Source organism: Meleagris gallopavo, chromosome 2 (genome assembly GCF_000146605.3).
Source record: "Meleagris gallopavo isolate NT-WF06-2002-E0010 breed Aviagen turkey brand Nicholas breeding stock chromosome 2, Turkey_5.1, whole genome shotgun sequence".
NCBI classification, from domain to species: domain Eukaryota; kingdom Metazoa; phylum Chordata; class Aves; order Galliformes; family Phasianidae; genus Meleagris; species Meleagris gallopavo.
This window is the reverse complement of record NC_015012.2, coordinates 32,981,546-33,104,892: the sequence shown is the minus strand read 5'-3', so window position 1 is coordinate 33,104,892 and position 123,347 is coordinate 32,981,546. Positions and strand designations below refer to the sequence as shown.

The following is a 123,347-nucleotide window of genomic DNA, read 5'->3' as shown; positions in this document are numbered from 1 at the left end:
TTGAGAATACAATGAACAACTACAAAAAGAGGTTTCAAATGAAAGTTTCTTTGTAAGCCCCACTTGTAACTACACAGTAGCAGTCACTGCTTCTAATATCTACAGCTTATACCCAGGAGCCTGCACTCTCACATATTTTCTGTTTTATACCCCGAAAAAAACAAAAAAAAAGAAATTGAGTATATATCGGCTAACACCCACACAGCATTCTTCCTAATGTATTTCTACAACTACCAAGCAGAGGTCTCCTTGTAAATAAAAGCAGTCTCTTAAATTTATATTGCACTTTTCTTCTGCAGGGACTTTCATTCTATGTACAGAATAATCTCCACCATCACTGAAATGCAGCCACTTCTGGAGTGGAATAAAGCAGCTACTCGATAAGCACGGAGCAACATAAAACATCAAGAAGGGAAACATAATGTACTGGGTTGGGACTGCAACAGATATTTAAGACGACAGTCTGTAATTAAGTTTAAGGACGGTAATTTAGCCAGAATGCTGTGAAAAGTGTGAGGGGGTCTTTAATTGCAAGGGCTGAGGAGCATGGCTTTACATCTCACCTGGGATGCATTACCTCTTCAAGGAGAACTGCCCCCTCAATCACAGGGATGGGGCAGCAAATCCCAAATGCTGCTGCTCTTGGGAAGAGGGACAGAGCCTCTTGTCCATCACTGCGTGCACACATACACGCACACACACAAACAGCAGCTTCCATCACTGCACAGCTCCCCACTGCTGAAGTGTCTCTTCCCTCTGCCATGCTCCCCTTGCACACCAGTCAGGGGAATGAGACCCTTGGTGCTTCTGACGAGCTGAGGCACTTGGGTTAAGAGCTTTCCACCAGACTCACCACCAGCCGTGTTCAAGCCAGAGATAAAGGAGCAGAGCTCTAGGCTGGAAGGGGCTCCCTGAGACTTTTACCAGAGTTGCAGGGCCAACAAAGCGGCACGTGGGCACCTCACATCAAGGAGGAGAAGGCCTCACTGCTGACTGCTTGCTCTGCCCTGAGCCCATGGCTACGGATGGGCTTCCTGAGCCCTGGGTTGGCTTGTGAGGCACTTACGTTCCTCCTGGTGGGCTCAGGGCTGGCAGCAGGGCACAGACACTTACCATATAGATATTGCTCTGTCCGTGGGCCTGAACTTTCGGGCTCCACCTCCCCAACCCCTCAGCAGCCCTGCTGCCCACTGAGTATCAGCAAAATGCATTTGTGCAACCTCCTCCCAAAGACCTGAGCAGCCCGTGGAAAGCAAGGCCATGAGGATCCCTGTCTCAAAGCCCAGAAGGTGAGATGACTGCCCTGGGCTATCTCTTCCTGATAGGAAAATGCTCTGATTTCCTACTCTGCCCAGTGGAAGGCCCCTGGAGTCAGCAAGATAAGACTGCTAACAGGTCAGGAGACACCAGGTAGCACCCAAGGGCTCCTGGAAAGCATCACCTCTCTGCTAGGACTGAAAGCAGACTGTTATCAGGGTGATGACTGTTATCCTCCAACAAACATATGCAAAAAGAAGAGCGAACCATTGGACTGAAAGAGTGTAGTTCAAACATGCTGAGGGCACAGACTGTCTGTCAAAATGGCAACAGACAGCAAGAAGCAGAATTGCTCCAAGCTCCCACACCATCCCACAGCACTGCCTGGCCCAGCGAAACAGCTGCAGGTCTCCTGGTCAAACAGGCAGTGTGATCAAGGTCCATACTGGAGGAAGGAAAACAGAAGACTGATAGGGCTCTTTCTGGGAAGCAGAGAAAAGCCACAGAAACAAGGGAGAGCTTCTTCATCCCCTTTCTCTTGTCTTGTAAGGGTCTGTATGGAGGAGGCCCCTCATCCCACAGAGCTGATGTCTTTTCTCTCTCTGATGCTGGCTGGGAGTTTTAATGCAGAACTCCCATCAAGGAGCAAAAAGAGCTGGTGTTCAGGAATTCAAACTGGATCTCTTGGGTGTTAAATAAAAGCTTTCCCCCTCCATCACTGGAGGAAAGAAGGCACCAGCTGTTTCCAGAAGCTGAGCAATGGCAAGAGACAGCTAATACATTCAGGTGATTTTGGACAAACACAGTTGTCTCAGAGAAGCTGATATATTCATTATGTTATGTGCTCGTTGCACACCTGTGGTGCTCCAGACACAGAGCTCAGATGGGGAGTCCCTAAGGGGAGGAGTCCCTCTCAGCTAGGAGGCTAGTGGAGAAAGTAATCCCCAGTGCACTGTAATGTGGGGCTAACTCTGCCCTGTGCTGGGAGGTAAGTCATGCCCATTGCTGCTTCCATTTGCAGCAAGAATATCATGGCTCCTGCTTGGCCAGTGCAGGAAGACCCTTCTCCTGGGGTCTACAAGGTTGCACGTACTGACGGAATTCAGCCACTTCTCCCCTGAGCAGTGGTGCTGTGCCACATTTCCCCCTCTCTGCAGCTAAAGGCCTGAGAAGTGAGGTGGCAATATCAGGCTGACATGCCTGACTCTTTCCATCATTCAAAAAGCTCAAGCTGAAGGAAGTTAAACAATGGAGTTAAATACTAGAATAAATAAACAATGCAAGAGAGACAGAGAGGCAATGCTAGGTTTAGGGCTAAGACAGCTCTCATCCCAACAAAAATAGTGAGAAGCCAATGTGTAATTGCTCCACCCTTCCCATCCCAACCCACTGAGAGACCTTTCTGCCTGCAGCTCAGATCTGCTCTCATAGTTTCTCCACCCAGCAAGAATTTTGCTGAAAGAGAGAAAGAGGCATGTGGAGGCCTGCACTGCAGTTGGATCCAGTTGGGACTCCTCCACCATTCAGTGGGATCCGAGGGATGGGTCCATTCCTGCTCCATCTTCTTCAGGCTGGTGGGTGAGAAGCACAAAAAGGTGGGGAGAGGACAGCAGCGCGGGCCAAAGCAAATTGCACAGGGGCAATTAAATACATGAGAGCCTGGAGGGTGGATGGATGGAGACACTGAAGCACATGCGGGCGAGGCAGAGTGCTCTGGCTACTGGCCTGTGGGGCAGCTGCTGCGTCACTGCAGGGCTGCCTCAGCCAGTGGGAGAGCATGGTGGGCTGAGGAGAAGGCTGTGAAATATTGTCCACTAAGCTGCAGGCTCTGTGGTAAAGAAGGTAACTGTTCTGGTAGAAATTTGTGCTTTAATATATTTTTCTTTGTTTGTTTAAAACAAGTTCCCACTTCCCTGAGGAAGCCCTGTCCGACATTCCCAAGGAAATACAGGGGTAGATTTTTCCTCCTTCATTTGCTCTTCACATTTCTTCATTCTTATTTTTTTTCTTTAATTCCTTCTTTCCTGCGCTTCTGTTTCTTTCCTTCCTTCCTCTCTCTCTCACTCTCTTGTGCACGTGCTTTTTAAAAAACATTGTCTTTATTTTTTAATTTTGTCTTAGACATTATGACTTTCTCAAGGAGTGCTCCAGTTCTGAACCAGATCCCTTTGCGTGGTCATGCCTGTCAGTCTTTGGTAACATATGGACACTTTGGTGTGCCAGTGAGGAGGGGAGGAAGAGGAGCAGAGGTGGCTGAGTAGGAAAGGAGCAGGAATGTCTCGGTCCGAAGACAGGAGCGCTCACTTGCCATCATCTGAGCAGCACGTAAAGGAAGAAAGTCAATGGGCCACAAAGACAAGGGCCATGCTGGGCTGGAACCCCACTTCCTGGAAGAGCAACCGCTGCCAGCCAAGGAGAGAGAGAAAGAGAGAGAGAGAGAATTAGTGATGGGAAAGATGCAGATCTCATCAAACACGTCAGTGCACAGCAGTGTCACTGTCTCTCCTCACACTCCAAACCATGAAGCACATCCCAGATATAATGAAAGGTCTTTCTACTCTTCCCTGAACATTTTCAAGGCTTTCTCCAGATTATTTCATTTCCAGGCCCAAAATGCTGAATCTTGGTTACTTTTGCAATTTGACCTTCCTTTCTTCCCCAGATAATTTAATTTCAGCCATGGAAAAAGTTCTCTTTGTGGTTTGGTTAAAGTTTGGCCATCTGAGGAACTTTTAACTACATTGGAAATTTGAAAAAACTTAGGGTATTTTGACTATTTTGAGGTTTTGTTTTCCCCTTCACCACTGGAATTATGAAAATTCTTGATAGGAACTCTTTCTCAACCATTTTTTTCCTCCTGCTCACCTGGACAGGTTATCGAGGACACAGGCAGGACACAGGCAGGACTAAGGCACAAGGCACACCAGTGGTTCCCACCCAAAGACTTAATACTTGCATACTGCTCATGCACCTTACTATGGCTTCAACCTCAGTGAGAATTAAGTTCTCATTTTCTGGAATGCTTTCAGCTACCTGGAGGTGACGCCCCCAAACCAGCTCATTGACATGATCTTCAGCATAGGGGTGTCTGGGAGCACAGCCCTTACAGTATCCGGTTGTTCCTCTGAGCTTTTGCTGACTCATGACTATAAAGAACAAGTTAAAAGTCTGACAGGCCCTATTCTAACTTCTGGTGATGGAGCCCGTTTTGTTGAGCCCCATAAATACATCATTGTGCACTGAAATTAGGGGAACGTCCCTAGCACACCATTCATATGTGCACTCCCGCTGGCTCATTTTCCTCTGTGGCATTCACACTCTTACCCTTATTCGGTCCAATTGGCTTCCTTGGACAGTCCCCCTTTTTCAGAGTGACATCATCGATGGCAATGTCTCCCTCATAGCTTGTGCCCCGGACACCTTCGAAGATGATCTGCAATCAGAGCATGGGGCAGAGCCCAGAGTGAAGCTGTGGAGGACCTGCTTTCCTCCCATGCAAGGAGCACACCAGCTCTTACCAGGTTCCCTTTTAATGACTTCTCCCTGTTTTTCCAGCACACATAGGATTTGGAGTGCTGAGCCCCACAGAGTAGAGAATCAACCTCTGTGTACTGTCTGCAGTGTAACAAATGAGCATGTAGAGTTCTGCTTTATTAAGTACTTTGCACTAGCAAAACCAACATTGAACAGCACTCGCAAGAGTAACTAAATCCTTATTTATTATTTTATAGTACCCAAAAGCATGCTGGGCATTTTGCCACAGTATTACATTGTACCAGCCTGCATAGCCCCAGATCTCACAAACAACCCTACAACAGCCAAGTAGCCTGTTGAGCAAAAGCACCTGCAGTAAAACATCCAATAACAAAGCCACACACCTTCCCGGTACTCATAAATAACTCATCAAGCAGATACATCATGCCTAGTTCACATTCGCAAGCCACCCTACAGTCCTAAACCAGAGGAATAGTGGGGGTGGGCTCTTGTAGAACATGCTCTGAGAAGCATCCAGCAATCAAAGTCACTTGTGACTTCTGTGCTTGCACTAAGCTCTTTCCTTGCCTCAGTGACCATGGGGGTGCAGAGTTCCCACAGCACATGGATGGAGTGGGTGGTATGCAGCTCCTCGGCTGTGGCCCTGACTTACCTGGAAGGGCCCAGGCGGGTTGATGGGCACATGTGCTTGCTGCCACATGTTCCCTCGGTTCCCGCTCAATGACCACACCTGGGTGTCGATGGCCCGCTTGTTCCGCACACGAACCAGCAGATTCAAGGAGCCTGTAAGAGAAAAATTGGGTGCTGGTGACACGGGGCATGCAGGAAACCCGATCTGCTGGGCTGACCCTTGGCGTAGTTCCTTCTACTGAGTTGACAAACATGTCTCACTGGCAGTATTTCATCTACCTGGGCTCTTCAAAGAAGGATATGTACCCAGATGAAGACAGAGGAAATTAAGAAGAAGCAGCAGTTTGTAACATGGTTGTATGTCCTTGCAAAAGAAGAGGGTAGCAGATAGACTAGTTGCAAGGAACCTAAACAGGTGTCCTGTCCAACCTCTTGCCTGAAGCTGTTTCCAGTTCTAGATCAGGACAGCATGGCTTTGTCTGGCCAAGTCCAGCACAGACCTTCAGTGATGCCATTGGAGGCTGCTGTTCCCTGTTATATTGTGTAATACTACTGATCCTTCCAGTACTTGAAGGGAGCATATAAACAGGAGGAGGAACGACTGTTTACATGGGTTGATGGTGATAGGACAAGGGGGGATGGTTTTAAACTAAGACAAGGGAGATTTAGGTTAGATATTAGGCGGAAGATTTTCACACAGAGGGTGGTGACACACTGGAACAGGTTGTCCAAGGAGGTTGTGGATGCCCATCCCTGGAGGCATTCAAGGCCAGGCTGGATGTGGATCTGGGCAGCCTGGTCTGGTGGTTGGTGACCCCGCACGTAGCAGGGGGGTTGAAACTAGATGATCATTGTGGTCCTTTTCAAACCAGGCCATTCTATGATTCTATGATTCTATGATTCTATGATTCTATGAAAAGAGTTTGTGTTTGTGACCTTTGTAATTGCCTTTCAAACAGTTAGTGGTCAAGGGCTGATAGCCTCCTCTTTGCCTGATGGAGCAAGCCCAGCTCCCTCAACCTCTCTTCCCTAACATTTCTGCTCCTGTTCTATCCTGATGACTGTGTGTTGGATCCACACCAGTTGGTTCACACCTCACTTGAATTGAGAGTTCTAGGACACGTTCCCCTCTCCTCTTCCACCACTGTAGGGTGGCATATTTAGTCTACAGTTTTTCCTGACCCTGGTCCTTAGAAATATCACCTGTGTCCTCAGCAGCAGCAGCCACTTGTCCTGGTTACTTACTTGCCCTGAAGCACACAAGTGTGCTTTTCTGGTGCTCTGTAGCATTGCCTCTCATGCCTGCTCCCACATTTTCAGAGGGACACAAACACTCTGAATCAGCACTGGCTTTAAGCCCTTTCCATCAAACAATTCCCAAAAGGTTCTGTCTGCCACTAAAACAAAAACAAAGCGAACAAATATGAAAGCATTTCCAGTTTTCACTTCAAAAACTGTCACATCCCCCCTCTACCCACAAATAAAACTATCTACCTACTGTATCTTTTTAGTAATCCTCCCCAGTTGACTTTTTTTTTTCCTTTTTTGTTTCAATAAAAACACATTTTTAAACATTCATTCAGGGCTGAACTGAAACACTTTCTTTTTTTCAATTCAGCCGATGAACCAAAAAATCAATCAGGACTCTAGTCACTCTCTTGCTCATCAGTATTTCTGATACAGACGTATTACCCCTGAGAGCAGAAAGGCAATAACAACCCTTACTTAAACGTCCATAGTCTATCTGCACTTGGGACGCTGCCTTCTTGCTTGGGTATGGCCTTCTGGGATCAGCAAGAGCTCAGGGAAAGTGATAGGGAGAGAGATTTCCTTAGATAACCTCCTTCCTATACAGTATCCTAAAATCCTTCCTGCTTGGCATGTCAGCCCTAGGGGTACTGTGTGAAGGACAGGGACCTGGAAGTACTCCTGCTGAGTGCCTTGCTGACAGAGAGCAAGATACATCACAAGGAGTTCAGAGATGCATAATAAAGATCATGAAATGTTTAGATTCTGAGTGGCTGACTTACAAGAAAAGGTTAAAAGAATGAAGTATGTGTATAATTTAGTGAACTGAGAAAAGACGGGCATGGTTATTGAGTGGAAATATTCAGAAGCACTAGCATTAAGGCTGGCTGAGATAAATAGATGGAAACCTGACCAAACAGGCAGAGGGCAAAACAGCAGGAAGAGAGGGAGACATCCCACCACCTGGGGTACATTCAAATTCCTGTGATTCAAAGATGAATAAGAGAAGGATGGGAAAACATCTTTCTGTCTGGAAATATTAGGATATCAAATATATCAAATTACTTCCCCAATGGTTCTGAGTTTCCCACTTCGAATGAGGAATAACATGACTTTCTTCCTCTTTTGATCAGCTGCCACTGCACAACCTCAGGCAGAAGTAAGCAAGTGGGATCTCCCTCCTGGCAACGCTGGTCACCATGGGAGCCTCTGGCAAAACCAGTTTTGAGCCTCTGGCTTCTTGGTGCCCTCCCTACCCTCAGAAGCAACTTATGAGGGAAGCCTCACTAGGAAGGATACCTAGTCCTCAGTGGAGCCCTTAGTCAAACTGATAGCCCACACAGGATCTACATAACCCCATAGATCAATGTCAACATGAGCGTGTTCAGAGCAGCTAATTACAGCAGTCAGAGATGGTGAGTTGAGGGACTGAGACTAAATTAAGTACTGATATGGAGCTGCCAGCAAGCAAGGATTAAAGTCAACTGCTGTCCATTCCAGCGTCACTCAGGAATGGCAGCTAGGATCTACCACACCAGAGCCTGGCTGAGCAGCCAGCATTGAGACAAATCAAGCAGCAAATGAACTCTGCTGTGCCGCAGGATAAAAGAGACGGTGAGATAGAAAGGTACTCATAAAAGCATCCGGAATGCAAATTAGTGCTCCCAAAGCACTGACTGTGAATACCTGGCCTGAACCCAAACTGAGCCTAAACGTGTCCTCACTGACAGCCTGCTGTCCTTGAAGCATTCAACCTTTTGGCCCCTAAATTGTCCAGCAGAACAATACTGAACACAAGGTGTTCTTCAAGCAGTTTGAAATTGGAAAGGAAGCTTCCTTGTCTGCCCACAACATGCCATGTTTCACCATACCTGTCTACACTTGAAAAACTGAGGGTCAAAACAGCCAAGCAATGTCTCCATGACTGCCTTACAAATCAGAGTTGCAAAAGAGGGTCAGATCTGCTCCTCATAGCCTACATGCAATCCCAACTAAGTTACAAAGCCTCTCCAAGGCTGGGAAAGGATCACAAAACCCCCCTTCTCTAGGAACATCATCACTGAGAATGTACTTCTGGGAGGCATGGCAAAGACGTCAGCTCTTCAAACTAAATATGGATGAAGCTTCAGCTCCATCTGGTTTGTACTACTATCACGCCCAGTTTCCCATGTCAGAGTCCAAAGCCAGCTGGCAGTTTTGTTACCTATTTGTTTAGTCATTGCTCTTTTCCCCATCTCCTCCATCAGATGTGTCTGGCATTTCCTAATGGCACCTGGTGGCGAGGCACACACAAAGGCAGGCCACGTATCTGCTGCTGAATCTCTCCAGCTGACCAGAGACAGACAAACACAAGGAAAATTCCAGGACACTGACAATCCTATTGTTACCTCTCCCCAAACAAGACAATATTCACATTTCTCTTACAATCTGTATTATTCCTTCTTCCCAAACAAAAGAGAGAATAAAGGCCAGTGAGGAATCAATTACAGTGGGAGCGAGCCCTGCCTTCTGCTGACTGCCTTTAAGACCAAAGCTGGCATTTCAAGAGTGGCACTCACACAAAAGAGCACCAGCTGGGCTGCCAGATAGAGTAGCCCAAGGGATGCCTTTAAATGTTACCTTCTCACGAGAAGAAAAGGTCTCTTCTCATTTTCTGTGGGATGGAGATTTCACTGTCATGCTGAAAAGCAGTGTGGATCCAGAGGAACCAGCAGAGGTGGCACTGGGAGGGAAGTAGGGTCTGCAGGGGAACCACCACGGGCACAGTCCATGTGGGATGATAGAGTACGCTTCAAGGGCTCTCTGCAGGGCAGCTGGGAGGGTGAAAGCAGGATGGGGACAAGCTACTGTGTGCAGGGGTGGGCACACAGCTCATTCTGGGTGGAAGCCAGGAAGAGAACAGCCAGAAAGCGAAGGGAGGACAGTGCTAAGCACCAGGAGACAGAGTGCTGTGCCAGGCACGGCAGAGCTCTGTGGGCTGCATTGGAAAGGCTGCCAGGATTCACAGCTGGGAGTTGGGGTGGCTGCAGGCTCAGGCTGATCCCACCATGGCTCCCCGCTGCCTTCCTGCAGTGTTCCTGCTGTGGGATGGGGTTATCCCAGGGGATCAGCTACCTATGGAGCTCTGGCTGGTGCAACGGTTTGGGTTTGGCACCCAGTTGAGGCCAGCCAGAGAGGGGAATCCAGAGCAGAGAGTTCTCAGGGCATTACAGCTGTAAGCAAGACAAATTGAGATAAGAAACTGATTTGTGGCTGGAAGTGCCCAAGGCAGAGACAACTCAGACCTTATATAGCCTGACAGAGTCATTTGCAGACCTAATGTCAGGGCTAAAGCCAGGCCAAGGAGAAAAGAGCTCTTATCTTTCTTACAGGGATTTTGAGCACTTCCTTAAGTGTGGTTTAGTGTAACACCACTGATCACAAACTACAAGCCCAAAGCTTAGTGCAGGCAAATCCCAGAAGCGAATGAAAGTCCCCAGAAAGAATCTATTACTGCTCATAATCCCCGGAACAAATACCCGTCTCTCCTTCTCCCTCTCTCATTTAAATGGATGCTAATGAAGAGCAGGCAGTATCAGGCTGGTGTTCTCAGTTACAGTGCTGTGGGGAAAAGTTACTGCTCTGAGAGCTGGGAAGCAGAGAGCAGAAAAACAATTGTGGCACTGATTGAGACGGAGAAATAATATCAGCTTGTTACTGAGTCATAATTTTCAAGAATGTTTTGTCTTTGTGCCATGATAGGATATATTTATTCTTCCACAGTACCTAATGATGCTTCATACGTTAATATGTGTGGAATAAGGCAATTAAAGCCCTTTGACTACTTTACTGGCTGCGCAGAAAGTTTGCCTCAATGTGTCTTTAACTGATCCCAGCTTGGTATGCAGGGTCATCTGTGACTACTCACAGGTTCACTACCCAGACCCCTTCCACTGCTTCAGCAAAATCAAAGTGAGAGAGTTCAGAGAGCTCATTAATACCGAGGAAACAGAGTTGTGGTCAGAGTTTGGAAAGCGCAGCTATCCCAGCTCTACTTGTAAGGCATTCCCTTTGGCTTCAGAGAGACATTAAGCATGTTCAGCGCTGTGTCACAGGCCTGCTAATTGCTATGGGATTCTCTTTCAGCTGTGCTATGCTGCAGAGACTGATAAAAGGGATCGGGGGAATCAAAGTCTCTAGTTCCCTACTGCGGCTGGGACTTTCTGAGAATAAACAGCAATGTGGTAAGTTTTGCTTGGCAATGTTTCCCCTATAGCAAACCTGTGAAAATCATTTAAATCTTGCTTCATGGAATTATCTTGGATTTTACTGGGGATTAAAAAAATTAGAAAAAAAAGCATTTTCATGCCTGACCTTTCAAACCACCATCAGATGAGGATGGGTTTGAAGCAGTATCCCCTGCAACAAAGCCAATTGCAGACCAATCTATGATCCATCGCTATGTGACCTGCCTGGCATGTATATGAGTGTTGGGATGGAAGAGATGGGCCAGCAGGGAGAAAACTGTGAAGAGGCAAGGTGGACAGATGGCTGGCAACCTGGGGTGACATGCTGGGGGGAGACCTGGGTCATGTGGGCAGTGGGGTAAATGCAATGGCACCATCATGCCTCTCTTAAGTGATGAGGAATGGAAGTGCTAACGAGAGGGAAGCAGGCAGACTACAGCTACAGCTCCTTCTCTCTAGGACATCCCCACCTGTCTGTGTACATGTAGAGCAGATGGTGATATGGTAGGAGCAGACTTGCTGTAGAGCTATGCTTGAGCTCCTTTGCTCATTTGATCCGTGGTCTAATTAGAGAAAGTGTTGGCATACAGAGATGAACGATACAAGACATCCATTTTTGATGCTGCGTGTACAAAGTAAAATCCTGCCACCTCTTTTCAGGGAAAATTCCCTCAGAGGTTCTCTCTGACCAGTGATAGGCTTTCCTGCCTGTGGACAACAGGATATGGTTTAAGAAATTCAAAAACAGAACAAACAAAAAAACCCACCCACATTCCATAATTTTAAATTAATGCCATCTCAGAAGAACAAAGGCCCATCAGATATGCAGCCAGAACAGAGCAGAGGGAGAGAACAGTCTGGCATTTAAAAAGACAAGAATCAGGACTCCTCGGGCTTTTTGCCAACTCCACATCTGATTCATTATGCCAGCTTGCTTAATCACACCTCTTTCCAGTACTTAAATGTTTTGCAGGGGACAATGTGGACAGGCTATATCCTTCCCCACAGGACAGTTTGGCTACAGCATCCATGGGATCAGGCTCAGAGTGTCCTCCCTCTGCCAAGGTTGCCACTGCACCAAGACCCCCATTGCCTTCAGTCCAGACACTCAGCCACTGGGTTCTGCTGGAGAATTCCTGCCTTCCATAGGCAGAGGAGCACAGAACAGTGCCTACCACTGTCTCTGTTCGACACTCAGCTAGACACAGAGGAGAATGGGAATGCAAGGAGCAGAGCAAGAAGGAGATCATGTGGAAGTAACTATTCCCACCAATTTTGCAGATTCAAGGAGCAGAGTGAAGCACAGTTACTATGAGGTCTGCGTGCTCCTCGTTCACCCTCTGTTTTGTGACATGCCCGGATGCCTTGAGGCAAACATTCTATCTTCTCCCAACTTTGATAGCTGACCCTTTCATCTTTACCACCAGAGACAGCTGGGTCCTTTGAGCAGCTCTTGTTCTCAGTTCTCAGACTGAGAGCACGCACTGTGCTCTCCTCTCAGATGAGTGGAAACAGAGGTCTGCTTCACACATACCGCCAGGTTTAAAGAGCACAACAGGCAGGCAGGGTGAGCCTGCTTGCATCTCTTCTGAGGGCAGTCTTTGTAAAGACCTCGGTCAGAGGGGAAGCAGACTTGCAGAGCCCCCTGGATACAAGTGGTGTCAGGAGGAGGCTGACAAAAACCCTGCAGAAGCAGATGTACTTACGCTGTCTCTATCCCTATTAACAGCCTATTTCCCCATCTTCACCCAGCCCCAGGAGCCAAGCACAGGGCAGCTGCACAGCTGCAGGGCTTGGAGCAGATGGGCTGTTTTAGTGCAATGCCGATGCAGGCAAGACAGCAGGAATGAGCAGCTGAGATCATGCATTCTTCCTGTTAAACTGAAGACACTGCTCAAAATCTGGTCTCTGACCTCCTCCTCCGCCTGACCCAAAAAGAAGTGAATTAAGATTGGAAAAGACCTCTAAAATCACCTGGTCCAACCGCCAACCCATCCTCACCATGCCCACTGACTGTGTCCCTCAGTGCCACATCCACACGGTTCTTGAACACCTCCAGGGGACAGTGACCCCCACCACACACCCCTGGGCAGCCTGTGCCACTGCCCCACCACTCTTTTGGATAGGAAGTTTTTCCTAATATCCAACCTGAATGTTTCAGACTTGGGAACTGGGGAGGATGATGGTCTCTTCGTGCACAGCAGGGAAGCTGTTAGAGCTTGCTGTGTTCCCAGCTTTGAGATGGGATGGATTGTTACTAGAGACTTCCATACCGTTTCCTATCTCACTATGCTTACTCCAAGAAACTTGCAGGGGACTGGCTGAGACAGTAAGACTCCCAGCCAGGATGTACAAACTCCAGTGGCTCAGGTGCTGGGATGTCTCTCTTTGGGAGAGGTAGTCACTCCTAAAGCAATGATGATGACTGACACTGGGAAGTTTTGAGTTTTCTGGGAAGCATTTCAATACGTGTTGCAAAATCACGTCTTGCTGAAATTCAAACAGAGGCTGGAATGTTTGCACAAGTAGTGCAAGACAGTTGTGTCCCCTGCTATCTGTCTGTTAATTATCCTGTCAGAGCACCTGGGGGGAGAGGGGGGAATCTCTGGAGGTATACCAATTTTAATGTCCACTTGCACAATTATGAAACTGCTCCATGAAGAGAACAGAAGAGTGACCCATGAGCGCTAAAGAAAAATCCAAATAGGCACTTAAAGCTTAAGCATTTCCTCTTAACTGTCTGTTAAGTTTTGTGTCTAGTGATTTCAAGGACTGAATAATTGATGCAGCACCCAGTATCCCAGGAGATGATCGGGTTGCAGTACATCCTGACTGACATTCAACTTTGCACATGGCTGCGCCATAAGCCGAGTCTGAATGGAAACATCCTTTGCTCAGAGCTGGGAGGGAGGGAAGGGGGTTGTAGTAGTTGTAGCTTCCCACAGGACAAATAACAGTGACTCAAATTAGGTGAGCAGAAGTAAAAATTGTCTATGGGCTTTCAAGGCATCTGTGTCAGCAATCTGTGCCTGCCATCCTTTCCAACAAATTCTGCAGCAGTAACATGGTCAGATCATGATTTGTAAAACAGCAGAAGAGGATTTTTGAAGAAGGCAACATTTCAGTAGCTATCTATCTGCAGTAGGAACTTGACTGAGTGGCACACTGTTATGTTGGAGCAAGTAAAGATAAGAATCAGTGTTCCAGGACTGAAGATAGTAACAGAATGGCTGCATCGACATGAAGACATATTATTCATAGAACAGAAAGGACATATAACCAACCCATACGTGAATCCTTTTTCTTCCTTTCCATGTCTTCTTCAGCTTTTATAGCAGTCTTCAACCAAGCTCTTTGGGTTAAGACAATTCAGTCCCACAACTGCAAGCTGTGCCAAGCGTGCTGTGGTGCTGTTTGTGAATCAACATCCAATCAAACTGTAGACACCTATTATTTACTGGGTTTCAGGAAAAGTAACTAAAGGGAGTTCTCTGCCTCTTGTTATTCAGAAACTTTGATTAGATAATGTATTGGTCCCATCTGGCTAGAATCCAAAGCTCACTGGAGTCTTCAGAAAAGCAATGACTTTTATTGAAGTCATTCTATAGCCTTTGGTTCAGAGCCACTCTATTGAGCTTACAGAGTTTGAATGACACTTTACAAATATATAGTTATCTTGCCAGGTATTTATAATCCTTGCTCATGATCATGGTATTTGACTAACTTCCGGGAGAACCAAGCAGATACTATTAGAAAAGACAACAGTTTATCCAAGGCCCCATACCATAGCCCACAGCAAGCTGCTTGACATCTACACAGAACATTAATTAAATACGCATCTATTGATGGATGAATGCATAAAGCCAAGAACCCATCTGAATAAGTGGAAAAAGAAAAGGATACATATATATATATATGTATATATATATATATATATATATACACATACATATAAACAGAATGCATTTTTCATTACAAACTTAGCTCTAACAGCAACTTGTTTTCAATAGCCCAGAGGGAAGTGAATCACATTCATTAGGAAAATCAGCCTCCCCTCAATCAATCCAGTGACGTAATTTGTTCTGTAGAATTATTGCACTGGTCACAATGGCATGAATTAAATGAACATCAAGCAAAAGTTATATCTCCAACACAAGGCAGCTACCTCCAGGATGGCAGCTGTGTAACTGCATGCAGTAGCACCTGAACCAACAGAATACATATATCCACAAGGTTTGGGTGGAAAGAGAGTGCTAAGATGTTGAATATTACAAAAAGGTCTTCTTCATGGTTCAGATCACTTTGACATTGGCATAGCTGGTACCTGCCAATCAGCATGACCTGATAGCTCTTACTTCTGTCACTTGTCAGGAACAAGATGCAACTATGGCACATTTGCAAACATTCGCTCCTATAGTGATCATCCACCACAATGTCTCAGACACACCTTTGTACCAGCTGCATAATTTGAGTTGAAGAACTAAAACAGCAATTTGTTATGTCAGGCCTTCCTGGTCTGTGTTTCCTGATCAGGAAGAGGGTGTCAATGGTGACACTACCAGTGTAAACGGACTGCTTAGAAGCCAATTACTTCTGTATAACAGCTTGTGGGTTTCTTGGACTTGGGTGCTCTGGCAAGCAATGTGCGTGATTAAGGCTCACTGTTTCTACTGCCTTAGATGTAAAATCCCTCTTAATCAGTACCAAGCATGGTTCTTCACAGTAGTTTATGATTTCGTTGAAAGTTTATGATTTCATTCTGATTATACATAGGCCAGACGTAGCTGGTGTGATCAGATAAGGTCTGTGTCAACACTAAGCTGGAACAATACCACCTTCAATTCTCCAAGATTTTTACAGATGCTGGACACACACCAGAAAATAAGCCTGTTCTCTGACTTCTGGATGAGGGATTGGCCAAGGTAAGACTGTGACACTACCAGAGCAGAAAGGAGGCTTGAAGTATAAAACTGCAAGCCAAGAATAGGATCTTCAACCAGGCTCATGTCCTGTGGCCTAAGACCTGCCAGACATCCTACAGGAAGCAGCTGTACACTTCCAACCTAGGAGACACCCTAGGGTGAGGAGAGCCCTCTGCCATCTCCCCTTTAAGAGGCAGAATATAGTCATAAGCCCATATGCAGTGATGAGTTGTATTAAAAACAAAGCAAAAAAAAAAAGTCTGCCGGTGCGATAACATATGGGAAGGAGGCTAAAAAGTAGCTGTTTGGGTACATTCAGAGTCACTGCTTGCATATAGGTATTCCCAGCAAGTTGGTCCCTCAGAGCATCCCCTTCTCAGGAAACCTTTGGGAAGAGAGGAAGAGGAATCTGACAGTGGAAACAGGGATCTGGGGATCTGCTCCCAGCTGAATGCTGAGACTCACCGGGCCAACTTGGCAAGGAATTGCACTCAACAACAGGTCCCTGTGTGCCGTGGCTAGCTCCTCTCTTGAAGGAGAACATATAGTGAGCAATTCCTGCTTTGATGTATCTGTGTCTGTCACTAACAAGACACTCTAGTCCTTTAATATCTGCTGGAAACTGTATTTCTTTCCTACTCCTCCTCCTGATTTTTTTTGTTTGGGTTGGCGGGATTGTAGGACAATATAAACACTTGCTCCAGAGGGGGGTAAAAGAAGAAAAACTGATGACCAAATAACTCCAGAAGAATGGGAACTGCCTCCAGGGAGCTCCCTTTCACCCTGCTCTCTCATCAGCTGAGAGAGATTCAACATCATCCTGCTCTGCTAGTTGCTGAATATTTTATACCATGGCTACAAATGCTCCATTTGTATTCAGTTTCTCTCTTTCGTCATATCTATTATAAACGAGTAGTGTCTGGGAACTCTCCCAGGGAAGATTTGCCTGGATGGCTATGGATATTTTATAGTCAAATTGTGAGAGTAAACCAGCTTTCAAGTTCTGTAGAGAGGGGAAAAGGTAATAAAAGGGTTATTAAAAAAATAAATAAATGTCAGGGTTTTATACGGCTTCCTTTCACAGTGACAGAGCTTCCGTTGGCTCCACGATGGAGCTGGAGCTTCTAGAAGCTAAGAGATATCCTCTTATTGGCACTGCTTGCCAACAGGAGACATCTGATATGCTATGGCTGACTCAGTAGTGCTGGCATCTGGCTTGGTAGGACCAGGCTGACACTAGGTGAGCCAGGGGTAAGAGTTGTGTCCATATGCACTGGGGACAGGTGGCAATATGGGAAGTGACATGGTCTTGGCTCAGGATGGTAAACACTCATCTTTACCTTCATATTGTCACAGATGTGATACAGGTAGGAGGCCAGGGTCTGTTTCTTCATTTGGCAGGAGAAGTCCTAGCAAGGAGGCCTGTATTTGAGGGGAACTCCCCTCTTGTTCAAGTGGGAACTAAAAAGGAACGTGGCCACAAGCTGAAGAAGCTTGCTTTGCCATCAGGCAGTCTGCCACTTCCACACAAGACTCTCAGGGGCCTTCAGCCAGCATGGACATCAAGACTGCCCCAAAACATCAGAAAGAATCCAAAATAATTACAGAATATCATGACTGGCCCTGAAGGAAACTACAGAGCAGAGAGCAGATATGAGGGACTGAATTTCAAACTGCAGATGTGGATTTCCTAGACCAATCCACATCTTCAAAGCCCAAGAGAAAAGAACTTCTCATTTCTTTTTCTTTCTTTCTCTGACTCTATCTATTCAGTCTAATTTTTAAATAATTTATTCACTCTCAGCTCAGCCTTAGCCATTCTGGAAAATCATCTCATGGTGTTAAACAGCCTATTTACCTCACAAAAATTTAACAGCTCCTTTATGCAATAAGGGGGAAATGGAGAGCAGGCAGGAACAATGGCATTGAGTATAAGGGAACAATCAATTGTTATAAAAGGCACCTGATGCTGATGTATATAAAACGACACTTAGTGGCTTTCCTAGGTCTTTGGCTTAACTGTATCTTTTGCTCAGGATAATTCGTGAGTGAAGCAAATGAATAAAGAGTTAAAATACTAAAAGCCAAAAATCTGTAATGAATTGATTCCCCAGCACATCCAGTCCACACCACCTTTTGAGAAACCACAGGAGCGCTGTCAAACAGCTGTCTTCCAATTCAGAGCAAAAGCTAAGGGGGTTTTACTTTCCCAGTGAAATGAACTTGGAAATAGGGCACAGCTGCATTCTTAAAGGAGACAAAGAAAGAGGAGGTTGCTTTGTGCTCCTCCCTTCACATCTTCTTTCCCTGGCAGTCTCCCATGTTTCCCTGCTGGTCTGTGCCACCCTTGATTGCAATCACAAAAGATCTAGTTCCTTTCAAAGATGCCAGGAGAAGACATGTGGGGTGGGCATTAGTCAAGAAAGCCAACTGACCACGACGGAAAACGGCTGAGAAGAAGGGGGTTTGCCATCCAGCATTAACAGCTGGATTCTGTCAGCTAAGCAAGCTCAGCAAGTCTGGGAAAACCTGGTGTCAACCAGTACCAACAGTTTCCTGCCACTGCCAGTGTGAAGACAGCACAGAGCAGCTCATCTGCAGGAGAGAGACAGGTGTGTGGAAGCACCTCTGACCTAGCTGGACTTAGTGCAGAAAGCAAACCTGAGTCCTCACAGCAAAGACAGAGAAGAGACCTGCTCTGTGAACCATTGCCCAACTACTCCAACCAGCATCCATGGGGTCAGGCTTTCAGCCTAGCCCCCACTGAGAAAAGGTCTCAGATTTTGCAGATTAACCTTTCTGCTGTGCCACATGTGCACAGAGATGTGGTGGCTGGACTCAGGAGCATGTTTCCTTCCAATGACATCAATGGTGCTGAGGCAGAGAGCTGTTAATTAACCCCGTTTATTGAAGGGTGGACACATTCCTGCCTGGGCTCTGCTTTTTCAGTCAGGCTCCAGTCCAGCAGGTGATTAATAACCTACCGTGCTGTGGAAAAAGTGCATCTATTATTCAAATTAATGAAATTATAATCAAGAGGTGATGAATTAGCAATTGCTCCTTGACTGGATATGGAAACTCATTAGTGCGCTGGGCGCTGCTGTGGCATTCGCTGTACCAGTATGACTATGGCTGGAGAGGAGGGAGTCAGGCAGAGCTGAGAGCTCTGCCTTGGCACACACATCTGGAACACTCCAAAGTAGCTGCACCCACCACAGAGTCTCACAAAGTACCTCCATCTCCTCTCCAATGTCACACTACCTAGAGCAAGGTGGCTGTAGTCACAATTAGGAGAAACACGTGAACATAGCTGTGGTGTTTCTTCTTGTGGAGGATAAGGAGCCATGTTCTAGAGGAAACATGCCAAGGAGCGATGGCTGGCTTCAAGATACCATTCCAAGGACAGCCTCACAACATGCTGGGTGCAGGCAAAGGACAGCTCTCTGAGGACCTGGCGCTTTGAGTACTGTTTGAGACTCTCAGCCACTCAGATTGCTGGCAGCAGTCATAGCTGGTGGAGCTGATGCTGGAGGTCTTCCCTTACACCCTGCCCTAGGCCAGGGTACCCATCCCTAGATAGTACTCACCAATGTGCTTGCCGTACATGTGGTAGTAGAAGGAGACACAGTAGTACTTGGCCGTGATGTTGTATAGTGGGCTGATCAGCCGGGCTTTGTCTCCTGTCACCCGGGGCCGAGAGGCCTCGATAAACATGTAATAACCTACACAAAGAGAGAAAGAGGTAGGGAAAGCCATTGCATATTCCGCCCTGCAAGTAATGGGATGCTTGGGGCTGGGAGACTCCTCCTCCTGCATGAGACATGGCCTTGTTCTTCTCATCCCATTGGATCCCATCCAGAAACACATGCAGAAAGAGGACTGCAGAAAGGATTCAGTGTATCTGGCCTAAGCAGTGTTGTTTTGATCTAAAGAGAACAATGAGGAAGTAGTTGCTAACAACCCAAGGAGGAACAGATTAACTATTTGTTGACACTGTTTTTAGTGCTAGGTCTGGCTGGTGTACTCAACAATAATGGGAAAAGCCACTCCCTTAGCTGGCCTTTGGGTATTTCCCTTTTTTTCTTTTAATTTTTTCTGAGTTCAGAGTTGTGCTTGCATATGAATTTATTTTCCTCATTAGAGAAAGGGGAAAGCAATATCCAGCTAAATCTGGTGTGGGTGCCCCATGCACAGCTAGGAGGAGAAATACATAACAACAGCCTCCTCCAGTCTAGCTTGGGGCTCCCACTGGCACTCCCCCAGCCTCATCCCTCCTGCTGCTGCTTGGTATGGAGGAGAATTGCCCCACGGAGATCTTCTTTGAGTAAGCAGCTGGTTAAACCCAGCAGGGACATTTCCAGGTGTTGGAGACGTTCTCTTACTTGTTTATCCCTTTTTTGACTTCAAAACAAGCATCAAATGGGACAAGGACATTAGGCAGCAGGCAATTAGCTGGTAACAAGAACTAATGCTCACAGTATTCCCTTAAACAAAGTCGTGGGTGTTTTAATTGTGTGTTTAATGCCAATCAGTAACATGCAAATTAACTGCCTGCTCCCTGCACCCTGTGCGGAGGAGAAGCATGTGTGCGGAAAGCAGATTAGCGCTCCGCCATCTCCCACAGCCACAGGACCCTGATGCCTTGTGGCTTGTATCTCCCCACCAGAATTGAGCCAGAAGAAACCCAGAAGTGTGCCTACCCTCTGGCGTACCGCTGATGTCCGTGGGTGGCCCCGTGTTGACAGTACGCTTGGGGTTCTGGGTCAGGGCGTTCTGCCGCGTCCAGTCAAAGTTGTCCATCTTGTCTTGCACAAAGCCACAGATCTTCTCATCCTCAAAGCGACAGGTGTTATCTGCAGGGAAGGATAAGGAGTGCCGCTTTTCAGATCTCCTCCTGGGGCTGCCTTACTGCTTGAGGAGGGTATTCAGCACAGGTGAGCAGCCCCCAGCCTCAGGAGGAGGCTGAAAAGGTATATTTCCATGATGGCTACAATTAAAGAATGGTTAATCCAGGCTGACGGATGCAATTATCTGACAAAATAAAATACAGCTAACAGGACTTAAAAGAGATTCTGCTTGGAGGTCTAAGAGAGCTGATATAGAGAATGATAAAAAGAGTAACAGGCAAGCAGGCCATGACAGCTTTTAAACCAGAACAGCCTGACGGTAGAATAATCTTCCCAGGAAAAAGGAGAAAGTGCCAGCAGGTAAACCCCACTCTGGTCTACATATTAAACTATAGCACACATGAAAAAATCACCTGTGGAGAAGAGGTCAGTGCAGTGCTATAAATGTGTCATTTAGCTAGAGCATATTCAATTTATACCAGCTCAGAGGTATATCTGCTATTGCAGCTTATGTGGGTTCTCCTAACAAAATACATTACACTGGCAAAGGATTTTCATGTAGCATCAACTACATGTGCAAAAGAGCTTGCTTACGCTACAGTCACAGCCTCCAGCAATATGAGATGGGTGAAAAATCTTGCATATAGACACCACCCAATATGGACCTGCAGAGAATGGAGCAAATCAAACTTGACCAGAATTAAGATGGTCTTCTGTTGAACCTTTGTGGTGAAAGCTAGTTTCTGAGCCTCAAAACCAAAGCCTTTCACTGCTGATACAGTTGGTAAAGAAGAGAAAGAATGGATAGAAAAGAAAGAAAAAAGAAGTCCAGGATTGGCTATGAAAATTACTTTGTTTTTTCAAAAGATCCCAGGGATGAAATCAGAGCTGGAGAATGAGATGAGAGTGGGATCTCAGAGCTCTCGAGTAGTGCAGACACAGCAAGCAGATCTCTTTACCTTCTGCCTTTACATTAGAGCCAGGGGGGTATGCTATGAAACTGAACAATAAAGTAATTGAATTCATGAAAGAACACACAGAAAAGAAAAACATATTCTTGCTCAGGTTTTGGAATGTGTTAGAAACTCATCCATGGCACGCTGAACTCAGTTATTTGTGGTTTACCCCCCACCACAGTTCCTGCTATCATAGACAGATGAGGAGCACCCTGAACGCCTATTACCTGGCTTCTGCATTGTGCCATGGGAGGTTAAAGTTGGATATTAGGAAAAATTTCTTATTCAAAAGAGTGGTGAGGCAGTGGCACAGGCTCCCCAGGGAGGTGGTGCAGTCACCACCCCTGGAGGTGTTCAAAAACCATGTGGATGTGGCACTGAGGGACATGGTCAGTGGGAATGGTGGGGGTGGGTCTTCTCCAACCTTAAAGATTCTATGATAAACGAACAGCATTTTGTCTCTGAGATGCTGCACCTATCTTCCAGCTACAGCCTGCATCACCTCCTCCCATTTGGGAAAGGAAACTATTGTCTGTCACACAGACACCAAGAGCCTGCAGCCCCATGCAGCAGGGACATGGGGGCTCTGTGCTGTTATTCTCCCTTCTTGTGTGGTTCTTACACCAAAGCAGTCAGGAGAAAGAATGTAGCCTCCTCCATGGCCCACAGAATGGCTGGACACTATGCTGCAAGCCAAGGGTTTGGTTTGTGGTGAAGGGCAGCTGGCTTTTCTTTTAGCTCAGCAGGAAACACTGCTTCTGTGAGCTGAGCACAGCCATAGGGAGCTTGACTGGGCTGGCCACTTAACTGCTGATTAACCCTGGCTAAGTGCTTTCCGTTCAATCCGCTCATTTCTAATTAGCATCCTAATCCAAATTAGCCACTGCTATACAGTGCAGTGCTGGGCACAGGGAAGTGGAGGAGGTGGCAGGAGCAGACAGGGCAGACACCTGTAGAGTCTGAGGCTGGGCAATGACATCGACTAGAGAGTCCGCCAGCCCAGCACAAGATCCTTTTGCAATCATAGGGAACAATCAGGACAGGAAGGATTTGCATCTCTGATCCCATTGTGCCTGTGGATCTTTGGAGGAGAAAGCTAGCATTTTTCCCCAACACAAAATTCCCTTAATTGGGAATATCAGACAGAAAACAGAGCTGAAAATTGTAGTACAGAGGCCTGCCAGGCAACTGACTGAAAGGGAGCAAATCTTTAGAAAACGGCACAGAAACCAAAGAAGGAGGCTGAGGAGAAAGCCCAAGCTCAGGTGGAGACCAGAGAGAAGGTCAGTGCAGGGATAGAGGAATACAGGGATCCATGAAAGACAAGAGGACAGTATTCCTGTCTTACAGCTGAGGCCCAGCCCTGGTGGCTGACAACTGCTGCATGTGAAGTCCATCACACCCTAAGGAACAGGACCTGAGAGCTTTAAGTTGGTAGGAAGGGGCTGCTCTTACTGCTAGAGCGCAAGGCATGAGGTGCTGCAGACTCTCAGCTCTTTGCATGCCAGAAAAGGGCCATGCCTCTGTCTTCACCTCTCACTCAGATGCAGCCAATTCCAGAAGACAGAGCTCCTAGCAGAGAGCACAAAATGGAGGAGGCTCCTGGGCACGGCATGACAGGACCAGGCTTACATGTAACACCACTTGCCATGTGAGAGCAATCTACAGCACGCTGTTTCTGCCTAGCTTGGGATCTCAAGGCACTTTGTGACAACTAATGAACAAGGCTTTATAATATCTCTATGAAGCATCAGCACTTTATACGTCTCCTGCATTACACACGATGAAACAGATGCACTAAAATACAGTCAGACACATCTAAGGTCACAGCAGGCAGTGTCAAAGATGGAAGCAGAACCCTGGCGTTCTGACTGCTGGTTGCTTGGTTTAAAGCAAACCACAGGAAGGCAGAAGCTCTGCTGCTCCTCTGAGCTGGAAATGGAGGTGCCCACAATAACTCAGGTATATTCAGAGCATTGGGAAACAGCCAGCATGTCACCTCTGGGTGATTATCATCAGGCTGACTGAGAGAAACCTGCATCTGATCCAGCTGCTAAGCAAACCTTTAAGTGACCCACTGCGTCTCAGAGGCCACAGCAATGATCTGACTGCTGACCTCGGCTGTGTGAAGCAAACCTTCTTTCAGAATCACACCATCTGCCAGGGATCCTGGCTCCGCACTATGGAGCAAAGGAACCTACCTGATTAAAAATTCAACAGTGGCTTTAAATATTGAACACAGAAGTTGTTCTCTGGATTGTTAAGAGGCGAGGTGGAAGTAGCAGGGGAGCTGGTTCCTCAAAGGCTGGAGTTAGTGCTGTCTTCACCAAACAGATTTCCTTGGCAGGCTTTGCAGTGGCAGCAGCTCAAAGTGCAGAGATGTTTGCTCCTGGTTATAGACACCTCCCTGCATTCCCAGAGGTGAGACCCTCAGCCATGCCTATTAGCATTTCTTGTTGCTTCACCTCCTCGAGAAACATAATGGAGGTTTTCATTTCAAGTCCTTAGGGGTAAGCAATCCCTGGCCTTGAAATTCTAGCTGCCAAATGAATGCATACAAAAAATAATAAGATGATCCTAGCTGCAGACTACGGGTGAATAGCAGATGGAAGCACATTCAAATAAAACTGCCTTCGTCATTTAGCTGTGCTGTGACAGCTGAAACTGGCTTGGAGCACAGGGGACCACGATCCAAGCCTCAGCTTTGTTACAGACCCGCAGTGTGACCCACAGCCCATCACTAGAGATCACTTTCCTCACCTAGAAGATGAAGAAAATGCAAACTGGATTGTGACCTCAAAGTACTCTGGGATTTGAGAAACAAGTAACAATTTTTTCCATAAGTTTCTAAAGCATTTCTACATTTCTAACCTACATTTCTACATTTCTAATGGAAGAAAGCTTTACAATGCACTAAACTGGCTGGGTCATATTGGAGCACCATCTGTTCTAATATCCCCATCTATGATACTGGGATAATATGGCCCAATCACATTTTCCATCCTGTCATGAGGAATTAGTGGCAGTCACCTGCTTTAAGATCTGCATTACACACATGCCTGAGGGATGGGCACAGATTTGAGGAATCCAATTCTAAACACTGGAATCACATCCCGTTCCCACATGTTCATGCTGAGTTAGCAAGTTCAGATCCCTCTGTGCTATGAGGCATTAAGAGAGACAGGACACACAAGCACTGGATGGTGAGCAATGAGCAAAGTTAATCTACAACAACCTGCAGCTGATCACCAACCGCTGTACATGTCCACCATCCAAAAACATTTTAGCTCCATCACAGTCAGACTGCGGATACATAAGGAATAATGTTCCTGCTCTGGACAGGCAAAACACATTGCACAAGTGAGGAAAAAAATAGCAATCTCAAATGTTTTTTAATTCTCTTATCATTGAGGTTGCAAGGCTACATCTGCTAGAACCAGGGAAACCAAACCATACACTGCAAATAAGATGGAAAAGTTTTGGGAGTAACACTGCAGGGTTTGGGTTGGAAAGTGAACTTCATATCCAAATGAAATCACAGAGTAAAAGTAAGAAGTACAGAACAGATTCCCCTGGAGTTTAATCATAACATTAAGATGATCAGTTGTTCTAGGAGATATTTAAAATATTACCTTAGAATCAATACTACTCAAAGAGAGCCTTTTAAGATAAATTCTGGTTTCTAGAATAAGATTAACTGATATTTAAGAGTCAGTCTTACTGCTAATTTCTAAATATGTGAAATATTCAATATCTTTTGTTCACTCCCTGTGCTTTCAGTTTCCTTTCACCTTATAATCTCAGCACCTGGCTCAGTAACCATAGCACATGCATGCCTGCCCCAATGTCATTAACATCTTATTAGGCTGGGAGAGAAAATGCATGAAGAAATAATTGTATTAAGTGACTCTCAGAGTTTGTAAATTAATCACCATTGTGCATGCCCTTGGATCAGGCTGCCAGAGGCATTAATCATCCAATCTTTGCCTTTCACTTGAGAGCTCTCAATGTTTGCTCCCAGAATTTGGCTGGGCAGCCTAGCGTGAAGATACCTTTGCAATCACAACACTTTTTTCTGGAGGTGGTGGTAGCAAGGGAAGTGGGGGTAAAAAGAGGTAGGAGTAGGGATTTCCATGCTGCTGAACTGAGAGGCTTGGAAGCAAGTTGTGGCCCAGAGACAGAGCTATGAGGCTTTGGGCTCATGTTTGCAAAAGGCTCATATTTGCAATGGCAGCAGGCCTGAAAGGAAGGGAGATCTCTGAAAGCAAGAGTGGTGGCTGAAGTTATAAGGCAGTCAATCTCAAAGCGTGAACTCAGAGGCAGGACCCTGATGGCTGGCTCAGCGGTTCCAATTTTCAGCACAGTCTGGATGAATCATAACAAGGAGAACTCAAGTGCTGGGTGTACTGCATGAAAATACAGGCATGGCCGAGTTCTCTGATGTAGGCAAATTTCATTCTGGTCTCAGTCAAGCTGCCAAAGCAATCCCAGGTGAGCAATCTGAAGGCTCAGCTTATAAAGACTCTGAGGAGACTGCCACAATTAAGACTGAAGTTGCCCTGTCATTACCAGAGATACATGTGGTGTAAAAGCAAGTGGCAAAAGGCCAGATTTTATCATTTTTCCCTGTGAGCCAGAATGCTCACCTCGTCCAGCAAGGGAGGGACGCATCCTGGAGTGGGTCCCTGGCAATATGTTCATTGTTTCCTGGTGAAATCAGCCCAATGGACCAGTGGGTTCTTTTTGGAGAATGTTTAAAGAGGATCAAGAAGTGGGGAAGAGGAAAGAAAAAGGAATCAGGAGTCAAAGATACAAAATCCTGCTGCCTCTCTGATAAACTCCTGTTACCAGATAAAACGCGATAAACCTAATCATCCTCGGAGTGTGAATCTGCACAAATGAATGCTTGATGGCTGCCTTAACAAGATAACCCTGTGCTCCAGTTCCTGCTTGTTGCCCAGACCTGGCTTCTCCTTCCCACTGGTATCCTGCAGTGCAGCAGTAACACTTGCCTGCCCACATGCAGAGTGCTACCTAAGAAGACTGAATGGTGTTTCAGTTTTTTTGATTTTTACTTAGCAGTTGAAAACAGGAAAAAAGAAACAACTACATGGAACCAGCCTGCTCTCTGTGGATCACTAGCAAGCAGTTTGCCCATCTCTGCCCAAGAGCTTTGCCTGGGCTCATATCCAACAACTGAAGCAAAGGGATTTTGTTTCATAACTTGGAGATTAGCGTGCTAGAAATCCTTTTTTATGGACATTATCATGTTCTTGACTAAGAACATCATTGTGGAATGCTGTGTATTGTGATCTCAAAATCAAGAGGAACTCTGAGTGCTCAGAAAAGATGGGTCTACATCTAGACATTAGGAGGAATGACTGGAAGATAAATGAGAAAGCAAAATAGTGATGACACCAGAGGGGAAGAAGAAAGGAACTGTGCTCATGGAATTTGTAAGCGGAACCAGATCTGAGCTAGAGACTGCTCCACACCAGCCTTTAGAAGTGTCAGGAAGAATATGGGGGGTTATACATTCCTTAAATAGAGATATTTTGGAGAACTTTTAATAATCTGCTTAGTAGATGCAAATTGCTAATAGTAGAGGGAAGGTGGGTTCAGTATCACAACCTACTCAGTCACAGAGATATCAGGTGTAAGTGGGAGGCACATCTCTAGCATATATCTCCTGGTGATAACTCAAGGTACAAAAAATGGCATTACTTAATGAAATTATTAATAGTCTATGCAATCACAAGCTCTTTGGGGGAAAATATTTTGTTAAGTTAGTGCTGTTTTCCAGTTTGCCTGATCTCCTGGAGCACTTGACTAATAAGCATTACGATCAAAACATAAATAGAAAGGTCTTGTTGCTTACCTGTTGGGCTGGGATAGTTGATTGCTGGAAAAGGAAATAGAAAAACAACACATCAGAACAGCTAGCGCTCCGCCAAATCACAAATCATAATCAAAGTCTGAAAATAAAACAAGCACATCAAGAAAGGTCAGAGTTGTACAAATCTCATCCCTGCAAAACAGCACTGCTCAGTGTTTGCCTTGGTGATAGAACAAGCTGCTGACTCACTGATCCGAACAGCAACAGATCTTAATAATGGGTGATCGTGGAACTGCACAGGGAATCCCTTTGGGCTTTCTGAGCAGTTTCTTTTTGAAAGCAGTCACTGGGAGATACAGCTTTATATCTATGAGGGGCATCAGTGTCATTTTCCAGGTCAAGAAAGTTATGTGAGATCATGCAAACACAGGTGGAAGGAGCTCTGTACTTTATACAGGGTTCAGACTCCTGATGGGAGTGAAGGAATCATAAGGTTGTGAGAATGGATGAGCTGGGAGCTGGCTGGATGCTGGAAAAAAGAAGCATGGTCAATGTCTGTCAATAGGATGATCTGGGATTCAGGGTATTGGGCAGAGCTACAGGTTTATTGTGGCTAGTTGGGAAACGAGCTGTGCATTCAGCTCTGGAAACAATGAAATTCCTTGAAATCCTCTTGCTTTTATGGGCACGTGGATAATATACAGAATTCACTGGCTGTTCTCTGAAATATGTCACTGAGCCACAGGTAGCATTTGGGGTTTTGGGCTCCCACAGAGAGGAGAGTGTGTTGGAGTTGCTGGGTAAAGAATGAGTTGAGACTGACCCTAGTAGGTCTCTGTGTAATGCTCTGCACTGATGGTAGCAGCCAAAAAATGGCCAAATGTGACCTTACCATGCCATCAAAACTCTACGCAGCTGAAAGATACACCCAAGGTTTGCAGGAGACACTGTCTACACATGCCCAAAATCCATTGGCCTGACACATAGCTGGCAACTCGGACTCATAGCCAGGACAGAGAAGGAGACACCTACGTTCCATGTACCGGATGATGCGAGCAGCCATATCGCCAGCCCCAAAGCTGGTGATAGGTGTCAAGCGAACTTCGTAGCTCTGAGGCACCTTCAGGTTGGGCAGGATGTGCTCCAGCAACAGGCCCTTCTCCATCTTCTGTACAGGAATGAAGGTTTGGATGATGTTTCGCTGAGCCAGCTGCATGAAAAGAGAATCCACAGTGTCATGAAAATCCTGGAATTAGAAACCAGAGAGATCCTATTCACTATCTAACACCTTGCTTTTTCCTTTCCTATATAGGCAAGTATGCCTGCTTTGTCAGTGAGAACGTCATGTAGAACTGGCTAAAAATTCCCTTCTCTGGCACAGAACAGTGATCAGGAGCCTGAGCTTTCACTGAAAAAAAGCTTTCAGGTCCTCCTGATTAGGGGGACGACTTGAAATATAGACCTGGAGCAATTCCATGTTGAGACCAGTGGCTCCAAGATGGGAGAAATAAACCTGATTGACCTGCATCAGTGCACCAAGGTCCTGTGCTCATTGCAGCATGGCATTTTGCCAAGATCCCCTTGAGTTCACAATCACTGCTGCAAAATTAATTCATCTGCTGTCTATATCCTGTGGCATTTCAACTGTTGCCTTGCTGGAACTTACTTACTTGCCATGCTTCCTCAGCACCCTTCCATGGGATCTGCCCTTCAAACCTAGCCATTACTACCGCTTCAGACCAGGGTAAGGTGTCTTGCTTAAGTCAGTGATCCTCTGCAGTCACCCACAGGCTCCCTCTTTCCCTAAATCCCACTGAAGATGCGAACTATACTACCTGAACCATACAAGCTGAACAGAGTTTCATACACTAAGGCAGCAAGGAAGCTTCAAGAAAACGACTGGAAAAATATCGTTGTCAAAATCACCACCACTAAAAATGATGAATTATGTGTCAGTGAAACTTCCCTGCCACAGTCATGCTTGCTTGGCAGGGGAAGGACAAGAACAAGGATTATACAGTAAAGATACAATCTCTATTGCTGTGCAATGCCTGGATCCCTGTGGCAAGGTTTGGTCCTGATATGTTATTGGGGATGCTGGTCCTGGCAATAAGGCCTTCGGCAGAGCTTTCTATGGCCTCACATTCACTGTCCCAGACACTAACCTCCCCTTGATAACATTCTCTAGGCTGACAAGTTTCATTGCAAAGAAAATTCTCCTGATAGCTGGGCTCAGTGATCATCACGAATTCTGCAGTAAGAGGACTGAAAGAGGGATGCAGGGAGGAAAGTTTTCAGCAAATCCATCAGTGTGGAGATTGTGGGGCAAGAGCACAGAGTGAGGGTAAGGCAGGAGCAGAGGCCAGCAGCAAGGCGGGGCACGGGAGGGATACAGGCAGAGCACCTGAGCAATGCAAGCACATGCAATCCCTCCGATCCCCACCTACCCTAACATGCATGACTCTAAGCTCCAGTTGAGAAGCAATGGCTGCCTCTAGAGAGCTCCCAGTGCCAGAGCCCCATTCTCTTCCAGCACGGCCAGGACCCATCTCCTCAACTGAGCCAACCTACCCACATGTTGCACGGAGCTCCCACGCAAAGGGCAGGGCTGGACCAGACCCCGCCGTGGTACTGTGCAGAGTCCCCCACAGAGCAGCAGCTGCATGTTGTTTTCACAGCCAACAACAAGCTTTGTACCTACCTTAAGCAGATCAGGCTACAACTTGCTTGAGGAACTGGCACCCTCCTCCTCCCCAGGTAAGAGGGGTCAGAGGACTGGAAGGCTCCAGTGCCTTCCCCTATCCCTGTACCTCCCAGGGAACAGCCTCAATGGGCAGAACCAAGGCAGTACTTCTGGGAATCAAGCATGAAGTTGGCACTGGGCTGCTGTCAGATTCCATACACATAAACAACACTCTGTCTGCATGCATGCATGCAAGTTGGGTGCAGGTCCAACTGGCATGCCTGCTGCTCAGCCCTTCCATCTGCCAGCCTGCAGCACAACTGTTATGCCAAGAGTGGAACCAGATCCTGGTGGCAGTGATCTCACCTGGGATCATTAGCACCAGACCATCATTTACTGCGAATGAGAGGAGGAGGCACAAGCCATAGGCAGGAGACTGGGAGTGGCATGGCCTCTGGCATGGGGCTTTTTGGGAAATAGAGCTTGACAGGGGGCTGGTGGCAGCTCCTCCTTACAGGCTGCCTCAGAGCCTGGGCAATGGGAAGGTAGCCAGCAAACAGGAGGGGGTCAGGAGCCATTTCCCTTGTCTAGACATAACCTTTAGAAGAGAAACAAAATGGAAAATCGAAGGGAAGCCTGTAGGTGAGGTTCAGACATTGCAAATTCCACCTCATCTGGGAGCTGTGTGGAATTTGGGTATCTAAAGCCTCTGGGAATAACGTGAAATTACGTATTCTTCCACATCATCTAAGCCAGGACAATAAATCAGCCTCCAGTCCAGACTGCAAAACTCCTGATGCGCCAGTCAAGTCTATCCGCAGGGGCATGTCGGCTTAACCAAATAAATACTTGGATGCTATCTCAGTTTGTCTATAAATCAGAAAAGAATAACAGCACCCATGTCCCCATGGATCACGATGTCCTGCTTCTAAGTGGAACTTCTATCACTAGGCAATGGACAAGGCACAGCGAGTGCCGTGGACGTACTTCCTCGTGCAGCATAGGTAGAAAGTTTTCTGAAGGCTGAGGGAGAGAGAGAACAGACTGGAGTTCAGCACAGTTTAGAAGGTGTGACATCAGTGCAAGGGAGAACAAGGCCTGGCTCCAGCCAGCTGCTCACCCTGTGAGTGCACAGCTGCTGTGGGCTTGCAGTCATGAGTACAGGTCCAGCAGACAGCGAAATTAGAGCCAACGTCTGGCTCCGCCTCCCTCTCCCCAAGCATCCTTTGCCTTCCCGGCTGCCAGCAGCAGCTTTGTGCAGAGCTGCACGCATCAGTACAGCAGGAACTCGGTTTTAATCCTTTGCTCCAGTCTCCTGCTGCTGCCTGTATGCTCTTCTCTCATGCTACCCCAGTACCTTCTCCCCTCTACCTCCTCTTCAGCCTTCTCCTTCCTTCTGATCATGCTAGCATGGTCCTCCAGTGTAATACTGCTGCGGTGCAGTTCCTAAAGCAGAGGCAGGCACAGAGGACAGTGAAACACTGGCCACCTTATTCAAGATGCTGAAGCCTCCGTCGAGAATCTCAGGCACCGAACTCATTTATCACCAGGCTCAGGATGCTGCTAATGGGCCCAGAACAAGAGCACAGAGCAATGCGCAGTCTCATTCTGCCTTCACCTCCTTCCATTTCAAATAATGAGAGGGAGGGAATGGGAATAGAAACAAACAAACAAACTCACACTATTTCTACCAGATGGCTGTGGATATCACACAGGATGCAGAGGTGGGAATACTCTTGCAGAATAGTTTTTCTAGAAGCACTTTACAAAGGACAAAAACACCCCAGGTGGGATGTATATATATCCACATGCACAGTAGGCAAGCTGTCCCTTTCCTCTGTCACTTGTATGCAATATTAGTGACCAAGAGAGAGAACCATGAAGTCTCCCAGCACTACAAACTGGGTCTGCCCTTTCTCATTCCTCACCATCACACCCTGTTGGCAGGTCTTGTCCACCCAGTCCTGCACCTTATTGTGTAATCTGGTTTGTGGTCCACGCAGAGTGCTTGTGCCAGTGTGAGCAGCCTCAGCTGGCTTGTGGCCCAGGAAGACACAGCCTCAGAGAGAAGAGCCACACTACCTCTCACCACGTTTTGTTCCCAGCTGGGATGCTGTCTCCACAAAAGGGACCAATGTATGACACCAACATGTCCAAGCTTTTTGTGTGCTAGAAGTGAAAAGGACGTTGTTTGCAGGCTGAATTATGTTGAAAGCAGGTGTGTATCAGCTATCAGATATAATAAAGCCAAAGCCTATTAACAAACACATCTGTCAATATTTACTGTTGCAGTGCTGCACAGCAACCCGCACCAGGGATTCAAAGGACCACGATAACCTGTGTGTGCTGGGACTCAGCGTGACCTGAGCAGCCATGCATGTGCTCTCACAACCAGCTGCACACTGCACAGCTACATGCTTAAGGGAGAAAGTGAAATCAGAATGAAAACCTGTTTCAGTACTGAGCCTTGGGAATCAGTGCAAACACCAGCTAGAAAAATTTATATTAAAGCCCCACAGATTGTCCAGCAAGCTGGTCAGAGCAAAGGAACCACTTGATGGGCATCCTGCTTCCCAGCATTGCTATTCACTCCTGCTGCTTTCTCCCCTTATTTGTCCCACTTCAACAACAACAACTCTGCTCAGCACCAAGCATTAGCTCTGCTCTCCAGCATCTTCTCTAAAAATTCCTTCTACATGCACTTGCTCTTTCTCTCCCTTTTTCACTCTGCCTCACTCCAATTGCAGCCAAGCCACCCAGTTTATCTTCTGGCATAGACACGTCCCAGTTTAGCATGGTCCAGTGGTCAGGTGAAGGTGACAGCAGCAGAAGGGCACTTTTCCTCTGACAGGTAATACTGCTCAGAATGTGAAAGAACTTTCCATTTTTATCAATTCAGACTGTTTGCCAGGAGTTTTGAGCACAATATATAGCACTGTCCTAGGGGGCTGCAAGCATCATCTCATGTTGAATTTCCCCTGTGGCTAAGACTGCCATGAATGAAACCAATCTAAATGCAGCTAAGATAGAGCTACCCCATTCCAAAGGGGTTCTTGCTTGAAGGGACCAGGACCTCAACAGGAACAATCTCACCCTCAACATGAAGAGACTGGCAGCACCTGTAGCCTTAAACTGGTAACATCCAGGAAAGATGTACCCAAACACCCAGTCCTTGGGACTGGAAAGTACTGAGATTTGTTATGGCACCAGTGGCAAATTCTTGAATGTGAGGCTCTGCAATGCAAATCACTTTGCCATTACAGTAGGCACCAAGCACAGTTGCCCCCCTAGCCCCCAGGGCTTCCACTGATTTCTCCTGGTGCCAGGATTGAGCTGTTTATACTACTTGTGGCTTTGCTGAGGTTTCTTAGACATTTAATCCTCCACTGGCTGCTGCTGGAGAATGAGTCCAGAAGATGACTGAAAATAAGATGATAGCAAATTCTTTGGAAAAAATGAAAAAATGCTCAGAAAGAGAGGCAAGAGAAAGGTGAGGATATGGTATTTTAAGAACATCTCCTAAACATGTGAAGCTGCAGTATTTTCCAGTGACCCTTCTCTCCCACTTCTCCCCATCCTCTTTCTTGTACACAGCAGTGGTCTGAGATTCTGGTCCTTTATGTCACCTTGGGTCCACAGGACAGAACAGAGGAAGATGGGTTTTTCTTTGATGTCACACTTGGACACCACAGATTTGACTCTTGCTCTCTGTATTTTGGGACAGGCATAAAACCCCTCTGCACACTGGAAACAACCTGCTATCTACCAGGAGTTTAGAACAGAGACAGCACAACTGCCTCCAGGGACAAAGCAGGGGAGGTACAACTTTGCCTCACAGAGCCCAGTCCCTTGACACCGCAGGGGCTATTTCTGCTCATTTGTTTTATGAATGCATCATATCCCATCTTAAAAGTCATTCCCATTTGGCCTACTCCTCCCACTGGACAGCTGTTCTGGAACCTAACCACCCTAATGTTCTCATTTCCAGCCTGAATTCATTCACAAGCAGCTTGCACCCACTTGATCTCATGCTAGTATTATCCTTTAACTTTTCCCTCCCTGCTGCTTGACCCCCCATTGTTTTTATAGACAGCAATCACATCCCCTTCAGCCTCTGCTTTGGTAGGCTAAGCAAGCTGAGCATTCTGTGCCTCCTCATGTAACACACTATCACTTTCCCTATTTATTTCATAATCCTTTCCTGCATGATCTCACTTGCTGGAGTTGGCAGACAGGATGCAGCAGGTCCTCTCCACCTTCCCTGGAAGTACTTCAGGCTTCACTTAAGAGTACATTTGCCCTTTCTCACACCTACCTCTTACCAGCAGCTCCTTGCAGTCCACTTTTTCACCCACATCATGCCTCCAGTCCTGTCATTTCCCTCTTAAGAGTTCCTAGCTTGTAGGAGCTTGACAGAGATTCCTCTGTCAGCACTCTGCGTACTCACGACCTTTCATTAGTACTGCTGCATTTCATCCTACTTGACCCACTGAAGCAGTTTCCAGTCCTTGGGATCTTCTTTACAGTATCCCAATTCTTCACTGTGATGGCGTTGTCTTCTCAATTCAGCAGCACACCCACAGAATCATTAATGTTGGAAATACCTCTAAGAACATCTCATCCAACCACCAGCTCACCCCCACCATGCCCACTGATCATGTCCCTCAGTGCCACATGCACATGGCTCTTGAACACCTCCAGGGATGGTGACTGCACCACCTCCCTGGACAGCCTGTGCCACTGTCTCATTACTCTTTCTGAGAAGAACCCTCCTGAGAGGGGATTCTGATCTGATCACAAGTTGTCAGCCTCGATAAAGGTGCCTTCCCATTCAGCAGTAGCTGCTATCTGCAAAAGCCATTTGGGTAAGTTTTGGGTAGCAGAGAAATTTGCTTTGGATATGAAGACAGACAGTAGTTGGGACATTTCTCTATAATTTCTCATCAAACTTCCTGTGCTTGTCAGATTGGATTGCAACATGTTCCTGGGTTTATACTTTACCACCACCTTGAATGGAAATAATGTCAAACATTAATGACATCAATTAAAGCACTATGTGGATTCATTTCCTTTTCCTTGTTTGATGACCATTGCTTATTAGGGGTTTTCAGAGCAAATAATCACATCAGAAACATAAAATTGTCATCTGCCAGACCAGCAAACCAGCAAACTGAAATTCATGCCTGCGTTGTTCATCAATCAAACACACTTGTTCAGATCGTGAGGTTAAGCAAGCATGAGCGGTCAAAGCACATCCATTATTCAGTCTAAATGAGGAGTCCTGGAAGGTTTTCCTCTTCAATTGTCCATAGCAGGAGGCTCCCTTTTCAGGACGAGACATCCCCATCTCTAAAGAGAGAAACAACTGTGACCTTCAATAGCTACAGAGGACAGCTAGAGCCAGGAGAGCGCCTCTCTCTCTCACACACATGCAATCAGCTGCCCATCCTCATTAGGTACCGAGAGCAGCAGTTTACAGCTTCCTAGAGAAGCCAAATTGGTGCTGTCATGAATTACTGTAAGTGCTTGTTCCACACTCTTCAATAATGTCTTTCATTAGGGGTTGATCAGAAAGCAATATGTATTTTATTAGCATATGTTCCCTGGTCTTAGAACAGATCTAATCTTCACTCTGTCAGGGAGACAGTCAAGCAAAAGCCTTAACTGAGGCACAGCATGACTGGCAACTTCATGAGCCATGGCTTAGTGGGGTACTGCAATGCTGCACGTCCTGAGGAGGAAGCACCCAGCAGTAGAGAAAGAAAGGAGTAAAACACCACCTGAATTTGGTGATGGGTGGGAAAGAAGGGAGAGCCACGTACTTCCCAGTCTGTGTGAGGAGTCTGTTGGTATCACTGTGGTTTTGTACTGAGTTAGATGGGTTATATGTATGTCTAGCTATGCTTATTTCTGTCCTACTGTCTTCACAGCCATACCTTCAATCCTGAAATGAGAGCTCTACACTGCTGCTGCAAGATCCTACCTGCACTCGTCTATGCAATGCAGAGCTTGGAATCACCTCTTTGTCTGCATGATGGGCATAAAATCAGTAAAGGACAACATTCCTCATACTGCTTCCTCCTTCCCAGAGCAACAATTCCCATGAATTTTGAATGCACATATAAAAACTGGCACTACTCAGAACCTCTCTGGATCCAACTTTATACCCTTCCTAACCTCAGTGAGTTTAGGTGCCTCTTCCCATCTCCTTGCACCAGATCCAACCTTCAGCAAGACCAACGTATGTGTCAGTGCACCATCCTGCATCATTCTGACTCTAGAAGAAAATGCAGTCCAGCTCTGCACAGCCCAAATTTTCCAGCTTCAGTTTGCTTGAGCTCTGAATCATTCTGTCTATAATATGATTGAAACTTAGTAAATGAGACTGTGCCACCAACAGAAATTGTCACCTCCTAGGCCCCTTTCCTCAGGCTCCTTTTAGACTCTGGCAGAGTATGCAGTTAGGGCATCTTTACCCTTAAAAACAACAGTTGATAAAGGATGGGGCTCACTGGAATTCCTTGGTTTGTGTGGGTCTTTGGACTTTCCAGTCTGGTACATGTAGCAAAGATATACAGGCAAGTATCACCCAAGAGTCTAAGGGCCATCTTTGAACCCACCGCACTTGCAGTCCTACTTCTAATAAAGAAGGAACAGACAGCACAGCATGTACAGGGAGAGCCGTAAAATCCTTCCTGTTTCTCCATGCTGCCTGTGCTGGCAGCAAGGCTGCATAAGCTTCATTCCTTTATAAAACAGTCAAAACATCTTCCTAGAGCCTACTCCTGCTCGTTTGTCACCAGCTACAGGAGAGACTATGTCTTCCTTCTAAATCCTTCCTCCTTCATACACTTTCAACATGTTCTGAAAGCAAGAGCAAGGGAAACAAAACCAAAAAAGGAAACAGAAATAAAAGAATGAAAAGGAAAATAGAGAGAGGAGAATGGAAAGGGAAGAAGATTAACAAAGAAAAGACTCACTCCAAAAGCTGTAGCAGGATCTTGGATCTGACTACTGAAAACAACAGATGAGCAGAGTAAAAGGCAGGAAGCTACATCACAGCCCATCGATACGGAATCTCAGAAAGACTCAATAACTGACATGTACCCCTTGAAGCCACTGGAGAAGTGTGGATGAGAGATGCACATAAAGAACTCACTTTTATCTTTGAGACCTGGCAAGCATTTTTCATCCTCAGCTCAGCTTTGTAAAACACAAGCCAACAGCCTGCTGGATACGAACAAGCACAAGGGTGTGAAAACAACATCTCAAGCCTGCAGGGCTGATATGAGGGGTATATTGGTTGGGGGAATGTGATTATCTCTTCTCTCACATTCTCCTTACTCTGAATGAGCACTGAACAGTGGTGTTAGGAGCTAGAGATAGATGAGGTTTTCTTACTGGATGTGTTTTAAGAGCATATGAGCCTTTCTAGCAAGACTATTTGTACTGCTTTTCTCGGGCACTGTGACTATTCCAAGCTCAGCTAAGAGTGCGAAAACTGTTTATAATTATTCCCTTCTACAAGGGAAGCTAAACAATATCCTGCTTTCTCTCTATCTCAGTCAAATGCTTGAATTGCATTAAGAGCAGTGTTTATGAAAATTGAATGTTAAGGTGTAATCTCATCCTTCTGAAGGGTGAGCCATGTAAAGCCTTCAGCTACCCTGTCTGGGGCAGGTTACTTTACTTGGGATAACCAGAGAAGAGAAATGGTAGCAAGAGTCTGAAGCATGATTAACCTGCCACTCCTCATATTGCTAATTTTCTCAATTAACTGATTGCAACTGATATCTGGACCAAGGATAAACAGCTCAAGAAAACCATGAACCGTAGTGAGGAGGAATGTGTGAATGCAATAAGACAGAGTTAGTCAGGCTAATTCATTAGTTAGGCATCGTTTGCTAAGATCCTGTAGGCTAAGGGACGTCTCAATAACAGAACTGTAAGATATTAGGCAGACCTAAGGGAAACCTCATCCCACTGCTCTGGGCAATTCCACTGAACTCGCCTGACCCATTTGTGCTAGTTACACCCTGCAAGAACCACTCAGATCTTAGCTGAAAAACTAACAACACTCATGGCCGGCGGACTCCTCTACCTGCAGCGAGCAAGGGTCAGGAGGAAACATGCTTCATTTGCATTGAGTGGAAACTCTACTGTCACTGACTTCGTCAATAAAGAATATATACAAAAAATCAGGAAAAAGCTCTTCAGTTCCCACCCCCACCAAACATCCATCTGGTCTGCAACCTTCTCTGCAGCACAGTTAGAGAGGACCTTGCCTTAGTAGCTGGTCTCGTGGACAAACTATCCCCCCATGGTGTATTGCTGGGGATAGAAAGAGAGTTGGCTCAACCTGCTATGGCTGCAGGGATAGATGCTTAGTCCCATTTTCAGGCAGGAGGGAGCACAGCAGAAGCAGGATCCTGCCCTTTCTGGTCCCAGATGCCTGTGGTACAGTTACTGCTTTATCCCCTAAGCCCTCCCCAACAATCTAATTAAGCTTCAAGCAGAGCTTGTCCATCAAACGCTATTGATCAACTTTCACCAGCATGTGGCTGCCACTCAATCCCACCACACGTCCCAAACCTCTCCCTCTCACAGCCTGTAAAGGCAGCATCACCTCTCCCTCCCCTTGCTTTCCCTGGCTTTGCATCCTGATGGCTGTTTGATCCATCTGCTAAACACACCTCCCAGACACACTCGTTCTGTATCCTTTTCCACTCCCCTCAGGGCTGAGTTCTGCACAGCATCACGCATGCCACTAGCATAACTGAAGGCAACTGACATGAGAGCACACATGTAATCTGCCTATTCCTCCTGTCTGAACAAAAATCTAAAAAACCCTGCATCAGTTGGGGAGAGAGGAGAGTTTGAGCCTCCTCCTGCTACAGAGGACAGCTCAGCAGGTAGGTGGAATTGTGCTGATTTTACTTTGTCCCATATGACAGCAGCCTGTGATCAGACATCAAACTGGCAGCCAGGGCAGGCAAAAAAGAAAAGAGGACTACAGAAGCTTTCCAGCAGGCATGACTTATAAGCCATCCCACAACATAAGATCTGCTTTGAAATTCAGTCCTGCGCAAACACTGCAAGGCCAAGTCATTGCAGTTCACGGTCCTAACACCAGTGAGATGGGACCAGCACAACCCATATCAAATGACATGATTAACAGAAAAGGGATGTGCTCTGTGTCCTACCCCACAAGTCTTTTGATCCATGCAGCATATCACAAGCAGCCAGCGGCACCATCTGCTGCGTCAGGGGAAGCCACACTCCTCTCCCTCAAGCTGAGACCGTCATGCTGTAGCAGGGAGGAGGAAATAAAAAGGGCTGACATGTCCCTTTTCCATGTTACCTATCTGTGCCCCTGTCCATGCACTGCAAGGCCTTCTCATCCTCCAGGTAACACCAGGTGAGTGCTGCACGGGTCACAATTTATGCAGAGCAGTATGGGACCCTTCCCAGTTTACAAACCACAGTTCCATCCTTTAATCTTCTCATCTTCTAGAATGAAAAGGAATCACAAGGACCTCCTGAGGAGCTATTTAGCTCAGCTGTCCTGAAACCTCACTGCATCACCTCTGATTGTGTCCCCCAGCTGAAAACTCCCCCTTAGCACTAGGGGGGGGACACGCAGATAGGCCATGAAGAGCGTGGGAGCATAGGGCACAGCAGGCCTCGGGATGCAGGCTATGGGCACAGGCCTATCTGCAGCCCCATCTTCTGTAGTTACCATGGTGATGGCAGCATTGCCCAGACAGCGTGCAATCCCTGGGAGCTGGCAAAACGCTAGCCCATTTGTTTGTAAAATGAGTTTGGTCACCCCTGCCTGCCTTACGCAGAGTTTCCTTCTTTTGTAGCCCTCAGGCAACTCCCTGAGGTGCTGACTGCTCTGTCTCTCAAGCAGCTTCACCTGAAGCCATGGCTGCATCAGCAGAAGATAAGGGTTTTCATTCCCCTCCCACAGCACAGGGCTGGGCTGCCGCAAGGAGTGTCATTTGCCATGTTCAGAATCTTTCTTGACTTGGGGCTTATAATGCAGATAAAGCAATTCTCTACGTGTTGTATTTTTCTCCAGGCACTGGATATGGCTGAAGATGGGAAGAGACAGCCTCTTGGTTCGCCCCACATGGATGTTCTTGTGTTCTTGTGAACACAAGACTGGGAGGATGACCTTGGTCTGGAAGCTTGTTCTACCCTAGCTGGACACACTAGTGGTTTATAAGATCACAGTGTTGCTTGCAGGCACTGGAAGATGCATCTAGGTTTGTTAGGTTGGGTTCTGCATGTGCCAAGGGTCATGCACACGTGTTCATCAAGCTGTGGTGGTTCATGAACAGGGCAAGACAGCGGTGTGAGCTAACTATTCTGATTTAGAGATTCATGTAGGAGAATACGGCCAGGCATATAACTCACTTCTCCATTCTAAATCACACCATCCCTGCTTGGTGCATGAGGAAGAAGTGTGAGGATGCCCTGTCCCACTCTATGTGGCCCTGGAGCGGTGTGCAGCTCTGTGTGCTCTCCTCTCAAGAGTAGAGCAAATGAATAACTCAGAAGCAGAAAGGAAGCGATATGGATCCACAGACTGTGGGCCTTGGTGTAAAAACTCTCCCACTGGGTTGCGATGGCCAGCGGAGTTATCCTTCTGCTCTAATCACAATCACTAAATCCCTGCTAAAGTCCCTGTCCTCTGTGTGTCCAAACAGCTCTGTTATCTGCCACCTCCCCGCACGGTGAGCCGGCTCCCCATGGCCACGGCTCTCATTAACGCTGCTCTGGCTGGCTGATGAGGCGAGTGGCAGCCGCTCTGCAGCCCAGATGAGGTTTGTAGACAGCAGGGGATGTTTATCCAACATGGGGGGGATGAAAGTACAAACAAAGAGAGGCCGCACAATTACTCAGGCATCGCACAGGGCCACTCTCATTAAAGACAGTCTCCCTGACAGGAATTAATCTGAAATGACAACTCAGTGAGCTAATTTAGCAAATGGGTCTGGGGCTTGGCCTGGTGCAAATTATGGGGCCCTGTCTGTCAGGAGGGGCTGGGTTTGCTCTGCCGAGGGCAAGGCAAGAAGGCGTGAAGCTGGGCCTGCTCTGCCTGAGTCCACGTACCAGAAGGCACAGAGGCAATGGCAGCCTCGAGTCTCCTTGAGAGGTACAACAAAGATTACGCTCCCCTTCTGCACCAATACCTTCTCCTTCCTCTTTCTCCTGCAGCCTCAGGTCACAGATGGGTTCCAATTCATTACGTGCACAGTAATTCTGCCACTATCCTCTGCAACCGTAACCACCAGCCCAGCTCAGATCTTTCCTCCAGGATGCGACCTGCTTGCAATATTAGATGGCTTCTCATTTCTCTTTAATGTTAGAGCAGAGCACTGGGAGGGGATAAAATACACAGAGAGAAATAAGCAACTTAAAAGGCTTTTTATTTTTTAAGCAAAGATCTGGCTTGGGGAGGCTGCTTTGAATCCCCAAGCAGTGAAAAACATTTTTAGTTGGAGCACAGTGCCTCAGTGCCTTTCTATGCTGCGAGAGCACACAGAAGAAAAAAGCTGACCAAATGTACACCCCAAAGCCTGCTGGATCTGCCCAGAACCAAATGACCTAGGGCTGCAAACTCATTAAGATCATTGGCTACAGTGAGGTAAGGCGGTTGGCATTTAGGTCAGCCGCCTTGGAGCAAGAAAGGGAAAGCCTCCCAAATCTTCAAATAGACATCCGTGAAGCTCCCCACTGAATTAGTACTCAATGCAATGCCGCTGCCTAGCCCACCTGGCTGACACGCTGCAGGAAGTAACAGCCTGTTTGCAAAGACAAAGGCTTTACAAGAAATTTGCTCTACAATGCTAGTATATGTGCTTTGCCTGGGTCAGTGGCTCCAAGCTGTCAGGCTGTTTATTGGGTTTTAATTTAAGGTTAATTCTTATTCTACTGGAACTGGTACGTCTGCTGTGCTATTCAGCCTCTGCTGCAGGGCTGGGAACAATCAGCTTCTATGGAAATGCACCTGCTTGTCTTGCTGGGAGCCCATGCATTGCTTAGGAAAACAAATTCTCCCAGGCTGCTTGGAATCCCTGCAGGAATGCCCAACCACCCTTGGAAGCCATCAAAGAGGGAGAGCTAGAAGAGCCATAGCACCAGCCAATTAATAAGCAGCACTTTTACCCTCACCCAGCCCCATTTTCAGCAGCTGCAGCAAGTAAATTGGATTCAAGGGTTCCCAGGTGCTTTGAAAAGCATCTTTCTACTTAGGGATCTTCACATTACATATGCTAAGAGCTCTTCAAGCAAACTGGGGAGAGCAAGAGGAAAACCAGCAAAGCATGTTACAACTCAGCAGGCATTCCAGCTGGTTGCCCTTTGGACTCCACCTAAACAAAAGCTAAGAACTCTCCCAGACAGCCTCTCACCATCCAGCAGGCACTGAGGTGGCATGCTGTCCCACTCACATTTGTCCCTACAATGCTGAAGAGCATTTGGCTGTGGAGGCTGTAGAGCTCCCAGGGCTCAAAGAGGTGGGTTGGCTGGCGGGGTAAGCTCTCATCTGTTTGATGCTGGCAGTAAATCAGTCATGACTGGACGCATGTAAGGCCTGTTGTTTTTTTTTTTTTTTAATTTGAGGAGAATATCCCACTTCAACATCAGCTCTCTAGGAGAACTTTTGTGCCACCTTAACTAAAGTCTGGAAGCTAGTGCATCCTCTGAGGAGGGTACCCAGGCAACCAGTGGCTCCTCATTCAGTCAGACAAATCCCCTTTCTTAAGAGCTCTTCATACACCAACACTTTTAAGCTTTTGAGCTTTTTACAGTTATATTCATTAACGTCACCATGTTCTGCAGTTTGACAATTGATCAGCAGGACACAAAGCTCAGTTCACACACCCCGGTATGGGGAAGAACGTGATGAAGGAGCAAAGACTGCAGGACATGGAAGAGGGGTACGGTGCAGGAGAAAGAGGGGAAGAGCAGAAGGACCCACAAGAGTACTATAAGCCCAATGGAGATGTCACAAGGAAAACACCAGAGAGACAGCAGCACAGCAGAGAGCTCAGTGAAACCTCAGCACATGGAGATGTGGAGACCTCACCATGTGATGCAAGTGGCTTTGCAGGAGGAGGGCCAGGCAATACTGGTAGGATCCTTTCCAGACTTTCCTCCTTGTGCTCAACAGAATGGTAACAGTGCTCCCCTGCTGCCTCCTTGCTCTGTCATTTGTTATTCAGACTTGGGCCACCAAGATGGGACCTGTAGAGATTTCTAAGAGCCTGATCATATATCACATTGGGATACAACAGGGTCATGGTACAATGACTCCACCAAACACACCTCTTACCAGTCAATACTATGTAGTGATGCTGCACAAGAAACATTAGCAGCAGTAACCAATGGGATATGGAAAAAAACAGAAGGTTAGGCTTTCACAGGCACTCAGTTTCCTTTACATCAGAACTTAAAGCAGAAATGTGGCTTTTCTTTCACTTAAATCCTTTTGCTAGAAGCACAACGAGGACAAGAACCAAGATTACTTTTAGGCACTGTGCAAACGGAAAAAAAAAAAACCATCATGGGAGAAAGATAAAAATCACAAATTAGTTTTGTGGAGTTGCAGTGCTGGTAATAGCAAAACTTGGCTAACAGGGAAGGGGTACTGTGACAAACTGCTTTCATTATTAGAGGCTCCCCTGTGTCTTGTATTATTATTAAGCACTGACAATGCGTTCTGCGCTGCATGAGGAACAAACAAAGGCTGTCCCACCCCAGAGAGCTCACAAGCAAACGGAGACATAAAACTGAAGCCTACTGTGCAGAACTAGAGGAGAGAGAAACTTGGATCGTTTAAATTATTTTATTTCCTATCTGCAGTAAACAAACTTCTCCTTACAAAACACATTTGCTTCCAAGCTACCACTGAGCCACTGAGTGGCAAGAAGTACCAATTTTAAGCATCCCCATTTTTAAAATGTGCTGAATGCAGGCACTTCGCTGAGCTTGGATGAAATTATCTGGCAATCCTTACTGGTTAATGTGCTCTTTAAAAATATCAGACTTTTCCTTGTCCTTCTCCAACCAGTGCAACCTTCAGCTTTTCCTCACTTCTCCTCTCAGCCCGATTTCCATACTCTGGTGTGATTTCTCTTCAGATTCAGCAAGCCTTGAAACACACTTCTCTTTCCCTGCAGAGTTTATGTAGTCCCAATAGCTTCATTACTGTGACAGTATGAAAGCCCTTTTGCAACACAGACACTGACTTTCCTGCAGTTCCTGCCTAGAGAGCTCTTCAGCTTATTCCCTTTATTTCACATGAGTGTTGAGGGTAGAAGCCTACTTACTTGAATCTTTGGCCTATGAAATCTCTAAAATCTACTAATGACTGTAGACTTTTGTTTATATTAACCTCCCTTCGGAATACTGAGCACTAGCATTCTGATGGGAGGCAGCAATGCTCTGAAAGCTCCCAACTGTACCCAGCACCTAACTTAATGAACATTGAGCTGTGTACTCAGCCCATGTCACCGATTCAGCTGGGAAGGCACAAGACCAACTACAGCTCTTAATTATCAGGGAGACACTGATGTAACTGCCCCCAAGGTCCTTTCCTCAAAAGCATGAACTAGGGGTGCAGACCTTACCTGCCTGACTTCCAGGCGATACTTGAGGATAGGATCCACAGCATCAGGTTCCTTCTGTGTCCACTGCAAGATGTAAGAGTAATTCTTGGATTGCTTCTGGCTCAGGGTGGGGTTTGGAGTGTCATAGTAAAACTCTGGGCTGTAAGCTTTTGCTGAAGAAAAAACAAAAAGGAGGAAAGTAAAGAGTGGGATGGAAGGGGAATATAAATTACAAAAATATCTGGTGAGTGAAAGAACTCTTCTCACCCAACTTATCATCTGCCTTTGGCATGAGAGATTCCTTCAATATTCCAGCTGTTGTTGCACTGACATGTTAAACAGTTCATGGCATCTTTCTTCTGTGGACTGCTTCTGCTTTCACAGCCTAACCTACTGGGAGGGTTCACGGACCTGCAGCACCAGTGGGGCATGACTGACACCAGAAAAGGTGGAAACAGCTTCGGTTCTCCAGCTGGAACCAGCTCTAATCTTTTCTGTCTTGCTTTTTGTAGCTTAGGTTGAGGTAACTTTAAACTGGCATTTCTTCTGTTTCATCTGCAGCTTTACAGAATCTCCTGCTAACAATCCCCGAGGAAAGATCATTTGGCCAGTAGGTCATAGGAAAAGTGCTATTTATCACACAGGGGACCATGGCACTCAAAAGGAGACCGTGTTCCTTCTGCATCTCCCCTGCCTTGAAAACACAGTGCTCCAGCCTCTTTGTAGTACGGCTGTCAACTCTGCAGCAAAGGGGATGTTGACCTCAGCCAGGGTAAAAACAGCAAGAGCTTTTGCAGGGACAGAGTTTTCTAAACCCACATCTCTAAAAAACCAGAAGGAAGCAGGAGGAAAAGAAACACAGAAGAAAAGATGTACTACAGAGAATAATAGAATCGTAGCATGGCTTATGTTGGAAGGGACTTTAAAGATCTTCAAGCTCCTTGCCTTGAACAGGATTGCCAACTATTAGGTCAGGGTACCCAGGGCCCAGTCCAACCTGGCCTTTAACGCCTCCAGGGATGGGGAGAAATTGGATGGTTCAGAGAACAAAGGTTTCACCAGCCACTGCTGGCCTGAACCAGTAACTCGATGGCTGGTAGACACAGGGCATGCTTATCTCCAGTCCAGGTCTAATCCAGGCCTGCACACACATGGGCAGGGAGGGGTGCAGGAGAGCAGAGAAGCCCCATTACTATCTTCCTAAGTAATGTGCTGCACCTTGCCACTTGAATCTTGGACCCCGCCATTCATTATGGTTATAATTAGGCTCAAAAGGATTCAGCATTTTATTTTTTATGAACTCAGATGGATAATATTGATGTGTATTTCCAAGTCTTTTTTTCCTTATTATTTTTATTGACTTGAATTTTTGCACAAGCAAGAAGTTCAGAACCACCTCGGAGACTAATTGCTGCTTATTCAACTTGTATTGACTGTGGAAGTCAGGCTTCATAATGGATTCAGAAATAAAATCAGAACTGATTATAATCATAATCTTGCATGATATTAATTCCTTATTAATTGACTCTAAAATAGAAATAGAAGCTAAAAAAAATCTTTTTAATAGAAAGGAAGCACATCAGGATACTTTTGGAACTTCCTTTCTGGCAACTTTTACCATTGACAGAAAGTTTGCCTTTCTCCTCCAGCTGACAGAAAGAGGTAAAGGTTATTCACTCAGTCTTTCAGGGCTTTTTTGTGCTGGTAGATGGTGGGGAGCAGGTGATGAGTGGTATGGGGAGGGTCTGGATGTGAAATTGGATGTTTCACCATCCTTCCAAAATATCACAGAAAAGCTAATCTCTCATGCACAGAAGAAACTAATCCCACAACACAGATCTTTCTATCTTGGGCATGGTATGTATTCTGCTCCCAGTACCAGAACACCTCATGGTCACAGGTGAGTCACTGCCTGCCCATTAGCTAGGAAGGTTTACGGTTCATCTTTCACAAGAAAGAAACAGAATCAAAAAGAAACAATGCTGTTCCTCCTGCTTACAGAGGAAGGTTGTAGCAGATGTGAATTAAAACTCCAGCAGTCCTGAGCCCAAGTACTGTAGCCTAGCCACTGAGTTATTTTTCTGGTTACTTCACAGGTTCAGAAGGTACAATTGATTTGCAGCTGCCCAGGCAGAGATGTCTGGAGCTGAAAAGCCAGCATTGGCTATCAATGCCTCGGAAGGAGAAGAGAGATGCAGAAAAACAAATGCTTGCAGCTTTCCAGGCAAGGGCTCTGTAGAGATGACCACTGCTTTCTGTTAAGGGGATCTTTTCACATGGGGCATGACCTGGCACACAGGATGGCATTATGTACGACTTATTTTTCCAGCAATATTCAGATCCTGGAAGTATTCCCAAAGTTGCTAAGAACAAAGCTTGCCATGGTGGACAGCTCATTGTGGGATACAGTTTGCCACCATTTAGTTAGCAAGATGAAACTTACAATGATTTGAAGAAATAGTAGAGAGAGAGAAAGCTCTAAAAGCCAAATCAACTACCAGACAAAGTCCAGGAGATCTCAAAGGGTGAGAGCAAAATCTTGAAGAAGGGCCCAAAATGTGGAAATGATTTGCATTTCCTTATTCCTGAGAGCATCTTGGAATTATAGCACAGCTGAGTTTTTCCATACTCTGGGAAAGACTTCCTTCAAAATCTGGCCTCTTTGCAAATTTTTTTTTTTTCCTTTCTTTCTTTCTTTTTCTTTTCTTTTTTTTTCCCCAGCCCCTTCTTGACATGTATTATAAATTGGCCCTAGGCTGAAAAAAAAATATTTTGACTGATTTTTTAGTTTATTAAGGGAACCTCGTCTGAGAGCTTGTTTAGAATCTGGTGCCCAAGTCGATTCTGGGGTCATGGGAAAAATAGATTTAATGATCAGCCAGAGAGGCTAGAGCAGATGTGTGGTTTTTAGTTGCTGCAACTCTGCTGCTCTCCTCTGCAGCTGCAGGTGCTAGGAACCAGTGCCACTGCATGCTGGAAAAAGAAAACTGAGCAGCAAATCTACTAGTACTAGTATCTAACTCAAACTGTGTTTATCTTTTCAGGCATTGTAATACAAAGTCTGCCTGGAGATGTAGGGAGGGCATAGGAATATGTGGTGTGCTTGGTTGGTTTGTTTGAAAGGGAAAAATGGATGTTTTGGAGACTGCTGGGGTACATAGAGCCTTTCTATCTTCTTAGTTAGTACTTACCTACAAATAATTTGACCAAGCCGGAAAGCTTATGACAGCCTTGAGTTTCAGTCCCACATCTTTCAGACAAGCATCTAAATATTGCTGAAATACAGCAGAGGCTGCACTAACTGTCCCCACTCCATATGGCCTTAAACGTTTGCTTGGATGATAGAGACAGATGTCTTGCTAGCTTACAGGCCATCCCATTTGAACCCACTTCCATGACGCCATCTAAAGCTCACTCCACCGTGTGCTCAGTGACTTACCAGACACCTGGAAGAGGCAGGCGGAGACCCCCACATCATTGGAGATGCTGCACTCATAGCTGCCGCTGGTCTCCCGGCTCACGCTGTCCACTTTTAGCTCCGAGTAGTCCTGCTGCTCTGCAGGGGGCTGCGCCAGCAGGGTCCCATTGAAGCGCCAGACAGAGGTGGCCACCTTCATGGGGCTGCCCTTCAGCATGGTGCAGCGCAGGGTGACGCTGCGCCCCATGCCCTGCCGCACATCCTGGAAGGCTGGCTCCACCACCGGTGGAACTGGGGACCAAACAGAGAGAGATGGCGACGTCATCAGGAAGAGCTGACAATGCTCAGCACTGGCACCACAGTGCTGTCTGGGAAGAGATCTATTGCTTCTGAGAAGATACTTATTATCTAGCAGGAGACAGACTTTGCCAAACAAAAAGCAGGAATAACCATCAGGCAGCACCTTCTGACTGGGCTGGACCCACCTACTCCCTCCTTCCCATTTACTGGGTAGGGGTGGCCTTTAGCAAGTACTCATCCTACAGCGAGACACTACTTGGGGGAGCTACCAAGCAACGATCTACCACGTGAGAAATGCAACACTCACCATAGCTTAGCTTCAACACTGGGATCCTAGTCAAAACAACCATAGTCCTTATTTCTCACATCCAGCACAAGTTGCACTCCTTGAGCAAGCAGGTATGCTCCCAAGCAATTATACTCACGCTCAACTAACAGGCCTATCAGAGACATCATGTTCAAATGGAGAGACGCACATTGCCTGCCCTCACAGAGAACTCAAGGGATCATAAAACCACAGAATCATTAAGGTTTGAAAAGGCCACTAGAATCATCTAATCCAACCATCCACCTATCACTGCTATGCCCTGTAAACTCAGTGCTGCATCTACACATTTCTTGAACACCTCTAGGGACGGTGACTCCACCACCCTGGGATGTCAGAGTGCCTCTCCCAAATACATCAAATACATCAATACAATACATCAGAGACTGGCTACAGGGACCCTGGGTCCTATTCTCATCTATGCCAACAGTGCCCTGACCTTGAGAGGTAAGTCATTTCTCTCCATCTCAGCTTCCCTGCCAGTAGCACTAGAATGATATGTGGACACCTCCTTAGCAAAGGAGGTTAAGTCTTGTTCTTTGGCACTTACAAAAATGTATAGGAATCTCATAGTTTGGGCATGGTTGAGGTAAAGTAAGGAGAAAGTCTGAATTAGTATTGCTTGGGTCAACCCCTTATTTAATGCAATAGCAGAAGACTTCAATCTCAGCAGATATCTGATGGACATGTTTCATTTGCAATAAACTCTTAATTAAAACACTGACACAGGGGAATAACCAGAAGCTCTCTCTCTAAAATGAAGAAGGCTTCCTGAAAACAAAACAGCTGTTAGCCCGAATGGAAAGGAGGGAGAGCAGGTTTATAGCAGCTCCAGCACTGTCACAGCTTACCTCTGGGTTCAAAGTACCTGCTCTTCCACTGACAACTTCCTTGCAGTATAGGTCTACAAAACCACCTAACTCTACTAAGCATCCAAAGAGCTGCCGAGCACAGCCAGGTTCCCAGACTTGCAGCACACAGCACCCTCTGTGCCACAGACACAGCTGCATGCAGGTCTTACAGCACCCTTTCAGCCAAACATAGACATGCATGGAAGGCTGCAGTGCAGCAGCCCATCCCCTCCCCTAGCCTGACCCCAACAAGACTCTCCTACAGCTCAGTAATAAAAGTGATTTCTCCATCCTCACCACAGCTACCCCATAGCTTTGCTATGCAGTGTCCTCCCTCCTACAAACACTGTCAAATCTGTGAGTATGGAGCATAGAAACACCCCCTCTACCTGGCAGCCCTGGCCAACAGTGGCTGATTGTTTTCTAGATACCTGTTCTCAGCTCTCAGCCTCTGGGACCTTTACTGTCCTTAAGTGGATTAAAAGCAACCCTTGACTGAACTCACATTTCCGTGCTGAGTGGCATGGTCAGCTCATTACAGATGGTTTTGCTAGCAATGTGTCTCAGCAGGTGCTCCAAGCACTGACTTGCCTTTGGCTCACACGTCTCCCACCTCACAGTGAGAATTATGTGAGAAGTTGTTTGATTAGACCTAGTGCCATGAATGTGTCATCTCTATCCCTAGCTGCTATCCCATTTCTTGGGTCACATCTGCTCCTTAATTGAAGATGGTGGGGTCTCACATTATAATCAAAGACAGCTGGTGGTGACAGAGGGGAGGAAAAAAAAGGGGAGGAGGGGGAGACAAAAAAGAAAGGAAAGCTTAAAAAAAAATAAAAACAACTATGGCACAACAGCTCTGGTTGTACTCAAAATGATCCATATCATGAGAGGAAGAGAGGGGAATGGGAGAACAGCACGCATGCACGGAACTGGGACAGAAGAAAAGAAAGAATCTGAAAGAGGACAAAGTGTTCCTCAGAAGGATGTGCCCTGAGCTCCACCATGGGAGGGCCTGTGGCTGAGACAGTCCAGTTGCTTCCTTAGGTCACAGAAGTAGCACGGCAGCCAAGGATGCAGAAAACATTTAATCTTCCTCAGCTGGGAAATGGGATTTACTTGATTTGCACCGAGACAGGCTCAGGACCTATGCTACTATGCTATCACCTTGTGAAGGGAATGTCTGAAAGTGCCTATACAGTAAACACTGATTGCATTTTCTTGCCTCTGGCACGAGGTAATAGCCAACAAACACGAACTGTGCTGATGGCACTGAAGCTCCTGAGTTCTCAGCAGAGGGAGCTGAAGCAGGTCATCCTATCAACACAATGGATGCAGCACCATGGCAAGGGGCAGTGCTGAGGGATGGATAGGAAAGAAAAGTCAACAGCAATTTCAGTGCCAGATACCAGTTCTGGCCTCCAACACCTGCTGGGGTGCCCACACTTCTGTGAGTAGGCTACCCATAAAGGGGAGGCCCACCACCAAGGCAGGGATCCAGACTGCACATCCTAGCAGATTAACAAATGGTCTTTTATCATCTCCGGCTTAAGCACAAAAGAGAGCTTGTTTAAATGAGCTGGCACTCTGACCGTCTGCGAGGAGAAACCTACAACATGACTCTGGCTGTGAGGGAGATAACTGCTCCACACAGCAGTATCTGGCTGTCATAGTGCTCTTCTGGGAGCCTGGGAATCAGCTTCAGCCTCAGTTTTTGCCCTGGTTCCAGAGGGTCCTTGCACGGAGGCTTCTCCAAAGCCTTCCCATGTTTCCCTGATCTCCAATGCTCTGTTAAACAGCAGTTACATTCCAGGAGGCAGGCTGCTGTGCTTCAAGGGGAAGGTAAAAAACCAACCTTCTGCATACACAGGGCACCAGGATTCCCCTGCAAACAACAGGGCAAATACAGACGATGGTTGTTTTCTCTCAGCACTCAGTTTAGCACTAGAAGAGCCAGCCAGCAGGAGGAGCAATGAAGGGGGTGAAGAGAGCGGCACTCTGCTGCTGTAGGCAGCGATGAAGGAGCAAGGCTCCTCCAACAACCTTGTTAAGATGCGGCTGCTGCGAGAAAACAGGCAGGGCAGCCTGCCTTCACAACAGAATTATTGTGCAACAGAAGAAAACATAATAATTCACCTGCTCGTTAGGAACAAATCAAATCAGCCCAACACAGGCAACCTACTCCAGCATGCCAGGCACCCTAAAGTAAAGCCAGGCTGCAAGCAGTTCCCTTGCTGTGAGCCAGAGCAGATGCTCTGCACCGACGGGGCTGCTAAACTAGCATGGTGTTCACAATGATGAAGGGCAGGAGCGAGGGAAGCACAACAAAGAAATGTCAAGTGTCAGGGGGTGTTACTTTGTGCTCCGATAACCTCTCATTTTCTTGGTTTCATTGGGAATAACTAGAACTGAAGTGCACTGTCCTGTCAGATGAGAGAGAAAAGCATTGGCTGTTGGGCTGTGGCCAAGCCTGCAAATACTTGTTGAAAAAGCCTGTTCTTATTTTAGCCTCGAGGAAGGGAGGTTAGTTCTTCCTCACCAGATCCAAAGTACTTGCTGGAGAGACCACAATCTCCACACAATGTTACAGTGAGGTGTCACTATGCTCACACACAGCTCAGGGAGGGCTATTCTGGGATCCCTGTGATGCCAACTGAGTGCTGTATGTTCCCGTCAAGCTCAGATGCCTCCAGAATGCATCTGCTGATGTTGGGTGTGTTTTCTCGACCAAGGATGAAGTCAGAGCACCTAAGACTGGCAGCAATGAACTGCAAACAAACAAGCACCCTGTCCTCCAACACCACTCCAATTAAACAAAAATTTACATTTCTCACTTAAATCTGGAAAGTGCAGCATGTAACAGAAGCAGCAACAATACCGAGTCTTGCTAGATTAGAAAGTGGCTTTATTTTCTGCAGCTCCCAGCCTACTCTACTGAATGACTCCCTTCAAGCCAAGCCATGCAATTACAGCATCAGTGGGACTCCTGCTCATAGGCTTCACCTCACCCTGTGTGTGTGTGAGCTGATAATTGACCACTCATTTACAGGATTAAAACTGCAAAGAACATACAGAAAATCTGGTATGAAAGACTGTGCTTTCCGTTTAGTCACAATTATTAGCTACATTTTGTTATCCAAAGTGGCTAAAGATATCAGTCAGCAATTTGTCTCTGGAAATGAGCATGGGCTGTGTCAAGGCCTTATGAGATTTATACAATTCCATCCAACAGCCATTTAAATTCTGATAGATACCCTCCTGAAGTCATACCAGAGTTGTCTAGATGCCAGCAGAGGGTGCCTTCTTTATCCAACTCCTTGACCCGTAATCTGAGATGTTAAATATGTCACAATCCTGCCTTCATAGAAACTAGAAAACTCCATGCATTGAGTTCCAGGAGAGACCACAGCTCTTCCTTCAAGCAAGAAGGAAGCTCTTCTTTTGTCACAAGGTGAAATCAGTTGAGCAATTCTGTTCTCTAAAATAGCATCCATAATCCATACTCCAATAATGCATGCTGGGCACCAACCAAGCAGTTTTCCACTTGGAGACAAATATCCAACTAACATTTGCAAGTTCAGTTTCCTCTGCTGCTTTCTGAGATACAAGAGGAGAAATGGAGAAAAGCTTGCTCAACCAATCTGAGCTAGAAGCCAGAATATCTTTCCTTCTTCTATGCCTTTTGTCTTTGCACTTCAGCATCCCCATGTATAAAGAGATAAAATACTTATTTCTGCAAAATGCTTGAAAGCCAACTTGCAAGTATTGTTATTTCAAACAACACAAATTTCTTTGAGTACATTTTCTGCTAGAGAAGTGGGTGGAGGGACCAGAAGACCAGAGCTCTGAGCAGAGCAGGCTTAGCTGTGTGCTGGTTGACTGGTTTTAAAAGAAGAGCAAACAAAATATATTCACAACCATCTTTTCTACTTTCTTCTTCCCTGAACTTCCCAAGCCAATTAGCTCAACTCATCTTCACCTTGTTTTAATAAAGAAGGATTTGCTAAAGAATTTCCTCTCCTGCTTGATGCGCTGTGATGATTAATACATGAGACCTCCCTCACTCACTTTATAAAACAGTTTCAAGAAAGTCCATCCTGCATGGGAATTTCCAGACCTTCTGCCTCACATCTATGTCTCCATAAAAAAAGATCTGCCCCAGACATGCTGGAACTCCACTCAGACTCACAGCCCAATTAATTCGTGCTAACAAGACACTACAAAGACAAGCGTTCCCATGCCTCGCTTACCTTTGAGTGCCTGCTTTCAAAACAGTGTGCTCCCCTAATTAAGAAAGACTAAGTGGGAAAGGATGGCGTATGTACAGAGGGCACATATTTGTCTGAAATGCATGCTGTTAACCCTCCCTCCACCCACATACCACCCAATTAGAAAAGTTATTCACAAAACAAGTAAAGAGGGTAAGACAGTGAGCACGCTTGTTTCACAGCTGCCTTCAATTACTGTCCAGCCAGTGGCATAACCCATATCTAGTCTTTTACTATAGAGATACTGGAAAATATTGTCTTTAACTCACATGCAATTTTGCTGGTTATAGCATGGTGAAGCAGGATGACAGCTATGCCAGATTTGTTTTTCTCCTGCCCACCCACATACCCATAAGAGGGAAGTCCTCCCATTTGGAGCACTGCCAGACCACCAACTCTTCACTCAGGTTTATACTTCTGTCTCTTAAAAGATAACGAGATGCTGGCTCATATGCGTGCATCCATTAATACATGCTTCTGTTTAACAAATTGGGCTGGGAGTGACATCCTGCTCCCAAGAGCATATAAATAGTTCAGATGCAAACATTCACTAACAGTCAGCCAATGATACTCTTTCCCCAAAAGCATCCTATATGCATTAACTTTTGGCAGAAGACCAGTTATCTTACTACTCAATAATTCATAGGTGAGCTACTCAACTGGGTAGTTCTGGGAATAAAGGAACTCATTGCCAGTACAAACTAAAGAGGGGGAAAAGAAAAAGAAGCAAAAACAAACCACTAAGAACTAAATAAGATTCTTCTTCCAGAATGTGAAATTCACATTTTTTCCTACATCAGGGGTTAGTTACTAGTTTTTGTTACCATCTAAGCTCATTCCCTTGCTGCAGCTTAAGCCTACTGCAAGCTGTCCCCATAGCTGTTTACATTCTAGTAATCAGCTCTGTCCTATCCCAGTAGTTCCCAACCTGAACCAAAATGAGAGGAATTTTGACCGAATTCTCCTCTTCTGGAGTCCTTGACAAATGATGTTGGCATTTGATACATACACATATCTACAAGCTTTCCCATTCTCTCCATCCTCTGCTCTTCAGGTGACAGAAGCACAGCTTGTTAGATTTCTGTTTTCTTTGGGCAGAAACATTGCCTGGGAATTTTAAATGCCAGAGGAATCACATACAAACAGTTCTGGGAAGAAGAAAAGTATAAGAGAAAAATAAATACACAGCTCTGACACTCCTCACTTGCCTGGCAAAAACAAGCAGGGCATGAGGAACTATAATGGGGCAGAGAGCAACCGGTACCATTTAAAACCATGTGAGCAGAAACAGAGCTTCTTGGCCCACTGCAGCAGAACACATTCCCTATTCTTCCATCCAGAATATAAGGAAGTGAAAATAGAAGAAAAACAGCCCATCTGTGGTGTTCATAGTCCTAGGATATGTCTTCCACATTCCTGAGGATTAGAAAAACTGAAAAAAGAACTGATCATCCTGCAGCTGAGACAGTAAACTTGGAGCTAGCTAGAATAGGACTTTAAAGACCAAATTTAACTCATCAAGCTTCAGGCTCTTTGTTGAGGCGCTCAAGGTGAACATCACCTGTTCATGAAGGCCACCACCCAAAACCAGCAAGTGTGAGGTACATCTCCAGAAGGCAATTCAGGACTAGGAGTCCCTATTTGACATTACCTCCCTCCTGCATGGCTGCTCAGGAAGCCTAGGCTGCCCACAGCCTTCACATCTCTGCTCTGTCCAGTGCCTTCCCTCTAACGTGAACCTCTCTGTGAACTTTCAATGCCTCATTTAATAAGTTCATCCATAAGATGAGTCATAACATGCATCTGAAACTTGGGCAGCATGTCCTGCTGTTGGACAGGTGCCACCTCCTGTGCTTCAGCTGCTTTGTGCCACAGCAGAGCTACTCTGGAAAGCAAAACAGACACCAGACAGCACTTCCCCTATAGCAAATCAAGCGATAAATCTTTGGACTCCAGACAGCATCCAATTAGTGCCACTGCTAGGGCTCAAGTCCAGAATATTCAGCTGCCTGCAAGGAATTGTCTGTTTCCCCTTGTCTCTCAGGGAAGATCTTACCCACACCCAGAAGAGCTACCAGGCAGAGGTGACTGCTGGCTCCAAGCAGCAGCCCAGTAGCAACAGGCTGTTATTCCATCACCAGCTGCTGGAGCAATTCAATCACCTCCATATGTTTGGAAAGTTAGAGGCAGGGAGGCTGCAGGAGAAAATGCCTCTGAGAACGACAATCCTGTCAAAAGGGAGGAGAGTTCCTTCTTTAGAAATTCGGTGATTGTCAGAGCCACAGGTGGTCAGAGCCTTCTGCTCAGAGTTGGGCTACAAGCCTTACCTCACCTTCTGTTTTCAGTTTGAAAGCTGAATTGGGAGCACTAGATGATCCCTCCACAGCTGCTTTCAAAACAGGCAGGTACAGCAAGAGGCAGCTTAGCCAAGAGCGAAAGTGTTGATTAAAAAATCAGACATCCTTTAATGCAAAAGTGGCATCAGATCTGGATGGGGAAAAGATCCAAGCCAGAAACAGCCTGGTAGGGAAGAAGGGCCACCAAAGGCAATTAAGATAATCAAATATTAACCAGCACTCCTTAATATGTTTACTTCAAATTTTGTGCCTGTACTATTAAGAAAAAAGGATGCATGGGGCAAAGCTAGACTAGGAAAAGTTAATACAGTGGTTCTTATCTATAGATTGGAAAAGCTGCCTACTCAAACCAGACTTTTCCTCAGACATCAGGCCTAGTAAGAAATTTGAATCAAGGGGGAAGAAATCAGTGTAGAGAAAACACCCAGTTCTCCGTCACTTCTTTATCTGCTGCTTCTGAGTTCTGCTGCCAGTCGTTTAATATCCTGCTCTGCTAACTGTCATCATTATCCCATTTTTCCATCCTTCACCCTTGATTGATCTTGATTCATCTGAGGAAGATGACGACAATGAAAACGTAACCATTCAGAAGGAGGCTAAAAGGATGCTCAAATGAGAAGATTTATGTCAGACGTTCAGTCTCACAGATGAAGCAGTCGAGGTCAACAGATATTAAAGCAATTTTCCCCGCAAGAGTTAATATAACAAGGCGGGTGGTGCATAGAGGAACTTAGGAAATGCACACAATTTAAAAACACAGGGTCAGCAGAGGTAGAATAGAGAAAGGAAAGGCAAGAACATTTTTAACTATTAGCATTTTTACTGTCTCTCTCTTTGGATGGTTACCTGTTCATCACTGTCATCATCATCTTCAGATGAATCAGGATTGATCAGATCAATCAAGGATGAAGGCTGGAAAAATGGAGATAAGTTCAGGCAGTCCATCAGAGAAAACGGCTGGGGTCTTTCAGAACAGAGACTGGCTCCAAAACGTCAGCTGCCAAATAACCAGTCTCTGCCATCTAAGAGTTTTGTATTCACCCTCTGTCCTTCACACTGTTGCCTGTGTGCCTTTAAAAGTGTAAATTTCATTAAGTCCCTGTGTCCAACTCCTCCTCTTTTAAACAATTCTAATGGAAAAAAAAAAAAACAACAACCAAAAACAATGCTTTTTCTGTCATATCAGTAACCATCACACTTCTCAAAAACGCATCCTTAGTAGATTGCTGGTCACAGAAAATCATCTCTCTGCACCTTGTTTCCAAAACTGGTGATGACCTGTATCCCTGTGAAGGCAGCTTTCTGCCTATACGTTAGAATAATACCAATGGCAGGACAGTGGAAGATTCTGGGCCTCAACCAGGTCCCAGCCATAAACAGATTAAGAAAAGTGGGCTGTAAGCCATCTAGTCTCACATTTTAAAATTATTTCTCCGCTGTTTCAATAATTTAGCCTTATAGTTTCACATGCTGAGCCTGATGTATACATTCTTAATAACCTCATACCATTAACAGCAAGAGACGCTGAACTACAGAAAGATCTGCTTCTGCTGCTAGCCAAATATCTATTGCAAAGAGAATGCAAAACCAGGGAAGGGCCCAGGATCAAGCTACAGAGGAGTCACTCTTCTGCTGGAAACCTCTTGTCCTCTCTAAGTTGCCACCAACTTTCCAGACCAGCAGCACACCAACCTTACTGCAGAAGCACACACACAGCCCAGCAGCTCTCATCTTCCCTTGCATTAGGATGAGCACTGTCACTCCTGAGGGCTCTAAGTATGGTGGTCTCCCAGAAATAACTCTCCAGGGTTCAGGGTCTGCTCTTGCAGCAGAGAGCATAGGAAGGAGGCCATTAACACACTGGCAATCATTCAGGGACATAGCCTGATTCCCTGACCTCCCCATCAGTTCTGTTTTATCTCCTCTGGACTTGGAGCAAGAGAAGGAAATTCATTAGCAAGCCCACTCTCTGGATAAACCTTCTCTGACATTTGATTTTCCTGCTTCTGGGCCAGCACTAGTGGAAACATTTGGAGAATCAGCACCCCTGCAATATGGGTATGTGCCTATCTCACACAGTTACTTTTTCACACTGACTGATGAGAACTTTGATAGTAATGAAGACGTTCTGCAGATCATCTGGGAGCCCTCAGGTCAGAGTGGATTTTGGTCCAACAGATACATGCCTGAAATCTATTCCATACACTTTCCTTCATTCCCATTCCCAGCTTTTTTGGGGCACAAAAAGTAAGGCCATTATCTTCCTCATTCACATCCATTGCATCAAGAGTTTAAACTGGATCCTGGCCTGAGCTGGTCCATCAGCAGTTTTCTGCCTGATGAACTGAGGCAGCATATGCTGCAACATGTCATCCTGCTCCTTCCACCCTCTCTGTGGTGAGTAGATATCACCTTTCAGAACCAGATCAAAAAGACATTTTAAACAAGTTTCAACAGTGGTTGCTAAGCCATCCCACTGTGGTGGGCAGAGAAAGAGTATAATTCTGTGCACAGCCCTGGGAAGAATCTGCACAGACTCAAATCTGGTAGCTAAATTTTTCACTAAAGTCAGACATGAAGGAAAGACGGGCTTCTCTCTGAGAGATCGTAACTGGATCTGCAAATCCAAGTCTGAATTCATCTATGCAAAAATGGTAGGATTACAGACCGACAATTGCAAAACCTCCAAAATGACATAGAAAGTAGGAAAATATGGGGAAAAAGGGTATCTAGCCAAGCCTTCGAGGGGAAGTATGCGATAGCAACCTCCAAGCACCAGAGGAAATAAAAGTATTCTCTATCAACCATGACTGTGTTCCTTACAAGAGTGCAAATGTGAGCTCATTGGGTCAGTGTAAGCAGAGAAAAACTCAGAAAAAACACAGCAATAAACCTTTTTATTCCTCATTGATTTCAGAAAAAGAACTTATGGAAAATGAATGTGGGATGCAACTATACAAATTAAAAAATGAATGGTGATTAATATGGTTTTATGGGTCCTTGGCAGACAAACTGGGTAGTGTTTGAGAAGGCAACAAGAAAAGTAACTATCTTGTCATAACATCCTCAGGCGTTGGAAGGATTCTGGCTTGCTTCCACATGACAGACTAATTGAAGATGTAATACTATTCAAATGTAGTCCACGTTAAATAGATTAAAAACACATTCACTGAAAAAGTTCAAAAAGAAATTTTAAATTGGTGCACACACCACTGAGATCTCTGTAGTGAAAGGAAAGACCTTCCCTAGGAAGACATCCCTGGTGAGATCCCACATGAACCTCTTACGCTGAAGCTATTTCACATCACCACCAAGGTCAAAGAGCCAGCAAGCAGGTTGGCATAGCTAGAGAGTATCAATTACAAACTCCCCAGATCTGGCTGCGTATCCAGTATCATACATAACAATTTCTGGTGTCTAAATGACCTTGCTCCCATCTGCAGTTGGGGTGGCTGTGTGCAGATTTTGGCACAGCTCTGGGATGTGTCTTGGGTTTTGCTTCCTTTCCTTCCACAGAAATACAGCATTTCAACGTGCAGTAACAGAATCACCATCCTTAAGCACCTATTCATGATAAGATACTAACATCTGTGGATAATGTAAAATCATAGAATCATAGCATGGTTTGGGTTGGAAGATCATCCAATTCCAACCCCCCTGCTACAGGCAGGGACATCTCTCTCTCAACCAAGTGGCTCACAGTCCCATCCAGCCTGGAAAATACATAGTAGTAAATAAAATATTTGGGAGATGCCTCATACAGGACAGCTTGGTTTGCTTGATAGAATGAGCTTCTGGTAAGAACACTCAATTTGCCTTGGAAAACGTGAAGACTTGGAAAAAAAAGCTGTTGAGGAGAGAATGTTTCACTCTTGTCAAAAAAGAGAATGACTCCAGGAGAAGCCTGAGTCAATATAACTGTGTCAACTTTCAGCATAATTCTGTAGTTCAAAGGTGTCAAAATCTTGGTATGATTAAGAATAACTGAAAGTATTGTGAAATGGGCATCACTGCTGTATCTGCATCAATGAGATCATTTTAAAAAATCTGTTTAATAGAGGTGACATGCTGCCAGAATGATGTTGAAAAAAAATAAAGACTATAAAAATGATTAAAAGGAAAACATGCATTGTGGTGAATGGCAGAGAAGACTCTGGACTGTGTACTGAAAAAAAGGCTAAGAGATGACTGGTTCCGGTATCTCAGACTACACAAGAAAGAAGCCGCTAATAACAAATAGCTCTTTATGTCAGAAGACAAAGGCATAAACAGAGCTTGTATCTGGAAACTGAAAAGAGACCAGCTTACATTAAGTCTTTAAGTCATGACAACTGAACCGTGGCAGTAAAAATTCATTGGAACAACTTCCTGAGGGAAACAACTTACTGAGGAACTAAGTTGACTTAAGTTGCTAACCCACTATCCATCATATTTGAGAAGTTGTGTCAGTCTGGAGAAGTTCTCACTGACTGGAAAAGAGGAAACACAATTCCCATTTTTAAAAACGGAGAAAAGGAAGACCTGGGGGACTACAGGCCAGTCACTCTCAGCTCTGCACCCACTGAGGTCACAGAGCATGTTCTCCTGAAAACTACACTGAAGCACATGGAAAATTAGAAGTTAATAGCTGACAGCCAACATGACTTTATACACTTTATACTCTTTCCAGCAATCAACCTTACATGGAGCACTGCTCCCTCTCCCTTAGACCCCAGTTCCCCATTTTACAGTGTAGAATGATATTGGCTGAAGGGTCTGTTCTATGCATATGATATGAACTGCTAAGAAAATCCCAGCAGAGCTAGCACTATTAAGCCCATCTATATTGCATTAAGTTGTTATGAGCTACCACATTCTAGCTTATGATTAGGGCAGTAAAATATCTTTTTGCAATCAGCACTTGGTAAGGAAAATCCCTGCTCTGCGCAAATGCCACCATTTATTTACTGTTCTCTTGATCTCAATCTTAGCCACTGTCAGTAACCTGTAAGTTTTGACATGCCAACCAATCCCTCCCATCAAATGCATGGCTGAGTTTTGCCTAGAGTTGCAGCACATCTGCAATGGATGAGATTTCCAGTCATGAGAGTGGGTCACAACAGATTGAGAGCCTACAAAGGATGAGCTGGACTGGCCTTCAATTGCCATTCTTTCTTTACCAGCAGGGATCTATCCCAGATGCCTTTCCCTGCAGAAACAGTAATTTTCAGTCTCTTCTACTTTCCATTCATCCCCCTGTAGCTTGGCAAGCAAGCGAACACTCAGAAGTCAGCTTCCTCACAGTCAACAGTAATGAAAAATTTCTATGGTTTGCTGTGATTGCATATGACCCCAGAAACAAGGACTCCAAAATCATGCAAAATGCAACAAGTCTGCATGCAACTGGGAAATTTAACCACATCTGTAAATTCCTGGGACCATAAGGGTTTTACACGTTCATCACTGAGTTCATAAAAGAAAACTGACTGTTTTATCTCAGTCCTAGAGACCAATTAAGTTGGAATCACAAGTGAAAGCTGAGGTAAGGTAGGAGCGTGTGCACACACACTTATTTGTGTTTGTAATAAAGAGGCAAAGAGGGATGGAACTCAGAAACCATATGAAGTGAAATAAAGTGAGAAGTGCATGTTCAAAATATGATCTTTGTACAATGAGAAAACAGTTTTCTAGCTTCAAAGAAAACATAGTTTCTTTCTCAGAGATAGAACCAAGTGAAAAAAGCATAAACTAGTAACTGAGCATTTTTTTCCCCACAGGTGTCTCCGAAAAGTCTTACACTCTTCCTAAAAATGCAGCCCTCAGCCTCCCACTGAATGACCCTCAGTGTCCCAGTACAAAACTGGTGGCAGAAATACCTATTAAGCTGCAGGAAAGTCTGAGAACCTCTGTAATGTAATTTACATGCAAACAGTTTCCCTGTAGGAGTGACTGTAATTGGTGCTGTTTCAGAGCTCAGGGTCACTATGGTCACAGCTAATTAAAATTTAGACCCCTCCCTGGGATGCTCAGTTTCCTGTTATGGTTTCTGTTCATACCATGGGTGTCTCAGGGGGGTTTCCCTGCACAACATCCCTCCTTCAACGTGGCATCACTGTTCTGCGCATTGTCTCCATGTGCCTGCTGCAGTCCTAGCTAGAAGGAAATAGCTCTGCACTGAGAGGAGATGAGGAATAGTACCCTTGCTGGTGCTGCCTGAGGTGGTTTATGGCCAAAAAATCATGGGAGAAAGGCAATGCCAGTGGCCATGGCACCACATTGTTTCTCCCTGTCAAAGAGGCTGGGGGCAGCACGTCCCAGCTCCCCTGGCATAGGCTCTGTGTTATAGGTTTGATGTTATATGCTCCCTTGCAAGAGTGGACAGCTGTTTTCACCTCTCTGTGTGCCTCGGATGCTTTTGCAGATGCTGACAGTTATTACAAGAAAATGAGATGCTTTTTTTGTCTGTTCAGTGTCTTCCTGGTTCCCCCAGTGAGCCCTGCTCCATGGTACCTCTCTCCCCACTGGGTGCTCACCTTCTTGGTCACCAAGAGGCAGGATTTGATAGGAACAATTCTCTCCTTTCCCATCTTGTGATCCCAGCCTTAAAATGAGATTGCAGTTTTCTGACTAACTCCCTTTATCTACCACCTCCCTTGCCCCATATCTCCTGTTGCCAGTGGTACCACGCAGCTCACAGTATAGCAAATCTATTTTGCTCAGGTGTACATATATTCTAACAAAATAGAGCTACTGCTAGCAAGCCTTCCCATCATCTTAGCTCCTGTAACACTAGTCTAGGTCCCCAAATTTAAGACTTTTCTCCTCTAAGTGCAGCTGTGACACTCAATTCACACAAACAGGTACCAGTCCCCTCTACCACCTCTGCCAGAGAATATCCCTCCAACCCACATTTCAGGATTCATGGCTCTTGGTTCACTGTCTTGGCCAAGTGCCCATATCCTGAACTCATCCATACACCTATGGTGCTGTGCAGACCAAGAGATAAATTTTGACTGGTGGTAAGCACATGGCAGAAGTAAATACACTGTCAGAGAAGGAAGTTGCATGATATCCCCATGCAAACCAGAGCAGAAGCAGGATATCCTCTCCTACCTGCCAAGCTGCCTCAATGTAGTCTGGATACCATCAGCTGCATCACAGCTTGGGGATCTCTGATACAGATGGTTTAACTCATGGCCTAAAATCAACAACAGGGCTCAAAACCAAAGAAATAACTTGGGGATGTATACTCCCATGCTTTAAAGACAAGGACACACCCAGACCAGACATGCACATTTGCAGCCTTGCAGCAGGCCCAGCACAAAGCACTGGAGAGGATTCTGGAGATTTTTTTTAACCTAACAAGCTGATATAGAGCTAGGTTTGAAAGGGAAAATGGCTACCAGAGCAAGAAAATCTTAAAAGGAGTATCTGAATTTGAGCAGCACTAGATGATGTGCTGTTCTGCCCCAGGAGGGCCACAGTAGGTAAGCAGTTATACAAAGAGAGATGACCAAGGCTGTATGCCATCCTCTATGTGTGTGCAGGTGTTGTCTCTCCCTTTCTGCCAAAATTGTATAACGTGGACATCTCTCTCACTTGATAAAATTAAGTTGCTCTTCCCAGAGAATCTGGTCAAAAATGGGATAACAGCAGCTTATGGAACAGGTATTTGTTTCTCTTAACAATAACTGAGAAATAGATTAGCTGATTTAAACCAGTTCTCTTCTGAACAAACAAATTCATCTCTCTAGACAAGGAACTCTCACATAGGCTTTTACTTCAACCTATCATTACAACTATGGAGGTGCTCAGCGATGAGAAATGGGCCACTGAAAGGCCGAATGGCAACACAAGCAGGCTGCAATCCAGGCAGCGTACCCAGAGCTTCTACCTTCCTGAGGCATATGTCTGGATGTTACATTTCTCTCATGGCCATTTCCCAGAATGCAGTGTTTTGCACCCAACATGCATCTAAATCTGCTCCCCAGTCACCACCGCTCCAGTGAATTCTCCCCACCATATGGACCTTTTGTTTACATCTCAAATCTCATACGTTTCCTGGTCACCACAGCATGCAGACATGCTCTGTCAAACCATTTTAAATCAATGAGGTAAATCTGAAAAGCTCTCAGGATACAAGGGAGACTGCCCAAGAAAATCTCAGAGTAGCAGCACACAAGAATTTTCCCCATCAGGCAGCAAGTGCAGACCAGGGTCCTGTGGAATAAATTCCACGTGCTGAAGGGAAAAAAATTCTGGCAGGTCAAAATACATACAGCAGCTTTACTCTGTGAAAGACTTTTTTTTCCTCCAAAGCTGCATATACCAAATGCTACAAAAATTCAACTCCGGGTGTCCTGAGGCTTTGATCCACGAAGATAAAGACTACAAAGGCAGTCACAAAGAAGTCAGTTTTGGCCAAACACCCTTTGGCATGGCAGACTAGCTGCCCTTCAATGCCATGAAGCTGGCAGGAGGATAGGTCCTGCAGGTCCTAGACAAACAGGAGCCATCCTTTCTTTGGCCGCATTTGATACAGCCCATCTTAAGATTCAATCTGAAGACAATGTAAGCGATGTCACAGTTTGTCTGCCAGGCCCTGGGACCAAGAGATGGTAATTGTTAAAACAAATCCAAGGCCAGCTAATCCTTTGTGGTTGTTACTGTGCTCTGAACCATGGCCATTTGGGTTTACAGCCATGACGGAATGAAATGGATTCCTTCTTCAGCCCGTCCTTAGACTGACAACTCTAATTAGCAGCCAGGCACTGGGCAGCCGAGTGAGCAATCCTCACGCTGTAGCACTGAGGACAGAGCTGTATGCACAAACACAAACTCAGAGCAACGTAATCCCAGACAGCGCTGCTAGCTGAAAGCGTGTTGACAAACAGGAACAAAACTCTCAGCTCTTAACGAGGAAGGTTCTGTGTGTTGATAGAAAAACAGAAATAATGTATGCTTTCAGCTTAGTCACACAAACCTTGGTGTAACAAATCAGGAAGGAAACAAGGAGGATTTTGATTGAAGTAGGACCAGATGACAGAGTCAGGCTTTGTCCATTCATACTGGTGGGTTGAGGTCATGCCTGTGGCTGCAAATAATTTCTTCTCACTAATGAAGGTGTCCAGGTTGGCAAACACTGAATTCACAGAAGGCAGAGTTTACCCATGACTTTGAATGCAGACACACCTTCTCCAGAAGAACCTCAGTTAATTCTTAAGATCACCCTGAGCATCCCAGAGCTCTGGTTATTACAAGAGGCCAGATTTCCCTCTCCTAGGAACAAGACCTGCAGGATGTAGCACAACAATACTGAACATGAATGGAAGGACAGGAAAGCCCCAGCCACTGTAAGAGCAGAAAAATTCTGCTCCCAATAGAGCTTCTGAACTGCATTCCTCAGCTTGAAGTAGAGTGTCAGACTAGGCTTCACTGATTAAAATCATAATTAAAAAAATAAAACAGCTATTAATAAATTCACAAATTGAACCAGCCAAGTCTAAAATTCTTAGCAGATGGCTCCACACTCCAGCTCACATGGCCCAAGCAGCAAGATGGATAAACCAATTCAGTCACAGATATGAACCTGCACTGGCTGGGGACAGTCTCATTCCTCTTAGACTCCCTTCACATAGGCAAGGAGAGCTGCAGGGAGCTCTGAGGAGCCAAAAGCCCCATCATAACCACTCTGAAGAACCATCTCCATGTCAGGAGCATTTCTCAAGAGCACTTTTAATAAAGTACTTAATATTCATGTTTATGTTTCAGAGCAGGTAGGATACCCGCATAGAGCACTGACATTGATTGAAACTATTTAGTGCATTTCCATTTCCAGTTGTGTGGGTCCACTGATACGTCTCACTTATTGACATAATCACTCCCTCCTCTCCTCCCTGTTCTTCTGCTTGCTACATAGGTAGCAGGAAGAGCTGATGCTGACTATTGCCCTCCTAGTGTACAGCACTGCCAATAGGCTCAGGAGAATTTTAAAGAGAAATGAGTCAATAGCATGTGGACTTGGATGGGAAAACATTTCCTTCTGCACCTGAATATTTCTTTAAGTAACAAGGGCAACAGATACCCCTCCAGGATGTATTCTGGCTGCCTTTCAGATGTGGGCAGAGCCAGATCTGCTTATCATAGAATCATCGAATCATTAAGGTAGGAAAAGACCTCTAAGATCACCTAGTCCAGCCATAAACTCATCACTGTCATGCCCACTAATCATGTTCCTCAGTGCCACTTTTAAATGTTTCTTGAATATCTCTGAGAATAGTGACTCCACGACCTCACTAGGCAGCCTGTTCCAATGCATTACCACTTTGAGAATAAATTTCTCCTGGTATCCAACCAGAATCTATCCTGGTGCAATTTAAGGCCATTGCCTCTCATCCTATCACTATCCTTGTCACTGGCCTTATAGCCATGCCTATTGCTAGAACTACACATATCTCCTGAAGTCCTGTTAACTATGGTGGATGCCCCTCCAAAGACAATGTCAGATTACTTTCCTGATTGCACCTAACAGTAACTGTGCTTTGAAGATGAAACACAACAATCCACCTGTTCCCCAGTGTAGAATGCAAAACTCTACCTAAGGGCAGTATGTCTAATTCTTTGGAGACCAATCCCAGATGATTGTGGACTACTATTTTGGATCTAGAGGGGGTCAAGTTCTCAGGCCATCTTATTCATTCTCTAGCGTTTCCTTCTGCCTAGACATCACCTGCAGTGTGCAGATGAGAAACAGCATCATTGTTCAGACTGAACTACATAAATATTCCCTGGAGGAGATGCATTAAGGATTGTGTGATGAGGAGGGTAGGGCTGAGCTGGACTTTGACAAAGCTGTCCAGAAGTATGTAACATGATGGTCAGCACTGGCAAAGCATTAGGGCTGGCACATAATCATGCAAGCAGAACAGTGTACTGGGATTGCAATTTGCACTATGCTATTATGTGAGACTCTAACAGAACAAATGTAATATCACCACAATAAGAGAAAGTTGTCTCAAAGACCAGCTCTTGCAATAGCTAGAGTTTTGCATTACTCCTGCTCTTCGCAATTTATGGAAATGCTATTTTGACCAGGCTTTCAGAATGCACAGATTTTTATTATTACTTTTTTTCTTTTACATTATGTAGTCGCTAAATTTGCATCTAGGCAACATCCTTTTCACTGATGCACACAGAGACTTTCTTTCCTCTTTTCATACGTGTTGGCTCATACTATACTTTCTAATCCAAAATGCACAGAGAGCTGTACATTTTCAACTCCAGAGGGTGTTTTACAGCCTTATGCTGATCTCACCTGCGCAGAGTGACCCAGACCTCAATACAAACCCGCCTCTGCATAGGATTCATTTTTTTGCCAGGATTTTCTTGAGCAAGTACCTAATCCTAGAAAAAAGGCTCAACAACAGCATTAACAATAGCGTTGATATTATTAACAGCAGCACTCTGCCCTTACATGGCTATTTTTGTTCCAAGATTTCAAAGTGCTATGTTTATTATGCCTCGCAAATCCTCGAAGAGACAGAGCAGTTTTATTCCTGATTTAAAGAAATGGGAAAAGACGAGAAATTGTCACACTGAATGGTAGCTAGATCCCCAGGAGTTCTGCAGAGCCCAATCTCTCCCTCTAACCAGTATATAACATTTCTTGATCCTAACCACAAACCTATGAGGCTGTAAGGACTTTCATGAACTTATTAATCTTCCAACCCCCTACAGTTCAGACCAAGAAGTTCAGGGAGCAGACTAGCCAGCCTGTCAGAGAGTTGATGATAGACAATTACTGCTCATAAGATAAAAGAACATCTTTTTCTGCTTGCAAAATGTAAAAAATAATAAGAACCATTTTTTGTGACAGCTGACTTGTTCTTTTTGTCTTCTTGCTCTCTTTTCCAATACTGCAGTGCAGTTGGCAAAGCCTATTTCTGGGCTGGTTTGCTACAATACGTAACTATATGCATGAGGGCAAGGGGAGAAAAGGAAAAGAAAAAAGAAACACAGAAACAGGTTCTGACATCTAATCAGATCTGCTGTATTGATTTTGCAACTTTAGCTTTGGAGCAAATCAGAGAAACAGCCACATTATCACTCAGATTTCGCTCTTCCCTTGAGCGAGCCGGTTCAAAAGGAGCTCACCCAGACACACAGAGAGGCACGTCTGCATGCACACACACACGCGGGCGGGCACATGCAGCTCTGTGGATGCATATCACCTAACCAGGCCCACCAGTGGGAAGCACTCATCACGGAGGCTGCAGAAGCCACACGATCCCCATTTCTGATATGATGAGAATTCCAGAACAAGCGACCGGACTAATGAGCTCCTCACACTGCAGAGCAACGTTTCAATTAACCACTGCGGCCCCGCCACTGCACCCACCTCCTTCCAGCTGCTCAAACAAGGATGAGAGGCATAAACAGGGACTGTGCTGTTTGCTGTTGGCTTTTTTTCCTCCCATTTTTTAAAGGGGATATAAGAGCAAAGGAGGCACTTCTTGCCTTACTTTCTTGTTTCACGGTTTGTTTATCATGCATGGACCATGCTGTTGCTACTTGGGCTAGATCACAACAAAACATTGCTTGGCTTCAGGAAAAGTTATAGGAAGAGTATGTTGAGTTACTCTTTATACAGAAGTTCAATTTTTTTCCCTCTTGTGGGTCAATCACACCACGGGCATACTAACGTGCAACAACTTCAGGCTTCTACCTACCATCTGTTGCATGGAGAATTGTGTCTACCCACTCCAACTCAAGACATACGGCTGTGATTCCCCTCCAAACTACCTATCAAGCCTGAATTCATCTCAGGCTGGGCACTGCCTCTCCCTCTGCAGTGCCATACGGTGGGGACAGCATCACTTTCCAACTCCAGCAAAGAACTGGGGACTCTAGCAGATCTGATTGTTCTTTGCTCCAGAGTGAGACTTTGCTGTACCTCCATCAGTTGTTGGGGTGAGGATCACTCTCCCTCCTGTGTCCTCCCATGCACCATATGCTCATCCCAGCTTGCTTTCCAAAACAGCTTAAATCAAAGCACCCATAACCACCCTGAACGGAATCTTCTCCACATACATTTCCACTTCATGAAAACCTGCACACGTTTCCCCATCCTGTAATTCAATTGCTGGAGTGCTCACAAATGGACAGACAGACTGTTTTTTAAGGCGAATCTTACAATACTCCAATATACCTGAAGGATATGGAACACTTTTGTTACTGCTGTGCTCCCAACAGCTTGCATCTGTCAGCAGTGTGCCTGCTTGGCTTCAGACAGGTTATCTGCTCCAGTCCTGTTTCTCCTTTCCCTGGAGAGTGAGCCAGGGAGGAGAGAGGCAGCACTCACCTTTATGCACAGATATACTGGTCAAAGCAAGGCTGGGAACACCGCCCATCACTGAAATCATTCAATACACCACATGCTAAGAATCAGTTTTCTGTTGCTCACACACTCTGCATGGAAACTGTTTGGAATTATGCAGTCCATGTGAGGATCTGCCTAGTGCTGCTTTCCAGGCAAAATGGTTCAGGTTGGGGAAACTAAGATGCAGAAAGGGTTATGAGGTAGAAATGGCATAACTGACATTCATTTGCTATCTTGTGAACAGTTCTGACTTCACAACCTTTTTAATATGCCCTCAATGCACATTTTGCAAAGCAGCTGTTTTGCAATAGTTGACTGATAGGGAAATGGAAAAATATTGTGTACAAACACAGACAACACCCTTCTCTTCCACTTGCAACACACTGCCCGTATAGTATTCTACTCTTGTCTTTACAGCCAGGCCAATTAAATACAAACTGTACAAAGGTCTTCAGATAAAAGAGACGTGTCATCTCAGCCCAGTAAGAAAGGCCAGCCCTGCCTGAAAGCAGCACTCGGTATGACAGAGATGCTTTGCCCACAGGCTTACATTCACACAGGCATTCAGACCGGTATTCCGCTTATATGTTATACTCACACTGCACGTTGAGCTGCACCAGGGCTTCCCGTGGTCTGATGTTAAAGCCATTGTACCTGGCTGTCTGGCACTTATAGGTCCCGCTCATTTCTCGGCTGACACTCTCCAGGCGCAGCTTCCCATCATACGCCTCCACTGTCATTGTCCCTGAAGGCATGGGGGTTTCCTTATCTACTCGGGACCAGATGATGGGTGGCTTAGGCTTCCCTCGAACCTCACACTGCAGCTCAGCCCTGGAGCCCTCCCGGACGGTGATGGTAGACTGACCCTTGGGGACACTGATGGTTGGCGGCACTAAAAGGGAGATAAAAAGGGACGGGTTTTACACTTGGTTTCCAGTAAGCAAAAAACACTCCCAAGATGCTTGTACCTGCATCACACCAGCAGCCCTGAACTCAACTTGACACTGATAGTATTACTGCAACCCCTACAGGAACACACTGCCCGTGTAAACCACCCTACAGAGTCTGGAGCTGCATGGTACCAAGGAAGATCCCAAGTTCTCAAAAAATTTACCCCAGTGTCAATGGCAACTGCCAGCTCTCTTGGAACGTTTTGCCAGCTCCCACCTCTTACTGCAAAAGCCTTTTTGATCTATTTCTGGTCAGTAAATTTCCTAAATCGAACTGCAAACTTTTGACCAAGAAATAGATGTCTCTGCAAAGGCATCTAGTCCTCTTATAGAGGTTAGACAGAAACAGATTTATAGGATTAGTGCTTAGTAAACCTCCAGCCTTTTCAGACACCCAGGACTTCTGTTTGCTGCTAAACCACAGTAAGGAGCCATCTCTGTTAAGCGTCTTTGTTTACTCTACATTGAGATTCACAGTGTGTTGAACATCTCCGGCTCACTCCAGAGAGAGAGGTCTCAGCAAATATCACTCCTGTGCATCACAAGTTCACCCAGCAGAACTGCTGTCTAGCTAGAGCTAGAGGCACTGAAATGCTCAAGAAAAACCCAGCTCTCAGACAGCAAACAAAACTGCTGACAAACAGCTCAAAAGAAGTCCAAGCAGAAGGGGGGAGAGGTTCTAGGGGAAGTTTGTTGTTCATATCTCCACATTCACCAAAGGCCCAGGAAGGGAAAGCTCATGCTAAAATCCATGTAACGTTGACATTTAATTTGTATTAGGCTTCTGAGTTAACTGTTCAACTGAAGTAAATACACAGTCATAGAATCATTTGAGTTGGAAGGGCAGCAATCGTTTTCTGAAAGCTCCTCTTTCAGCCCTTCCAGCTGACAATGGTGACACTCAGATTGACACTTCCATAACCACGAGGGCTATGTAATTCATTTCCATTTAAAGCAAAGTTTAGGACTACAGAGGCTGTAACAAGCTGGCCTGACCAATATTAGCTCAATTCAGTTCCAGCAAGGAAGAATTTGCTAAACTAATTGCACACATTACAGCCTACAGCTGCTTTAAAGCAGATTTAGGATGGATCCAGCCCCATCTCCCTTAGCAGTGACCTCCCAGTGCAACAAGGAGGCCGCATTTTCAATTTGCAAGTCTCCCATGGGCTGGGGAAACATCACACCCTGTCCTGTGCAATGCGATGGACGACAGCACTCTCACCACCAACAGTGCCAACAGCCACTCACCTGGCGAGAGGTAATTTTCTCCATGGGGAAAAGCTGAAAATTGCATTTGGAGATTTTTTTAATTAAAGCTGTCTCCTCAGAGCACTCAGTGGAAGCAGCCACCTTGGCAAGCTCAGGCCTTTCTTGTTGGGAAATGTGGAACTGCCGCTGCTGCTCTTCTGCACAGATCCTGCACTCAGGGGAAAACCCACCAAGATTTCATGCAGGAACCATGTTGGATGTGGTTTCATTGCTGGTGGTGGGCTCAAGCTATGTGGAGGGCTGCTCCAGCAAGGACAATGGCCTTCACTCCCCTCAGTCACAAAAGGAGTTTTGGTGGACCAAGCTGCTGAAGTGAGGCTTCAGAGTGCTCCAGGATGACCTTCTCCACCATTACTGATGTGAGTGTATGGCTCTCACACTCCACCAGCACGGAGCAGCTGCTGCAGACACCTCCTTTGGGAACTTGAGCCAACCCCTGTGCCAACAGACACTGCCCAGCTCTTTAGTGGGATCATCCAGGGTCTCCCAGCTCTTTGCTGCCTCCCACCTTTTGTATCCTTAAACACAACTGCACTTTGCCATCCACTGCTCTTGGGCAAAAAGAATTACTCCCAGTGGCGGCGACCTCACACAAGACCCACAGGACAAAGGGGTTGCTAGCAGAGTGGAATCACTAGTCATGGTGTCTTTCAGGTCCATAGCAAGGTGAGGGTTCGGTCTCCACGCTGCTGGCGAATGTGACTTAAGTCCCCTGGGAAGAGACTGATCCCAGCATTTCTGCTGAGACAGATTCCTGAATCAGCAGAAGCAGTACAGCACCGCTTTCTGCTGGAGTGCTGAAGCAATAAAGGTCCAGAAATGGCATCGGGACCAGCCCAAATAATAGATTCAGCACAACCAGAGACTGAGAATAAACTTCTTATGAAGGTTTAGGACAAGCTCTATGAGCAGCTGGCTGCCCTCGCCAGATTACTTGCGTTGTGCCATACTCTCAAGGTTCTGGAAAGACAGCAGGATGACATAGATGTGTTGGAGGGTACAGCTGGATCCACCAGCTTTTCCAGAAGCAAAGATGCAGCTCTGAGACTCTGAATTTTAGTCCCCAGAGAGACTCTCAAACTTGCCTATATCTTAGGGCTATCCTCACCAAGCCATAGGGTGAGATTTTGACCCTGGTTTTAAAGGTATATATAACACAAGGGGCATTTATAACACATGGAGTCCTGCAGAGAGTACCCAAGACAGATTGAAATTGCAATCTAGTAAACATTAAATCTTTTCACAGAATTTGCTATAACAGATGATACCAATCTTCTGATCATAGCTTTGAAAATATTCCTCATAAGCTATGCCAAAGAAAGCAAAGAACAGCTTTCTTTTTTCTTTTACTCCCTTCTAAGCAAAAGGACTTCTGAAATTTGGTGAAATATCATTTCCTCTTTCTTCCTGCACAATCTGGTGCCTTCTTTGAACAGTCTTACTCTAAAACTGTGGGATGGAGGTGGAGGATGTGATGTCCAGAAGGTCCCCAGATGTCAGAGAAAGGCTCACCTGTCTCTGAGGAGATGTTCACCTCCACGCTGAGGTCAGGAATGGGTGCTCCCTGGAAGGTGGCCACACACAGGTAGGTGCCGTAGTCACTGAACCTCAGGTCGATGATCTCCAAGCTGCAGGTCACAGGCGGGAGTTCAGGGTCATTCCTGGTGATGAGTAACCGGTCTGAGAACCTGGCTGGTTTCCCATTCTTGTACCAGGAGTAGACAACCTTCTCCTGGGGGACAGCATCCACGTGGCATGAGAGTTTCAAGTCCTGCCCTAACTGGATGGTCTCACTCTCTTTGATCACATCAGGGGTGATTTGGAACGTGGCATTCTTCATGGCTGGGATGAATACAAGTGCAAAACCATTTAGGGACAGCAAAGAGCCTCACATGGCACAAGACAACAGCCCTTTACTCCTTTGGAGGGCAGCATCTCTGTGCAACATATATGTCCCAAGACCTTCCCTAGCTAAGCTCCTACAAGAGATCCCCAACGCCTCACACCTGGAAGACTGGGATCTCTGTCTAGCCCAGGACAGTGATGCAGCCTAGGATGAGGCTGTGAACAGCCAAAGCATAGCTCTTGATCTGGGAGCACAGAAGCTTGCACAACAGCTTCTCCAGAGTACTGATTTCTGCTAAGCATCCCAGACCCTTAGTTGTACAAGGACACTCAGGGGAAATGCAAATCTAACTCCTCCTCTGAGAAAAAGAGCAACTTACACCGCACCAGTAGGTTCACTGTCTTCTTTGCTGGGTTCCCCACGTTGTTTATGGCTGTGCAGTTGTAGTATCCTGAGTCCTCCACGCGGATCCTCCAGATGGTGAGGTTGCCTCCTTGCACAAGGCTGCTGGGAGGCAGCAGGCCGGGAGAATGAGACCAAAGCACCTCTGGCAGTGGGTCACCGCCTGTCAGAGAGCACTGCATAGTGATGTTGTCACCAGGGTTGACCACCAATGTTTCATTGACTGACAGTTTCAGAGCAGGTGGGGCTGGAAGAGGACAAAGAGGGACACTTCTAAGCTTGAAAAGGACCTGTCTGCTCACCTGTGAACAGCTTCATTCTTTCTAGGGTTTCTTCTTGAAGTTAGCTGGTTTGAGAAAAGAGAGCTGTAGGGACTCATTAATTCATTACAGATAAAAAGCATTATTGCTAACATCTTTTTGAGTTAAAGCATCCTTCTCTTCTACGGTTAGGAAACTGCAAGCAGGGCCTCCAGACAACCCAGAACAGAGACCGTACTTAAAGCACCCCACAGCCATTGCTCAGAAAGGGGACACAGCTAAGGATAGTATTTTAAGATTGTTCACTGCAAGTTCTCTAGGCTTAGGACTCAATTCAGGAGAAAAGCCTGACAAACACTCCTTGCACAGATAGAAAAGACAATAAGATGCAGTTTGGCAATGGAAAATTCATGGTCTGGAAAACCAGACCATGAATAGCAACTCTGCACCCATCACACAGGTATCAAATAGATTTCCCTTTTGGCCTGCAGAGCAAGTCCTGGGATGCTCTTTCATACACAGCTGAACAATTGGGAATGATTCAAAATGTCTAGACAACTTTTCCTTTGAATAACCTACTATATAGGTTTTGACTTATTTTATTTCTGCACTCTTCTGACTACACCTCTCTCCCCAGACTGATCCCAAACTCCTCCCCTTGTATTCTCAGTTTCATCACATCCTCCCTTTGCATTCTCTGCCTCATCCCAAGACAAGCTTTTTAAAGCCCTTGTCAGCATCACTGCTGGCTCCATCCAGACAGAGCTGAGAAAGTAGCAGTCCACAGCACAAAGGCTGGGAGTATGTTTTAAGTAACTGCCATAATAATGCAAAATAAGACATTGTTCCATATTCATGAAGCTTGATTTAACAGCATCATTATTTCAGCCTCTCTCTCCCTGGACCTGTGTTAATGAGCTGTGCTGGGTTAGTGTTGGATCTCTGAATTACAGCTCGTACAAACAAGACAAGGAGCGCTCCCTCCTCAGCACCTGCACCATAATTTAGCACTGCAACTACTGCTATGCTGGAATACTGCATTAGCACACCAAATGCAATGCCCTCATCCTGGCCGTGGCATGTGCTTTTTGCACCAGGTGTGGACAGCTATGCTTAAGGACGAGGGCTACTCCTCTGCCTCCTGCACTCCTGGCCATTTTGAAGCCTGGGGTTGGAGCCCTTGAATTTTGAGAGGCAACAGCCTGCACTCAGGACCTATGATTACTTCCAGCATTCCAGGAGAGAAGCCCATGCCCAAAGGCTCATTAAGTGACAAAGCAAGGATTTGTCCTCTCTGAGCTCCAGATGATCTCATGAAACTTGGTGAAACCCAGATACAAAATAACTCAACAGACTGTGGCCTAGACAGGATACTTTTCTGTGGCAAGAAGGAATACAGTTGATACCATATAGCTGTTCCTGCCCCCTGACACTGAACAGGTCTCAGTCAAGGGCACAGACAAGCTGATAGAAGCAGCATCTTGCTTGTAAATGCATCTACATCAGAGCTAGAGAAAGGTTGAAACCTGCTTACATCCAAAAAGATGTCAGTTGGTGAGCATGAACAAGAACTCCTGCAGCCTTTGGTTAAGATTTTGGGATCCTGTGTTGCTTGATGTGCAGATAGGACCAACACTCATCTTGCAAAGCTGTAACATGATCTGGGCAAAGAAGCATGGAAAAGAAGTGATGCATTGGGCAAGCACTGCATTGTATGTGCATGTAAGATTGGAAGCAGAAAAGCTGCAAAGCTGCCACCCACACAGCTTGAAGCAGAGAGCCTCCATAGTCCCGAAATGGAGCCCTGGCTGTGGCAGTCTGCATGGGATCTCACTCCCACTCCTATCAGTAGATAAGGGTTAACAAGCTGCAGACATTGTTATGCATGAGATGAATCTCATTTATTTGTAACCTGTGGCAATTCCTTTTGTTCTTGGCTCAGAAAACCTGCTGGCAGAGTCTGCAGAGAAGCAAGGGGACCATTAAAAACAAAGAGTCGCTTTCAATTCCCTTTGAAGTCCAATTTGCTGCAGTAAAACTGCAGGAGAATTAACCAGCTGGGCTGCTTAATTTTGCAGAAATCAAGGAAAGAGAAAACATCAGCCCTGCCCTGCTGGAGCAAGCAATGACAGCCTGGTGCTGAGTTGGCGCCGCGGTTCTGCTGGATCCAACCTGCTGCTCCAGAGCCACAGGACAGCAGCAAGGAAAGTCTCCTTCCTGCTGAGGCTGCAGACTGAGAGCTCTCTGCCTGCTGAGAGGGCCAAGCCTCTGACGCTGGGTTGGGGAGAAGCACGTCTCTAGGCTGGACACTGTGGTCTGCCTAAAGGCAACTGCCCAGGGAGCAGAAGTGAACTGTCTGAGGAGCAAACAGACTGAGAAGAGCAGATTCCCTTGTTCCACTAGTTCCTCTCACAGTCAATTGCAGCTGGGTCTATAAATGTTTAAGAGATTGATTTCCATGCACCTCTGCGCCCTTTGGACCCTTTTCAGTTGCAAGGGCATCCTGAGGGAAGGAGGCTATGGAAGCTGCCACTGTATGAACACAAGAGGAAGAGATCTATGCAAAACAAGGAGAGAATTACAATTTCTTTTTACAGTATTTTCTCACCTGTGCACAACACTACCAACATTGTAAGTAAGCCAGATAATATTTAATGATAAACATTCTCATGCTATTTAATACAAACCCTACCTTTAGTGCAATGCCAGCTTCATTTTCATGTGTAGCTCTTGAAACAATTTAATGGGAACACATTATCCATAGTCTTTGAGCTTGTGGTGTCAGGCTCCTTTATAACCATTTATAAACATGCATTTACAGCTAAAGCACAAGAAAAAGATCACTAGATGCATAAGATATACGAACCAAGTTCAGAGTTCTGATAAGTACCTAATAAGCTGGTGTTTAATAGGATGAGAGGTAACGGCTCTAAGGTATCCCAGGAGCAGTCCAGGTTGGATATTAGTAGAAATTTATTCTCTTAACGAGCGGTGATGCAGTGGCAGAGTTGCCCAGGGAGGTGGTACACTCACCATCCCTGGAGGTGTTCAAGAGCTGTGTGGATGTGGTACTAAGAGACATGGTCAGTGTGTATGGCAGGGGTTGGTCAATGGCTGCTCTAGATGATCTGAGAGATCTTTTCCCACCTTAATGATTCTATGAATTCAGATGTATGCTGGCTTCTGATCTGGCAACAACTTGAAAATAAATTTTCCCTATTCACTCCATAAAAGGGCTGGGCTATAACGAAGGGCTGGGCTGGAAGAGGGGAGGGGGCATGAAGAGAAATGTGACTTTTTTTTTTATTATTATTATTTTATTTTTTTTAGAACTTTACAAAGATAAAGCCACACCAGGAAATAGCAGCTGGCAGAGATCCCTTTCCTTATTATGAGCACAGGTTTTTAAAGGGAATATTCCTGCATTCTCTGTGGTTTCATTCTGAGACAATCTCAGGAAGTGACATGAGTTGCCTGAGAAGATCTCACAGATCTTACCACAAGGGGAATATTTTTATTCCAACATGAGCTATAGTTCACTTTTTTTTTTCCTTTCTAAATAAAATGAAGCATCTGTTGTTCAGCACCCTGGGCTCAGTCAGATCAATAAACATAATTTATACTGTATCAACAATATCCCATCAACAGTTGTCAGCATCAAAAGTGTTCTGTTTCCACTGCACAAAGATGACACCAGGGGTACAAACTACTTTGTGCTACACAAGAGAGAGGTGAATAATTCAAACACCTGCATTGCCTTCTTTTCTGATCATGGAATACCCCAGAGCTAGAAGCAACTTTCTGACATTTACTTATTATTTGAAAATATTCAAGACAATGGGGACTCTGTAATGGTGTGGTTTCTTTTTCTTCTTGTTAAATGGACTGGTTGCAGTCAGGTTTTTGCAATGCATTTGGTACATGATTTTCAGCTGTTGCATGTCAAGCAAGAGGTACCAAATTGATTCTGTTTGCAACTGGAGGTGCACTCAGACTCTGCCAGCATGGATATCAGTGTGCATGTGCAGTTCTAGGATTTATTTATTGGGAAGGCACCAGAGATATTTGCCTTCCAAAAACATCTGTACTCACGGGACCCCTGGGCTGGGAGTGCTCTGAGTGTAGCACTGCAAAGCAGCACATAGTCATACATGGATGAATTATTTGTAAGGACTTCTGCAGCAGCTGCCTTGCTCCAGACTGTACGAAATTTTTAAAATTACTTAGAATTATAAATAAATAAAACAGCGTCTGGATTAAAAACTCCGTTGTGCCTCAACACCTACGTATAGTCTGCTTTAATGATCACACAGCAGGCCTGGTAGAGGCACTGGCTGCAAGAAATTAAAGCATCCCTGACCACAGAGCTCCTGCCTTAAGGATTTACAACAGTCAGCTACCTGTGTGAAATGGAGGTGGTTCTCTAAAGGCTGTAGGCCTGGAGAGGCCATGACTGCTCAGCAGGCTGCTGCATTACCTGTGGTGTTCGTGAGCTGGAAGGTGATTGATTTGTCAGGGATGCTGCAGACGTTGCGGACAGACACCTGGCACGTGTAGCTGGCGTAATCCTGGGGCCGCAGGTTCTTCAGCTTCAGGACTTTGGTTTCACCCTGGGAGTCAGGCAGAAAAGAGGAGAAAGATGTATGTGTACAAAGTACAGTTCATCGCTGCAAGTCCATCATCAGGCCCAAAGCTTGCAAGTAATAACCATTCAAACCTCAGGAAGCTGTGCAGACTCCAAACCCTCCTAGCTATACACAAAGGAGACACAAAGCATTTGCAGGGACTGCTCCACCTCCAGAATTTCTCAAAACACCCAGCAAATGACTGTCACAAAACCTGGAAGCAGTGCCGAATGGGTCTAGCCTTAATTTCTTCTCAGCTCTTGTCACAATCATCTCATGGAAAGAAAAAAGCCTTAAATGTCCAAGGACAGCCCCTGAACTCATGCTGAGATGTCAGTGGGAGCCTAAATAAAGTCAATGGGGTCTCAGCATTGCAAAAACAAAGTAAACCAGGGCTGATGCTGACCTAAATATGGCATGATCAATAGTTAAGCCACAAAAGAAAAAAAAATTTGCAGTACAGGAAAACAAAAAAGATAATTCAGAGAAATACTCAAATATTTCCCCCCCCCTCCCCTTCCAACCCTTTTGATCTCTTTTCTTCAGATTCTAATCTCGTTTATGCTGGCATAAATCCAGAGTGTCTGCACTGAGTTTGATAGCCTTTTCTCATGCTATGGCAACAAACAAGAATCACTTGCTGACACTCCATGTTATAAAAGCAGAATAAAGTTGTTAAATTAACAATAGATGTGTTCCGTAAATTTTTATTTATGGAATGCAGAAAGCTCAGAGATGCATCCTGTGGTTTGCACACCCTGCAACTCATACGTCTTCTCACGACAGCTTGTCGCTGCTGTGCTCCTTGTGCTTGTCTAAATCCCTTTTGGAGAAACCATTCCATAATTGCCTGTAAATGTGAGAAGGTGTCAGCATGACAAATCCTCTTGAGGCAACCTCAAGGGACTGGACGATGAGCTCAGGCATGCTAATATGCATAGAACAAGGATTTGAACTGAGTAAATTAGGAAGATAAATACCTAGGAGACCAATAACCCTACGGAAGTCCTGTCCCCTAAGATTTGTTGCTATGCTGCACAAATGATGGCATTTACAACGTACATGTCAGCTAGTGACTTATACAGTCGTATGTATCCAGTTTATTGATTAGTAAATGTTGGGTAAATGTGTATAAACCTTCAGCATAAATAAGTTTTTAAAAGCTTAAACAGCAAAATCTTTGTCCTTTCTAGTGCAAAGGGCTACCCAAACCTGTCTCTGATAGCAGTTTATCTGGCCTGTCTCAGACAATTCTACGAGCCCTGTGAAGAATGCTTTGTTAAGCACAATTTATGTGAGCTCCAGGAAGGTTTTACTCTCCACATGTGCTTCACCTAACTTCAACTCTGCTCAACCCAAAGGCTCATCAGGGCAGGAACATTGCCTGACTGGAGCTGCAGGGCTTGGGTTCATTTATGTGTTAACCTGGCACTGCAGTGAACTTCCACCAATGCCTTATTTAGCTGCAGAAAACATCTCAAGTCCTACGACATCCTCTTCCTAAGCAATGTATCCTGTTAACCATAGGGAGCTTAACGAAAGCTGGATGTGCCCATAGTGGCTTCCTTCTGAGGCCAGAGATGTCCTGGTTGGATACCACAGAGCACCAGATGATACAAAGCTCTCTTCAGGACTAAAACAGCACTGATCTACAGCATTTCTGCAATCTGCTTGGGAACCCAAAGCACTGTGCTCTCTCCTAATCTCCTGTGTGTTTCCATTCGGCTGCCCATTCCCACGACTTGCAGAAATAGCATGTTTCAATAAAATATGAACACACCTGCATTAACTGAAAGGTTGCCTGGGGCATGCTCAAAAATCAGACTCAGTCACAATGTGCTTAGGGCCCAGCTTTGGGAGTGCCCGAGAGCAGAACTGGATGTGGGATGAAATAGGTGCCCTCAGGAACTGCCCTCCTAGCCCTCCCTTCCTACCCATCCTAGTCATCCTCCCTAAGTTCTAGTGCCGACTGACATCTGAAGTTCAGAGCTAGAAAAACCCCCTCAATCACCCACTGAGTCATCAGCAAAGTGACTGTGAAGAAAGTGGCATTCAGGGGGATAACATGGCTGTGCAGGGGCAAGTTCAGCACAGGCAGGTAAGGTGAACAGAGACGATGTGGAACCTTGTCATAAGATGGTCAGAAAGTGCCCAGCCTCTGCTGCTTGTGGCCTTTTGGAAAACATCTTTATCTTTTGGAGACACTGAAGGTGAGGCTGGCCTGCTCTCTAAGCACCTTGATCTAGCTATAGGTGTCCCTGTTCATTGCAGGGGACTTGGACCAGATGGCCTTTTAGGGTCCCTTCCAACCCAAACAATTTTATGATTTACCTCACCAAGCCCATTGCAATCCTTGCCATTCTCTCACACTGCTAAATAGGAAGCCCTTTCTCCTATTTATTAAACTTGGGTGCTTGTTTAAGAAAAAAGCAGCACAGAATTAGAGGAGACCCCATCTTGAGATTTTTTACTTGGAGAACAGTCTCAGTCACCCCACAGCCACGTAAAACTTAATAGGGAAATTGCATCCTGTACTCAAGGACAGTACCAAAAGGGGAAGAAACGCCAAGTCAAGGACACTAGGCTGTCATGTTCCCTCTTCCTCTCCTGCTTCTCTTTCTCCCTGAGGACCTGCAAACAGAAGAACGCACTACCAGCCCTTTCGAAACTGGTGCTCCTTGCAGTGCCCATCACCCTCTCCCCACCATTGTAACCCACACAGAGAGAGAAATACCATCCACTACAGAGGGCACTACATCACATTAAGATGTTCGTCACAAGCTCATGGAGGTTTGCTTTTTTTCACCTGTGTATAGAGGGGTTCATAGATGTCCTACACCATTGTCCTGACTGTGGGAAAGCGTCTCAGCTCCCCGTTTCCATATGAAGCGAGCTGGTGGGTTGGAGTTGACGGTGCAGCGGAGGAAGACAGTCTTCTCCTGGTAGAAACTGCCACGTACATCGCTGATGGTCTGATGAACAGTGAGGACAGGTTCATCTAGATCTGGAAGGAAGGTAAGGAGGGCCGCAGCAGTTGTTAGTGAAGCACAGTCTGCATGTACAGCCTGCAGAGCAGATGATGCTCCAGGGGCTGTGGGGGAGAGGGGAAGCTCCCATTCATTTAGCCAAGGACAACTGCTGAATTTAGAACTGATCTGAGGACAGGTAATACTAACAGCATCTAAAGGGAACAGACAGGAGAAGCCAGAATTCTCCCGCTCACCACACAACATTCAGAGAATAGAAAGCACCCTCTGGTTTGCAGATTCCAGTAAACCATCTGTTTGCCACACACCTGTCTGACCAATGGGCTGGTCATCTGACCACCAATGACACCTCACACCCAAAAATCACCATTATCAGCTTCAGCGAGAAGTTGGAAGGATCCCAGGAAACTCTACCACATCCTCATTTCCTCTGCTCCCACCTTCCAGTCCCCTTCTGACTGACAAGTCAGTCCCCCCATGGCTGACAAGTCAAGGGGTTTGGATAGAAACCAGGACAAGATCAATGTCCTAGACAGCAGCAAGTCTTGATGGAGTGCCACTAGAACACGAGAGGCAAAACATAGCGATAGGTGTGTATAACTTCCCTCTTATGCCCAGTTTAAGTATTGTATTTTCTCCTTCACAATGTTTGTGCTGACTCTTCAGTAACATTTACTCACTGCATCTCTATCACTCACTCCTAAACTGATCAGGTTCTTTTCTCCCTTTACAGAAATTAGTTCTTCCAAATCTTCCTTCACCATATCCACATCACACAACTGTTGTCATTGATTCAGTGGTTATCAATAACTTCACTTGCAAGGACACAAGCAATAGCCCTGGAGGGAGGGTACTTGGAGGGTACTTTCTGCTTTTTCTGCTTCCATCCAGGTCACACTGCTGCCTGACTGCCTTCCTGCTAAAAAGGAGGTATTTACCTTGTTAGATTTTTTCGTTTTTTTTTTCCCCTCCCGTCAGACATTGTCTGAACATCAAGGAGCCGAGGAAGCACAGAGAAAGAGAAAACCTCTAAGGACGTGGATCTTTCCCCTTCCAGAACCACTTCGATATTGAATAGGATTAAATGTAAAAATCCCATTTGAAAAGCTGGGACAACTTTGCCCTCTAAAACTGAAGTGTGCCCCATGACCTTAAGCTTTGTCTTCAAAGTAGTCTGTTGAGCTCAGTGAAGCACTTCTGTACTTTCAGAAGCTTTATGAACCCATCTTCAACTGAAAAACAACTGAAGCATACATATCCAGAATGCCCTTCAGTTGCCAGCACTGTCTTCTCCACATAACAGCAGAGAGGAAGAGGACACGTGCCCATCACCTCCAGCTCTTTTGTGTCACCTAATTTTCAAGATACGTTATTTTAGAGATTTGCAAGTTTGGAAGTCTGGCTCCCAGGAAGGAAGTGGGGGAGGAGAGATGAGTTTCTGCTAACGAGTCATCCAAATAACGTATGTTCTCTGCTGAATCACAAGTGTTAACTATTGGATTTGCATATTTTTGCAAGATGTATCTTGTTGGCTTGACCATAACATAGCTCAGAGAGATGAGTAGAGCTGTGGACGAGGCAGGAGAAAACAAAATCAAAACACACAAAAACCATCCAAGACTGTAGAAAAACATACACAAGTGGAGATAAACAGCTCCTGTCCATGAAGCGCTTTCTCCATATAGTCATGACTAAATTTTACACTAAATTCTCTTGGATTTGGACTTTGGGCACTGTCTTTCTTCTGCATTCCTTAATCTCCCTTTATTTGTTCATCCTTTATATGAATAACTCAGTAGCTACCACCACTCTGAGGCCCCATTTCTCTGCAGGATGCATGGCAAAACACTTCCCTTCATCAAAGATGACACTCTCCATTCAAGTCTGCTGGTTCCCAGCTACTCCCCAAATAGAAAATATTACCTTCCTTTTTCTTGCTAGACCTTTCCTCCTTCAAATTTTCCATCCTTCTTTAATAGCAGTCAGCTGTAAGCCTAGTCCTCCTGAGAAAAGCTGAAATAAGACCTACGACGATACACATGTGCTTGATGTACGAGTAAAGCCACTGATGTCAGTGAGCTGCACGAATGATAAATTTGGCCCAAGGCGGCTCATGGAGAAGATCACATGGGATGTTTCATGCGCAATATAAGCTTGTAAACATCTATTCTTTCTTTTTCTTTCCCTCTCTTGCACATAAAAATACTCCACTCTGCAGCTGCCTCTCTGCCAGCATCTGAACAACACTTTAAAGTCTCACTCAACACACACTTGGGGCAAAGGAATAACTTGCTACACAGGTTAGTGCTTCTAGTTTGATATCCTCTTGGTACCAACAGTGCTCTTCACACAACCTTTCTGTCTAATACTATGAGTGAACACTAGGACTGGATGTCAAAGACACCAAGGTCCAAATGAGAGTGATTTCTTACCTCTAACTACAAACAGGGATGTGGGGAAAAGAGGGCTGTGTTTTCAAATTCTGGTTCATTCAGATGAAGATTGCCAGGGTGAGCGTTCAACAAAAACTGTGGCTGTTCCTATGTGTTCCCTTATACGTATTTGCAAATACTAGCAGAAAATAGATTCTCCTCCCCAAAAACCAAGCGAGCAGAACAGAGGTGCATTACCAAGTCCATCTTCAGAGTAGATGTTAGTATAAGAGAGCCCTTGGCCATCCCATTAGCCCCACAGTTCTACAGGTCAGAGCTGCATGAAGGACCGCAAGGATGCTACATCACTCTAGTTCCAGTCTGCATCTCAGAAGTAAAGGGAATTCCCATAGCCCATGAAGAGAGACTCCTGCGATAGCCCAATTCCTAGAGACAAAGACTCTGACAAGTTGCCATACTGAGTACTGAGAAAAACAAGACTCTTTTAATATGGAGAATTATTGTATGCAAGAGAGAAAATGGTCAGAGAAGCCAAGCAGAGCTTGGTGGGTGTCAGGACTTCTCCAACAAAGCTACACAATGCCCATGAAGTAATATTCATTCTATTCAAAGTGGCAAGAGGCTCAGATGAAGTGATCTGCCATACGTGTCCCATCTGCTAGTTTTATGATTTTTTTGCCCTTTTAAAAAAATGATTTAATAAAAAATAGTAGAAAGTAAAAATTAAAAAAACAGGTTTTGTTGCTTACATGCTCTAACTATATTACGTATTTTACACATGACTCAAGACAATTCCTTGTCACTCAGTGTGACCCAGGAAAGCCAAAAGGTTGGACACTCATGCATATACTCCTGATCTGTGGGATGGTGCTCATGCTCTACTACCACCAGTACAGGGTAGGGAAAGGAAGGAAGGGAGATGAAAACCACTCCAAGCTAGATAACACAAATGTGGATCATGAGGTAAACCAAGCATAAGGATTTTCATGTACAGACACAAAAGTCTAAACAGAACATAGCACAGCGCTTGAACACACTAGCTCTCATTTCAAGACTGGATAGTGGGGGTAAAGGGATACAACCAGGCACTGTTTCCTGCAAGCGAAGTCTCTGCCCAGACTTCAAGCACATCCTGGGGTTTTTAAGCCTGAAGGCTGCTGACAATAGTTACATCAGCACAAAAGGCCACCTTGCTAGAAGAACTTTATAATCACTTGCAACTTCTGCATCAGTCCTTTGCTGGATCTTCTCAGATGATAAGAGGAGAGGGATGTGGGGTTAATAGGGTTGGAGGAATCTGGAACAGTGGATAGCCAAGAGCAACGAGCAGAATCTTAATCCTAGAGGGCAAACCTCTTCAAAAGTTGCCTAGACCTTAAACACCAATTCCTCTTATCTGGGAAGTATAGGACAAGCCTAACCTCCTCTTTTGGCCACAGTTGCCCAAGAATAAATATAAGAATGCCCAAGAATCAGCATGAGAACCTTCAAAGGTGGAGAGCTCCTAATAGCACTGCCAGAACACAAGATAGACAGGCATTGCAAACAGCCAGAGAAATACTAAGTCACTTTTGAAACCAAGGGATCCTCAGTAGTTTCCTTCACATTTATCTTTTCACAGCTCAGCTTCTTCAGATGCATCCCAGAATCTTTTGCTGTTTCTACCACACTGCAGTTTGAGATATGGGGTTTCAGAAATGCTCCAGACATCTGAAGTAGTACTGATTTCAAGAACCAAGCCAGCTTCAAAATGAAGACAAAGACAGCAGTAGCCATCAACAATGCTACATCCCACACTAGTGCTAGAACTTCTGGTAGTGGCAGACATCAGAATACCTAGAAAAGAGTGTTGGCATGGACAGGCAGAGCCATCTTTTTCCCAGATGGATCTGACCACTAGGGAAAAAAAGCATAGCAGTCCCTTTGCCACTGAATTTGGTGCACACAGTCCTAGGGCAGTGCAGCTCCCTACCAGCCCCGCAGCAAGACAGAGACACACAGTAGAACTGTGGGAAGATCTGGGTTGCCACTAAACGACTTACACTGCACATCTACTCGAATGGACTTGATGGCAGGAACCCCAACCCCATTTTCTGCTTTACAGTAATAGCGGCCCCCCTGCAGCCTTTGGATCTTCTCAATCCGAAGGGTCTCATTAAGCACTGACGTCTCTTGGAATTTGTCCGACGCGCTGCCAGCTGTTTTGGTCCATCTCACCTGCACGAGAAAGAGAAACAATCTACCAGCGACAGAAACCAGAGATCCCAGGGGACAGCAGGACTCCCTTTTGCCCCCTACCCAGTCATTTATAGAAACGGGCCCTGAAGCACCACCAGACTACCGAAGTTCAACTGCTGATCTCAGTATGTCTCTGCAGGCTAGTTGCTAATTCTTAGCCATCACCAATTCCCATGTCCTAGCACCTGGGATAATCCTTCAGATCACACAGACACACACAGCATACTCATCACTCCTGCTCTTGTCCTCTAACTTGCTTAGTTTAATATCACTGTAAGAGCAGCACAGGACTTTCAGCGTTAAGCCTCAGGATCCCACGTGGCTAGCAGGCCATGAAGTTATAGAAGACATCAGCTTACAGCTACAGAGCTTTTATTGCAGTCAGCACCCTTTCATCTTTCTCTGGACAGCAAGGGTATTTCTTCTGTTTGCTTTTCCAAAGTTGAAACCGCTGTCACTATCTGGCTCTCGCCTCCTTCCCACAGGGAACCCCATGTATGTTACTTTTATACATCATCCTTCTGCAGTATACAAACTTCTACTTTGATTTTAAAACAACAGAAAAAGAAAAGAAACAAGAATCCCTTCAGATTTCAGGATATCTTGGATTTCTGACTGTATGTTACGTGACTTAAGGTCCTGACTGATGGGGACAACATAGTGACACAGTATTTCACAATGAATGGTGGCAAGAGGACAACACTTCTAAAGACTAAGGTTATTTTAACACCTGTAATGAGGTGCAGTCTAAGCAGCATTCGTACAAGCTTGCCCTCATTTTCTACAGCCCAGATGATAGAAGGGTGAGATGGCTTCAGCCCATTGACTGTCTATATCACAAACTACCCTTCTAAAGGCTGATGACACTGATGGCTCCCACACCTGCGCCTTGTAGTCTCTGGGGCTGGGATCCAACAGGATCTGCCAACAGAAAGGAGACAGACATTCATTTAACTTTGGCGATGGATGGGAAGGACCAGATTCCTTGACCCCTTACCCCAGGCTTTGCCTAAAGCTCACTGCCACCACCTGATTGATGCTGGCACTCTAGAAATGGCAGGCATGTTTAAATCACAGTCTCAGAGCACCAGGCTGAGCAGACTTTGGAGCTAATGATCAAGGATTTATTTAGCCTTTGTAGGCTTATTATGAAATTGTCTGAGGGCATCAAGTCTCCTGTTTGCAAAAATACTTCAGCCAGCTCTTTAATCTTTTCAATTTCAATCTCATTTAAGTATTTTGGCCACATTTTCATACTTTAATGACTGGCTGATAAGAAGGAAAAGATTAAACAAAGGTTAGGAAAAGAGCTTAGCTGGGAAAGAAATCTATCTGTGAAGAGAGAGGGCAGAAATAGGACACATGCCATGTTTAATGCACACAGGTCCCAGCCTCCCTCGTCATGCCTGGTTCTGCATTACAGAGTCCCTTGCGTGCATCTGGGCAATATCACACCTCAGTGTTGCCCACAAGCATGCTGTCTGCATCATACTCTGCTACAGAAATCTGTCTTCTCAGGCTCAAATCTCCACAACCAGCCAGCATCTTCTCACATGTTCAACATCCTTCGGTAGAGCTAGCCTCGCCATCCTCCTCACTTCTGATTTACACAGCTATCACCCACCACACAAGTTTAGGCTGATCATTCTTGCTGGCTTGGTTCAGATTTATTTATATTTTAATTGCTTCCTGGATATGCTTTGATGGACAATCCATTTCAAATCCTGCTGAAAATCTCTCCTTCTCCTTTGTTGTCTCCTCTGAGTAAACCATCTCTTCACAAGCAAGTCCATGGAGGGGTTGATTGACATACGCTAATGTATACTGCTCAGCACATCTTTGACTGGAAAGACTGAAAAAGAGGGCCAAGAAGGTGCACATATCATACTTGGATCCCTTGAGCGTATTCTGGCACACCTTGCCTCCCAGCACACACCAGCTGCCATGCCTTCCACATTGTCCAAGAGCAGGCAGACCCATGCTCTTGACTGAGCGTCTTTATAGACGCCATTCACACTGATATGGAAACAGCCTGCTCTGAGTATCTGAGGGGTGCAGAGGGGGTTGCATAGGACTGAGGCTATGCAGCCATCAGGGACCCTGAGGAAGGACTGCAGCAGTTAGATGTATTCACTCCCAAGCCTCCTCACTGGGCTGAGGCTGACCACAGCATGAACATCTCCAGCACTGCAAGTCTGAATCTGCCTCTGGTTGGTGGCTCTAAAGCAAGGACCAGTGGGCTCTTTGTGGAGCTCTGCAGAGTGCACCACAAACAACTTTCTCAACTCCCCCAAGCAAGTTCCCCCTTCCAGAGAATAAGAAAGAGATGAGCCATGAAGGACCTACTTCTGTGGTCAGCATGTGGGTCAAACCTCCTCTAGCCTGCTCAGGTTTTTGTAAAAAGTGGGGTCAAAGGTTTGAGGGTGGATTGTACAATGGACTGCTCTTCTATTTTGAGAGAAACTTCACATACTGAATACCACTAGATGTTTTGGATAGGCTCCTGAAAAGCAGTTTGGACCATATTCTTTGAAAACAAGGCTTCTTCACAGTTTGAACTGTTAATATTTGTGCTATAGGATTCTACCTGGCTCCAACGTACAGGAGAAAGTTGGGTATCCTGCTGACAGGTGAGACTGAAGTCTTACCTGTGGCCGGGGGTGTCCTGTGACCAGACACTGCAGGACCAGTGTGTCCCCTTCCCGAATCGTGTAAACACGTTCACTGATGTTATCCTCCTTCACCACACACGCCTGCCCAGCATGGATAATTTGGGCCTGAGCAGGAGCTGCAGAGAAGAAAGAAGAGGTAACGAAGGAAACAAGCAGCACTCCATCCCCTTGACTCCACTACCCATGACAGCTGTGCCCACAGCAGGGTGGAAGAGCAACCTCTCAAACCACAGAAGGGAAGATCCAGACAGTGCTGGGTGTGAGGCACAAAAGACACAGAAGATGGAGAATTGAGTAATTATCCTTATTTCCTGGGAGCCTGGTATCACCTTCTACTTAAAGTTCTTAGGCGCTGTTGAGATTAGCAGCTCTAGGCACTGAAAAGAAAATATGGAGTATTCTTTAAGACCTTCCTGAATGGGCTGAGAACCCTGCTCTCCCAGAAATGAGCATACACAAGAGGTTAAAGCAGGGATCTGGTCAAATCGCAGCTGCTCTATGCCTGTCTAAAATAGGCCTAATGACTATAATTTACTATGCAGGGGGCTAGGATAACTGCTGAGTGGAGTCAGAATATGGCTCCATATGGCTTTCAGTATGTCCCTAGAACATGCATGGTGCACGCTACAGGAAAAACAAGTCTTTTCCAAATTAAACAGTGACCATTGCAACCCTGTGCCAGAGGGAACAGACTCTGTGGGACCAGAAAATCATTACACCTCTAGGGCTCCCTCACTCTTCCCAGGACTCTAGGAGTAGACCAGTGACTGCCAGTCCAGCCAGGAGAACAAGAGAGTTGCACAAGGGAAAAATTCATGGAAAGAAAGTTCCCAGAACAGAGTTTAAAAGCTGCACATCTCCAACGAACTGATCCACTATAGCTCTAATCAACAGCAGGGAGAGAGAAACAGCAAGAAAACAGGACCTAGTAACAAAATCACCTTAACTCTGGAGGTCTGTATGAGCAGCCCTTAGTTCCCTACTCCAAAAGGATGTGTGATTACTGAAGCGGCTGAGATGTATTGAAAGTGACTGCGCAGCCCAACAAGACACCTGTGCTTGTTCGAGGGGAAAACTCCAGTCACACTTCAAGGAACAGAGAAACCCACACGTGTCTAAGAACCACTACCTCAGTGAGAGTGCCCCTGGGATGCACTGCCCTGTCTTGATGCAACACTTCCAGGTGACTCCAGTCACAGCTCCAGTTGCTATTAGTGAAATACAATGCAAACTAACAAGACAATGACAAGACAGGTGATCCAAGGGTTTAAAGCAAAGAGCCTGAGTGAGTCTTCTGAAACAAACACTGATTTGTACCACCTGTCACAGCTGAACTGAGCACCCACTTTTTCCTCAAGGTTAGCTGAACTACTATTTTCACTCATGGATTTTATTTTTTTTTTTTAATGATTTCTTATTCTGCTCCAGGCATGACCAAAATGCTCTAAACCCAACCAGATGGCAAATAGAAGTGCTCAGATTTACGCTGATTTCATCCACCAGCAGCACAGACTCAGGGCAGGCTGGGCTTAGGCAGCAGAGGTCAGCTTGTACAAACTGGTGTCACTACAAAGCACTGATCCCTGAGCAGCTATGACACAGGAGTGGCCACAGGACTGTGGGCAGAAAGCTGCACTTGCTGCTGGGCTCTCCATCATGGCACAGTCATGCAGCAAGCTATTCTCTTTTTAGAATCACAATTGTTTGAGTTGGAAAGGACCCTAAAAGGTCAGCTGATCCAACTCTCCTGCAACAGAGAACAGGGAACCTACAGCTACACCAGAGTGCTCAGAGCATCGTCTAGCCCAACACTGAGTGTCTCCAGGGATGGGGTATCTACCACCTCTCTGGGCAACCCATGCCAGTCTCTCACTGCCCTTCCAGTCTGATGTTACTTGGTTGGCAAAATCATCATGGGCTCATTGCTATCGAAGCTATTGACTAAGAGAAGCAGTACGTTTATTTGAACAGTATGATGGCATAAACTCCCTTAATCTTTTTCATCTGCAGGACTTGTAGGAACTTGCCTGCCATCTCTGAAACCAGCTGTCAAAGCTCCACTAATACAACTGAGCAGATGAGTGACCTTCCCCTGCCTGGATGGCAGAAAATTCTTTTTCAACGCAGAAGGAAGGAGAATGCAGGAACTTATGTGCATATATACATATGAACACATGTATACGCTTTTTAAGTAAAACAGTGACTTATCAGTAAAAGACTGCATGATTGCTTGTCAAGTGAACAATGGCAGAGCAGCAATTCAGATGCCCATGTAACCTTTGCCAGTACACTTCAAATCCAAAATACTGCCTCTTATCGCGCTGCTCCAGCCCTCCGCAGACATGCCATAATAACACCTCTACCCACATGAACTGCAGAACATTGCTCACAATGCCAAGACGTGCTCTGTGATGCTGAAGACTCCCTCTCTATGATTAAAAGAGAAAAACCCTGTCCCTTCCTATCCTGTAGCACACACTCCTCCTGACCTATACTACCCCTGTTTCAGTGGGGTCCTGACACCCTACAGCAGCAAAGCTATCGAAATCTCTCTTCTCATTCTCTGGGCTATGTTTGCCGGCTGGTGGCTCTGTTCTCCCTTTGCAAACATGACCTTGCTGTGAAAACTAATTGCCAGCCACCCCGTGGAGAATTAGAATATTTATCTGCAGCTCTTGCTCCCAGTTAAATGTTGCCTCAAGTTGCTCGGCTGTGCCCCACGCGGTGCACAAACTCTTTAGCCTCAAGCCTTCCAACTTGCATGCTTCTCCCTTTGGCCATCCCACCGCCATACTTTTACCTGCCTTCTGTAACCTCCATCTCACCTGCCTAAAGGCATTTCTACATAGGGAATTTCCACAGCAAAACAGTAAGTACAGCTGTATTGTACAAGAGGGTTTTTGTGAACTGCTGCAGTACCAAAACACTTTGTCATCATCATTGTTACCTGAGTTTGATAGAAATATTATATAAATTAATCCTTGCTCTGCAGTGTAAAGCAATATATAGCACTAACCTATAGCAAAATGAGAATGCTGGAGATAAACATTGTGTCAGTTTAATTCTTCTCTCCCCAATCCCCCCGGGTCCACCTGGGCTGTCACAAAGCTTAGAAACATGGGGGTGTACATTCAGCTTTGTGCTACCATTAGGAATACCTTAAGCTCCATTTAGTGGAAAGAGACATCACCTTAATTGAATCACTACTATTCAAGCTGTAACATCTCTCCTGCAATCACAGCACCAGGTCTCCTGCAAGACCAACAATCATTTTACCATGTTTTAAACCTCATATGAACTCATATCTCTCAAAAGTGAGACCAAAAAGCCTAGGGCTGTCTTGGAGAGAAAAGCGCTCAAGGAAATGGCATGGGAGGCTGAGAAAACAGCCTTAAATACAACCTGATAGGAGCGAAGGAGGCTGAGCAAAGGATGAATCCAGCTCCCAAAGGATTGTGTTAAATCATAGGATGGGACTCCAGAAGTCTTGGTTCCAAGCTCAGCCTGTCACAATACACAAAGGCTGGGAAAGCCATCTCATTCCATACCATAGATAGACAGAGAGATGGTGAGGATTAATTGTACTTCTAATGTGTTTGAATAGAATGTTGAACAGAAAGAATACGTTGTTTGACATCATCCCACATCTCCTAGAGGATTTCAGGATGACAGTTTGCCATCTTGTCCTGGCAACACGCAGGACCTGCTTCTCAAAGGAAACAGTTTCAAGAAGGCCCTTGGGAGTGAAAAGAAAGGTTAGAACATCAGGCAAGTGCTGGACATGGAGAAAGAATCTCAGCCATTCACAGAGGAGCCCCACAAGGAATGAGTCTTGCAGATACAGCCTGTCCTACTAAACGTTTTAGGAGCAGAACTACACAAAGCACTCTAGAGAAACTGAGCCAACCAAATATTCAAAGCCAGACACTTTACAATGCAAAATTCAAGCTCTGAACCTGCAGCATTAAGCTCTTCCTTCAGAAAGAGCTGGCTTGCAACACATTTGGCCCCTATATCGAGACTTCCTACTACGCTTTCATTTGATATATTCACACATTAAAACAAAAGAAAATTGGAGTGGGTAAAATAATTTTATTCCCAGTGCAGTGTACTGTACAATGTTATTATTACTATAATCTGGAAAGTTTATGACACTCTTGGTGCTTAGAGGTTGCTAATATCATTAAAAAGTAGAAAAGGAAAGAACTGTTTTTTGGAGAGGACTGAGTAACGTGCATATGACCCACAGGTCTACCCATTTCATCTTTTTGAACCTGAGATCCCCTATCTCTGTGATGGTAATGATGAGAAGTCCTTCACAGAGAGGGTAAGAGACAGATACTGCATTGCCAGCAGCCAAATGAAAATCTATAGCTCAAGGAGGGCAGAGAGAGAGGGAGAAAGCAAGAAGACAAATAGGCAATGGCATTCTTAGGTCTCTATCAGTTTATTACGTATTCTAAATTTTAGGGAGAAATTAGAGGAGTGTCCCTTGAGAACAGATATGCTGTAGCAGAACAAAGAGAACAGAGGAATAGCTGAATTCCTGCTTCAGTCCTTACCCGCTTCCCAGACAGTCTACCAGTTTGCAGACTTTCTGCAGTCATGTTTCCTGTAGCCAAGCCCTCCAGGTGGCTACACCAGAAGGCTGTGCCTTCCATCAATGCCTTCATCTGCACAGGAATGCAATCCCCTGGCTGCCTCCAGGCAAGGTTTCACAGAACCCAGCTAAACCCAAGCATGCTCTGGGCAAAGAAGCCATGGCCTTCTATTTCTCAGCTACAAGGGAGCACTGCTGGGAGGCATTTGTTGCTAATCTGCTGCTGAAGACCCTCAAGAACCCTCTGGTATTTTCCCTCACCTTTCCAGTCCCAAGCAAGCGGCATGTAAGAGGTGCATCTTGAAGGGAGATTCTGGAAAGGTATAAAAGGGGTAAAAGGTGTTTATGGAGCACACGTAATTGAATACAGATCTCCCTCAGCCATTAGTGGCTGAATAGCCACTCTCAATAGGACCGCCCACAAGTGGACTTCTAGGAGATCCATGTCTTTTCTGAACTGAGGAGTCCAGAACTGGACACAGTTTTCTAAATACAGCCTCACCAGGCCAGAGTAGAGAGAGACTACCTCAACCTGATGGTCACTCTGTTTTTAATGCACCCCAGAATACCGCTGGCCTGCTTGGCCATAAGGGCACATTGCTGACTTATGGCCAACCTGTTGTCCACCAGGGCACCAAGGCCCTTCTCCACACAACTCATCTCCAGCAGGTTACCCCCTTATCCGTACTGATGCATCTGGTTATTCCTCCCCAGGTGCAAGACTCCACACTTGTTAAACCTTGTCAGGTTCCTACCTGCACAACTCTCTGGTCTGTCCAGGTCTTGTTGAATGATATGGAAGAATGGATTAGAGTAAGGAGGAGGTCTAGTTTTCCCCCCACAGGAGTGAGGAAGGCCTATCAGGATGGGAAGAGTATGCAAGGATCCTGAGATTCAGATAGAACATCCTGCCTATGCCCGCTCAGGAGAGGGTTGGCAGCTAGGTTGTTGTATGGTCCATTGCTATTCAGCTGGTCTCACTGATTGCTCCACTGTGGATGAAGACCACAGGCTCTGCCAAAACTTCCAGTAATACAAATTAACCAGGCGTGCTCCAGCCCACAATACTGGGCATGATATGGATGGGCTGTTTGAAAAGGAAAATTCACTCCAGCTTGAGGCTGATTATGGAAATAATAATAATAATAATACACAATCAGTGTCCATTAACACTGTCATGAGGGCTGTGGATCAATAGCATATTAATGGCTGAAGAAAGACTGCCCATACCTATCAGCATTTCAGGCCAGCACAGTGGCAGAGGGAGAAGCAGTGACAGCAGACAGGTGGAAAGGAGCTCAGGTACCTGATGTCTCCACGCAGCCTGCCCTTGGAGGCTGGAACAGAAGCCCTTAGAGTAGCTACAAGGAGCAAAGCACACCCATGCTCTCAGATCTCCCACTCCTTGCTCCAAGCCTTCTCTCACACCTCCAGCACTGCCTTCAGCAGGTGATCTCCATAAACTTAATGCTTCTCCCTTGAAGCTCCTCCTACCAGCTCTGCTAACATAGCTTGCTGCCCTGGTGACTCAGCCACACCAAAGGCTGTCCTAAAGCAAAAACATCCAGGGAGCCTTAATGGCATGCTGACACTAAGGATTACAGCCCCAAGCAAGAAAGATCTTTATTGAGACTCTCTTGCTCCCTGTGTATCAGCATTCTCATGGCAGTACAAAGCACACATACTTAAAAACAAAAAAAATCTGCTTACTGGACTCTTGGCCTAAATTTGCAGCAGGGAACATGTCATACTTCAGCAGCAAAATGCCTGGCTCCTTACTGTGATTGGAACACAAACATCAATCCACCCACAACAAAAACACAACCACTTCTGAGATATGAAAAGCAACCATGTCTAACCCCATGTAACAATTCATCGCACTCTTGAGCATAAAAGGAAGAATATAATTTTTGATAGGAAGAACACAAATCACAGAGTTTGGGAAAACATTCATAGAGCATGAAACTTGGCCAAGACAGTCTTTACAACTCTGGCTGATTGCATATCCAAAAACAGAGTTCCCTTTTGTAAAGCTCAGCCAGATGATTTGCATGATCTTAAAATAACTTTCTCCTATAGCAATGCCACTTCCTTGAAGCATCTGTATAATTTTGTTTCTTTTAGAAAAACATCAGCAACAAAACCATGTGAGATATTATGAACAACAGGTACACCCCCCAGTGACTGCAGGAGATGCTTCTGAGGTCTTTGTTCAATCTAAAATGAAGGAGGGTATTGTGTACTTTATTGAAGCAGAGACGTTAGATCATCAGTAACTCCTTCATTCCCAATTCCCCTGCCTGTAACAGATCATTAATTCCCAATGGTGTTCCCCAAACTTTCTTACACAGATCCACCTCACTGCGAAGTATTGAGCTGTAGAGCAAAAACCAACGTGTTTTGTTTGATAGGTATCAAGTGATAGATGTTACACACACAACATTACACCAGCATGAACTCTGCATCACTGCCTAACTTGAGCCTGAAGGGAATTTGTACAGATGACTTAAAGTCAGCAATATGAGGCAGGTTGCCTTCAAACCATTTGGGGCTCCAGATACAGTAGCAATCAGAGCCTATGCTGTACCTGAGTAATACCATCCTGGGAGATTCCAGCTTTGGTCAGGAAATTTATAAAATAAGCATGCCTCATGACAGTCATAAAAGAGACTATTTTCTCCAACCCACTTCCCACAGTACCAGCTTCAAAGCCTGTGCCATATTTCTAAATCTTGCTGCAAAACCCAATGAGCCACAGAGCCACACTCAGGCAAGGTGATCCTGGCAGGCCGAGTGCTCAAAGCATTGCACTTTCAGAACCCATTTCTTGTCTGGTTGCTACTTTATGCTCATAAGCATTTTAGGGTAAAACAGAAGAGGCAAGCAGCTCGGAGGAGACATCAAGCATCCTCTCTTCTAGGGACCACAGACACATTGACTTGTTTGTCAACTGGTATAATACTCAAAAAATGAGGTAGTCTCATCAGAAAACAGAGGGCTGCAGAAATAAAGACATCGCTCACACTCTCAGCTTCCAGTACACCTCTCACCTCTGTGTCCCAGGCAGCTTCTGAGCACCCAGCCAGCAGAAGAGCTGAGATTGGACTGGATGCAGACAGTAATCAGTTGTTCTCCATACATCTCGTGCTTTCTGCTCCCTATTCTCATTTCTCTTTTCCTATGCTCTGAAGCTACATATTTGCATTCCGACTAGAAAAATGCCTTCCGTAGAGATGCTGCAGCTTTGCAGTCCATGGGTGATATCCCCAGGCTCTGCTGATAAGAACCTTCGCAATCAAATGGATTTAGATCCTCTCTTTTCCCTAAATTCAAGATCAACTAGTTCCCAAAGTCACCACTGACACTGCTTATTCTACATCCTTTCCCTTTTTATATTCTAAGTCACTTTGGTACAACAGTAACTTTTCAGCAGAGATTCACATGCACCGATCTATAGACCAGCATACTTTGAAACTCAGCTGTAGTTTAATTACTGGACCATTTAACACAGGAGATGAAAGGAGAGCACAATACAGACTATTCATCTCTTCCAAAGGGCTAAGATATGTCAATTTGCTAATCTGTCAACTACATTGGGAGCAAAGGTGCATGACCTCTAATCAATGAGTAACTACTTTTCATATCAAAAGGAAAAAAGCATTAGAGAGACAACAGCTGTGGCTCTCGAACCAGAAAAATGAGAGACAGTGCTGAGGTAGAAACTGGGATACAGCGAGCATCAGAAGGGCAGACAGAGGAGAGCTGTTTGAGGAGAAGATTCCTTGCTATATGGAGAGCCATAGGGGCCATCTCACACTGGGGACCGTAGCTGATAGGCACATGGCAGTGGGGTGAAGCAGAGCCAGGCCCTAGGGCAGCGCCCCGGCTCTCCTGCAGACTTCGCTGACAACTGGACCAGCTCCATTTCTGTCAGAAGAGCTTCTGCCAAGGCACAGAGCTTGGTGCAGACCACAAAGCCCATCTAAGGAGCTGAGTAAATACTCAGTCCCCGAGTCTGTGCTAAACCCTCACCTGTCATGGCTGAGCTGCTCCAGAGCCCAGTGAGCTTGCTTAGAGGGAGCTGAGGACATGAGGGCAAGCACATCGTGACAACAATGGAAACACTGACTCTACATGGGAAAGGAAAGATTCAACAAATGGCCATGTTTACCTGCATCTTTGCCCAGCCTCCATGGAAAGCAAAAGGAACAGAGCAGGGCTGGGGGAAAAAATCACTGCAGGAGTGAGAGGGTGATAAGAGCAGCTGGAGAGACAATGAAATAGTTTCACTGAGAGACAGCTTTGTTCTTCCCCATAGTTAGAAAGAGCTGGAAGTACAAAGGCTAACTTTAGTTCAGGTATCTAAAAAAAAAATCCAATTTTGTTGTGAAAAAGTGGTATGCAGCAAGGCTTTATCTCTGCTTGAAGCTCTGCACTGAGCAGTAGAGGCACGCAGTCTTCCCAGGCTATCAGAAGCAAAGTCCACCCAATGGGGATGGACAGCAACATACAGAGCTCAGCTCTCTCCTGGCAGTGACACCAGGGTCCCAGAGGAAAGCCAAAACTTGGCACCCATCAGTTGCATCCCTAATTCCAGTCTGGCACCTTGTGAGGCCAACACCAGCCTGTAGCCTCCATGGTTGCCTAGCACAGCACTAAGTTCACACTTCCAGGAAGAGGTGGAAGGAAACCTCTCATGCAACTTAGAAGAACTTGTTCAAGAAAAACTGCTTTCCACTGGATTTTTTCCCCCATACCCCTTCTTCTCAGCACAGGAAACTCAAGGCCAAAGACTATGCAAAACAACCTGGAGAGAGGGGAAAGCAAGTATGGTAGCTCAGCTCCACAGCCAAGGAAGACAGTGAGCAAAAAAAGGAAACACCAGCAGATTTTCAGCAAAGTTGAGTCAACTGGGACTGCATGACACCCTGGAAATCAAGCCCAGCAATGTTTAATCTTGACAGCATCCTCCACATCCCTGCAGCACCTTCAGTGTGAAGAGGACTAGAAAGTGCCTGGTTCTCTCTCTCAAGTACCAATAATTAATAGCCACAACCTGGCAGACAAGCCAGCAATTCCCACTGGTTCTGATAAGAGGAGCTGACATCTCTCTAACCCCAGCCATCTCCATTGTTTTATTCTCTTTGCTTATTGATTCGTTTATGCACATAATGCAAATTGGCATTTAATAATTCAGCCGAGTTAATGGTGCTTAAATATTAAAAGACTTTTCTCTTTTAATTAGATGCAGCAAAATAGGCAACAAAGGAGTCCTAGAGAGATGCCATTTAAAATGCTCTTGTCCAAGTTCTTTGGCATTTTTCTAGGGAATGGGAAAGAATATTTCAGGGAAAATTTCTCTCACTCTCACTAGGAAAGTAACCAACCCATAGCAGTGTTTCGGAGAATTTGATTAGTAGAATGAATTTATCTTTGTTAGTCCTTTGTTTTGTCCCCCTTCTGGTGATAAAGGCAGAAGGGAAGGAAATAGGGAAGTGCCTTCTATTCCCTTTAAGTGCCACTACTGGCAGCAGCACGCTGGGTAACAAAGTGCAGACAGGTGTAGAAGTATTCAGATGCGCCACTGCAAGACCCACAGCCAGGTGAAAACAGAGTTAAATGAAAGAAACACATACTGTGAATTGAAGAGATACAGACAGCACAGAAATCTGGCAATTACTCCTCGAGGCAAAAGTTCTAACCCAGAAAATTCATTGAAGATTATACCAGTGAAATAAAGGTTTCCACATTTATTTTTCTCCTCTCTTCATTATGCCAAGGGTTGAAAATGAGAGGAAAAATCCATAATATTTTTAAGCCTCAGCTTCGTCTCATCTTTAGCCAATGAAAATAATGTGTCTTAGTCATGACGATGCTGTTTAATGGCATCACCACAGAAAGAACTGGTACTATTTAGGGTGCTTTAAGTGCTCAGATCTCTCCTCTTGATTAGCTCTCATTTTAAGTAGTGAATTTGTTTGAGTTTGAGATAATGATGTCCCACCTGACCCAGAGCAGAACCACATAGTCACAATAATTAGATCTAGTAACCGTTAATAACTTAGTTTAATCAGAACCTATTTTCTTCAAATTTAACCTAGGCATAAGTTGCCAATGAATTTCAATTACATGCCACATTTGAAGAGCATGCGCTCTACGTTATTTAGTTAATTCCTGACAAATAAAAAGACTAACAAAAGCTAAATTCCTTACAGAGGACACCTGGAAAAAAAAAAATCATCTTACTTCAGACCAACTGACTTGCAAATTCTCTGCAAATTCATTCTTCCAGCAAGGACTAAGTGCTGCAATTCTGTAAAGGTTAAGAAGCATTTTTCACACAGAACTGAGATCGAATTCCTAACACATGTGCAAAGTTGTGTTTGTCCTCAGCAGCAGAACTGCTACCTGAAAAACAGTGGAGAGGGGTGATCCACCTGCACCTGGGGACACCAGAGCCATGGGAGGGACAGAACGCTGGTCACCCTGCCCAGAAGGGACAGAGGTGTGCAGCACAGACTTCCGCGCAGCCAGCATCCCCCCTTGCACACAGGAGAGGGCAGTGGTGCACGGAGCAGAGTCAGCCCAAGGCGCTTTTGTGACTGATTTTAAAGTGCAGAAGTTTTGACATAGGAACTGCTACTCCCCTCACACGCAAGTGCTAGAAGAGAGTCTCACACTCGGGGCATCCCCTGCCATTGCTTTGGCAGAACGTGGAGGAACCCCTCCCCCCCTTCTGTCAGACTCTCAGCACGCAGGGAACATTTTCTGTCACTCCACATCTGCCACATGCTGAAATACTCTTGACACTGCAACAAACAGTTTGCACTGTTTCCCTTTAATGGATTACCCATCCGCTCCTTTCCAGCTGTGTGGCACATCTGGCTACGTTGCTTCTCCAAGGCAGACACTCCTTAGCCCAGTGTTCTGCATGTTGCTTCTCAAGGGACATCGGAGCTGATGGAGGAGTAGAGGCCCCACAGACGGGTAGCATTTCCAGAAATGCTCAGAAACAATAACATTAAGCTTCTTCAGCATGCAGTTGTCTGCTGTTGCCTTCTGTCATCCCCTTTGCACCTGCAGCTGTTCCCTGCACAGACAGGGTGCTCTATGGACGTGCCCGAGGTTGCCTGACACAGTACTGCCAGGCTGTTCCTGGGAAGGGGTATGTTTTCCTTGACCACAAGTGCCAGCTGTTGGTCTCAGAAGCATTCCCCAGCCCTGGCAAAATGAGAGTAGCTCTGGCATTGCCAACCTCCTGGCACACACCCTCTCAAACAGCATCTCTTTGCAAGGAGTGATTAAGAAAAGAAGGGATTAGATGGGAAACAGACTAGCAAAGAATTTGTCAAAAAAATAAAATCCAGCTATATAGGAAAGGAGAAGCAAGGCAGGCTGATGCTGGTATAGCAGTTCCCTGGTGAGAGACTAATAGCAATGAACTTTAGAGTAGGAATTCCACAATGCGGGGTTATGAATTGATTACTTCACATCTGTGCAAAGTCAAAAGATCATCTGAAACACCAGAGATTCGCAGAGGGAAATGAGGAAGCACCAATGCACATGGGATATTATTTAAAATAATTTCCCAGCTGACTGGCTGGCTGCACGGGGGGGTAAGGACAGAGATTAATTCCCTGCCTGAGATCCTGCATTTGTGCAAACATTGTTGAGTGCTTGTACAACAGGGAATTCAGGGATGAACACAACCGTATCAAAGCAGCCGGGGTCTTGCTGACAGCCTTGCAAAGGAAGCAAGATGATCTTTGACACCAAGGAAATAAAGCTCCAAGAGACTGAAATGCTGACAGACATCAGCCTCCAAGAGGATGTGTGTCTGAAAAGGAAAGCTCTTGAAAGACTTTTGTTCTCAGACTCTCTTCTGCAAGAGAAAAGGCTTTGGCCTATTTAGGCGAAGCTGCAGCAGGCTAAGATCTCAGCATATTTTAAAATCACTTATCCTCAACTTCACTTGATGTTCTCTTGACTTAACTAAGAAATGTGGTTTTATTTAAAGTACTCCCAGGCCTTTGACAGCCCACCCCATGGAGAACAAAGTAGTCCCTTGGTTTCCATAGGGGACAGGAGGAAAGCAAACTCTCCAGTCAGCAGGGAAGAGAGAAGCCCTGCCTTGCACCCACAGTGGGTGCAACCAGGTCACTCCTCTTGCCCAGGCCAACAAACATAATCACATCTACCCAAGCAGAAATGAGACCCTCAATCACACAGTACAGTCACTCAACCTTCAGCCTTATCTCCTTGCTTGATCACATCCTAAAATAAAAGGATAAGGTACAAAAAGTTTAATTCCTAGTCATGTTTTCCCTGTTGCTGCCTACCAAGGACAGGGCAATGAACCAGCTCAAGTATCTGGGGAGCTACTGGTTAAATACAGGAGGTTTTCACTTGCAATAGCAGAAATGATCCAAACCACCAGTCACCACTGAGCACTGATTGCAAATGGCTCTTCAGGATGCTGTTAGCCACAAAGTTACTCAGCCAAACTACCCCAACTTTACCCAGGAGATATAGTACCCTGTATTCTATGCTCAGGTAGATCAACCTAATGCTCTTCAGCTCATGGTCTTCAACCCTCTACCACTCCTATGTATCACTGCTCAACTACAACACGAAGAAAGCAAAAAAAGAGGTAAAGAAACACAGAAACTCAGAATCTAATTCAGCCAGTATTTGTTTTGATGCGAGACCCTGGGCAAGCACGTTGTCCTCTAGGTACACCTTTCTCTCCCTCTCTATCATTTGACTGATTATTCTCCTTTGCCATGCAGAGTACTTTAAAGCTTGTTTATACAGCTTTTTGAAGATGCAAGGCACAGTGTAAGTGCTAAGTATTATTGTGGCTATTACCTTCCTCACAGGGGGGTTATGAAGCTTTGTAATTGATGTTTGTGAAACAATCCTGTGTCATTGGACGGAATGTGCTACAGAAGTGCAGAGGATTAATATCCTCAGTAATCTGATGTCAGTTTTACTGTTCTGTGCAACACTTAATAAAATGTAATTAAAAACAAATCTAAGCTGATACTGATAGGAAGGATGAGGAGGTGGAGCTGGATGCATGTGGGGACAGCCTGCTCTCTGTTAATTAAGCCAAATACCATCAGTCTAGAGGAGAATGCCAAGTGTTTTCCTTTTCTTTGTGATAACCGTGCATTAACATTAAAACTGATTTTGGGTAACTAATACTCTCAAGCACCCTAGAAAATCTCATGTTTGGTATTCCTAAATGCATTACCAAATATCTGAAGCAGGATGGCTCTGAGCCCCTCAACCCTTTCAACAGCAACTGGTGCCATAGGAATTAATTAGATAGAGAGAAATGATGTGCACTCATTTTTGAAGGACTCCTCAATCGGGTAGGAAAATAGATTGGGGAAAAGAAAAAACAAACAACAACAAAACAATTCTGTAAACTCACGCACAGGGCCCCAGCCCCAAATATCCCAAGTCCCTGGTCTCCATTTACTAGCTTGAAGGAGTAAAGATCTGTTAATTCCTTTGGATAAAGCAGTAGCTCCTTCAGATGTGCAGGATTCAAGGCCCTCCAGTGCACAGGCAGCTACTGATCCTACACACCAAAAACCAGTAGCTCAATGGCTCTGTGGGATAGATGCCAACCACATCATATTTCTTCCATATGAGACTAATTGAGTCTATTGTCTCCCACAGCAGCCCAAATCACCTGTTCGTTGCTCAAGCCCCCAAACCTCCCATAGGATCAATGGTGGTTTTTCCCTTCCTTTAAGTTCTTAAAAGCACACTATTCCTTTTTTTTTTTTCCTCCAAAGCTGTACTGACCACTATAGCCTTCCAGCTCAAGCTCAATCAACTAATAAGTTACAGAACCAATGACAGTAACTGAATGATACAAAAGTCCAAAAATGAGTATGTTTTGTTTCCAACCCAGGTCCAAATTGCAAACTGCCTCCATGACCGTGATAAGGAGTCCATCACTCAAGGTCTAATGCTTAAACAGCTCCCAGGCCAATAGCCATCAAACCTACCACTCTTTAGGAAACAGTTCAGGGCCACTGCTTATGCACTGCAAGAATAAGAACAGGTATCCATCATAACAGGATGGATGATGCTTCATTTAAGGACAATCTGAGTGGGGAAGCTAAAGGCTGAATGAACGCTCAGCATCTCTTCAAGCAAATAAATGAGGGGTGAAGAGCAAAAGTACACCCAAGAACTGGGCTGGAAAACACCAAGTACGTGGTAATTACAAAGCAATGACAGACCCCTCCAAACAGCCACACTGAACATGCAACACTGCAGCCAGTCCAGCTTTCTGCTAAATCACAGAAATGTGGCTACATTAGTGTTTTGCAGTGCAGCTACTTCCATGGGAAACAGAGACGGAGAGGCCTACGGAGAGTTTCTTGGATAACAATTATGATCAAAGAAGGAAACTGCAAGCAGTTGCTGTAGGTTCTTGAGTATCAGTCTACTGTCCATCACAGCTGATGCACAGATACTACCTCATAGTGCACTGAACAAACAAACAAAAAAAACCTCCAGATGCATTGCATATCTATGTTCCCAAACACGTGCCCTGGTACTAGGTGGCAGAGGCACAAGGCTATTCTGCCTTCATGCACACAGGTTGCAAGACTCAGAAATCAACAGGATTTTGCCAGCTGTCAACAGGAACACAAACATTTTGGAAAACTATTGATCAGACTTTACTCTTTGTGCATTTGTCCACATGGCTTCTCATAGTGCTTGGTTTACTGCAAAGAGAAAAGTGTTACTGGTTTTACCCTGCATGTGTGCATATACTTCCCAAAGGAAAATGGATCAGCAGCAAAACTTGGGAGAGCTACAGAAAGAGCTCTGGCAACCACACACACAGACAGGAGTCCTGCAATACCTGCCAGGTCACATTCAAGTCTTCCCTACAGCCCACAGTATTGAGCCTGATCAATCTTTAATATGATTCCCTTTAAATAGGGAAGCATTTTTGAATCAAGAAGCTTGTCCTGACAAGCATCCCAAGTTGTGCCCACAAACAAGGTGGTTAAGACACCCAGTGGTGTCCCCCAGGGGTCTGTGCTGGGTCCGGTCTTGTTCAACATCTTCATCAATGACCTTGATGAGGGGATAGCGGCCACCCTCAGCAAGTTTGCTGATGATACGAAGTTGGGAGGATCGGCTGACACGCCTGAAGGCTGTGCTGCCATTCAGCGAGACCTGGACAGGCTGGAGAGCTGGGCAGTAAGAAACCGGATGAGGTTCAACAAAAGCAAGTGTAGGGTTTTACACCTAAGGAGGAATAATTGCATGCACCAATACAGGCTGGGGGATGAGCTGCTGGAGAGGAGCTCTGCAGAGAGGGATCTGGGCATCCTGGTGGACGACAGGTTGGCCATGAGCCAGCAGTGTGCCCTCATGGCCAAAAAGGCCAATGGCATTCTGGGGTGCATTAAGAAGAGCGTGTCCAGCAGGTCGAGGGAGGTGATCCTCCCCCTCTACTCTGCCCTGGTAAGGCCTCATCTGGAGTACTGTGTCCAGTTCTGGGCTCCCCAGTACAAAAAGACAGGGATCTCTTGGAAAGAGTCCAGCGGAGGGCCACAAAGATGGTGAAGGGCCTGGAGCATCTCCCCTGTGAAGAAAGGCTAAGTGAACTGGGTCTGTTTAGCCTTGAGAAAAGACGACTGAGAGGGGACCTGATGCAGGTTTATAAATATCTGAGGTGTGGCAGCCATAGTGGTGAGGCCAGTCTCTTTTCAGTGGTACGTGGAGAGGGGGTACAGGACAAGGGGAAACGGACATAAGCTGCAGCATAAGAAGTTTCGCACGAACGTGCGTAAGAATTTCTTTATGGTGAGGGTGACGGAGCACTGGAACAGGCTGCCCAGGGGGGTTGTGGAGTTTCCTTCTCTGGAGATATTCAAGTCTTGCCTGGACGCCTACCTGTGCGACCTGGTGTAGGGAACCTGCTTTGGCAGGGGGGTTGGTCTCGATGGTCTCTAGAGGTCCCTTCCAACCCCTACAATTCTGTGATTCTGTGAAGACAGAGTGGAGAAGCAGCACCCAAAATGCCCGTCTTGCAGCAGGGTTGGTTTACTTTTGTTTGTGACTTGAAGGCACACAGCAAGGGAGTCTGATCTCTCATCAAGTCACATCTGTCTTAACCTCCTTGTTCACAATTTTCCATGTCATGCCCACCACACTCACCTTCACAATACAGTCTTTATCTTATCTCCTCTGCAGCTTGTTACTCCAAGTGGCATTTCCACCACTGAAAGATGAGCACCATTCCTTTCCTATCCGCACTGCTGCCCAGCACGCTGCTCTCACTCAAAGTGTCCAGGACAGCAACAGGTGCTGCAGAACAAGGGGTGAATTCAGCACCTTCTGCAGCTTGCCCTCAGCAGGGGGATGTCAGACACCCCAGCTGTGTGAAGTCACTTCTCACATTTCACAGTCATTTGTCACATCAAAAAGACTTTATAAATACCCAAGTGACGGAATGGGCTGCTTCCATAAGGAATGAAGTGTATCTTCCTCAGAGGGGGAACATAGATGGTTAAAAGGGCTCAGGCTAGAAAGGAAAAAGCAATCTAAACTGATTTGCAGCTTCAGAGGGAATCAGGGAAGCAGAATATAATTACCCAAGTTGGAATTTAGACAGAGCTCATGGAAAGGAAGAAAAAAGTTGTGTACTTAAATGATCACAAGCAACCAGCAACTGAGTTTTCTATGCCTTTCCAAGGGGTACAGGTGTGCATTTGATCTCACTCACAGTAAGCGTTGTTCTTTGAGAAGCAGTTTTGAGGGCAAAGGAAGACACAGGATTTACACCAATGTAGCTGTCAACTACATAGCGCATTACCGCAAAAGAGGTCACAATGGTCATAATGTCTCACATCACGTAGATGACCTCTGATTTTGGAATATGCAGGTTTCAGTCCTTGAACTTCACCAAATTTTTAGAATCCCCATAGCAGACCCTCAGTGAAGTACAGACTACTGTCCAACTGCAGCCAAATATTTCAGAACATTCCATATGTGCCACCTCAAGAACCCTTCACAAATCACCTATGGAAGAACAGCAGGCTTGCTGCACAGTTCTGGTCCTCCTGCCCGAGGCAGTGCCGAAGGGCTTGATCTAACTCCACTGAGCCAAGTAAGGCTCTTCACCAGCTCTTCTGCTAGCCAGCCCATGGTTACTCCGGACCAACTTCTATCCCTCCTTCACTCCAGGTGCTAGATAGGTTAGGGCAGAGTCTCATCTCTGCCAGGAGAAGAGCACAGGGCTTGGGTCCCATCCCAGTAACAGCTGGGTCTCATCCCGAGAGTACCAGCACTGTGTTTGGGATCAGACAGCTGGAAGTGAACAGGCTGAAGCCTTTTGGCTTTCTGTTCAAAACTCTACATCCTCAAATTGTGTGTCAGTATGATTCCTAGCAGGCCTGCTGTCACAGCATCAAGAAACCAGGAAAGAAAACGTGAATTACCAAAGCAGTAAAAGCCTTTCATCTCGCTAGCTCTGGCACACCGTTGTGCTGAAGCTTCCCTAGCATTTCACAAGCTGTGAGAAGCAGCCAAGCCAAATCTGGTTTGCATTAAAGGACAGCCCGACTCCCACTTGGGTCTGAAACACCACACAGCTGCCTGCAGCTCACAGTGTCCCCCATATGGGGAACAAGTCATGGCTAAAACACCACTCATAGAATGCTGCCAGCAATGCCAGGCTGGCCCTTTTCCGCCTCCAACCTAGCAAGCACCTGTGAACAAATAAACACAAGACTGCTGCCCTTCTGCTCCAGCCTGCCCAGAAACAGCAACAAAGCAATGAGGAGGTCTGCCAGGAGGAATTCATTTCATTGCTTTTAGTGCTTGTTATAAACCAATTTAAAAAAATCCCCAAGTCTTCACAAAAATAAAAGTGTCACAGACTACAACATTTAAAAACATGCACAAAAATAGGAAATGGTTGTAGCAGGCTTGGCTTTACACCCTCAGTCACATGTCCATTCTTAATGGCAAAGCAGTGTGGTGAGAGAGACGGTTATTTCCAGTCCACCGCAGACTGGGGGAAGTGCTGGTCACAAACACCTAGGAAGAGTCTTGCACTGACCTTGGAAAAAGAGGAAACTGGTGATGGGTTTTCTGTCTCTAATACATATGGATCCAATTCCACCTTCCACTGCAAAACTGTAACATCCACTGCAGTCGATGGGAATTACACCTATTTAATAGACGGCAGAATTGATTTTGTGATCTCAGGTGTCTGGGCATGCAAGATTTCCAGCCCACATAACTTTAGATAAAAATCCTGCAAACTCCAAGATAATGAAGTCTTTGAGATTCCACAAACACTCCCTTACTGAGCAAAGCTCGGAGGTGGCTATAGCTCAATGCAATCATGAGCTTTTGCTAAATTACCTTGGGCCAGAAACATTGCAGATCAGGACATTTCCAGCCAGGCTAGAGACTAATGCCATAAGAATTGCTACCTAAGGGATATTTTTATTGCTACTCCATTGCTCCTGGGCAAAATGCAAAGGGAACGATGTGTACACAGCACTACAATCCCCATCTAAGAGTTGAACCCGAGCTTCACATCAAGCTGTTTGACTTTACTCTGCAAGCTTTGCTTGTCACAGTGCAAATGCAATGATGTATTTAAGGAGATCCTGTTGCCAGACAGAAAGAGTGAGAAAGACAGCAGGAGCAGCTGTCGCCTGCTGAGATATGGCTTTGTAGCTTAGTCGGTGTCACGTTGAGGACTGTGAAGTGCCTGACAGGAGCAACAGAAGGTCACAGATACGTATCTCACTAGTAGGTCTTGGCACCTCGATCTAAGCATCCCTGGGAAGCAGGGATGCTCCTGCCTTTCCTTGGCTTTACTTTTCTTTATGTTCTTGCTGAGCTTCTGAGGGCAAGGAGCTGTGCTTGACTAAGCAGGTGCCTGGCAGCTGGGAGAGTCTGATGGAGAAGGAAAGACAAAGTCCTGAGACAGGAGAACAAGCATTGACACCCTTTCTCCCAGAGCCTCGTACCTTTCTAGCAGCATGAGAAGTCTCACCATGTTGGCAACGCCAGCCTACAGCAGACCCAAAGGCCAGCCCAGAGTCCTACAGATGAATTAAGAGCATTCAAACAAGATGTCGTCATCTAAAACCTGTTTCCTTTGCAGGACACAGCCTCTGCTCTCCGCTTGCACTGGGAGCGCTCACAAATGTCACTGCCCTCACCAACTGCAAGTCCAAAACTGTCCAACATGTAGAGCCCCTCAGTCTCCTTAAGGAAACAAGGGGAATCTGATGCAGCAGCAGAGCAAACCCTGAATGACAGACATGGGGGTAGCGTAGCCATGAAAACCTGGAGAGGCTTTGCACCACTGTGACTGCCAGCACCACCCTCCCATTATTCCAACAAGGCAGAATGTGGTAGGTGGATCCTGCAACAGGGAAGGCACAGGGCCTGCTGCATAACCTCTCCAATAGCAGGTTTCAGGCTACAAAATAACCTCTTACTCATTGCTTGAGCTAGAACCTTCACAGTAGAGGTTGCTGTTCACCTCTTCTCCCTTCGCAGACTCCTTCCTTCCTCATAAAACTAAGCACATGTAGGCTGTTTCACGGTCTGTCTCTTCCACAATCAGTCTGCTTGCCACAGAAACGCATTCATGTGGGGACAGAGCCTGGTACCAGTTTAACGGTGCATTGCAGCATCAAACATCACTTGAACAGGGCAGGACACAGACAAAGAGGAACATTATATATGATCTCACATCAGACACTAAAACCCTCCTGCAATCATAAAACCCAGAACAGAAAACAAGCCCATGGTATGTTTTTTTTTTTTTTGGGGGGTTGGGGGGGAAGAGGGTGGTCTCTAGGTAACAAGCCAAGTCCAAAACCAACCACAATACCAGATATTCACACCAGTGCAGCAAGCAAGACAGCATTTTGACATTTACCTCCATCTATGCTTCTCAAGCACTGAGAGATGCTTCCATCTTTTCCCAAACAAGGGATCAACTGCTGTATCCTGTGCTCCGGCCCCACAGCACTGCCTAGGATGCTTACAGCCCTACTTCACCAGAGTAGAAAGCAGCAATAAATGGCCGAGGGCTCACAGCGTCCTTGCATATGTGACAGTGGCAATAGTGCTGCTGAGTAAATATGGTTACACTGGTTCCTACTAAAATGTATGAGTTAGAGACCCCAGCAGGCAGATTTTCTGCAGCTGTGAGGAAGGGCTGGTAGTGCAAAGCTGTGAAGAATGAGAAAGCAGTAAAGCTGGGAGCCCAAAAGCTTCAGTCCTTTGCAATGTACCAGCAAGACAGCACTGCATACTTTGCTGCTGTCTCAGACAGTGCTCATCTGCCCAACAAAGCTTCTCCCATTGGTCTCCTTCACTGCACACAAACACATCCTTAACTTGGAATGGGGCAGCAGTGAGGGCCAGCTGAGAGCTGCTCCTTCTTCACAGCATCAGCCTCAGATTAGGGGGAAATGCAGCCCCTGGAGCTTGCCCATGCTCATAGGCTTGTGAAGCATGAGATTCACAGCTGGAGAAGATGCTGAATGGAGCAGTTCCTCCCCTCCTGAGTCACACTGAGCCCCAACAATGTGGGCAGGAGTCACACACATAGGCAGATGTGTGCGAGCTCTGCAAGGATTAGAATTCACATCTCAAGGAACTAACCCTGCCAGCATACTTACCTTGGAAAAAAAAAAAGAAAAAGAAAAATAGACTTTGCAACATGCTAAGGAGAACACAACAATACACATCAGCAGAGATGGTGGAGAGAAATGGGTGCTGTTTTTCCAGAGTCCTGAGCCAGACAGGAGCCTGGAACAATCACTAGGAGAAACATACTGTTCCAGTCTTGCTTAACAGCACAGTAGACTGTGGTTCTGGGACCTGTCACAGACTGCTGTGCATCAGGGACATGCTGGGTTTCAACAAATATCTTGTGTACTTTCTCAGTATCATTTTCCAAACTGTTTCTCTACAACTGTGCCATAAAGTTGTAGACATCAACTGAAGGAAACAGCTTGCTTCAGTCCCTCCCTTCCACTTCCCTGGGTGGGACAGTCGCCCATAGCATTCTCTCCCTAGAAGCAAGCCAGAGCAGCACTAATAACCCTCCTGTGTGCTCTTGCTCCAGCAGTCTCCTCTTGCTGGGCTGCTGCATGGTGATGTGCACAGCATCCCCATGGGAGCAGCACACAGCTCAACACTAGCATAGATCCGTCTCAGCACAGTAGCTTGCTTTCTTTGCTGCAGGACCCAGCTCTGCAGAAGAGAGGCAGAAGTGTTAAAGTCATAACAGGAACAGTTCCGCTCCCTCCTACAGCCCCAGCCCCGGGAGGAGGTAACAGAATGAAAGGGCAGCACATCCAAACCAACACGAAGGACCCACAGCTTGGCAACTCCATCGTGTGAGTCATTCTTCTTTCTGCTGAAGCCCTGGGAACTGCTCACTCTTAAGGCAGGAATTGGACCCATTAGCTGGTGCAAAAGGCTCTAAATCCATCACCCGATGGGAGCCAATCAATGGTGCATATCAAGGAACTAGCACCTTGGATTTTAATTGCCCCCCCTCTAGTCTGCTTTGCTCTGGCAGCCTGGCACAGGACTTACTCTGCTGTCTAGAAGCGATACTGAAAGCTGAAGGAACTGAGCTTCCCTCAGGAAGGAAGTGGGCATGGGACTGAGGAACCCCTTCCCCAGCAGAGCAATGCCCCAACAGATGAGCCTGCCCTGTCCTGTGCCTCCCTCCAGCACCTTAACAAACCCTCTGCTAACCATAAAAGCAGCAACAGCTTGCTCCACAGCCCTGATACCATTAAATAGTCTCCTAAATATTACAAAGTGCTGTTGTCATCATTCCCACACACACTCCACTCATGCTATTGACTGCAGGGACCTCTGCTTGGCTGCTTTAAAAATCCCATAAAGTTTTGCACTCTTTCCCAACGCTGGAGTTAGTGCTCTCCTCAGGATTCAGGCCTGCTCCCTGAAAGTTATGGCCAAGTCAAAAATAAGCCTGTGGTCTAAAAACTGAACAGAGTTAAAATTTAAGGTGCTAATTTATTTATTCCTTCCTATCCTCTCTCTCCCCCCTTATAGAGTTCCTATGACCATCACTAAATTAAAGCAAGTATAACAAGGCTGAGGAGAATTCCAGCCAATTTCAAAGGCTAAAAACAGCAGACAATACACTCACCCCATGACTCTTCCTATTCTTTGTTTTGCGAAGGAAGGTATTTCTCTCCTGCTTCTTTGCATGAAGAATTCTTCCATGTTAGGCTCCTGTATTCAGGCAAGTACTGGAAAACAGGCAGCATGGTACCACAATCTAGTATGCAAGCCCAACATATGCCATATATATAGATCAGCTGATGTTTAGAGACCTCCTCTAATTCTGACTTATTTCAGAATGATGTGTGTCAAGTCAACCATGTATTTTTCCAGTCTCTCAGATACAGAACGCATAGACTGTGTAAATCAGGGCTTTCCAAATTAGCTCCCCACCTCTCCAACCACAGCTTCACAGCTGTACCAGTACCAGGACAGGTGGGCTAAATCCCACCTGTCTTCAGAGTGACACAGGGACCATCAGAAAGCAATTGGCATTAGACCTGCTGGTGACTCAACAGGCAGTGGAAACCATGAGCCTTGCTAACCTTGTCAGATTTTTCTATTGCTATTGAAACTTTCAGTAGCTCTTGATAGATGCAAGCACTGATTTAAGGGATCCCAAAATAGTTTCCTTGGCTGGATAAGCGCTGAAACAACATAACAGGAAACCAATGGGGAGAGGAATAAGAAGGTGAGCTCCATGTCTTTAGGGAGATGGAACCTTTGGGTGGAAGCTGGGTCCCAAAGCTTGTTATCAGGCAATTTCTGTCAAACCCCAATAAAGCATTGGGATCCAAGGAGCTCCTGCAGTGGACTCTTCACTTGAGAGTTGCAAAATCCACATTGTTCTTCTCCAACAGGGGATATGATGGTCAAGCCAGCTGTAAGCTCAGTTGGTCCATACTGAAAACTATAAAAATTCAGTAACCTACAGAGCGGAATGCATGTACAAATTAATATATTATAATGGCACAAGAACACCTCCTTATCAAGGGATGCAAAGAGCTGTCTCCACTCCCCTTGACATGCCAACCTGCAAAGCTCTCAGATAACCCAAAGAGACAGACAGAGGGTACCCAGCCCAGAGTTTAATCAGGCATTTTGTTCAGCCAAGTTGCCTGGCTCAAGCTTGATTCCCCCTTGACAAGCACCAACCCGCAAACTCCCACAACAGGGCCCCCCTCTGTATATTGTGCAAATTGGAATACAAATCAGAGGAAAAAGCTTTCCTCTGTTTGAACAAATTGCTATAGATTCACCCCCGTCTCAGGTCAGAGCCCCCGATGGGAAATATTTTCACTGGCTGACTGCTAATAGACTCTGGAGCAGCCATTGGATCAATACCTGAATAAGAAAATTAGCCAAAGCACACAATCTGATTTTGCCTTGTTTTGAATTACAGCAGGCTTGTGTTTATTTCACTCCCGTTTCCCTCCTTCCCTCTCTAGCACGCTTCCCCAGCCTTGCTCCCTGGTTACCTATCTATCACATCTAGTCAGATTTGTGGGAAAATAATAAAGTACGTGCAGGAAGATGTAATGCCTTTAGAAAAATGTTTACATGCATTAATATTTTCTACTGAAGCTGCAGCACTGCCACTCCCTCAGAGGAGACAGCTCAGGAGCAGCACTAAGATTTGCACATACATACACACTCCCCTCACACTCTCAAAAAAAACCATATGCAAACCATTTAGGGGATCGGCAAAGCATGAGCATGGATTGGCTATGCACTGCACTCCTTTTCAGAAAACCCAGGAGATCAGCAGCAAGGTTTCCACATTGGAAATTTAAAAAAGACAACAAAAATAATAAAACTGGAGCAGAGTTATTTTCTTCCGCTGTTTGTGGTGAGATATGTATATCACCACTTGGGCCAGATATCAGATGCATCGAGGGTGAGACAGATACTAGAAGTCTCCTTTCTTTGAAAGACTTCACCAGCAAGCAACCAGCAAGTAAAGTGGATGCCTTTCACACCGAGTCAGAGCTGTGTTTTTGACACCAGGACACATAGGCCTTCCCATCTCCCCAGTCCCTTTTCACATGCCTATTCATTCTAATCTGGAAATAGCTCTACAAGAGAGGGAGAGACAAAGAACAGATACTAAGCACATTAGGAAAATAAAAATGCTACCAAGCCAACTGTTCGGATAGGGCACATTGCCCAGATAAAATTCAGTGGGAGTAAAATAAAACCTACTTCCTACCCTAGCTTCCCACTTTCCACGCCACCTACAATTGTGTCAAATGAAGAGAGAAAGCAAAACCAGATTTTCAGCTTCCTGCTCCAGTATTTCGTGCTGTGAAGCAAGGCTGCCAACTGGGCACCCGTGGAGAACTCGAAGTGTAAAGAAACCCCGGGGCATCCAACGTGAGATGAGGTCCCCTTGTCACATTAGCACACCGCAAGCGTCTTTGAACTAAACAGTCTGAACAGGACCTGAAGTTCCCTTTTACAAAGCATTCTGAGAAACTATGAGTCTTTCTTCCTACCCAGTCATTTGTTGCTATGCCCCGGGGATGCGACCAGCTCATGCTGACAAGTCGCACAATGCAGAAAGCCTGCAGGACACTCCCTGCTTTTCTATCAAGTAAACTGGAACTGGTACCTCAATCAACTTGCTGCAAAATGTGTTTGTCTGTATAATATACATATATAATATTACATATGAACACATCTGATTATAAACACAAAGGATTTTTTCCCTGTCATATGTAGGCAGCAGGTTTGCTGATATTTTGCACCATCTCTAATCCCATGCTTGTTTAATCTTTTTTGTTATTTTCACAGAAGGATACTAATTATGGCCATTACTGGAGATCAGGTTGGATATTAGGAAAAGCTTCTCAGAAAGAGTGGTGAGGCATTGGAACAGGCTGCCCAGGAAGGTGGAGGAGTCACCACAACTCCAAGAATCACGCGGATGTGGCATGGAGGGAGATAGTTAAAGGGCATGGTGGGGATGGGCTGATAAGTTCAACTAGGTGATCTAGAGATCCTTTCCAACATTAATGATTCTATGACTATGCTGCATATAAAATGGAAAGCGTAGAAATGTCTACCAGTGCATCTCCCATTTCTCTGTTTGTGTTTGTGACAGGCTACACCAGGACTGTGCTAATTACAGCACGGTTAATCAAAGCACTTTAGAAACACAGGAAACTCCCATTAGCCATTAAAAAAAAAAGTTTCATCCTGTGGTTTGTCAAACACCAGCAGAGGGGAAGAGCTCATGGAGCTCATGGAGCCCCTATCCTTAGATATGCTCAAAATTTAGTTGGAGAACAACCCAAGCAGCCTGTCTTAACTTCATAGTTGGAACTAACCTCAGACTTAGCCCTATTTGCAGCAGACAGCTGGACTAGATTACTCTAGAAGTCCCTTCCAACCAGCAGATCTTAAGTTATCATAAGTTATCATTTTTCCATTTAAGAAAAAAATGTGGATTTTCTTCTCACTCCTGCATATTGTGCTGATCTTTACTGCTTCCATTTGACTACCATAAAAACCAGGAATTTCTTGGGCAGTGGCCACAGAGCTCCCAGAACAACACAAAATGTCACAACTTCCCCCAGGCAGGAATTCCAAGGGAATCTAACAGATTATCAGAGATATGAAAGCAGTTCTCCCAAGATGGATGAACAATGGATTTGTTATAATACCTACAAACATACTGCTCATCTAAGACACCTCCCTGTAGAGTCTGTGGGCATGCATACTCCTTGAGAAGAGCCAATAAGTACTGGAGGGGATGAGTAGATCAGCTCTAGAAGGAGACATGCTCCTGAGAGGCTGTGACCTTTCTTTCCTTCCAATTTAAATAGAAAAGAATTGCACGATGTCCTCATCTTTGATACAAAGGAGACTGAACTCATCTCTATTCAGCCTAACCATCTCCAGATGTTGTAGAAGTATTGTAATTCTACACTAATGAGGAAACAACAAAACACTGATCCAGCAGTTGTGTGCTCTAAGCACAGGAGTACCATGGGAGTAAAGCATTCTCTTTCCATCTTGGCAAGTTTAGCGCCCAGAGGGATTCTATCCTGGTACATGGAGAAGTAGTGTTTTTTGGCTTCCTCTCAGTGTCTGCACTGGGCTGATGAGCAGTTTGGCCCAACTGGTGCTCACACCAGAAAGGGTATCACTCCAGGAGATGCACTAACCCAGAATACACAAGCAGCGGAACATCTAGAACTAGATTTTTTTCTAGAGGGTGATGGGAAGATGGACAAGTTTTCTGGGAACCTGTCTGCTTCCCCAGGAACCACTCATGCAACCAGAGAGGGAAGGGATGCCCATTCAGCCAAACTTGTTGGAGAGCTGAAAGGTACATTCAAAGAGCAAGTTCAGGATAAGAATACAAGAGGAGAAGACAGAAGGTCTTCCTCAGCCTCTTTTTTGTGGAATTAAAGATGTTAAGGACAGATTCCACATGCATGAAGCTACATAGAAGATGAAGAGGTTAGCTTCATGAGACATTAGATGTCTCTAAACAGAAAGGAAATCAGAGTGAAGAAGCCCTGGGAATCTGAAAAGCAACGTGACAGGAAAAACAAAACAGCCAAAAGGTCACTCTTTCACTTTTGCTCCTGAAGTGGTAACAGTGACGACCATTCAGACCAGAAGAGAAAATGCAAGAGCAGAGGACATTAGTGCGGCTACAGAAGCAGCCTGGGAGACTGTCAACCCTGCCTCACTTTACATAGTAGAATTACAGAATTCATTAAGGTTGAAAAGACCACTAAAATCATTTAGTCCAACAGTCAGGTCTCACATAGCCCCTGAGATACCCAGGAGCTGCCCCTTGAATCCCAGCTCCCTGCTGACCACCAGGCAAGGTTCTCACCACAGCGAGATGATTCATTTAATTTCAAACATGTATGAATAATCATAGTGAGATTAACAGGAAAGAAAGGGGAAAAACCAATACAGCAGAAAAAGTCCATCTTCTCTGAAGTATTCAGCAGCAGAACCAAAACACATTATGCCTGGATTCTTCTCAGATGTTTCTCCTAGAGTAACAAACGTAATGTGTACAGTTGGTAGAAACAGCCTAGACCCACAGCAACTTCAGAGGCCTGGAGGCAGCTTCCACAGCACACAAGGTGTTCTGAAAATAAAGACCAAAGAAAAAAGCAGAGGCAGGGGAAGAACCTACAACACCAAGCAGCCTCATGCCTTCCTGAAAACACTGTACCACAGCAACCCACATAGAGTGCCAGTCCTGAAGGACTGCCATAAACACCAGAGATGGAGAACAGTTTCTTCAAAAATACTCAAACCCTTTGTGAAAGGGGTTCAGGAAAGTACCTTCTCACCAGCACCATACCTGCAACTTAAATCATACAGAAAGATCAAACCAGGCTTCCAGCTGCTATTTGCCAGTGGTCCTTTGGCTCTGTATAAAGGCAATGCCAGCATGATTTCACTGCTGTTTGGTTTTTCCTTGCAACAAATCCTAATGCAGAAGCATGCCAGTATTTGCATGCCAGGAAGCAGGAGAAAAGGGCTTTCTTCTGTTGAAGACCTTTTAATTGCATGCTCATTTTATGTGCAAAAGCATACAGTCAGACTTTCTTTGCAAAGCACTCTCACAGAGCCAACATGTGTATTTAAACTAAGCTGATAATGTGTCCTCTTAATATAGCTTTTACTATTCAAATAAATATTTTAGGCAAAGTGAATACAGCTAGGATTCTGAAGGTAGAACACGAGGAACCAAGGAAAGCCCGAAGGCAGAGGGAAAGACAGCAGGCACAAAGGAACACAGACTCCCCACTACAAGGCACACATCTCCAAAGCTGAATGATATCCTGAACACTACTTCTATTTATGTCTCTTTCTTTTAGATGCACTTTTCGAGGCCAGCAGAAGAACTAGGTAAAAATACAGGTGACAAAGACAAGCAAAAATGGTCTCAGCCAAGTATAATGCAATTAAGCCAGGGAAAGGAAAAACTCTTCCTTTCCCAGAGCAAAGGTTAGAAAAATCTACTGTTGCCAGCTGCTCTCAATTCACTCAGAGACAGCAAGTCACAAGAATGGTAAGTCTGCAGGCTGTAGGAAAGGATACTTTAATATATCAGCTACTATAGGAAATGGTCAAAAACTTTGGGAGTAGGAAAGATTGTTTTCCCATCATTCCAAGATAACCAATGAAAGCAGAGGCATAACTCACTGAGGGTGGAGCTACAGGTCAAGTATAAGAGTTAGCGCACTCTGTAACCATAAGCACAATCCAAGTCCTTCAGAGTAGCAGGTTTTGAAATCAAAGTGTCCAGACACTTTCCAAGACCAGAGAAACAAGAAATTCCTCTAGAGAAACCATCAGATTCAGAAAATCCTGACTATAGAGCTTGGCTTGCAGAAGCATTGCATGTAGTTAGCCCAGGTCCTGAGGCATTGCACTCCATTTGCACAAAGCAAGCATCCTAATCTTTACAAAGCAGATTCACTTTCCAGCAGCACCTTCCTGTAGGTAGCTCAGGTGCTACTTGGGAGTGGCAGCAGCCTAGTGACCACAGCAGCCAGCCATCAAAGAAGTGATGCTCACCAACACATCCAAGTGGAAGCTGCCACATGACTGCAAAAAAACTCAAGTAAAAATGTAATGCTGATGGGAAGGCAAAAATAAAAAAATAAAGTCACATCCCTAGAAACCTCTGAACTACTAAGATAGGATGCTGCATAGAAACTGAAATTGCTTGTCTGTGTCTTCACTGAAATCACCTTCAAGATGTCTGAGGCAAACACATGGCACCACCTCCCATTCACACCGGGAGAAACTAACAGACATGACATCTTGTGTTTTGTTTTAATGTTTGTTGTATTTATTTAAACATACTTGTCTTCCAGTGAAATTTCCAATAAAATTGGAAAAAGACAGCAACAAAAAAAAAACAATAAAGACTGACAGAGACAAGTTATTATGTGCATCATTTCAGGCCAGCATTTTCACCAGAGCAACAGCTCATCTACATTCAGCTCCTTTCACTTAGAAAAGAAATACCAGCTACATGAGTAGTACAGCAGAACCGAAAACCGTAGCCAGGATAGATATCAGTAGTTCCTCCGAGCTTTTATTTTCCTTCTAACTTTTGCTTTCATAGAGGAGCTGAAGAAACACAACCATTCCTCCCAGCCAAGCAGTGACAGAGACTGGAGTAAGCTCAGCCATCAGTTCCTCAGACTCCTGCTTAGGCACAGTGGCTGCCTGCTCGTTCCCCCTTGGCTGCGTTATTTCCTTCTGGGCTAATGGGTAGAAAGCCATCAATACCAGTAAGGCAAGGAAGTGTAACAAAGCATCCAAAAATAAGACCTTGCTTAACACAGTAGAAAGCACAGCAAAGACAATAGAGCAGCAAAGTCCTAGGCTGCAGCAAGTGAGGATTTGCTCAACTACAACAACCACAGAAATAAAGGAAAGAAGGTACTTACCTTCAGAAAGCCTCAAGTACACAAGGATCTCCAGCAAAATACCCTAATCTCCACAGCAAACTCTTAAATGAGGTCTGGGAAGGGGAGGATCCTGGCTTAACCCCTTCTGTTCACTCAGGTACATTGCATGCACCTGAGCTCCCCTGAGTTGGTCCTGCCTTCCCACCAGGTGCTCAATCACCGGTTCAAGCTGTGACTTAGCATTTCCACTACACCTTGTATCAACAAAAATGTAGTCAGCCAAATATACTGCAACAACTAATTAGAATGTCTTAAACTAGATCAGACAACATGGTAAAGAAAAAAAAAATAAAAATCCAAAGTGTTAGTTCAGCAAGAGAGCCTCTTAATCACAAACAATTGCCCATTCTGTAGCATCCTGGGATTTGGGCTCCAGTCTCAGTGTTACAACTCTTTTCTACAGGCAAAAACAATTCTTCCTCATGAAACTTGAAAAAAATGGCATAGGAATATACATGCAAGAAGTGCATCAGATTCTCCTGTTTCTTGCAAAGGGGTGCTAAGAGCATCCTGCTTTCCATGGCCCTACAGCTCCAGCTCTCACCCTCTGGGAGATATGTGATTCTATTCCAACACGGTTCCCGCCTGTCGAGGACGGTGCTTCTCACTCACTCTTCAATCCCTCATTTCCAACAGCAACAATGCCACTGGTATTACCAGGAGGGCAATGAAAGAGAGAAATATGCTCACTCCTAGAATTTACACACCGTCAACAGCATCAATTTCTTTCCTCTCTTTTTAAATCTAGGAATAGCTAGACACATTTCCTTCTTATTTCCCTGTCTATCTGTCCAAGCACATTGCAGATCATAGTACTTTTTAGCACCTTCCTCTGCTTCTTCTTTCTGCAAAGCTTTTATTTAGACCTTACCAGCAGAGCTCGCACTGAGGTTTCCTTCCCCCACCTCCTCACTCACTTCTTCTAAACTTGCCCTGAAATAATCAAGTGCGATTCCTAAATTAAAACACCATTTACAATTAGCTGTGCTGGAGCTTTCCCACACGTCTCTGGGTGCTGCTGACCCACGCAACACAAGGAAGACTGCAATGCTGTGTTGTGGGGCTCCCCATTTCCCTCCACTGTTCTTTTCTGTGCCTGTACTGCACACCCTGCTGACCCCCGGGAGCCGAGCGATACGCAGCTGATCTGCTGTGTCTTATCGGGTGTCTCTTATCCAAAGCGATCTCCTTAAGCAAGCCATATGCTGCAAACATACTTGGGGATGTCTCCACAATAATCCGAGAAGCAGAACTGTTTGTCAAGTAGCGCACGCACTGCTGCTGGCCACTTGGAACTACCATCAGCCACAAGTAGGTACATATGCTCATTGTGATCTGCAAAAAGCAGCACGTCAGCTCTGCCAAGGCTTAGCAAATGGCACAGAGAGCTTTGATAACCACCGTTACCTTCGGCTATTTTCTCCTTTTACTTTGCGTTTCAGGCCTGATTACCAAACATGAGCATGCAGCCACCCGCTCCTTCCAATTTGTTGTGATAACACTCATTCATTTCAGCCAGCAGCCCCACATGAAAGATTTATGGTACTAATCATGCACATCATAGTAAACAGCCATTCTCTACCGTCTATTTCCTTTTTCTGCAGGAATAAGGATGAAAGTCCTGATCTGCTGTATCATTCGACTGACCAGAAAACAAACTATTATTGTGCTATTTTAACCAAAACCGGAGCTTAGTTTCTATGGGTAACGACTCAGATGCAGCTGTGTGCTTTGGGAGCTTGACTATCCCATTTGGAAAAAAACAATTTAAAAACTCAGTTAAATGCAGGGTTCATCTTTGCGGGCAGCTGTTCAAAGAGAGCTTTTCGAATCAAAATGCAACATGAAAGATTAATTTTAGACCTGCTATCCACAGCATTGCTTTCACAACAGCTGAAAGCTGGCTCAGGAGCACACAGGAAGGTTACATTCCCACCTTGTGCAGGCATAGTGTACGTGCACCTCAAGTCAACTGGTTTGCAAAGACATTCCCCAGATCCCACTGTCTCATGACACTGGGAAGCCCCTATTCTCATCCAGTATCCAAGCATTTCTCTCCTGTAAAGGCAAGGTGTTGTCTCTCACTGCACCTTAACATGGGGTTCTTCCTGATGTGCAGCAGCTATCACCACTGCCCTCTTCTGATTCTGTATCCAGAGAGAAGAAAGTGTTCTTATTCAGCAGCTCTTTTTAATCACAGATCAAGATTACCCCTTCTCACAAACTCACCTGCAAATTTTAATTGCTCTAAATATAATAGGAAAAACTTTTTTTTTTCAAAAGAAAAATAAGTAATATTAATTCCTTTCAGCCGTTGTCAGCATTTGTGAGACAAGAACTGAAGATTTCTTTGCCCTATCTTTGCACTTGCAATAAACATAAGAATACAAACTTAGCACGTAATTAAAAGTACAAAACTTGTTGGAGTGTTCAGACATCCCTTCTTCAAAAGCTATGCTCCACTCTGGCATCCAGTCTCACTGCAAGAGCCACAGCTCCAACCTCATTGCCATCACTTCTCCTCTGGCCCAAATGCCCAGTAGCACACCTATGATATTGTTGCCTGCTTTTTCTCCCCATCCCAAATCTCTGCTCGTTCATAGGCAACTCAGTATTATTTATTGTCCTTCCTTGGATGCCATTAAAAAAATCATTTAACCTCCTTCATTAATGAAAGCAGTTTCTATGGTTAAATAATAAAAAGTCAGAGATCTTTGGACAAGAATCTGTTCTCGGTGGATTAGAATCATGGAATCAGAATGATTGGAAAAGACCTCTAAGATCATCTCATCCAACCACCAGTCCATTCCCACCATGCCCACTGACCATGTTTCCCTCAGTACCACATCCACACAGTTCTTGAACACCTCCAGAGGTGGTGACTGCACCACCTCCCTGGGCAACCATTCCAACACCTCATCACTCCTCCTGAGAAGAAATGTTACCTAATATACAAACTTATTCCTTCTTGGGGATGTATTTATCTTGCACCTATCAGTTGCAGGGATTGCACTCAATACCAACTGCACTCTACCAGGTAGAAAAGAATGGTTAAAACTTCAGTGATGTTCAATTCTCATTCTGCATAGGGTGAATCACTCTATCTCCATCTCACTTTCTCTCAGGCAGAGTGGAATGACTGTAGGCTGTATACTCCTATACATATCTATACTATGCTATATTATAGTGATGGTAAACCCCTAAACCCACAAGGAACCCTACTTGTGTGCTCTCAGAGGATTTTCAGGGTCTAATAGGGTCTGGTATAAATGCTCCAGAGCAGCTGAGAGAACACATCAGATATGCACTCGACCGGCAGGGGAGCTCAGCCACCCCAGCTGAAGTCAAATTACTTTGTGAGCCTCTATTTTTCACATCCCCACTGTTTCAAATGGTGCTCTGAGCTGGAATGATCCAGGTACTAAACTTAGCAAGAGACAGTCGCTCTTCACCATGTAATTCTACAAATGACTCTTCAAACATGCAAGGCATCTGTAAGCAAAAGGTGTTTTGCTGTGTTTCTCAAAGATCAGTGTAAATCACACCTTCATTTTTTATTTTTATTGCATCATGGAGAGATGCAAGAGGTGCACAAGATTCCCATCCACATTTATCTTAAAACAATTTATGCCAATTAGTGAAGGACCATTTCTTCCTGAAACAGGAGCAGTAACATCAAGCAGCTCCTCTCACATTAAATGTCCACCTGCGGACATCCTAAAGCCTTCCTCACAGCTTGACTTTAGCTTTCAGTGTTGTGCCAGCTCTTCTTTATGCAACGTGTGCTAATATTTGTTTGGAAATTACAGTCCTTACTGCACCTCTGCAAATTGCTATCCTCACCGTGCAACCGTTTCCATTTACACAAAACCCAGCAAAAGTGCCCGCATGCCATTTATCCTACACCATGGCT

The 123,347-nt window shown here is 45.5% G+C and overlaps 1 protein-coding gene across 1 annotated transcript; it reads right to left on the bottom strand.

Moving 5' to 3' along the window:
- Window positions 1-3,300: 3,300 nt before the first annotated feature.
- Window positions 3,301-106,698, bottom strand: MDGA1 (MAM domain containing glycosylphosphatidylinositol anchor 1). The gene is given in 18 exon segments (XM_031552185.1): window positions 3,301-3,659; window positions 4,582-4,690; window positions 5,405-5,535; window positions 19,366-19,500; window positions 20,479-20,631; window positions 27,460-27,483; window positions 28,450-28,627; window positions 44,743-44,894; window positions 48,161-48,430; window positions 70,196-70,489; window positions 73,332-73,661; window positions 74,045-74,314; window positions 78,805-78,937; window positions 81,759-81,785; window positions 81,787-81,956; window positions 86,375-86,549; window positions 89,219-89,419; window positions 106,612-106,698. Coding segments are annotated over 18 exon segments (2,931 nt in total). The 3' UTR covers window positions 3,301-3,567.
- Window positions 106,699-123,347: the final 16,649 nt, after the last annotated feature.